General features: G+C 50.0%; 11 protein-coding genes across 11 annotated transcripts in view; 4 read left to right on the top strand and 7 right to left on the bottom strand.

Moving 5' to 3' along the window:
- Window positions 1-3,172: 3,172 nt before the first annotated feature.
- On the top strand, window positions 3,173-8,759 carry KDELR3 (KDEL endoplasmic reticulum protein retention receptor 3; the record flags this gene model as incomplete). Its single annotated transcript, XM_084279557.1, has 5 exons — window positions 3,173-3,263; window positions 4,168-4,268; window positions 4,858-5,016; window positions 5,327-5,579; window positions 8,361-8,759. 5 exons carry the CDS (start codon window positions 3,173-3,175, stop codon window positions 8,399-8,401), a joined length of 645 nt encoding a protein of 214 aa, XP_084135683.1. The 3' UTR covers window positions 8,402-8,759.
- Window positions 8,760-11,291: 2,532 nt separating this feature from the next.
- Window positions 11,292-29,298, bottom strand: DDX17 (DEAD-box helicase 17). Its single transcript, XM_084279233.1, has 13 exons — window positions 28,996-29,298; window positions 25,411-25,561; window positions 23,329-23,428; window positions 23,077-23,210; window positions 22,259-22,324; window positions 21,820-21,961; window positions 19,615-19,775; window positions 19,354-19,526; window positions 18,933-19,043; window positions 17,870-17,931; window positions 17,442-17,501; window positions 12,993-13,232; window positions 11,292-12,306 (listed from the first exon to the last, which is right to left on the bottom strand). Exons 1-13 carry the CDS (start codon window positions 29,037-29,039, stop codon window positions 11,780-11,782), a joined length of 1,971 nt encoding a protein of 656 aa, XP_084135359.1. The 5' UTR covers window positions 29,040-29,298; the 3' UTR covers window positions 11,292-11,779.
- A 1,960-nt stretch (window positions 29,299-31,258) lies between these two features.
- Window positions 31,259-41,994, bottom strand: DMC1 (DNA meiotic recombinase 1; the record flags this gene model as incomplete). The annotated part of the gene is made up of 13 exons (XM_084263763.1): window positions 31,259-31,922; window positions 32,603-32,719; window positions 33,215-33,275; window positions 34,062-34,176; window positions 34,281-34,354; window positions 35,161-35,252; window positions 35,859-35,931; window positions 37,043-37,084; window positions 37,988-38,040; window positions 38,635-38,717; window positions 39,012-39,158; window positions 41,274-41,318; window positions 41,938-41,994. 13 exons carry the CDS (start codon window positions 41,992-41,994, stop codon window positions 31,853-31,855), a joined length of 1,029 nt encoding a protein of 342 aa, XP_084119889.1. The 3' UTR covers window positions 31,259-31,852.
- Window positions 41,995-65,563: 23,569 nt separating this feature from the next.
- CBY1 (chibby 1, beta catenin antagonist) lies at window positions 65,564-69,090 on the top strand. Its single transcript, XM_084261916.1, has 5 exons — window positions 65,564-65,610; window positions 66,214-66,390; window positions 66,813-66,918; window positions 67,000-67,115; window positions 68,543-69,090. The coding sequence occupies exons 2-5, from the start codon at window positions 66,313-66,315 to the stop codon at window positions 68,621-68,623; spliced, it is 381 nt and encodes a 126-aa protein (XP_084118042.1). The 5' UTR covers window positions 65,564-65,610; window positions 66,214-66,312; the 3' UTR covers window positions 68,624-69,090.
- Window positions 69,091-69,275: 185 nt separating this feature from the next.
- TOMM22 (translocase of outer mitochondrial membrane 22) lies at window positions 69,276-71,252 on the top strand. Its single transcript, XM_084261828.1, has 4 exons — window positions 69,276-69,398; window positions 69,501-69,619; window positions 69,923-70,040; window positions 70,500-71,252. The coding sequence occupies exons 1-4, from the start codon at window positions 69,291-69,293 to the stop codon at window positions 70,572-70,574; spliced, it is 420 nt and encodes a 139-aa protein (XP_084117954.1). The 5' UTR covers window positions 69,276-69,290; the 3' UTR covers window positions 70,575-71,252.
- A 2,515-nt stretch (window positions 71,253-73,767) lies between these two features.
- Window positions 73,768-81,632, bottom strand: JOSD1 (Josephin domain containing 1; the record flags this gene model as incomplete). Its single annotated transcript, XM_084277568.1, is given in 5 exon segments — window positions 73,768-73,867; window positions 75,234-75,428; window positions 75,542-75,670; window positions 81,212-81,494; window positions 81,497-81,632. Coding segments are annotated over 5 exon segments (843 nt in total).
- Window positions 81,633-83,814: 2,182 nt separating this feature from the next.
- Window positions 83,815-103,190, top strand: GTPBP1 (GTP binding protein 1). The gene is made up of 12 exons (XM_084278688.1): window positions 83,815-84,015; window positions 89,582-89,693; window positions 92,139-92,319; window positions 93,377-93,725; window positions 94,135-94,258; window positions 96,178-96,292; window positions 96,750-96,894; window positions 97,017-97,199; window positions 97,952-98,087; window positions 98,663-98,841; window positions 99,198-99,395; window positions 100,958-103,190. The coding sequence occupies exons 1-12, from the start codon at window positions 83,824-83,826 to the stop codon at window positions 101,048-101,050; spliced, it is 2,007 nt and encodes a 668-aa protein (XP_084134814.1). The 5' UTR covers window positions 83,815-83,823; the 3' UTR covers window positions 101,051-103,190.
- Window positions 103,191-106,788: 3,598 nt separating this feature from the next.
- Window positions 106,789-114,933, bottom strand: SUN2 (Sad1 and UNC84 domain containing 2). The gene is made up of 18 exons (XM_084279560.1): window positions 114,913-114,933; window positions 114,236-114,391; window positions 113,437-113,609; window positions 113,160-113,294; window positions 112,864-112,959; window positions 112,581-112,674; window positions 112,307-112,377; window positions 111,929-112,056; window positions 111,348-111,578; window positions 111,185-111,262; window positions 111,054-111,097; window positions 110,437-110,602; window positions 110,124-110,351; window positions 108,976-109,060; window positions 108,749-108,864; window positions 108,399-108,566; window positions 107,884-107,976; window positions 106,789-107,770 (listed from the first exon to the last, which is right to left on the bottom strand). Exons 2-18 carry the CDS (start codon window positions 114,355-114,357, stop codon window positions 107,657-107,659), a joined length of 2,142 nt encoding a protein of 713 aa, XP_084135686.1. The 5' UTR covers window positions 114,358-114,391; window positions 114,913-114,933; the 3' UTR covers window positions 106,789-107,656.
- A 2,307-nt stretch (window positions 114,934-117,240) lies between these two features.
- Window positions 117,241-122,290, bottom strand: LOC311201087 (extracellular serine/threonine protein kinase FAM20C-like; the record flags this gene model as incomplete). The annotated part of the gene is made up of 10 exons (XM_084275393.1): window positions 117,241-117,475; window positions 117,562-117,621; window positions 117,765-117,846; window positions 118,500-118,609; window positions 118,736-118,916; window positions 119,223-119,338; window positions 119,523-119,615; window positions 120,074-120,152; window positions 120,240-120,415; window positions 121,812-122,290. 10 exons carry the CDS (start codon window positions 122,288-122,290, stop codon window positions 117,241-117,243), a joined length of 1,611 nt encoding a protein of 536 aa, XP_084131519.1.
- Window positions 122,291-126,689: 4,399 nt separating this feature from the next.
- On the bottom strand, window positions 126,690-130,465 carry DNAL4 (dynein axonemal light chain 4; the record flags this gene model as incomplete). The annotated part of the gene is made up of 3 exons (XM_084267326.1): window positions 126,690-127,867; window positions 129,041-129,124; window positions 130,394-130,465. The coding sequence occupies 3 exons, from the start codon at window positions 130,463-130,465 to the stop codon at window positions 127,703-127,705; spliced, it is 321 nt and encodes a 106-aa protein (XP_084123452.1). The 3' UTR covers window positions 126,690-127,702.
- An 8,259-nt stretch (window positions 130,466-138,724) lies between these two features.
- The window catches only part of NPTXR (neuronal pentraxin receptor), a gene marked incomplete at both ends in the record, with an annotated part of 9,034 nt that continues 8,983 nt past the window's right edge, over window positions 138,725-138,775 (bottom strand). Inside the window, one exon of the mRNA XM_084274027.1 lies at window positions 138,725-138,775. This exon is cut by the window's right edge and continues 174 nt beyond it. Within this exon, the coding sequence (XP_084130153.1) occupies window positions 138,725-138,775 (51 nt within the window).

The raw sequence follows: 138,775 nt of genomic DNA, 5'->3' as shown, positions 1-138,775 counted from the left end.
GGAACCCTCAAGCCATCTCTGCCCTGGGCAGGTCTGACTTTGAGTGCTTCAGCCAAACAACGTGGTTTCGGGCTCCTTAGCACCTGCCAGGCTCCTTCCACCATCCTCCTCCAACCATCCCACCTCTGCCCCACTGCTCCCAGACTGCCCCAGCCAAGCCATCCTGGTCACTGGGGGAGAGGTGGTGAGAGATGGAGGTGGCCCATGGTGTTCAATCCCACCGTGTTCCCCCAGCCTCGCTGGAAATGCTGAATCACATCCCTCTCTGAGCCCGCTCTGGGATGAATCCTGGGAGTCTGGATGTGGCCTGAGCCCAGCCTGAAGCAGAAATGAAGGGGGACTCCTGGCCAAGCACCTCCAGCACTAAAAGCACAAAAGATTTCTTGGTGGCCAGAAACCAATGTTTTGGTGAGTAGGAAACCCCAATCTGCCATCGTCTTGTCCCATTGCCATCACCTTGCAGGACAGGCAGAGGTGGAGAAGGGTCCTCAACAGAGCTGCTGCCAACTGGCCCAGGGACTCTGCCGGGAAGGAGCCTCCCAGACCAGCGAAGGCAGAGAGGGGAACCCAAAAATAGATTGAAAGGGAAAAAAAAAAAAAAAACCCAAACCCCAACAACCCCAAATTCCCATTTTTAATGCCAAATCCCAGCTCGCTCGCCTCCCTGTCACCCTGGTGACATTCCTTGCAGTCGCCATGGAAACGGGAGGCATGGAGAGAGCATCACCGTGTGGGGCGGTGGCAGCGCCCGGCATTATTTCGGGAGGCAGGGAGACACCCGGTGCCAGGCGTTTCGTGTTGTGGCAGGGAGGGAGGAGGGAAGGTTTATTTTTACTTGCTCCCAGTTGGTGTGCCAGTTTTCCCTTCTCTAAGCGTCTGGGTGCCCCTCGCCCTCCCGGCAGCCTTCCCAGGGCCCTCCTCCCCCATAGCCCCCATAGCCCTCCCGCATGCTGCACTGGCATGTCCCATGGGCAGATTCCAGCCCCACCACTGTGTCCCAGGAGGGTGAGCCCAGCTGGGCTGCTCCCATGAAGTCCGTCTCATGGGCACCTTGCATGGTGGTTCCTGGCACCACAGTGGGAGATATCACCTTGGCTCGGTGCTGATCAGCTCTTCTTGGGAATATGCAAGCCCCAGAAAACAAACCTTTACCACCCACAGTGGCCTTACCCCTCTGCAGGTGGCTTCTTTCCTTGGGTGGGACAAAAAGCTGTGAAGGGGAACGGAGGGTCTGGAGTATAACCTGCAAGGGGGGGTCTGTTGGCATTGAAGACCCTAAATCTGTTCCTCAAAAATCCTCCACCCCTGTTCCACAGCTCAAACCTCTCTCTGCCCACCTGCAAAAGGACATGAGACACCAGGGACCTGATGGGACACCGGTGGCTGTGGCTTAGCTTTCACCAGCACCTGCACGGACTTGTAGAGCCCTGATGAAACCCCAGGCAGCTCCTCTCCGATGTCCAGAAACCACATTTCAGCCAGTCCCTACCCCGTCCTTGCTTTGCTGACACTCTCCTTGGGTTTAACCTGCTCCCTTCCCACCCCACCAGCCTCTGCCTCGATGCCCTGCCAGGGCCAGGCAGGGCCCTTCCCGGTTTCTCCAGGCCAAGGGGTGTTTTCCAGCCCAGCCTGGGACCTCGGTTGGAAAAGCCCGGTGTGGCAGGTGCTGGAGTGGCAGAGAGGGAAAAGACGGCAGCCAGCCTAATGGGCAGAGAGAAAATGTATGCAAATGTATTCAGAAAGGAAGCCGGTGATGCTAATAGACTTGTTAGTCCTCTCAGTAAGCACCAGGAATAATGTTTTTACACTTTAATCATTAAGGATTTTACTCCAAGCGAGCCCATGGGGACGTGCTGGTGGAGGCAGAGGTGGAGGAGATGCTGGGGACAGGGAGGGCAGCAGTGAGAGCCAGCGGGGCCATGTCACCCTTCAGTAACCAAACCTGACCCATGTCCAGATGCGATTTCTTTGGGGACAAGGTGACGAAACATCCATTCAGTTGAGCTAAAGCAGCTTTCTATTAGTGATTAATCAATGACTATCTAATGGCCCCGTCTCGATGCAGAGACCTCCCTGTGTAACTGCGGCTGCAAGGGCAAGATGTATCCCAACCAGGCGGCTTGCCCAGGGCTGCTCTGGAATATTTTAAACCTTTATAACCATCGCTGGCCAAGGGCCTTTCCGCTGAAGCTCTAAACCCAGTAGTAGCTACGTGCTGCTGCACGCGAGGCCCGCATTACGTTACTCCTAAGCCACTTGCAGGAATCCAAGATTAATATTTGCAGCAAAGCTCGTTCCTCCCCTCCCTTGGGAGGATCTTTTTCCTTTCCTCTGGGGCTCTGCACCGCTCCAGGCAGGACACCTGAGAGCCGGGGTTGAGGGGGGGCGGCTGGTGGGGGGCTGGTGGGGAATGGTTGCGCATGACCCGCTGCGGAAGTGACATACATCCGCAACAGCTGGATAATTCAGATCTCTGGGGAGAGCACCGGGGACAAGATGCTGGAGGCGGGACAGGGCCAGGAAGGGCAGAGGGCAGGAGGCTGCCGGGAGCAGGACAGAGGTTATTGCACCCACGGAGAAAGTCCCTGGAAAGCCCTGCCCCCTCCGGAGGGGACATCCCCAAGGCCAGGGGATGGGGATCCCTTTCCCTCTGCCTTTCCCACTGTAACGACACTTCCGTGTGTAATCTGAGACAAGTTGGGGAAGAAAAAAGAGGAAGGGAAAAAAAAGGAAAAGGGGAAAATAGCAGAGTTATTCCCGCCTCCGCCTCCTCCTCCCTCTCCTCCCCGGCCAGCCAGGAGCCACGTCACCGTCACCCAGCGCTGGCTTCGGGGCTGCTCAGCAGGCTCAGCCTGGGGCTCTCCAGGGGACAAACCCCAACTTTTGGCCTGAAGCAGGCAGAAGGCGGACCTGGGGAAGAGAGAAAATCCACCTTGGGGGAAAAGTAAGGAAGGGAAACGTCTAGTTTAGTTCCTGGCAGGGAAAAAGCGCTTGTGACCAGGGGAGAGGGAGCCTGAACTTTTCTCCCCCAGAAGAGAGGGCTTCATACTCGGGAAAAAAGGGAGGTTGAGCCAGAGCAGAGTGTCTGCTTGATCAAGGCTTGGGGCTGAAAAACTTGCTGTCCTCGTCCTCCCTGCCTGCAGAAAACACCTTCCTCCCTTCACCCAGCACCATGAACGTCTTCCGCATCCTGGGGGATGTCTCCCACTTGCTGGCCATCATCATCCTCCTACTGAAGATCCAGAAGTCCAAGTCCTGCGCCGGTGAGTGCTCCCACACCCCAGGGAAGGAGGAGGGACCTTCTTGGAGGGTTGGCAAGGGGTGCAAGCAAAATGGGTGCCAAAAAGGCTAGCAGTAGCCCACACATGTCAGCAGACCTTCCCAGTGGGCTTTTGGAAGGAGGTCATCCTCCTCCTCCTGGAGATCTCCCTGCCAGGAGGAGAGGGCTGCGTTGGAAGGATGTGATGTGGCAAGGCGCACGGCCTCATGCAGGTGTGGGTCTCAGGGCGGTGAAGCGGAAGGGAGGGCAGCAGGGCTGGAGGAAGGTGGAAAATGAGCACAAGACGTCGTGACAGCACTAAAACCTCAAGAGGAAGCTGCTTTAGGTCAGAGGTCCCACCAGTCAGCGGGCAGGTACCAGAGGCTGCCCCATCCCTGGGTGAGGATATCAGGGCAGCCGCTTCCTGCGGGAGGGTTTTGCTCAGAGTTTGGGATTTCTTCCCCAAGAGACTTTGGGGTTGGGCTGCAGCACCACGGCTGCTAACACAGGTAGAGAATCGGCTGCATCTCCCCACCAGTGATGACTAAGCTCCATTAGCATCCCTGGGCTGGTCCCTGATCCTACAGCTCTTCCCTGGTGCAGCAGAAGTCATGTCACGCAACCCCCTGGCAAAGTGGGTGGTCAATGGGGACAAGGGGGGAGAAGAAGAGGTGTTTTGATGACAGTAAGGGCCACATGATCCAAAGTGGTGAAGGTGGCCGCTGAGCGCTGATCCCTATGACCTGAGGCAGGGCTCCAGAGCTACCCCACCACCTACACACCCAGCCAGGCTCACAAAGCAAAATGCATATATACCACCCTTCTAAAGAAGGTGTAAGGGGAAGCCACCATCCTAGGGGTCCTGCCTCTCACCTACCCTACCTTCCTTTCTTCTCCATGCCATGCAGGTATCTCTGGGAAGAGTCAGATTCTTTTTGCCCTCGTCTTCACAACCCGGTATCTGGACCTGTTCACCACCTTCATCTCTGTCTATAACACCGTGATGAAGGTAAGGAGGGGACAGTGTGGAAGCAGAGGTTCTCCTCAGCTCACTCTTGCTTTCTTGGGAAGGCAAAGGTACACGGTCACTGAGTTTATCAGCCAGAGGGAAGAAGAAATTCCATCTTCTTCACCTGTTACCAATGCTACACAGGGTAATACACAGGAAGGGTGGATAAAAATGATTCTTTTGGTGTCACCGGCCCTCCATTGACACACAAAAACCCCCTCACTGCAGTTAGTGAGCAAGCTGAGCCCATCACAATTTAGTATCACCAAACCAGAAGAGAGCCATGAGCCAAGCCTGGGTGTCCTTGCACCTGGTTGCCACTAAGGCAGCCTCTTCACATTGAGTCCTGGAGGGCTCAATCAAGTGTGATCCTCATGGAGGGGCAATCTTTAGTTGATGGCTGGTGGTCTGTCTCCAGCAGAAGTCAATCCACAAACTAGCACAGAAATAACATTCACTACCATCTCCCCCTGTCCCGGCCCCACCAGAACTGAGTTAAAAGATCTTGATTTTGGCAAAGCCAACCTCTCTTCAAGCACAGGAGGTGAGATCACAGGTAAGGTCTTGTCATTTCCCTTCCCTCCCCCAGGTAATATTTTTGATATGTGCCTATGTCACCGTGTACATGATCTACGGGAAATTCCGGAAAACATTTGACAGCGAGAATGACTCCTTTCGCCTCGAGTTCCTGCTGGTCCCTGTCACAGGCCTGGCATTCCTGGAGAACCACAGCTTCACCCCCCTGGAGGTAAGGAAAACCTGAGGGGAGGGTGAGCAGCAGCCTGGCGCAGGGTTAGCATCACGTGGAGTAGCTGAGATACTTAACAGCAAAAGCGGGTAGGAAAGGCAAGGTTGGCAGGCCTGCAAGGCCATACTATCTACAGAGGAGCCCAGCGCTGCCTTCTCTCAGTCCCAGCACAGCTGGCTCATTTCCCCAGCTCCAGTGGTGCTACTCATCCCGCTCACACACTGGTGCTCTGCCAAATGCAAATTTTTGGTTCTTAACATGTATTAACCAGCACTGAGACTCTCCACTGCCATCATTTTGCATCTTGCAGATACTCTGGACATTCTCTATCTACCTGGAGTCCGTGGCTATCCTTCCTCAGCTTTTCATGATCAGCAAGACGGGCGAAGCAGAGACCATCACGACACACTACCTTTTCTTCCTGGGCCTCTACCGCGCTCTCTACATTGCCAACTGGGTCTGGCGCTACTACACGGAGAACTTCTATGACCAGATCGCTGTAGTTTCCGGGGTGGTACAAACCATCTTCTACTGTGACTTCTTCTATCTCTACGTTACAAAAGGTAGGTGAAGGGGCTGGTATAAAGCCACAATGTTTGTTTGGCGCTCTGGCAACATAAGGCGGAGCTGCCGTTTGCCACATGTCAATCCTTACGTGGCTTTATTCTTTGCTGCGCTTGCGGTGCAGGATGTCTGCCTAAAATCCAGCTTAAAACCATGGATCTGTTGAGTGGAATCAGGCACTGTCACTCACGAGGCTCTACAAGCGCACGCGAAACTGAGTAGCAGTTGAACCAGGGCGAAGCTGGGTTTAAGCCCAGCTTGGGAAGTTAACAATCGAGGGGCAGTCAATTCTGTGGACACTTTTGAAGGATTATGAATCACACAAAAAAACACTTTGAGGGGAGGAAAAAGAAATAGCTGTAGGCAGACAATGTACCTGAGAAAGGAACTGAGACATATGGAGACAGCATTAAGCCCACTTCTACTTTTTCTTTTGATGGAAAAGACGTAACATTCTCAGAAGCGATTCTGTAGGAAGATGGGCATCTGCAGGGACAACACGCCCCTTTCTGCTTCCCAAAACCAGATGCCCCTTCCACTTCAGAGCTGGGCTCTGGCGAACGGCTGCGTAGCAAAGCGAGGTTCATCAAGGGTGCAAGCTTGGGTAGGGCGCACTATGGTTTGCCAAGGCTTGGTTTGCCTTTCTGTTGGGGAGGGTGGAAGTGGGTGGAATCTACCTGAGAGAACAAAAGATTCTCCTCCGTGCCCCTGGTCTGCCAAAGCCAGCAGCGATGGCACGTGCTTGATGTCTCAAGGGAGGGATCGCTGGCCGCTTCAGCGCAACATACCTGCTGACAGGGAGGTGACGGGAGCGCGCGGCAGGAGGCTGGCCTTGGCAGAGGAAGACTTCCTTCTGTCATTAAAGCTTTTTTGGAGCCAGAAAAGTACTTTGTCAAAGCGCCACCAAGGTGCTCCACGTCAATTCCTTTTCTTCATTTATTTTTTTAAATTTTATTTTAAACTCATTCCCTTTTTAGCTTCACCCAGTTCATGTGTCCTGCGTCCTTCTGCATTTTGTGAACAGATCCGCACACTTTGTAGTTGCGGGTGGTGGAACAAAAGGAGGGGTGGGAGAACCACAACTGCTGGCTTTCAGTCTCGCATCGCTAGTGCTAAAACTGCACACCTGAGATGATAGAGAAAGCAGAAGAAAAAACTTCTGTCCCTGGGACAACACAGTGGGAAGAGGAATGGGCTTTTTTTTTTTTCCTTTTACACAAATGTTCTGGATCAGGGGAGAGAGAAGGTGACAGAAGATATGCAAATGCTTTTGTGGTCCTTTATGCAAGCCTGGCAATATTATAGCAGGTTGCATCTCTCCTCTACTCTTGGGAAAAAAGCATCTTTTCAAACCGTTTCCACCACAGAAGAGCTCAGACAAAAGGGCAGCGCCGCCGCCAGAAAAGCAAAGCTGTGTTATATAAAGACGCGTCTTTAATAGGACCTCAGAGCCCAGCCCTGGAAAGGGGTTTTTATAGAACACAACTTCTTGCTGCCTTGTTTTCAAAACTAGATGTGCTCCTTTCTGCTTTGTACACAGGCCTCAAAGATGTTCCGAGGAAGCTTTTAGCTCCCAAAAGCCTGGGTTTCACAGGAGGGCTGAGGTTGGGAGTAACTGCAGGGAAGGTCAAGGTCCTGGGTCCTGTCCAGCCACAGCCTCTCACAGCAACCTGTGCCCAGGGCTGACCACCCTCACTGTAAAACACTTTCCCCTTACGCTTACATGGAATTTCCCCTCAGTGGGCACGATGAGGACAGATCACACTCTGGCTCCCTTACTCCCACACCAGTTCAGGCTTTTATACACATGGAGAAGATCCCCTCAACCATTTCCAGTCTGAGCAGCCTCTTACATTGGATGCTGCAGTCCCTTAATCATCCTCGTGGTCTTTCTGGACTTGCTCCAGTATATTGCAGTCTCTTAGACCAGGGGGCCCAGAGCCAGACCTCTCACTCAGGTGGTGGCTGCACGAGGGCTGAGCAGAGGGGCAGGACCACCACCTCTGTCCGACCTGCCCATGGTACAGCTAAGGAAGCCGTTTGCATTGTTTGCCACCAGGGCACACTGGTGGCTCACGTTCAGCTCGGTGTCCACCACCACACCCAGGACATCTGGCAAGCGGCCTTCAAGCTGGACAGCCCCCAGCACCTGGGCTTGCTCCACCCCAGGAGCAGGACATGGCATGTGCTAAGATCCTCCTCAGCCCATTGCTCCAGCCTGGCATGGTCCCTCTGACAGTGCCTGGCACATCAGCAGCAACCACCAAGGCCATACTCATCCTTCCTTCTGGCACCAGAGACACTGAGCAGTACCTGTGGCAGTTTCCAGCCCCACGATAAACCACCAGTACTGAGCCACCAGCAGGACCCCACATTGTTGACCACCACCTGCCCCATCCAAGCCTGTGGGCACTGGGTTTTCCCAAGAGGCATTCAGGTGAAGTTTTGAATGAGGGGATGGGTCAAACAGGGCTTGGGCAGCCCAGCAGACTCTGTACTACATCATTCAGTGAAAAAAAGGGGAAAATTAAGAGGCTTCAAGCACAAGTCTCATAGTCACAGCTGAGGAGAAGGGGTTGATACCTGAGGACAGGTGTGGGCTCTATCCCCTCGCAGAGAGGATGCAGCAGGAGGTCGCTGTGACTTCATTGCCACCTGCAAGCCTGGCCCTCCCCTCCCCTGTGCTCTGAACAGCACATCAGAAAAACAATGTGTGAAACAGTGACAGGATTTAATTCCCCTGCGTTCCTTCACCCCCTTCTCTCTCTCTGTTTCCACAGTGCTCAAAGGAAAGAAGCTGAGCCTTCCCATGCCTGTTTGAAGACCTCTCTGCAGACAACAAAGAAGTGCTGCTGGTGAAGCTAAGATGGCAGCTTCCCTCTCCTGGCCCTTTTTTGACTCGTGGATGGCTCAGTTGAGTTTCCCCCTGTGCTGGGACAGCAGCGAGGCCTGGGGAGCTGGTGTGCTTCTCAGCTGTCTGAGACTCCCCCCCACCCCAAACTCCTTAACTTGAATTCGGTGCTAGTAAGTAGTGCTGGCCAGTGCCGGAGTAGTGCAAACTCTTCTCTTCCCACCTCTTCCCAGCATCTACCTCCCCCTATCGCCTCCACCTTGACCGAGGCAGCGCGAGGGAAGGTGTCCCTACCTTTCAGCCCCCCGCCCTTTAAGGAGCACCTGTGGAAAGGGAAGGTGATGCTGTTGGGCATACCATATGCAAAGGCCACCGATGTGTTTCACAGCTGCCCACATCCAACTGGGCAGACACTACAGTATCGCTTCAATTCTGTATGAACCTCTGCATGACCCGCTCATTCCACTCAAGTCCTGGAACACACAGGAAAGGTACTTTCCCTCCCCATTCCACAGGTATTCTAACACCTTCACTTCTCCCTCACTGTCAGTTCTTCATAGTCCACAAACAGGGAATCTTCCCAACAGGCGTTTTCCAACTCCTTGAGTTTGGCTCTTTCCCAAGAACTGGGAAGAATGGGTGTGAATGGTTTTACACTCCAACAATAAAGACAAAGTTCACAATTTATTGACAACAGTGTTTTTATTTATACCTACAAAAGAAAACAAGATGGTATCAAAAGGACAATTTACAAACTAAGAATAGTAACATAGCTCTTAGTATCCTGTGCCTGAACACCACAGATCTATGAATCTCTCAATTCAAGTCTTCATTAATACAACAGGAATGTGTTCAGAGACCAGCAAGTGTGTGAAACAAGGCGCTGATCCCACACAAAGCCACTAACCCTTCCATTGTTCAGAGAAGTCCAAACAGTAAATTGCTTCAGGAAGTGGGAGGGGAGGAGACACCCAACTCATGTGACACTCCCACAAACTCAGATTGGAAACAAACAATACTAGATAGATGCTAACGCTCTAACCAGCGAGGGCCCTGCAGCTGGGACAGGGACAGAGCAGCAGCACCAGGTGGGACAGGGGCAGCACGTGCCACGATGCACTGACACATCTGACAGTCTGGTTAACACTCTGAACTCAACCCAGGCCCTGGACTTCAGCTGACCTCGATGACAATAAAACACTGTTAAGACTTGGCAGAGACGTTTAAGTGTGCCAAGTCCTGCCCCACCCCCCAAAAAAAAGCAGTGAAAGCTGTAGCAGACTCTAAGGCAGCTTTGGCGGTCCAGAGACCCTTTTTTAAAGCCAGTTGGTGAGATGTCCTACTCCTACACCCCTCAAACACAGTTCTGCATCAAACACAAATATTAAAAAAACCCAACAACCCAAAACCAAAAAAAGAAGAACCAAAATCCAACCCCAAGAACCCCCAAAACTGTACATTTGCTTGTGAGGGAAGCCAAAGACAGACCAGTCAGTGCCTGGATAAACAAAAGTGTTTTTGGCTTTCACTTATCACAAGCAAAGGAACTTCCTGACCCAAGCACTGGAATTAGAAGATGGGATGAGGGCACTACGGCTCTGGAAGATCTCTCCCCTTTTCCGTGCCAGCAACCTACCTGTGTACTGCACACAACAAAAATGCACATTCATCGCCCCAAATCTTACTCTGGGAAGAAATTAAAATTAAGAAAGAAATCACTGCCATATAAGCAAGCTCTTCTCTTGGGCTGTAAGAAGTTCCACTCTGCTACAGAAGGAGCGGGCTGCCTTGTTCATCCACAAACAACGCCAACGGAGGGAAAAACACCCCAAAAAAACTACAACACAACCCCCTGCACTCTCATAACGCAAAGATAACGTCTCACAGACCAGGAGATGTATCCGTTCTTTTATCGTGTTCTCAGATCAAGAGCATGATAACTCCTGTTATCATCTGTCTCTGAACCGTCTGGTATTAGAAATAACAAGTCAACAACATGCTTTGCTAAAGGGGAACCCCCCCACCCACTTTAGCCTGTAAAATAAACAAGTTTTATTTACGTATTTACTAAAATTTCACTCTTTTCTACCATTTTCTAAAATGCTACCTACCTGCAAGAGCTCAGCTCAAAGGGACCAATGGAGCAGGGAAATGCACTCAAAAGCCAGGAAAAGCAATAGTGAGAGCAAGGTACAAAAGAAATAAAGCTTTAGAATCAAGATGCACTAACCAGCTCACCGCTTACCTCATGAAAAGGAGATTCCAGGCAATCTCCTCCTCCTTCTTCCTCTCTTCCCCCCCTTACCCTCCCCACCCCCAGCCCACCCTATTCGAACCTCTTACATGTGGAAAACTCAGTCCCATTGTATTCGGCGTAGCGGTATTCAGAATGTTCCCTGTGGCAAAAGGTATTTGTTTGTGAAGGAGACAGACTGTTCATCATCTCAGATCTCTTGAGTTTCTGGGCTCTCAAGTAAGACTTCTCTCAGTAAGCCCAACATCAGGAACTTGAAAGCAGAAACCAAGTTGAGGATGAAGAGGCTCCAGGCCTTTTCGATGCTGCTACTTAAGACTCATAGGGAGAATTTACAGCAGCAGTACTGACAGCGACTACCTGGTTTTCAGGTATCGAATCCAAGACAGGTTTGGTCTCAGACTCGTCACTTCCCTACTGCAGGCTGCTGTGGGTACCAGAAGATGGGGCCACTGCTTTCAGAGCTGCAGAAAACGCCAACAACATACCCAGTCACCACTCTGAACACCACCCAGCTCACACAAATGAGCAGAGTTTTCCTACAGAAAGTCACCTACAATAGATTACAAGCAATAATAGTGAGCTATTTAAAAAAAAATAATAAAATGAGAAGAAGTGAGCATTGCTCCCTTGCATTTATTATTTTAAATGAAGTGCTTTTTGGCTCCCCAAAGTTTCCCACTTCTCAATACTTCCTGAAATTAAGTTAACATGTTACAGAACAGAAACTTCCTCCCCTCAAAGCAAGTTTTCACACAAACCTTAGACACCAAGATGATCGAGCTGGGACCTATCTGCCTTATACCCATTTCTTTTAGAGAAAATAAAATTTCCAATTTCCTCACATGCAAGACAAAAAATAAATTTTCCAGTCAACTATATATATCTCTTAAAAAAAAAAAAAGAAAGAAAAAAGAAAAAAGAGTAAAGGGTCAGTAATGTGGACTGGGGGCCATTTTTGATGGGCTCAAGGGATTTGAATGGTGTATTCTAAGTCTAACCTGCATGAGAGAGACATCACAATGGGAAAGAAGAGAAAGAAAAGGTTCCTTTAAATGCAAGAGGTCTACACTGGTCACCAGTGGGGAGTGGTCTTATTTGCGGGAGGGAGGAGGGGGTGGGGGAGGGGGTGGATACTGGTAGGTGGCAGTCTGTCCCATATAGCCCATCACATTAGTGGCAGGGGGCTGTGGAAACTGTTGTGACATGAGCGGCTGTGGCTGCTGGCCTGAGCGCCCCACCATCCCTGCATACTGCTGTTGGGTAGTGCTCTGTGAGGTTCTCCCAGCGGTGGCAGCTGTGGTGCTGGCACCATAGCCACTAGCACTGTACTCTGCAGTGCCATAGCCACTCGTGCCATAGGCAGCTGCTGCTCCATAGCTCCCTTGAGTGTAACCATACTGGCTCTGTGCTGCCCCAAAAGCAGAATTTGGGCTCCCGTAGGCACTGCCATAGGTCTTGTTGGCTCCGTTGGCATAACTGTCACCACGCTCACGGTCTCTGAAGCCACCTGAGTCTCTCCGGCCCTCTTTCACTCCCCGGAGCCTCCTGTCACACTCTTCCTGGTACATCAGGTTAGGGTTGTTTACTGAACTGCTCGTTCGGTAACGAGAGCGACCTCCTGGCGATGAATATATTAAGATTTAGTGCCATGAACAAGTCTTAAACAGTGAGCTCTGGTACAATTAATACCACCCTTTCTCCCCCTTCTACATCCACAGTTTTGCCCAGAACCAAGAAAGAGTTCCCCTGACTGACTGTAACTTCCCTGCAGAGCTGTGCAAAGTCTGTGTGTGGTTCAAAGAATAAATACCAAGTTCAAAATGGGTTCTTAAAGCACGTGCTCAGAGACAAAGAAATGAAAGGAATTAGGACTAATTGGGAAATATAACGGAATTTGCTATTTCTTCAGGGAATGGGAGGAAAATAGTCTCAGTCCCTGAAGGTAAAAGTCAGTGTAGCCCTTTGCTGACTCCAGTTTTGCTGTGTGCGGACACACATCCTGCTGCCTCAGCTTAGGTTGGAAAGTAGAAGGAATTAACCTATCGAAGCAGAATTAGCTCTGTGAGGACCTTACAAGGAGGAAAAAAAGAATTCTACTGCTAAGACAAAATGGTGGGCTACCTTTTTTTGGACAGGCATGCCACACCTGCATTACGTGCAGAGCCCCTGGGTACAGAACAGCTTTATTACTAATCAGCTGTTACCTTAGACTGACGTTTACTACTTCCTTACCCTCTTTTTAACTTCCCTCCCTCAAAACAGGGAACCTATTCCCTGTGCAACCCTTTTCCCATGTGCTTTTACCTCCACCACCACCTCCTCCTCCTCTGTGGTCCACAAGCTGCATCAGTTTGGGATTGATGGCTTGATTGGCTTCTTCCAACACTTTGATAAGCTCCCTGGCTTGTTTCAGGTTTCCTGGTGTGAAGAAGGTGTAGGCAGTACCTTTGTTGGTACTACGGGCGGTACGGCCAATACGGTGCACGTAATCTTCAGAGCTGTTCGGATAGTCGTAGTTTATCACAAATTTAACATCTTCCACGTCTTCAAGTACCCAGGTGCGAAGCACAGTGAAGGGGTGGGGTTGAGGAAAGGGGAGAAGAAGAGAGGACGTGCCAACGAAAGGTGGGGAGCACGAATGCAGGTGACAGTAATAAGAAAAAAAATTACAAAGTTAGTAATTGCACGGAATAAATACAAGACAGACTCATCCCAAAAGAGTAAAAGACTCCAATTTAAAAGCATCAGGAATAAAGATCAGCATCCTGAGAAACTGTGATGATTTGAAAGCAGTTTTACCCTGCACTCAAATTCATCCTCCCCGGAATGCATTTCTCTGTCTTCATGTGTCAAAGACACTGATGCTTTGCACAAGATAATTTTTTAATTTTTTTTTAAAACAAAGCCCACAATCTGGAAAGTGAAAATGCCACCAGACAGAGCAAGCTGGGGCGGAGGAAGGGCAGAACTACCATGGTGAAGCTTTTACTCTGTTGGGAGAAGTCTAACAAATAGTAACGGTAATGAGATGACTTACCTTCCACTTGGTAACATGAAATAAAATCAATCTTAAAAATATTTACTCTTAACAGTCCTAATAAAATACAGGATACTGCTTTCCCTAGCCTAAAGCTTAAGGCACTCCAATTACATTAGTATTATTCAGCCAACTTATTAAAAAATTACTCAGACCTAGAATATCTTTACACAGCTTTCTAGTCACCACCAGAATGTGTTGCACTAACATTTCACCAAGCTGTTCTGCCCGGTTCTGGCAAGCTTCCAGGATTGGGACAATCCTGAATAGCGTTCACAATTCCCTACTTCCAGTGACAGATGGAGGCAGGAAATGAAATTATCAGAATTGCTTTATGTGTAAAGTAACATCAGAATTTAGGAGAACTGCACACCTTGTGGAAATAATTGTTTTGTGCCGACAGAAACAAAGTAAAATGTTAGCGTAACACTTCAGTGAAAGCACCTCTGTACCAAGAGCACCTATTTGCTATGGTAAACAGTACTTTAAAAAGCACAGTATTACAGTAAGCGCCCTAACAGCTCATAAAAATATTAAAAATCTGCATTTTAAGAAGAATATTCTGAAAATATCCAAGATAAAACACAGATTTTTGTGATTTCCTTTTTTTGTTTGTTTTTTTTTTGTTTTGTTTTAAAGAGAGAAACATTCTCTGTTTGTTACCAGACCGATGCACACTCCCTCCTCCTGTGGGAAACCGCTGCAGCCGATCCCGTCTCTTTGCCTTTTATTTTTGGCGGCCTCCTTTCGAAAACTCCGCCCTCTGACACGGGACCACTGGAGCGCGGGGAGCATGCATCAAGGGTCCGTGGCAGCGAGAAGTCCCCACACACGCTCGCTCTGTGAACTGGCTTAGACGCTTCTCTGTAGCCCCTTTTGGTTGTGAAGCGCCGGAGAACCTGGGTTCAGGTAAAAGTTTCAGGTCCTCCAACGCTTTTTGCCCCCTATTCGGGGTTCTTAGGGGCAATTGTCAAAAAAATGAAGATACAAAAATTACATCCAAAGGGTCAGACTGCATCTATTGCCCAGACTGCATCAATTTCAAAGGGGTTGTAGGAAAAATAAAAACAAGAGGGTTGTAGTGACAAGAGGGGGACTCGATGTCTGTTTCTTATTACAGCAAAGGGGGGGGCTCCTCAGTCTTTGCTGACTCCAAAGTCCTGAATCACACCAAAAAAAGGGAGTGAGAAGGCAGGTTTCACAGGGGGCTGCGCGAGTCTCCAGCTAGGGTCCTTGATGCAACAGGGTTTTGTAAAGGGGGAAAGTGAAGTAAAGAGAGGAGTATGTCTGACAGATTGCATCTTCACAGCCAGGGTCGAGCTAGTTTGACAAGCTGCAGGCTACATGATCCTCAGCCCGTCCTGTTTTGCACATCCATCAGTAGCAAAGCGACTTGAAGTACCACGGAGGATACAAGGACGTGCTTTCCCGGCAGAAAGCACAGGGCATTGTGCTACCAATGTAGACAGGACTGACTCAACTGGGGAGGAGTGAGAAGAACGGGCAGGTAGGAAAGAGGAAAATGCAAGGGTGTTTTCCAGGCTATAAAGTGGTCCTGGTAGAGCACGCTGCTCGCTGAAGAGACCAGAGCAAGTACAAGACTCTGCTTCTCCAGTCTAGCATGCTCCAAAGTTTTTGCACACATCTTCCTGCGCTACTAGATGGTAACGTAGCAGGATCAAGGATTGAAACCATGCATCGTTTCTGACAGCTACTTGGGAAACATTCCCTTTGTCAGACCATCAGAGTACGCTACGGCACAGACAGTCTCTGATAATTAATCAGCAGAGACAGAAACTAGCAAACATGCTAGTCTAGAGAGCTGTTTAGACCATCAATGTAGATGTACCCCCACCCCTGCACTGAAAATGATCTGCAGCTGATATCAAAGCTTCTGTTAAAGAAAACAAACCCAAACAAATGCAATGTTTCTAGTTTAATAGACCGAACAAAAAAAAAAAAAAAGTAAAAAAAAAAATATCAGTGCAGAGAGAGGACCTCACTCCAGGGAATTACCACAAAGTAGTCATTACGGGACTCAGAACTTACCTGGAAGAAGCTTTTTTGAAACCAATGTTCCATTAGGAAGAGGGAAAGCCCTGGTGACTCAGCCAAAAGGCGCGCGCCCCTGTTTTATGTTATTTAGGTAGAAGCCTTCACTTTCCAGGATCTTGGAGGAAGTCGTCCAGAAGTTTGCCAGTTAAGTGACTTATTTTAAGAAGCAGCAAACTCAGGGCCCCAAAATAAGCAGAGATGTTGTTCAGTAACAAGAAACAGACTCTGGTACCTTTCCCCCTTAGCTCAGGTGAAGTGGAGGATGGGAGTTGGGGAGACTGTTTTCTGAAGTGTTATCCAATTCAGTCATTTTGGGGAAGTGTTTGGTTTGGTTTCTTTTTTTGAGGGGGGTGAGGCTGTTTTAAATGTCTAGGCAAGATGCACAAAGAAGCTACCAGCACATAGCAAGCCTGTTTAAAAAACGCTGCTAGAGAAAGCAGCTCTCTTTCATACAAACTAGTTTCAGGCCTCAGTCCCTTCTCCCAACAGGCCCAAGTTCTAACTGCACAGGTCCAGACATGACCCTAGAGGGCAGAGACTGAAGTCCATGTAATCACCTCTCTGAGGAAGTGTTGGACGATTTTTTGGGGGGAGGGGAAGCAGGGGTGAAGGTTGTGTGAACAAAGGCTGCCAAGTCTAGTAATGGTCTGCCTGTATTAAGGTGACCATGTGATGCACAGCGCAGCCACCCTTTCAGCATACGAATAATAAACATCTCGGTTACCTGAGCTCTTTTAACAGCTCAAGGTTTTTTCTCAGCTTATTTGCAAGGATTTTGTCTAGAATTTACTACAATGGGGTATCAACCCCAAGTAGTGTATCTTCTACCAGGCTCAGGGAGGGGGCAACACTCAATGTGTTATTAAACTCAGAGCACTTCAGAAGTCATCCTCCTCTTCGAAAGCAGACAGATGCCTAAGGACTGTGCTGAGCACACAAAGCATTTCACAATACAAATATGCTTATTAAAAAAGGGGGCACAACTGATGCATCCAGACAGATCGTGTTCATACCACCAGAATAGAGCTGTGCAATTTTGATTCAATTACACGTCTGGGTAACAGGATGTTAAAGGCCATATATGATCTCAGTGGTCCTGCCTAGAAGGAGCACAGAGGAGGGAAGGTTACATGTCAAGACCAAAGATCTGGAGCAGTGCTTTCTCAGATGTGAATACATCTGCAGGGGGAGGGGGCAAACATGCACGTACACTGGGACTGGGATGTTGGAATCTGTGGTGTGTCATACGGGGAGAATATTAGCTATTTGCTGTTGAAATGCTCTCCCACAACTTCCTACTTGATCTTTATCTGACACGCTCTGAACTGAGAGCAATCCATCCCTATCATCCAGCAACAAAAGCTGGATTTGGGGAAGAAGTGAGTGTGGTGGAAGGGTTGGGTTGCATAATTGGACGTCTCTTCTCCCTCTTGGCGATCGATTGGTCATGCCTAGGCCTTGCTGCAGACCAAAGCCTGTTCATTAGGAGCAGGAAGAGACTTTGAATATGAAAGAAAAAAAAAAGATTAATGTTAAAAAGCGTATTTCACATGTGGGGGAAAATCACGCTTTGAATTTTTTTTTTTTTTAAAAGAAAACATATTTCAGTCCAAAGAAGAAAAATATGCAGCAGTAGGCAAGAGTGGTCTATGTGTACAAACCTAGCCCACGAGATGCAACGTCGGTAGCAATGAGGATAGGAGCCTTTCCAGAACGAAACTCTGTAAAACAAAGCATGCTATGAAGTAAGATTTTTCACAAGGATATAGTTACCTGAACTTGATTTACACTAAATGCTCATTTTCCACAATCTAGGTAAGACGGGTCAATGTCAGAAACCCCGGCAACTCAGGATATATATTTTTCAAAATCCAGCTCTCCGGGTTAAACAATTTCTCAATTGTGTTGTGAAAAGCAAACAAACACAAAAGTAAATAGAAATGCTGAAATTAACAGTACAAAGGCAAAGGAGGTTCTTTTGAAACGTGCGATTGGGTGAAGTGGCAGGAAAAAAAAAGACTGGAGAAAAGCACATCTTGGTAAATCATGTACATAGCCTGAGTTATTCTCCCCTCAGTGATGGACTCACCATTAAGCACCCAATCTCTTTCTGGCTGACTCTTGTCTCCATGGATACACATAGCTGGCCAACTGCCAAACAGAGATGCACATTAGTACAGCCAGGAATTACATACATTAAAGGCAACAGGAAATATCTGATTCCCTTGTCCTCCTCTGGCCTTTATCTACCTAGCACATACACTGCTTTGTTTCTTGCATGTTAAAGCCACTACCTACATCAACATCATCTGAGCAAAATCACATTTGCTGTAGTACACCAGTATTCTCACACACTAAAAGCTGCCCACCTGTCCTGGGTTCTAGCAGCCAATGGAATGCTGTGTTTGGGAGTTAGGATGAGAACAGGGCTGATAACACCCTGACGTTTTTAGTTGTTGCCAAGCAGTCAAGGACTTTTCAGTTGTTTTTTGCTGCCCTGCTATCAAGAAGGGACTGGGGGCGGGTGGGGCAGGGGCACCCAGAAAGCTGGGAGGGAACACAGCCAGGACAGGTGACCCAAACTGGCGAAGAGGGTATTCCATGCCAATTACATCATGCTCAGCATAAAGGGGGTTGGAGGTGGAAGGAGCGCACAGCTCCAGGATGCGTGGTTTTGGGGACAGTCCAGTTTCGGGACAGCTCTGAGCTGTAAGGCCTGAGCTGTGCACTCACTGCTTTATAGTAGAATATACAAAACCGGTGACACACAAAGCCCCATTATTATTTTATCTCTCTGCTATCCCAGTAAACTATCCTCATCCCAGCCCACAAGGTTTTGGGGTTCTTTGTTTTCTTTTCCATACCTTCCCCCTCTTCCAATCCCCCCTACTCCCTCTTACAGAGTGAACAGCTACGTGGTTGCCTGGCTCCCAGCTGGGGCAAAACCGCACCACCACCTTACAAAGATTCTCTCTTACACTAATGCCTTGACAGACAGAGAACCTTCTGGGAAACTAAGACTGAACTCAGCCAAGAAAAGATTGGGTAAGTTGTTCCCAACAATAGCATCGCAAACATTTAAACCTTGCTGCTTCTGATTACAATTTCTGATTCCCACTAAAACATCGGGAGGGAGGAGGGAAGCTAATCACCCATCTCTGCGCATCCTTCGAGTGAGATCATCGCATCGCCTCTTTGTCTCCACAAAGATGATAGTCTTGTTTTCCTTCTCTGCCATGATTTCTTCCATCAGCTGTATCAGTCTAAAGGCAACACGAGAGCCAAGACATATGTCACACAAACAGAATACAGGAGCACTCTCTCAACTTGCACTGAGAACACACACAACACACATCCCCATACATAAGTCAGCGTCACATGGATTTAGGTCTGTTACACAACAGAAAGGCTGGAATATACGCAACAGACTAGTTCATTACAGGACCAACTTCTTGTGTAACACAGGTTAATTAATACAAGTAACTTCACTATTCAGACCTATTTGGCTTTCAAAGCAACGAAGATTTTTAAATTGAAGCAAAAAAACCCCAATCAACCCTGAAGTCAGCTTACTTGTGGTCCTTCTCGCTTTCCATGCATACATCCACTATCTGCAAGATATTGTGGTTGGCACTCAGCTCCAGGTTGCCCACGTTGATCTGAACATAGTCCTGCAGGAAGTCCTCAGCAAGCTGGCGCACTTCTTTTGGCCAGGTGGCACTCCACATCAGAGTCTGTCTGTCAGGCTAAGAAAAAGGGAATACGGATTTATTTAAGGTGCTGGGCTTTGTATAGGAAACCAAAGGAGACTGTGCTTTTACTAGGTTCACGCACCCTTATCTGGTCAACAATTTTACGAATTTGAGGTTCAAAACCCATGTCCAACATCCGGTCTGCTTCGTCCAGCACCAGGTACGTACACCGACGAAGGTTGGTCTTTCCTGCCTCAAGGAAGTCAATCAAGCGACCTGGTGTAGCAATGCAGATCTCCACACCTTCAAAACAGAACAAGGAAAAAGAGTAAGGCTCTTCATCTGAATGTCAATTGGTATTTTTAGTCAGAATGAATCACCTTCCAGAGCAAAACCGTTTTAAGAAAAAAGCACCACCCTCATCCGTACCCAAGACTGAGTCATTTCAGTAGAAGCCCTAGTTTCTTTTAATATTTTTTTTTCCATTCTGAAATTACTGTTACAGTGGCATTAGAATAATAAATGCAGAATAGAAGCTAAAAGCTTACTGCCAGAAAACAGCAGCAAATACCTGTCCAAAAATCAGTATAAGCTTCTACTCCAGCCTGACCCACCTTCATCCATAATTAGAGCTCTCTACAGAAATAGGAGCGAACTTCAGCTAAGCTCCCCATGTTAAAGCAACATGAAATGCTCCCCTTCCTATACAAGTCAAAGTACTTCCACCTTTTTCTTTTCTTCCTTAATATAAAAAGCCAAAGCATGTGCTTTAATAGTGAGCAATTATAAATCAATAGTGACAGACTACCATCCTGCCTGCATCTGTTACCATAAAACCGGAATTCAAGTATTCAGAAACTAGTATCAGGTGTAGCAATTTATACATTCCTTAGAAGGAGGAACTAGTTTCCAGCAATTCCCATATATTACAGTGAGTCCTTCAACATCACTGGAATGTCTGCAGAAGGCAAGTGTAGGTAAGCAGTGCGGTGAAACGAACAAATCTCAAACAGCTGCCTTGATACTGCACTTACAGATGCAGAGGGTTCTGTGGCAACCCAGATTATCTTTTGTCTCTGTCAACCTGGACTCCTCAAAGCTGTAAAAACTGGACATACTTCTAGTTTCTATAAAACTCATGCTAGAATTTGATTTCTAATGCAGCCATTAATCAGCCAGGGAGACTGAAGAAACTGCTATCTCTGTTGTCAATGATGTACTCCTCCAAAGTAAATTCACTAAATACAAACAAAAAAATCAAAACTGAGAAAAAAAATTCTAGACTCTTACCTATTCAACTAACGTTGCTGCAGAAAACACTACGTAATCACACAAACCTGCCCACACTGTACCTGCCCACAATGCTTTAACCAAACCATTCTTCATAAGCAGGAGAACACCACTTCTACAGTACTCCAGAAGGACGTGCAAAATCCCACCAAAATGGATCTTGTCATGGAACTTTTGACTCTTCCAGTGAACATGCTACTTAGGAATTGGAATGCGCTACTGTTTTCTTGACCAGAGCTACCCCACAGCCTTCCGCCACACACGCCTTTATCCCAGCTCTGTGGATTTCAGACTGCAACTGCAGCGGCATGTAAAATTTTCTGATTTCTTGAGTAGGTCTGTAAGTATAAGCTTACATTCATAATACTTCTTGCATCTTCTCACATAAATCTATTACTTTTTTTTTTTTTTTTAAGATGAAAGCCATCAGCACATTCCTGCCTTTAAAATTCTATGTAACTAGCACCTGACACAAAGGTCAGGTCACCTGAGTACTACTGCACTACAGTGGTTGCTGCAGAACTGTGGTTCCTCAGCATTCCCAACTTCAGCCTCTTGCTATCTATGTATGAGAAGGCAGTTACAGAATGTTACTGGGTTTATGAACAGAAATAGAGCTTGGTGCTTAAGAACAATAAACCCCCCCACAGAACTTACTCTCTAAAGAAGTTTCTATACATTCAGAAATTATTTTTAACTATTCAAACAACCCTGTACAGAAAACTTACAATCTGATTTAAGAAAAGTTACTCTTTAAACTTGCTACTACTGGATTTCCTCAAAATATCCTCTTTTCTTACTGATAAGTTTCCTTTCCCCTTCTTATATCATGACCATCTCCACAAAAGGAAAGTTCTAAGACAGAACGGAAAGGAAGTCTAATATCCAAGTAAGTAGCTACACATAAAGTTGAAAAATACTATATACACTATCATTGTAACTGGAGAAAGAGTTATGCGCAGCTCCCTCCAAACAGGTTTTAAGATGAGAGTTTTATTTTTAGAGATTTTAAAATACCACCTCCTCCAGAGCCTGCAAACATCTGTTTTAAAATTACCTCTTTCTAGATCTCTGATTTGGGGACCTTTGGGTGCTCCTCCGTATATGCAGGTACTCTTCAGTCTTGAACATTTGCCATAATCATCAGCCACCTGCTGCACTTGCTGGGCCAACTCTCTAGTAGGCGCTAGAACCAGACACTGCAGAAGAAATGGATTCAGGAGAGGCAAGCTGCACACACATCCCTAACTTAAGGGCTCTACACAAACACCATAAGCAGAATTGGACCATCTGCTCTTTATTAGTTAAAACATTTAAATATCTTTAGACTATGTCAGCAATTGCACAGAATTTCAGCTCATGAGTGGGATGTTCACATTGGGATAGTAAACATTTCTCTACTTGGTATTTTGATATTGCAATTAAATAAAGTACACATTTCATTAACAATGCCACACACACACACACAAGAAGGAAGGGAACTGACAAGCACTTACAATTGGGCCATCCCCTCTCTCCAAATATGGCTGGTGATTGATGTGGACAATTGCAGGCAGCAAGTACTAAAACAGAAGAACTTTAAGTCAAAACACAGGGCTTCAATATTTAGTGCTAATGATCACCTGCCGTGACAATTGGAATTGTCACAGCAACAGCTTCAGTAGCCTAAAACCCCTTCAAGAAGCCAAGTCCTGATGTGAGGGACAGCAAGAAACTCTGACTATCCAGGCATTGGGATTCTGCAAACCCAGATACTCATTATCCAACAGAACATACAATTTTCAGACATGCTAAACAACCGTACCTGCTTTAACATGAACACAAAGTGTAGTTGCTCAGCACCTCTGAAAGGCAGGCTCATTTAAATTTGAGTCTAAGTTAGTAGAATCAAGCAAGGCTGGCTCTAACCAATGCTATTCATAAAGGGTAAAATTCCTCCTTAATCACCGCAGCTTAATTATGCATTGAAGACTCAACCATATGTTACTTTAACTTGTATTGTTAATAAAACAAATATGCTAAAGAGCACATACTGGCTTTTTAAACAACAATGTAAGCACAGACCAGAGAGTTGTGACTAAGCATCCGAAAGACAAAACCACACAAAATACAAGCCTGTGAATAAGACAAGTTAGTTGAGACTTAAGTCTCACCCATGATGCAGTAAAGCGAGCTTTAAAAAGCATGCAATTGCCTCACTTTATGCTTGTTGCACTGACAGATCCAAAAAGTAGATACTAACAAGTAGCCAATGGTAAGTTCTGCAAAGCAATCAGGAAAACTAACCAAACAAGTAAAAAGGAAAAATACGTACTGCTAGTGTCTTCCCAGAGCCAGTCTGCGCAATGCCCACCATATCACGACCACTGAGTGCTAGGGGAAAGCCTTGGCACTGAATGGGAGTGGGTTCTGTGAAGTTCTGGTCCATCAAGGCATCCATCACATACTCTAAGTAGTTCAGAAACGATAAAAATGTCTTAAAGGATTAACTGAGGCTTCAGAAGACCTTTCAGAAAACAGAACAGACTGAAACAATTAAGGGGTTTAAGAGCAGCAGAATACTTACGCGGAAAGCTACACTGGTGGAAGGCAAACACAGGCTTGGGGCAGCCCTCCATTCCTCGAATTGTTATCTCTTTCTTCCTTCGCAATTCTTCAACTTCATACTGGGGGAGGAACAACAACAACAACCGTCAGCACAGACTGAAATTTCAGGTTTTTAACTACTAACTCACTTCACACCTCCAGGTAACAGCTTCATCAGACAACTGAATTGAAACAAGAGGCCTAAATAGAACTGCTGTCGTAAAGACTTTGTCTTGAGATTGAGCTATCACACAGCTTCCACAATATTCAGATACATGAGCTATGTAGTCAGGAGGACTGATGTCTCTTCTTCCAACCAGTCCTTTTTTAATGGCATTACTACAGTAAGAGTTTTAATCTTCCAAAGGCTAGAAGTGAGCAACAGCTGCAAAAGCGGTTATAAACACATTCTGTGTGGCAGTGCTGAGAACTAATCAGAGTAAACAAGTCACAATTATGAACAAGCAGAAGGTGGGAGGATCCCTCTCCTTCAATTAACACATTCCAGAGGTGGTTAAAATACAGAGCTCTTGCTGGACAACCTGCAACTCGGATATGTTGCTTGGAATCTTTCTGGAACCAGCACTTTTTTCCTGTATCAAAGAAGCCCAGGCAAAGTCATAATGATACCCTAAGATCTCACCATTTTTTTAAAATTGTGGAACTCATTAAAATATTTCTGAAGTAAGTATCTACATATGCATAAATTTAAGATTAGAAAAATCGTTTTCTCTTTGTCTAGGTTATCTTGCAAGTCCAACTGCACTTTGCAACATGCTTCTACAATTCGTGACCTGAATTCTACTGATTATTAAAAATCAACAGAACGATCTGCATTGACACCAAACGTGCACTTTGGCCAAAGCAATAAATTTACTACTTGTCAGAATGTGCCCAGCTTGAATGAAAATGAAAACAAATTATGGGAAAAAGCTGAAAATCCTTTTAGTTGACTAAGGCAAAGACAGCTACAACAGCTAATGTAAACTGTGGTTCAGTAGTTCAAGTAGCTGTCTCTAAAATGCCAAGGACTCCTTCAGTGCCTTTATGCCATATAAAGGTCTCATTAGTATTTCAGTCGAAGATTTCTAAGTCTATGTAATTGGCTAAGAACATTTTGTTTGTTTCCTTGTGTTTAAAATGAGAACACCTAATTTCTAAATATAAAAACACATTAAAGAAGAAAAAAGTATTCAAGTGGGGTAGGAAGGGGTGATTACTGAGTCTGCAGTGTAAATATGAAGTACTGCATCCAGGTTTGAGCCCCCAGTATAAGGAGGGCACTGTTTTAAAAAGACATGTCCAATCACAGGGGAAAAGCCAAAGGCAGGAGTACACGTGGTACAGAGAAAGACTGGGAGTGCTGGATTTGTTCAGCTTGGGGAAAGTGGCACGGATATGGGCATTTAACTGCTATTTTCAACTACCCAGTGGGGTGTTAGAGAGAGGATGATGTTGCAAATTATTACTGGTGGGGGTGGAATACCGTGAGAAATAGTATGCCCTGGGACAGACCCCCAGAGAGGATACCAACTCTCCCAAACCCTAGGGATACTGAAACACGTAAGGACAAGGCACTAAGCAACCTGCTCTAGTTTTGTCATTACTCCTGCTCCGAGCAGAGGATTAGACTACGCATCTCCCATGGTCTCTTTCTGCCTGAATTATGATAATAAAATAGTCTTTCAACCGTTTGTATTTCTCCCACTCTTAGTTCACTATTTTAGGTTCAAGGTGCCCCCGGTACTGCCGCTCTCAGGGCCTCAGTCTTACCTGCGCTGACGAACAGCCAGTCCAGACAAACACAATGGTGATGAATTACAAATGGCCAAGTGTAAAATATCTCATAGAAAACCATCTGAGAGCAGCAGCATCCCCTTTGCTAATGTGTTAAATATTCAAGGCAACTAGAACCGATACCCTGCACATACGCAGACCCCAAACAAGATCACTGAAAAGACAGTTCTGCCAGACTCTGTCCCACACTTCCTAGGACAAGTCTGTCCACTCATGACATTCCCTGCTGTAGGCAGAACGGAGCAGGCAGGATCTGAAAACTTACTGGAGTAAGCCTGGCCACTTCCGGGTGTTCCACGTAAAAATTCTTCTCAAACTTGGGCAGTTCATTTAAATCCCATTTTTTCTTACGCAAACGTTCCCCTGGATTACCAAATTTCTTGGGAGGAAGAGGACCTCCACGACTCGCTCCAAACCTGGAATATCAATGTTAAACAACACAAGAGTATTTAATTACTCTGTAATCTGCAGGTTTCCTAAGCATTTTCTACCTTCTTTTTTTTCCTCTCCTCTAGTTCACAAATGAACACAGTATTCTAGAAAAAGACACTCCTCCTATCCCTCCCCCAACCAATATGATGGCATCCAACTTCCTGAAATAACACAAACCTGCCCTAAGTCAGTTCTACACACGAAACCATTTTAAGGTTTTGTTCCAGTACAGCTGTTGGTAAGTCACTGTCTTAAAGCTCTTCAGGTTTCCACCTCGAGGGGGACAACAACAGGGGTAAAGCTGGTGCAGTTATCTTTTCCTGAAACTGACAGTAAGTTTTCAACATGAATAGATGAAAGGGGTGAGAGAAAACCCTGTAAGTTCTTTCTCTCTCTCAAGGTTAGTTTTACATAAAAATAATTACTTCACTTCCTCCTTTCCTTTCTTATCAAGCGATATCCCTCACATGAAAAACAAGAGTGAACAACAGAAAGAAAGCAAGTCCAGCCAAGCCTCCAAGTCCATCTAATAATTCTGGAACTAAATACATTTTAAAGCAGTCTAATGAGGAGGGGGGACAACTACCTGGGAAAAATCAAGTCTTCATCCAAAGCATTTAAGGGAGAATATAAAATGTTAAGAAACTAATGTTTATTCTGCTAAAAACTGTTAGCTACCAGAACTGCTCAGAAGTTACTAACTACCCTTTCTCTTCTTCCTAAGTTTTCTCTGCCTAACTCAATAAGAACTAACCAGAACAACAGACGCATTAGAGAAATTATTGCTAGGTCATGTTCTGTAAGAATAATGCAAAACTGAGTGGCATAAAATTATTTTTTCCAAACTAAATATTAAAAATCATACATTTTAAAATGCCATAGAAGCGTTCAAAGGTCTTTCATTAGTATAATACAAACACAGCAGAAAGAACTTTTTCAAGTGCTATCAGGTCAAATCAAAATTATTTTAATTCTGACTTTGTTTAATAAAGCTACAACTATTTGCAAAACATGAATTCACCAGAAAGGCCTGTTTAAAACAAGACTTTTATTTAGATAGCAAATCCAAAGGGTCTGCACCTTACCCAAGCAGTCTGATAGCAAGTAACAAACTCTTAAGGAAGCAAACTGAGAAGAACAAAAATCCCAAAGCAACCTTCTGACACTAGTACCTGGGGGTGGGAGGGTGTGTTTTACACAGAAGTCGTGTGGTTTCAGTTCCCCGTTCTTATCGCAATATGGCTGTTCGCTGACCTGAGGGAAGCGAGCCCTGCAGCTGTCCTCAGACACTGCCTCTGCTCCAGTTTATCTGCTAAACTGGCAGTAACCAACACTTCACATTCCGATTACAAGCAGAACAACACTTCAATTCCAGTTAAACTGATTTAAATCTAGGATTATTCCACTGATTTGCCAGGAGTCCCCTTTTTGAGTGTAAATTCAGACTGCCTCCTTCTCTAATACTACTGGTGTCATCACTTCTGGGACAGAAATGAGCAAATGTGTTAAATTCCAGAGCAAAACAGTACAACTTCACATTCTAAGAAGTCACCTACAACTCCTTCCCGACAGGAAGAAAACAGAAAGCCTGTATTTATTTAGCTTACAAAGACTCAGCAGTAGGAAGGTGATAATAAACTTTCAAGTGGCACTTAACCAGCACGTTGGGTGGCCCAGAATTTTATACAGGTTATTTATGCAGCATGATGGGTGTTAGTGGTTACATCTATCTTTCACACCTTAAATAGATATATGTAACTAACTGATCCTGATGCATTCAAGCTTCCAGGATAATATGCCAAGAAAATGGTTTTCCATGCAAATGTCCAAAAACTTCACAAAGAAGCAAGTAGGTGTTCCCTTTACTTATGCAAAACCCCTGATCTAGAAGGAAACATCTGTCTATAATCAAAGTCTTTAAAATAAGATTACACAAATTTTAAGGTATGCCAAGTGTTGTGGCAACGCTTTGGACAGTGTTCTTTTAAGTAACTGTATATAAATCTGCATACTCAAACTTGCTCAACTAAATGCCAAAACCAGCTGGGGTCTGAACTATCTCAGGCTTGCCAAAGCATTTACTCCAATGTCCTTGTGTTAAACTGATCTAGAAATCTCATAGTGGAAAATCACCAGAACCCTCCTCTCTTGTGAAAAAAAGAAATGAAAGTATCTCAATTTCAGAGTGTGAAGTGTGAGTGTTAAGATAAAGCAAGGATGCAACTATCTCTCTCAACAGGCGAGAAACTCAGTATTAAAATGCACTGCAACATATAAACAAAATACTCCTGAATCCCCCAGTGGGAAGAGAAAACAAGAAGGGAGGGGGGGAAGCAAAACAAAACAAGATTAACCGAGATCTAGCCTGCCATATCAAGAATAACAGAACCAACACGGTATGTTTATTGTTAATCCTTGAGAATGGAGGCCTAACTACTTGTGATCTAAAGGACATAAAATGCCAGTCCTCTAAATTAGTTATAACTTGCTCTTTTAAAAGGTCTGAGATGACCATCTTAGTACTTTCAACCCTTAAAAAACATCAATTCTCAAACTAGTTATAAACACTATAATGCCATTGTATTTATTACTGCCATTCTCAGAAGAAAAACAAAATATAATCAAACCTGCAAAAGATCTTTTACAAACCAACTTTCCTTTAAATGGCAGAATCGAGAGTATCAAGCACTGGGCCTCTATGGTGCCACACTGAGAGCTCCTGGCTGACTGCTACATAAGCTCGGTCATGCTCCCTAAGTACGGTCCAGGGCCATGTTTACTGAAATCACCCTCCCTAGCATGCCATGGCAGCAATTCTCAATCTCATATCCTCTCATGATAAGCCTGGGAGTGAAACTGTGAAAGATCTTTCACCAACTGCCACCTTTCTACTAAGTCCAGAAGGAGCAATGACAACCCGAAGGGCAAAGTGTCCAACCACCCTCGCCAGGCCCACCAAGACCTTTGTGGCTTACAGGGGGAGGGGGGAGGCCTAGCAGTAAATAAATTAAGGATATGGGAAGAAGGAGAAGGCAGGCCTTAAAATTGCACGGCACACACAGTCGCACACGAGTGACTGAAAAGCTAAATAAAAAAATGTAAAGACTCAACTCACCCACCTCACATACACACACCGCCCCGCCGCCCCCTCCCCCACCCGCCTGCTGGCAGAATCACACTAATAAAGTCTACAGCTTCCCCCCGACCCTTTTGGGGAATAAACGCCCTCCCCCCGTCCCCCCCCAGTACCGCAAGCAGAATGTGCCCCCCTCGTTCCCACTCCTTCCCGCCTTCCTCCCAGCAGCCCCCCCAAGGAAGCGGAGACGGCCCCCTCCACCACCCCCCATACCGCGCCGACACCACCCCCCCCCCCCCCCCCCCCCCCCGCCCGGCCTGCCCCCCTGCCCGTCCCCCTTACCCGCCGCGGTCTCGGTCGCGGCCCCGGTCCCCGAAGCCTCTCATCGCACCCGGAGGGGTGGGAGAGAGGCAACGGAACGCCGGCCGTGGGGACGGCGAGGGACTGGGGGTACGAGGAGACGGTCCAGCCAGGGGCGGCTGTGTCTCGGAGGAATCGCTTTGCGCCACCTCGCTTCTTTGGTGGGATACAAAAGGAGAAGAAGCGGTCAGTGGGTCAGAGACCCGCTGGACGTCGGCGGAGGGAACGGCGGGGCTCTCGGTCGACTCCAGGGCCCGTGAAGTGTGGAGACACTAGCGTCTTCTTCCTCCGGGCTCCCGGCACAAAATGGCTGCCGCCGCCCCAACCCGCTTCAGTTACGTTACGGGCGCCCCGGCGCTGCGCAAACTGCGGCCCTCGAAAATACCTACGCCTATTCCCGGAAGCCAACTACACACTAAACCCGCTTAGCGAAGCGGTGCTCCGCGCGGCAGGCAGGATACGTAAGGTGCGTAGCGTTCTTTCCTTGAGCCGGGTCCCCGCGTGAGGAAAGGAAGGAGGAGAGAAACGCTGTCGCTATTCCTCAAACTCTGCTACGCAAGAAGTCAGCCCAGTAACCCTTTCCGAACGGTAGGGAAAACCTAGGCCGAGCCGTACGTTACGTAAGTACACGGCGTACGCGAGTTGCGTAACTCACGCTGGCGTAGTCCAGGAAGAGCCCGTGCGTTTAGCGTAAAATTCTTCCGCGGGTTGTGCGGGCAAGGTTGGCGGAGGGTCGGCGGATTGCGTTAATTTTACAGCGTAGTTGGGTTTGGAGAATACGGCCTTTTGCCTACGCGCCCGCTGGCCCCGTGGAGGGTGGCAGCGGGGCTGAGGAGACAATAACGGGACCGCAGGGCGGGGGCCCGGCACGGCGGGGCGGGGAGCGGCCCCTCGGGCCTCTGCAACGGCTCTGGCGAGGTCGCACGGCTCCGGCGGCTTTGGGCTTTTTCCTGTGGGATTTTTGTTTTGGGTTTGTGTGGATTTTTTCCCCTGGCAGATTGTCTTGGCGCGGCGCTGTGGCGGGAGCAGCAGCAGCAGCCATGATGCTGCGTTTGCCAGAGTGCCAGGAGATGGGGGGGAGAAAATGGCTTAACGGACCCCAGTGTGGGTCGCGCTGGTAACCCCGGTCACAGCCCTTCACAGCTGCTGGAGAGGTTCTTGGCAGCCTCTCCAGAAAACAAACCAACTCAGCTCACCATGGCGTTATTACAAGCCTCAAAGAAAGGATTTGAAGTACTGGAAAGGATGCTGGGCACGGTGTGTTTATGGCCTGATTCCCAAATCAACCATGAAATAAGATGCGAGGCACCTCTGTGGCCCAGGCCATCGGCCCTTCAGTGCCGTGTGTGTATTTCCATTGCCTCCCAACAAGCAGCTGGTTGTGTGGCCTGGCACAAGGAGCTGCAGTTGGTGGGCTATGGGTGTACCCAGCCAAACCAAGCCTTGGTCAGGTAATGGTGTAAGTTGTTGCCAGTGCTGATGCTTGGTTTGGGAAAGACAGGCACGTGCAAAGAACTAGACGTTACATTAAATAACCATGGCTGATCCATTCGGAGCTCTTTCCAATCAGCCACCCTCCCTATGTCTGTCTCTCTAGACTTCATGGTGAAAAACAACAGTTTACCTCAAGAGAAATATAAAATATATCTTAAGAAACCACTCAAGGAAGTGGTTTCCCCTCTAGCTCTGTCACAAGGTAAATTCTGGCTACAGTGTCAGGCTCTTTTTTGGGGTGAATTTCTGGTCATCACAACCTTTTTACCTCATGTTGTCTATTCTTGTATCCGTGAGGACAACTCCCTAGCCAAAGTTAGACCCATTCTAATGATTTTTATACAAAAGGACAAAGTAAGGCCTTCACTTTAAAGCATATGATGTATAAATTGAGTTTATTTTAAAGCAAGCAATCCCATGAGCATTGAAGATAATGCAATCTGAATCAGCTGGCTGGTTTGGTGCTCTGCCTGTGCCGGCTGGCCTGCGGGCAGCACTCCCCCAGTAAGCCCAGTCATCAGTGTAAGTACCTGTATTGGCCTCTCCCCCGGATTTTTAATAACAGTATTTAATATCACTTAATAACCTTTCATATTCTTACTTACATTAGGAGACAATGGGTCAGTTACATAGGTTGTTTCTTTAGAGAACTAGGTTTTAGTATGTTGGGTTGTGTCCGTTTTATTCCTCTCATGAGATTATTGAGAGCGGGTTTTGAGTCAAAGAACTCAAACATAAGCAGAGTGCAGTTCTAATTTGTAGTCTTTATTTTTAATAACAGTTTTAAAGCATTATCTCAAAAAAGTAGGAGATGATAAATACAAATATAAAAATTATCTAGTCAAAATAAAAATGCTTAAAAACATATTTACTATTCCTCTATGGCACATGAGATTTGAAGTTCTCAGGCTGTTCCTCCTGCTGCTGCCTTTTCAATCTATGTCAGTTTTATAACCGAGTTTTTCCCAATTCCATTCCATTTCGCACTATTAAAATCTATCACATAGACACCCTTTTGGAAAGAAACTAAGTAGTAAATTAACCTCATGTGGAAGGGCAGCTTTGATTTTCAGAAAATGCAGGAAAAAGATTCTTTGAACGATTCACAAATTTATTCCTTAAATCTCTGCTGAAAGTTCAAGTGAAAAATTAAGACCCTAAATGAACCAAGTTATATTAAGATCAGTAAAACTGAACTGTACAGAGTTCCTCCCAGTATTCTCCAAAAATGTCCCAAATGGTTCCCAAAAGATGGAAATGCAGCCAGGCAGTGGGTGGCCTCGCACAAATCTTCACCCCACCTGCCCACGTGGTTTTCAGCTGTAGATTTGCATTGGTTTTCTGCCTATTCTTTGGCATCCCCAATCCCTCCAGCAGTTATTGCAAATGTGGCTTCATTTTCAGGCATCTCGGGGCTGGGAGGGGGGGGAAAAAGCAGAAATGTTGTGGGTTTCCCCCTGTTAAATACAGTTGTGAAACAGTCCCCAAAATGTAAGCTATCTGGAATACTTCAACATCTTCATACTTATGGGCAAACTGTAGAACGTGATCAGTATGATCCAGATCAGAAAATGATCTTGGAAGATGACAGACAGGAGGGAGGGGGATGGGAAAGGTGCAGGAAAGGGAAGGGTTCTGTCTGCAAACTCTTCATTCCGGTTTCTTAGTTCCTGACCAGAAGCGGTGGTTCCCCCATGCAATATCTCTAGTCATTTTTAATGACTTGTGTCTGTCACAGCTTATCAGGTAAAGGACCACTAATTATGTCAGCAAAACTTAGTAACTGGACAACTCTGGAAGTTTCCAGCCAAGGGACCACCAGTGTTACCAAACTATTTGATAGTGGTCTTTAAATGTGAGCACTAGGAAGATTTATGATGAAAGATTATGCAATTTGATTTAAGTGATGTGCAAGACAACTTGAAGTCTGGTAATTAGTTTGTCCTTTCAGATCTTCTCTCAACATACATCCAGAAAGGCAGTTAGCTTGCAACCATGAATTGCCAATAAGCTGTTACATTTCAGTACCGTGAACTTTGTCACTGTACAGTTGCTTTTAACACAGCTTCCTTCCTGTGAAGGAAAGATAACTTACCTGTCGTATATCTTTGCAATACGCAGCTCCCCTCTCCCTTTCCTCAAACTAATCCTGGTAGTTGAAGCATGAGCAAGGATGTGTCCCCCAATGGGCTTTTTTGGGTCTGCCTGAAAGCTAAATTAGCAAGAAAATTGTGATGGTTCAGTACTGTGCAAATTCCGTAGGTTAACACCATGACTGACTGTCAGACAAGGTATACTGAACTCAGTAATGAATAATAAATAGGCAAATAGGTAAAAAAAGGACTGCAACACACTTGCCTCAATATACGATGTTCACGTTTCACACTGCTATAATTTTCCTCATTAAATTCAAGAGGCTTAAGAAATACACACCTTAAACTTCATATATAGGCTGCTCCAAAACAAAGCAGGGTGCTTTTTCAGTACTATACTTAAGGCTTGTTCTCTTCAAGTTGCAGGGAAAGAAGCCATCGTGCCAGGCAGCAGCTAAAACAATCTCATTATGAAAACTGAGAGAAACCTATATAGAGAAACTGGACCAATGACCAGTCTGAACCTTCATTTCATGCCTCTTTCTCCAAACAATCCCGGTCCTCATCCTCATCTCACATTCAACAATATGTAATATAAAAGAGAAGTATCTTACGTCATAGTTGCTCCTGGATCAGCAGTCATCTGGTTGGTCACAAACACAGCCACATTATATTCTGCAGTAGAAAACAATGCAAAGAAGGTGGACTATATCCAATTAGAATTCCAAAATATTCCCCCACCTGTGCTAAAAGTGAGGTTGCTGCTGAAATACTTCACCTTTCAAACAAAAGCAAAGCAAATTTTCTGTGCATCCAATGGCTGGAGTTAATCAGGAGACAGCCTAAATTTGCTCCTGTGTGACTTCAACTGTAATACTTATGCCAAAAATGAGCACTTCTCAGAATTCCACTGAATAAATCTTTCTCAGTTCCAATCTTCTCTGCTGGCTCCCTGCCCTCAGCCCCCTCTTCCTCTACCTTTTTCTGCTTACTCTTTAAATTTTATTTATTTATTTACTGCCTGGAAAAAAAACATCAACCCAAACATTTACTTTACTCATTCCTCATGAACATGTCTGAGACACTCCAATGAAGAGCAACCCTGTTCATCCTGTCATCCTCCCTCAGAGCACTGCAAAGTATTGGGAAGGTGGCAGTGGGCATGGCTATTTTATCTCTGTGCTTTGCTCCCTTTTTCTGTTCCTCATGTTTCTTGTGTATTTAGATTGTGAACGTTCAGGGAAGACAATTTCTGTTACTGGATATTCGTCCTTAATCTGTCACCCTGAAATAATATATCAGTTTGATCTTTGGTATCTGACAGAGGTGTAAAGTGAGGAAAGATTCGCGGGCCAACACCTGATTGATAATACACACAGGCTACTAGATGATTGTGCTACCAACAGCTACTATTTCAGTAACTCCTGTCACGTTTTCCAAATTCTTCAATGTTTCCCTTACCTTCTGATATTTTTTGGAGCCTTGACAGCATCTGAGCCAGTTTCTGTTGTCGTTCAGCCAGCTCTCCACGACCACTGAAATCCACACGGAAAAGGGCCATTATGGAGTCAATGATCTGCATTGTAATTATGCTAGATAAGTAAATACAGCGACAGAAAATAGGAAAACGTATTCTAAAAGCAATTAGCACACAAAAAATAAAATGTCTCCTGTACTAACCAATAGCTTGAAGATACCAGCTTCCTCATGGAACTTGGCTGCCACATAGTCAAGCAATTCCATCTGATGTTCACCTGGTGGGAAGCAAGGTTGCCAAATGAAATCAGGACCAGGAAGAGCTCAGAAGCAACAAAGGCCTGAATTTTAAAATTCCACTTTAAACATCCACGCTGTTTACATTGTCACTGCCAGCAGTTTCAAATCCAGTGTCCAATAATGAGCTACTTCTACAATAACCAGCAGTGTCCATGCTTCTGCAGGTTCCAGTTTCCACTTGCCCAGCTAACAAAACTGTGCATGTCTTTTGTTAACAACTGAAAAGCAATATAAACGTTTTAATTTAATGTTGAATTAAACGACACACTAAAGTTGTATTAATTGTATTCTTTGTGTTCATATTATGCTGTTAAAGTAGGAGTCATATTTAAAACTTCCTTGAAGTTTTAATGCAATGTCTTGTGACTGAACATGTTGGAGTTGTGCCTGTAATGTCAGTTCACGAGATCATACAGAATATCTCAGCAGCATTTATAGAATTAACTCACATTCAGGCCATTGTGATTAGGTTAATTGATACTTCTCTTTCTGAGATGCTACACTGATACGCATCATCTACATGTCAGACTTCACTTAATGTGGCAAACTGCAAAGCATTATTGTTTACGTGGTGCAGCTGAGCTGGAATACTGAGGCTGAGCAAATCTGCTCAGTGTACAGCAACAGAAACAGGAAATGGAAGCAAGCTTATGGCTTCTTTTGTTAACTGGAGAACGTTCTTTATGACCCACAGTGGGCAATCCCAGTTAATACACTGAGAAGTATTAAAATGGGAGCCTCAGAAAAAACATGGATACCATGCCAGCTGCAATAATGGTCTTACTGGTATATGCACGTGCGTAGAGCACGTTGTCGAGTACTGCATCGTGGTCAACACTGAAGCGATCGGCAATGTCACGGAGACGGTCTGGCCGGCTGACAGTCACAGTTAAGGATTTCTCTTTGTACAAACCACCCACTGAAAATAACAAAACTCTATTCTGACACAGAACTACAGAAAAACACAGAATATTTATTTTTGTCCTAGAGAAGACTGAATTTTTCTCTTCCCACTCTCCCACATACCCTAAAGATAGCTTAGAGTTCATGATGGTAATTGTTTTGTGTTTAGGGTTTGAGGTGGGGGGTGACATATGGATATCTCTGCTCTAGGAATTTAGTTGTGAGCAAAACCTATTTATATAGTCTACCACAGATAAGTGTTAAGAATAGTGTTTCTTTTTAAGTAAATAGAAAAGCTTCCATCACCTGTATCATTATTATGAAGGCATATTAGATTAAAAACAAAAAAAATCAGTTAAAATCTGTATCCTAATTTTCTTTTTTCCAGGTTGGATTACTCAGATGAGAGAGAAAAAAAGTCACTGCCTTGTGGGCCGCTACGCACCGTGCTCTCCATCATGTCAGTCATCATGTTTTACTTCAGGTAGAAAGTTACCTGGAGCCTCCTACTTGCTTATAACAAAGTGAGCTGTCTTTGTGGTTCTTCATACCGGTAGCTTTTAGCAGTCCAAAAGATACAAAGTGTTTTCAGTATCAATGAAGATGATCTTTCCGCCTGTGTAGCCGTTTGGTCCTGGAAGCTGAGCTGTCACTACAGTGAATCATGGAGGATCAAAATGAAAAAGCAGGACAAATATTTTTTTACTCCCTCTATTTTTATTTTTTTAAATAAAATACAACTATTTATCTGTATCACAAAAAACACCAGTTTTAATCAATGTGAAAATAAGGAGTATCTGAAGTCTTGCTCCATTTTGAGAAGAAACTCAAGACACTTTTCTCGATTGGACATCAGATGAGATTTAATTAATGGTGTCAAAATTGTGGTTTATTCAGTACCATCACTACATCTGTTTGTTTTATATTGAAAGTAGGTAAGGATATTATTGATAAGTTGTTACGCACAAAGCATCCTCTTAATCCTCTGCCCAAATGAATGGTATTGATTTTTTGAGCTTTTTCCCAGCTGTAAATCATATGATCAGAAATTATTTGGATGTGAATTTTCCTGATGGGTGAGTAGTTGCTGATTGTGGGTTTCGTCTCTTTGGAAGAAATGAGCTGAAATACTCAATTCATTCAGGCAGAGGGTATGACTGCTGACCATTAGACTACTAAATGGAAGAGACCTTATTTTTCCAGAAGGTGCCATCATTTCCTTTATAGTACTGGTTTCATTTAAGGGAATGTTTGTCTACCTGGAGTCTAGTTTGTTACAAACCGAGAGGTATCACTGGGAAATCAAGAGTCCTGCTGTATTTGGTGCTGCCTGAAGACAGTGACTGCCAAAGTCTGTTTATCCAGTTACTGTCAGCCAGTGGCATCCTTGCAGTGCCCTTTCAGAATGTGGTATTCGGCAAAACCTCTCGAAAGCAGGAAATTAGAAAAGATTCTTGCCTTTGCCCTTTTCTGAGCAGTGCCCCTGCCCTACCCTTATTTGTACTCTGCTTTTCCAGGTGGTGTGTTTCACTGGTTTCTCTAAGGCAATCTATTATCTTCTCTCTCCTTACGTCAAAACTGAAATCGATGTGCGCAGTATTAAAAATTGAGTTCTCACTCAAATACAATTAATGGCAGTAAGAGTCACCTAGGCCTCTATCACTGTATTTCCAGAGATAAAAGATTCTGACTTATGTTTATTTCTGATATAGTTGTAAAGAATGGAGAAGACATGGCTGGCTGCTTTAAGGCTGTACACCTACCACAGAGGGTGTGAGATAGCTGGGTTTTGCCTGTGCGGAACTCTGTTAAATAAAGAAAATGGAGAAAAAAACAAAGGTCAAGATTTCTTTTTCTGAGTTTCCCAGATTCAGGAGTTACTACAGTTAGAAACACTCATACTTTCAAAATTCACCTCTATCTCTACCTTTTTACATCTTCTTAACCCCAATTTACAAATCATATTCTGTGCAGTACAAATGTGTTATGTGAAAAGCAAAATCCAAATTGCTTAATTAATTTGATCATGTTTGACTGCTAAGGTCATTTATTCTTTTCTGTGTAGAAGTTAAAACCACATGGCGCCGGTGCAAAAGTGTTAATTGAGGGAGAGGGGAAAATAAATGGTTCATGCCACTGACCTGGCCTGGTTTTACTTTCAGTATAATTATCAGGGAGAAGCTCAGGAGTTTGTTAATCTCATTGTATCCAATCCTGTCCTCCTGCAGTTCAGCTTTTCTAGAGTACTATGTATTATGAACTCATATTGAAGTGTTAACCACTAACTGATCAAATTTACTATAATAGTATCTTAAATGGGATTTCAAAACCTTCTATGAAACACGGTGTACCGTAAGCGTGCATCAACAAACTATCTTTTGTGGCAGGTCTGTTACTGGAAGGGAACACAGATTGCATCAGGGACATCTTTCCCATATGACACATCACCAGTAGCACTAATAACACTATGTTGCAGTGAATCAGCATGCCCCAAGTGTAATGATTACTCAGCTCAAACTTTGTCTGCAAGCAAACGAAGAGGAAAGATGGGAAAACACTAAGTGAATTCTTTCCTCTTACCTTGTGCAGGTACTTGTCTTTCTGACTACAGTGTGACATGTTTGAGAGAAGCAATCCAGCTTCATTTCAAATCTCAACTAAGTTGCAATTCTTTGTTCAGTAATAACCATTTGATGTGGTTTTCTCACCTCCAAAGGCCTCAGTGATTGCCATGCTTTCAATCCCACCGCCCAGAAGTTTACTGGAGAAAGGGAGAGGATTATGATGCAGTTAAATCACAAGAGGAAAGTAAAAAAAGAGAAATTTTTGACACTTGAAGAATTATTTCTGTCCCAAAGCCCCTCACTTAATGCATTAAGTGCTAGGCACTAAATGATAATCGATTCATAAAGAGTTAACTGTCTCAGCCTCCCTCTCTGTGTGCAAGAGAAAGATATATAGGAATTATTGCCAAAAAGAAAGAAAAAGGTAAAATACCTTTGAGAAGATAACATTCCATAAAAATATCTCAAAGGAGGGCTTGTAGACTTAGAATTTTGACATAAGACCTGCAGGTTGTTTTGACTAGCTAAAAAAAATGATAGTTTCAGGATTTCTGGATGCAAACTCTGTTTACCTACAACTGTACAAAGTCCAGCTTCCCCTCAGGAAAGGAGTCAGTTTTGTTGCTGGCTAATGCAGGCAACTTTGAGCCAGCACTAGCTCCAAATGCAAGGTAACCTACATGTCCCAGGTGGATTAATGTTCTTTCCTTTATATTTCTGTGTCTCATTAAAGACAAGGAGTATGATTACTGGAAAAATTTGGACTAAGAAAGGATTTAAGCAGAGCTTACTCAAATTCCTGGCTGCCGGTAGTAATATGAAACACCATCTTCCGTTTTTCGCTGTACTCGAAGGCGGTCAGGAAACCTGGTTCCTAAGGAAGACCAAAGAGAACCTGAGACCTTTATCATAGCTTTAACCTGAAGTGCAATATCCCAGAGAAATATCTTCTCTCCACTGTAGCCTTGTTTACACAGGTTGGGTATGAAAAGCACTACAGCATTTGTCTGGATGTTGTAGAGTATGAAGTATTACTCCTTTAGAGTAACAAGCAGAATAGTTTTCAAAATTATCATGATGGTGTGAAAAAATCTTTTAAGAGAAATGTTGCATTGTGTTTTGGAGAGGCCAGTGTAAGTTTAAACCACCAGGAAAGCGACCGACTTACAATCAGCTTGTTTGCAGCTTCTTTAATCTTGTCCACTTTGGCTTCCGAAAGCCCTTTTACATTGCACAGGGCCCGTCTTGTGGTCATCTGGATTCCTTTGATCGTGCAGATCCCAACTGACTTCAGTTTTTTAATATCTGCTACGTTCTGTGAAGAAAGTTCCCTTCTATGAGTACTTGTGACAGTTAACAACTAGAAGGCAAAGTAAATCTTTTTATCACACATTCATTATGCATGTGTATTTTCACTAAGAAAGTAACAGATTCACAGTGAACATTTTGCTATGTAGTTTGTGACACCAGCAACAGAAAATTTTGAGTAACACTGGTGTTGAGGGATCCTGATGCTTTTGAGAGAAAGGTGTCTTGGGTCCAGTTGTGTTTACTTGTCCCGGCTCAGTGCCAGTCTTTCCAGATCCAGGCTGGTAGCAAGGAAAGAATACAGATTATATTCAAGAAAAACCCTGTAACACCCAATGTGTCTTTGGTCCCTTAGCACAGGTAATCTGTAAACCAGATAATCTGATGGTGGATAACTGAGAGCTGGCTTGCAAGGATCGTTGGAAACTTAACTCTAACTGCTGTGCTGTTTCTGCATGTTCACAGTATGTCCAGTTAAAACAAGCGTATCCTGCAGGTCTGACCCACGCTTTGTCCTACTGACACATTTTGCTTTTTTGTCACCTCATTTTATGGTTCTGACATCAGTGGAAACTTAAAGGCAAGCAACAGATTACTCACAAGAAAGCATACTATGTGAAACATTTAGGATAATACTTCAATTTACCATTTTGAGCCAAGATTTTTCTTTGAAAAAAAAATATCCAACTATGAACTGTATGCATCATCTATTTGTCAAGTGTGTGTGGGTGCATAGGACATAAGAATGGAGGGGGACTATGTTAGAAATTAGTCATGTTCATTGGGAAGCTTATTTCTCATCCTGTGATGAGCTTTTTGATTATTCCATTAATAGAGATAGATGAGGTAAATCATTTACGGAAAAAAAAATTACTCTTCCACCCAAGAGAATAACCAGCAACATAAAAAGGATTGAACTGTTTTACCATATTTTCTACTAAGACAACAGACTACAGCCTCAGAGATCATTTTTCTAGACTGAAACTTTTAAATGCATTATGCTGCTTCTACATGCCTTCAGTGGTTTGTCCTTCTGGTCACATCAGACTCAGGGCTGTTCTAGTCTCAGTGTGGTAGACCTGGTTATGGAAGTTCTTGTTCACTGCTGCACAGACAGACCTTTCACCAACAGCTTATGTACCAACCCAGGCTCTAGGATACAGGCCTCCTTAGACTACAGCTCAATGCTATGAAGCGTGCAGCAGTACTCCTGGCTACAGCCTTACACCCGCCACCTGCCCCGATCCTCTACCTTTCGTTGCAGCCCTGTCCTAGTTGCATGCCTCTGAGGTAGAAAAGGGAGAGTTTACCAAGAAAAAAATCCTAAACCGCCTGGGTTGGGGTTTTTTTCTATGATAATTTTTTGACTAATTGATTGATAAATCCAGTTCACAGGGTGTGCCAGATGAAGGGATAGCATGCTCCAGGGGCAGGCTGCAGGCTGACAGCACCTTCATTCCTACCAAATGCTTTTGAACATCAAACCACAGCCTAGGTTGTGCTAATCTGACTCCTTTTATTCTGCTTCTGTAACACTCCATGTAATAGGGTTCCAACCCATGAGCCAGTATCCTGGATAAACATATAATAATGGTAATTCGAATAAATAGGTGGTGTTTATGTGATAATAATAATGATGATGATAACGATTATAGGAATTCATATTTGATGAAGGAAACTAACCACTTATTTCTCTAGCTACTAATATTTTCCTCACGCCCACTCTACCCCGTTCACCAGAATGCTGAAAATAGTATGGCAACAATTGTCACAGTGTAATTTCACAGCCACCAAAAATGCAGGAGTAATTATAAAGATTGGCAGGAACAGGAAGTAATCTATCACACAGTTTTCAAATAAATTAGCAAGTAGTTGGTTTTTCAAGAGTGCTGGGTGCTAAAGACTTTGAATATCTTGCCACTTTATTTAGGAATCTGACGGGAATGAGATTTTCTGGAAACCTGTCTTATCACCAACGGCAAAATTTGTCTTCACATGACTGATTCGGAATTTACTGCAAGGAGGAATTTCAGTTATTTTTATCAATGTGTATATGCTGGAAATAACCTTACAATAGCTCTACATGGACAGTTCCGTGCGTAAAGTCATTGTTAATACTTACAATTCCATGCTTTTGTAGCAGGTCAATATCCTGAAAAAAGGATTCCTAAAAAAAAAAAGAAAAAATAACAGAAGAAAATAAAAATCTGGCTTGCTTTTTCTCATAATTAAGTCTATCTCACTGTACTGTCTGTCCATTTCAAATTTGTAAACATTTAAATAGTTTTCCCTAATAACACATAACTTGTCAGACAACCCATAAAAGCACAGCCATACTGAGCCAAGGAGGCCTACACATTTCCTATCACCTTCCTTATAGAGTGGATCTTTCACAGGCAAGCAATCCTCTGCTGTGCTTATAAAACTTTTTGATCCTTTCCATCACAGTTCCTCAGTCTTTTCAGGCTGATCACCATTCCTTAGAAGCATAAAACTGATAGTCTCTTTGCATTTAATATAGAAGTGTAAAATAGAAATAACAATAAGCCCATTAAACCTTGTGAATAGCTTTTGAGAGATTAATGAAGAGTACTTGAAGAGCAAGGCTGTACAGGGCCTGGGAGAAGGAGGTTTTCTTGGTATTAGACTGGAACAAAATTCTAAATGCACTGAGCTCCCTGATGCTCTTTGAGGGAGCTCCTGTCCCTCTGTGGATTTCATAACACTATCACAATACCTTCAAACAACATTTGCTGCACATATTTTTCAATGAAACGTAAATTTACCTCATCATCCTGGTATCCAGGTTCCTCTTGAACTACTTGATCCTCCATGGCCTTCATCATGAAAGAGGAGGCAATAAACTATTGATTGCTACTGGGAAATGCAAACAAAAGTAGTATTGGGGTGGCAATAAATGAGTAAATGACTGTAAAAGGACTTTTAATAAATCCTTGAACTACAAAACCTTCTCAGTATGCTGTCACGTGTGGATTTAAACTCAAGATTCTGCTCCCAACTCTTCATTACCTTGCCTACCAGACCAACAGGAGAAAATTACTGCATTACTCTCTGTTTGTCTAGAAAGTGTTTAACAGGTATTGGAAATGAGACCTCAGTCAATCCTTTGTGAGAGTCTTGGGTCAGAGATGAGTTTGGATCATTTAAAATGATCTATTAGCGAAATTTATTTTGGTAAGATAGTTAAAGGCAATCTGTATTTTTATAAGAAAACTCAGCAGTTGCAGCCAGAATGGGTATTGGAAAGGCTACATGTCAGTTTCTCTATCCTTATATGACAGAAAGCCCACAAAAACTGCTATTGAGAAAGGTACAACTCCTTAGTCGTGTATCTTAAGAGTTGACTATAAAGCTGTATTTTTTTTTCAAGTTCTTCCTGAAGTTTAGAATACCTAGTATGTGCTAAAGACATGCAAGTAATGCCAGTAAGACTAAAATAAAGTCATGTAATAAAAATCTGAGGCACTTATTATGCAAAAATGTAGAGAGAGCTTATTTCATGGTTAGCTTGTCATGCCTGTAGTCCACCACAGCTTCACTGCCCTCTTTATCTGACTTCCATAAGCAAAGCCTAAAGCCAGAACAGACGTTTACTTGATAAATTAGAAATACAATCTTATAACCTGACATATCATTTTTGTGGATTTGTAAATGGATTGGTTGCTTCTCTCTTACATGTGAGTTTCCATTCAGTGTTCTAGGTATGGCTGATGAAAAGTTTTGTAAAACATCTCATCCAGATGTGTTTATATGTTTGCTTGCTCATCCTTGCTACTAAAAATCCATGAAAGGTAAGAGTCTTGTTATGAAACTACAAGATGGGTCACGTCTAACAGAGGATGGGATAATTTATACTAGATGCTTGCAAATAGCTTTTTTTCAGCTTCTAAATGGATACTTAAAATCTGCCTAACTTTCCTGCAAGAATCTTGTGCATACAGAGGCTGGGAGGAGGAAGAAAGAAAATATTATCATTTCAGAATGAGCTTTTCTGGTTTTGGAGGGACAAATAATTGTATAATGGTGTCACTTTTGTTAGTATTTAATGGTAATATTCCTATAAAATCAGTTGTTTTGATAGTATCAGGATATATTTAATTTCTATTTCAGAACCCTGGCAATTATGGAATGAGAAATTATGCCTTTGCATCATGCCTAATATCAATCAGAAAAGTAATTACAGTAAAACATTAATTAAAAAAATACTTGGAGAGATTTTCAAAGCCCCTTAGCTTCAAATATGGAAGGAAGGAAAACAAGTAATGCAAAAGGCTTTAGGGGTATTACAATCCCCTTCTCCATGAAAAGCACCCTCCTGAAATGTACATAATTTTGCACTCCAAGCACAGCTGAACAGGTCATGGGTTTGCTCTACTCCCCATCCTTAGGCAGTTGGCATCTCACAGCAGAAAAACAAGGCAGACCCAGGCCTGTGCCTTGCTGCAGGCTACAAGGGAAAACAAATTATACCACACCCTATTAAAAGCTTTAGGGATGAACAAAATCCTCCTGGTTAGTGGAGGGTCCTCCTGTTGCTGGTGTGTTGGCTCACCCAAGACCGAGAGGATTTCTGCCACCACTGCCTGCAATGAAGAAGATAAAAGGGTGAGAGTCTGAGATAACGGAGCAAATGAGGACCTTAGTGAGGAAACACATCTTTGTGGCACCTCAGGTGCCCTGACCCTGCCATTACCACCCTTGGAGCTATTCGTGAGACGGATATGTGAGGAAGAGCTGCATGCTGCAATCCTTTCACAAGATAGAAGTTGTGGTGCCAGGGACCTGGCCCCAGCACTGAGTGTTGGGTTTAATGAGCAGGTTTTCATCTGACAGAAACGTGGCAGCTGACTTGGCTGGTACAGTTTGCACTCGTGTTAGGGGCAGGAGGTGACCCGACCTGCCCCAAGGGGCCCCCCGGTGAAATTTCACATCTATTGACTCAGACGAAAATAAATGATTAATCGTGTATCAACACACGGATTTATTTGGCTTTTCCTTGCCAGCTGCCTTTTCAGTGGATGTAAATGTCTGTTCCCAGGGGGTGAGGCACGGCAGAATTTCCCTCCCCCGTGGAGCACCAAAATTCCCCGTCAAAATTACAACAGTAATTAAAACACAGCTCATCCCCGGGCACCTCCAGGAGTTATGAGGCTGCGGCTGCTTACAGTATCCCCGGGGGTAGGAACCCGAGCTCCGTACGCCCGTCCCAGGCGCTGTGCCGGCCCCGCCTCCTGAGCGAACCGCCCCGGTGCTTTTCCCGCCGCAGCGGGAAGCTGCCCTCGCGCTGACACCAGGCGGCCGTTACCAGCTCGCGCTGAGTCCTCGCCGCCGTGAGGGAGGCGCGCAGGCTCCTGACAGGAGCGGCGACTGCCCCTTCCCTCATCCCCCTGCGCTGAAATACAGTTGAATTACTGCCTTCAGTTACTTTCTCTTCTAAAATTTATCAGCTGCTGTATTTGCCATTTCTGAGGAATATTGCATTACCCTTATTTTACAGCCGGCGAAGACAGGCTTAATTAAAAACACGGAGTGACATCAGTTTGGAGGATGCTCTTCTCTTCCACGCAGCTCAGCTTTATTTTATTGGGGTGCTACATGCCTATCTTCCTAAACAAGCCACATGGCATTTTTGGATTGGATGGTCAAAACCCATTACAGAGCATCTGTTTCCAAAAGCTGGAAGAGAAGTGACCTGCCTGATGTGACAGGATAAGAAAATGAGGCCGAGCCATACACATGACAACCTGCCATTTTAAAAGGATGGAAGAGGGGCTTTTCAGGGTATGAACACTTCTATAAGTCTGCAGTTTTCTTGGAGATGGTATTTGGAAAGCAATCACCCCTGTTTGCTGGCCTTTGGCTGCACAGTCTGTACGGGATTGCACATAAAGGAGAGGTAGGAATACTCCTCTGAGCAGTTGTCGGTTGCCCCTTGGAGTGTGTGGGGTCGTCAGGTAGCAGAAGGGAGAGAAGCAGCATCTCTGGTTTCTTGAAGGTGCTTATGAAAACTTTCCCACCCTCTGCCTATGGGAGGTTAAAAGCACACACAGGTGGTGTCAGTGCTACCAAGCTAACCAGCAAAACCCACAGCCCCTAACCACCATCAGCACGCTGCACAGTCCTCAATTAAGACATCAAGTGCTGTATGTAAGTACCTGAAGTCTAACTCTGGGTGCCCAAGGTTTTCCTCTGTGCACAGAGGAAGTGGTTGGCACTGCTTTTGAAAACTGCATTAATCCACAAGAGCTATTCCAGAAGAGCACTTAGGCAGACAGTCTGTAAAGACTAATTCCTTCACAAAGTATGCTTTTATTCCAGAACAGAATGCACACGCAGAGAACGATTCTTTTGGTGCTGCTGAACAGCCCTGCAGCAGCTAATGCCTCTGTAAACAACCTTTCCTCCATTATCCATCAAGTTCGCAAAATTGTTCTCAGAGGGGTCAATGAATGAACAGAATCTGAAGATCTTTCCCCACCCTAAAGCGCTACTTTGGGCACTAAATTACATTGTATGTCTTCAAAATGCTGCGTGATCATTAACTGCTCATTTGGCTTCCAGCTTGCATTGTGTGATAACCCAACATACCCCATCACAGTACACACCAGCCAAGTGAGTCAAGGCATCCCAGAGTCTGCTCCTTCCCTCTTACAGGGAACCTCTGCCCACAGGTCAGGCACCAGCAGTAAGGCACTGTGAGGTGCGTTACTTCTCACTTGAGATCTTAACCCCAATTCGGACAAAACCAGACCCAAGTCAAACCACTGCTATAAAAATGCTAAGTATCCAGTTGATTTTTCTCATCCTCACAAACTATTGTAATCCATGGCTGCAGTAGGGAAGGAAGACTTAGCCTGCTATGTGAGTACACATTCATGTCTGAACTGTTTTGGAAGAACTGTGCCTTCTGGTTTCCATAGGAATGCATTCCACTTACAGTTGGTCCCAGACTAAAACTGTGACACACCTGAAATCTTCCCAGAACTGCAGAGTGCTCCTGGACCAAGATGCAACAATTTCTTCATGTTCTTCGGCTCTCCCTCCTCTAGCAGCAAATGCTTGGTTTTGGGTTTTTTCTCCCCTGTAAAGCTGAAAATATATGTTGGGGGAAGAGAGGAAAAGAGAATATACTGAATATGTCAAAGACAATCCAAGTATCATGCAGATAAGAACCTGCTTCTGTCTCCCCCAGTAAAGAAATACAGAGTGAGAGTTCAGCACCACTTTGGAAGCTATTACACCCCCAAATTACCCAAATCTGCAAATCACAATAGCCTTGCATCGATGTTTCACTGTAGCTACTCCCTTCAGTCACATGAGAATTGACGATCTCCTCTTCCAAAACAGTCTGACAAGAACCTTTCTGCAAAATAGTGCCAGGCAAAGAGATTCCCACTCAGTCAGTCCTGGGGAGAGGCTATGCTGCTTTAATGTGCCCATGGAATCTGTATTAACTAACTGCACACGTCACAGCTTGCTCATCTTTCTGCATGCCTGAAAGCCCTTCTGACAACCACTGTTCGCTAATGGGTTATACCTCTAGCAAAAGAAAGGAATAGCAGAATCAAATTCAGGTTATCAGAACACAGTAGGATGAATCCACACACAATTTTTGTACTTAAGAAAATCTTGCTTGTCTTTCTGCCACTCCTGGTCCAAATCCTCATTTCTGTCTCTGGTACGCATCTTCGAATGCCGTGTTCACCTTGTGAATATGCCTGAAACTAACTGTGTACATCAGGCTAGACTCTAAATTTCACATAAAGGAAGCAACCTTGCCTATGGGTTCCTTTTCTTTGGTCAGAACTAAGACAAACTATAAAAGCTATACGTATACAACGGCAAAACAGCTGATGAGCCAAGCTTCACAGTTCAAACTGGAGTAAGGCGGCGGCTATGCTGTTAAAATGGAATTACTGGAAGGAACAGGGATGGTACTGTGAGACTGAGGGATGTCTGTGTCCTAGTCTTGAGATCTTCAGGCAAAGCCTTGAAAAATGCGTAGTATTATGCTGTTGGGAGTGATCCTGCATTAAAAAGACACAGATTTTGCCACCTCTAATTTACCTTGTTAATCACTGATGTTATGGTGGAGGATTAGACACTCCCTTCTATGCATCAAGAGGTCTTGTCCATGGTCCAGTGGTGTAGCTCTGGAGGAAAAAGATGAATTAGAGGGCTGTGCCCACTGAATTGAAGACTTGCCAGGTGAAATCAGGACCATGACAGGTTGGATATGACTGGAGAAGAAAAGATGCCAAAGATAACTTACTAATATCAAAACACAGCCTAGAGAACTCAGGCATGGATATTTTTCTAAATGAAAAAGAAATAACCTGTAAATATGTCAACTATAAAAATACAGTAAGTGACTGCAGAGCTCACAATAGCTTGCACCATGAGCTTCATTTTCTTTATAGTAATTTTCAAAGGTGGTTGTGAAATAAGTCATTCTTCATACATAATAAAGGATGATGTGATTAAAAAACAGCATGCAGGCTGGAATAAACAAGGCAACTTTTAAACTTTGCAAATCCTAAATCGAGGCTTTCTGGAGACACACGTCAGTACACAGAGTCCCTCAAGAAGACAAGAAGGTAAGAAAAACAGTCCCTTTTGAGAATGCATAATGATTTTTTTTTATTTAAGATAAGAAAAGCAAACTAGTAATACAGAATAGTAGGATGAAAAGGGACATCAAGACACTACCTAGCTCAAAGCAGAATCAGCTAAACTCAGCAGATGTTTATTTTTGCCTGAGGAGGCTGTGAATTTTCTCATACCAATGGGGTTTTTTTTTAAGAAAGAACCTGGCAATTTCAGTGCTCGACTGCCCTTGCCATTACTCGCTTCCCACCGTTCACTACATTTTTGTTTGTAAGAATATGCAACATACTTTGAGCTAACTTCCAGCTTTAAAAGGTCAGGTAACTGGGATGCTAATTCCTCCAATTCACATGTTGTCTATCCCAAAAGAGGAAAAAATCCACCAGCATATCCAATTCTAAAAAAAAGTCAGCAACTTGATGGATTTTCTGGTAGCTTGTACCCCTTGCTCTTACCCACTGAGGGCTTTTGGGACTAAAACTTTGTAACCATGTAGCCCTGTCATACAGTTTCCCTATTCTCAGTAATTTGCCATAAGCTTTGTACCAAATTTGCAAGGCCTGAGGCTTGCCAGGCTTGCTGTGTTGGATCTTCTCTCACTCCTCTGCACCTTTGTTTTGCTTCCTTAGCTGTGACAGCAGATTCCATCATTGTCCAGCAAAGGACTCCAGATGCTGACAACTCTACTGTATCTCTCCCCCCGACACACACCAAAATGAAACCACCAACCTTACAACCCAGAGGAGCCATGGAAGGGTGAGTGAAATACAAGGAAAAGGGGTAAAAGCCAAGGAACGTATGTTACAGTTTCATAGAAGTACTCTGACTGCATTACTTATTCTTTCTCCTTCTCCACTTGTATCTGGATCATCACTGGACTCTTAAGATTTCAATGATGCTAACAATAAACTATTTGCTTTAATTATATATAACATGGACTTCCTCTTTGTCCATGAACAAGCTTTTCAGTGTAGCAGTGTGTCACTATGACTACATGTGACATACCCACTTCTTGATTTCATTGGTAGCTGATAAGCTCAAGGACTGCCTCAGCTAAGAAGCAGACCAGTAGCAAACCAGACAGCCGTGGATTAACGGAACATTGCAATAGTAGCCAAAACTCAGTCCTTTAAAACATCCCACTGAATACATTTCTAACCTATGCTAATATATTTTTAAAAAAACGACAAAACCCAAGAACCAACCCAAAACAATTGGAAAGCAGCTTTTTTTCTTTTTCTTAATAAAATAATTCTTCCTGCTTGGGAGGCTGGTGCTGTTACAGTAAAATCAACTGTAAAATGTGGTATGAATCAAGTTGTCATGGTCCTGCGAAAGTCCATTGTGCAACCCTACCCCTGCTGGTCTAAGGCCCGACAAGAAATATCTTCATCTGATAAGCAGGCTGTGACCATTAAAAGCTGAAGTTTAACTGATATATTACTAGTTCAGTCACTAAACCATGGAGAACCATTTGGACTTGACAAAAGTAACGGGAAGCTAGGGGAAAGGTAATTCTGGAAGGGGATCTGTGACCACCAACTCACAGATAACCCACCCCAATTATACCACCTACTCAAAAGATAAGGGCAGAGAAAAGAACTGAGCATGTGTCCTCGTTTGCATGCTAGATGAAGAAATCTAACCCAATCATTTAATAGAATGAAAACACATATGCATTAGAAAGACAAATTTGTTAATGTTTTGTGTATAAATGAGCACATATTTGGAGCTTTGGCATGCTGCCTTGACAGGCACCCGCATCTGCACAATTATGCTGTGTGTATACTGGCGCATTGCAGACTGGGTTACTGAACCCCAAGTTTTGGGACAATAGTGCCATGACATTCTGCAATTTATCAATCTCTGCACAGAAGCCTCTATTGCAAGAAGTAAAATGCAGTTGGGGAAATATATTTTACGCTGAATCATGAAGGGTACACTTTGGGACATACAGGTCCTTTTTAAACTGGGAAAGCTTTCTAAATAGATTTTGCAAATTCCAAAATAACTGCTCTTGACTAACTCTATATACATAGATTTTTGTTCTAGAATAAGTGCATGTTGTTCTACATTAGACTAATCAACTTTATGATAAACAGGAAAAACAGACTTTATGAAAATAGACTACATACCTAGCTAAGTGAGAGTAGTAATTGCAGTTAACTCTATCTTGGTTCATTTGAATTGACCTCCAAGGTCAGATGAACTTCACTACTGCTTTCTTCATCATACTTTTATTTTCTACAAAATTATTCTTAGTTTTCAAAGTCGATGACATCGCCACTGACAAGCTTACATTTGAATTGAAGCTCAGTCACAGACTCGGTTAAAGTCCACAGCTGAATTATCTTCATTTCACTAAGTAAACCAGAAGAACTGACTACATACTCCTTTACTCACAGATGAGATAGGAAACTGCCACCCAGGGGAATGAAGTACATAATACAGCCAGTCAGGCACTAGAGCTAGGCCTGAGCAGACTACAGAGCGGGGCTGGGCTCACATGCTCCCCAGAAATAACATCTACTGTAGCTCTCGGTTAGCCAGAGCTTTGGTCTGAGCCAGCACAGCATTATGCCCTCCCTTAACTAAACGGCTTTGCTTTTCTCCTATTTGTATTCACTCTAGTGCTCATCTGGACAATAAAATAAGAGAAGATGGGATCAGGCAGGGAATGGCTGCCTCAGCAAGGTGCTTGCTGGACCCATTTCGCCATTTGGTGGGCTCTCACCATTCCTGTAGACAGAGGGACTTGTCTGGGATTGAATGTAAATACAGGCGGTAAAGTTTGCCTGGCAGCAGCTGTACATCTTGGTGCAAGAAACGAAAACCAACTGGGATTATTGCTTCAGGAGGAAGCTGAGGCAGAAAATTTGATTTAACCACAATAACTCGTGAGAAAGGGAATTAAAAAAAGAAAATTGCTAATGGCTGGGTCAACCACAATGCAGTGCACAGGACTGTGTGTGTATTCTTCACATCAAAGAAATTCTGGCTCCTAATACAAACAAGCTGGAAATAGTGAAAATATTGTCTTAACTGTTATAGCTTAGAGAGTCAGAGATTCTCTAACGTATTCACCCACTGGCACTGAAAATTAATCTGAAAGAGACAGAAAGCTAAGCCACTTTATCCACAGAATGTATGAGAGCAGAGTCTCAGTGTTACAGCTAAAAAAGCATAATTCACAAAAAGTTTTGGGTTTTTTTTTCCCCTCTGACACATTCCAGCTCACAGAAGCTGAGTGTTTCTGTTGTCAAGTAGGTTGAATAATGACTTTGAGTACACTGCTCTCTTTTGTACTCTGGACAGCATTTTCATTGGCATTCTCCAGAAAGAAGAGTGTATTTAAAGTGCAGCTAGTAGAAAATTTTTCATTTCCAGGTCACGGCAAAATTCACTGGTCACAAGGAATGGCATTTTACAAGAAAAACATTTTTAAATTTGCACTTGGAAGAGGTTCAGCACCAGTATTCGAGACATGTCTTCCTTAAAAACAAGCACACAGACAAAAACCCCAAACTCTGAAGAGCCTCTCCTTGAAAAACTAATACTGTCCACAGTGCTTCCACATACCCTATGAGTTTGGAAAAGTTAAGGCCTTCTAGCTCAGTCCCTCAGTTGGTAGCAGCTTTTCTTTTAAACCAGCCATGCTGGAGAACTGAACATGCTCTTCTTTTGGCCAGTTTTCTGCTCTTGGCTTTGCCTGCTACTTCTGCAAGGAAGTTTGTATGTAAACCATAGCAAAAAATCCAATCTTGCACCATTTGTATTCCATATGTTTGCCAGGCTAGTGGCCAGAAGAGATCATAAGCCATTTGTTTTTCAAACCCTAAAGTTTGGACAGACATTGACTGCATCATCACAGAGTTATTCGTAGCTTAGAATAATATTTAGAGCTCTCATGAGTTGTAATTAGCTTTAAAATTCTGTGCTTCCTTGATTTTGCTACACATAGAACCTTAATTTTCAGTAATGGTCCAGCTAATAATTTTAATAATTTTCTTCAATCCTGCACCTTTAAAGTTCAGAGGTTCATTAGCCTGGGTATTCTGGTTTCAGCCCTTGTTCTCAAGAGCAGAGCAAGTCCGAGACCGCCTCATGAGACTGAATGTCTACAAGTCTATGGGGCCGGATGACATGCATCCCAGGGTCCTGAAGGAGCTGGCTGATGTGGTTGCCGAGTCGCTCTCCATCATATTGGAAAAGTCGTGGCTGTCAGGAGAGGTCCCTGGGGACTGGAAAAAAGGTCATGTCACTCCCATTTATAAAAAAGGGAGCAAGGAAGACCCAGGGAATTACAGGCCGGTGAGCCTCACTTCTGTGCCTGGGAAGATCATGGAACAGATCCTCCTGGATGACATGTTGGAGCAGATGAGGGAAGAGCCAGGACAGCCAGCACGGCTTCACCAAGGGAAGGTCGTGCCTTGCCAATCTGGTGAGTTTCTATGATGGAGTGACAGCATCAGTAGATAAAGACCAATGTCATCTACCTGGACTTGTGCAAGGCCTTTGACACAGTCCCCCACCACATCCTTATCTCTAAATTGGAGACATGTGGATATGATGGGTGGACCATCCAGTGGATAAGAAACTGGTTAACAGACCGTAGCCAAAGGGTGGTGGTCAATGGGTCTATGTCCAGGTGGAGGCCGGTGACAAGCGGGGTCCCCCAAGGGTCTGTCTTGGGACCAGTGCTCTTTAACATCTTTATCAATGACATGGATGATGGAATTGAGTGCACCCTCAGCAAGTTTGCGGATGACAGCAAGCTGAGTGGTGTGGTCGACACCCCAGAAGGAAAGGAAGCCATCCAGAGGGATCCTGACAGGCTGGAAAGATGGGCCTGGGGGAACCTAATGAGGTTCAACACTGCCAAGTGTAAGGTGTTGCACTTGGGACGGAAGAATCCCAGACACAGATACAGACTGGGAGAAGAGCTTCTTGAGAGTAGGCCTGCTGAGAAGGACTTGGGGATTGTGGTGGATGAGAAACTTAACATGAGCCAGCAGTGTGCTCTTGCAGCTCGCAAGGCCAGTGGTATCTTGGGCTCCATCAGAAGAGGGGTGGCCAGCAGGGACAGGGAGGGGATTGTCCCTCTGTACTCTGCCCTCGTGAGGCTCCATCTGGAGTCCTGTGTCCAGATCTGGGGTCCCCAATACAAGAAGGATGTGGAACTGTTGGAGTGTGTCCAGAGGAGGCCACAAGGATGATTAGAGGGCTGGAGCACCTGCCCTACAAAGAGAGGCTGAGGGAGCTGGGCTGGTTCAGCCTGAAGAAGAGAAGGCTGCGGGGGGACCTCATTGCAGCCTTCCAGTACCTGAAGGGAGCTTATAGGCAGGAAGGGATTCAACTTTTTAAAAGAGCAGATAATGGCAGGACAAGGGGGAATGGATCAAAGCTAAAGGAGGGAAGGTTTAGATTAGATATTAGGGGGAAGTTTTTTACAGAAAGAGTGGTGAGGTGCTGGAACAGGCTGCCCAGAGAAGTAGTGGATGCCCTGTCCCTGGAGGTGTTCAAGGCCAGGTTGGATGGGGCCCTGGGCAGCCTTGTGTAGATCCAGGCCTGGAGGTTGGTGGCCCTGCCTGTGGCAGGGGGGTTGGAGCTCTATGATCCTTGGGGTCCCTTCCAACCCAGACCATTCTATGATTCTATGATTCTCCTTTATCATGGCTTTATCATGGTTTCTTTACCACATCTATTTCTTAAATATTTCCTCTGCCTGTATCTGAAGAAAGCTTTTAACTGTCTCCTGTTATAATCACCAATTCAGCAAAAGCATTAAGTGACACATAGGTGTCCCTGAAGCTCAGCGCATGTGCACAACTCCCACTCAGTTCGATCTATCCCAGTACTTCCCACTGCAGCCTTTCTTCCTGTCCCCACTGTAATTTCTCCACTGGATTATTAAGGCAGCGGTTCCTGCATTAAAGGTCAGGCAATTCTAGACAGAGGAATAGGTCAGAGTTTCTGAGACCAGATTTCACACACGACCTCTGTCCATTTGGCAACGAGACAAGTAAGAAACCACATAACACTCAAATCTTCGCTTTCAAAACAGCATTCAGTATTGTAACTGCAGCCATGAGACCTAACTGACCAGCCGCTGTTCCCCACCCCCAGCAATCACAGTGCTAATGCAGCAAAACCAAACTGGAGATAAGAAGGTGATGAGAACAACAATCATCTTTCATCTCAGGCATTTGTAAGGAATGACCAAGTGGCCTTGAAGGAACTGTCTCTGAACTAAAAGCGTCTGTAAATCAGGTCAGATATCTGAAATATCTGGGTGGAGGACTTTGTCATGTGTGGCTTCAGGAGGAATTTGTGTACATTTGAAAGGGGAAAATAGAGCCAGACACAACTAGAATGAGTATGCAGTACATGGTTTGTCACCAGCACTGTATTAAAGTTCCTAAACAGCAACTGCTAGAGGAGGCCTGTTGAGAAGCACACCCTGCTTCAAGAACTGGCATCATTATGAGGCTAAAAATACACTGAAAGCACTAAGCTTTGGAAGCTGTACTTGTCAATAGTTCAACACAACAGAAGTTGTTTCAACTCTCTTAGAGGACCTGCTTCCAGAGAAAGGAGTAAAGTCCTCTCACCCATTCTTCTCAGGAAAACGTAAGGTTTTAATGGGGGACAAGGAAGGGACCTTACTGGCTTAGAGACAGAGCCTGTGCAAAAAAAAAATGACAAAAAAACCCAACACCAACATGCAAAGCAAGCCCACTTCTACACTCCCTTTACGGGAGCAATTGCCCCTAAGAATGTTTCCTGTATTGCAGGGCATATGGTGGATGCCAACAAGATCAGCTACATCAGTGGGAGAGAGAAAAATTTGCTCCATCTACCACATCATCTTCCACCCTTCTCCAAACACTGCATCACCTCTCTAGGATAAGGTGCTATTTTTAGTCTCCTAGTTTTAAGCATATGTTGACATAGCTTCCAAATTCTTTCTTTCCCTTCTCAAGCTTTGCACGTTGGGCCTGGAGGTCTGAGATATTTAATATTAGCAGTCCAGATTCCCCTTGCCCAGCACACGTCAGTGAATCCAATACCTAGGGAAGTATTTGCACTAATTAGACACACGCAAGAAGCTTGGATGGGTTCCAGCTGCTAGCACTGACAAACATAAACACACACACATATACACACTCTCCTGCTTCTCATATGGGGAGTGTGCTCCCCACTATAGCACAGCAAAGGCCTTCAGAACAACAAAAGTGCAAAGGTTCGGTAAAATAAATAGTGTTTTACCTTTTTTTCCCCAATCAATACCTGGAAAAGTCACTGGGTTATATTTTACCTGTTTGAACATGGAAGACTTTACTTGTCTGATGAGGCTGGTACTTGCTAGCAGCTTGTCCAGCTCTCAGCTCCTTCAAGAAAAAGGAAAGAAAATCTGTACGTAATTTACCATGTTGGTAGGATCAACGCCTTAATTTGTATGTATTCCCTTTAAAATGTCTAACCCATGCACAAGGGAAACATAGCTGTTTCTGGGGCAAAGTACAGCAGCCACTAGTGCTAGCAGCACCACACTGCAGTCATGGAAAAAGGAATAAAAACATCCTCTCCTGATGAAAGGGCAGGAGAAATTGCAGGGTCATAGAAGGCAATTATAGGCTTGCAAAATAGCTATGACACTGGGGTGATGCCCTTATCTAGTAAAAAGTAACTGATGGAACTCTTCCATAAAACACCCAGCCAAGTCAGCTGTCTCTTAACATAAGCAAGTGTGGAAGATTTCTTCCCTCAAGATTTATTGAATCTGTAAATTGCTTTAACAAAATAAAGCCCATCACACTCCTGTGTATTTCAATATGCAGATCAGGGTAAAAATATTGCCACTAACAATAATATAACAATAACAATCCCCTCCCTGTCCCTGCTGGCCACCCCTCTTCTGATGGAGCCCACGATACCACTGGCCTTCTGAGCTGCAAGAGCACACTGCTGGCTCACATTGTTTCTCATCCATCAGAACCCCCATACGGTTACTGCATTTCTTTAAGCTGGTTTTATAAGCCCAAATATCCACTCCCTGCATAACTGCTCAGTGAAATATGTTTCCCCGTGTCATTCCCCAGGGACAAAGCTGTGCTGGTAAGGGGTCTTTTTCTAACAGGCTGTAAGGGCAAGAGCCTGGCTGTGTTGAGACAAACTGATATGCTGGCAGAATGGCAGGATCACTTTGATGATATTTAAATATAAGCAAAGACAGGAATTCCAAAGAATAAAAGTGATCTGGAGCCTGGCAGGAGAGTATATTAAAAGAAAAAATACACCAAACTCAATTTAGCTTTGTCAAGAGAGACAGAAATTGTTGCTTACACTTGTTGACAGACATGTGACAGCACAAACATTCTTTATAAAAATATGCAGAAATCAGCAAGATTCAAGCTCAGTAAGTTGTGGACTATGCCAGGAGAAGTAAAAGTTTCAGCAATATGAGTAAATATAAAAGAAAATGCTTGATATACATAATTCCAGATTTTAGGGAGAATAACACTCTCCTGCCAGCTTGCTTTCCAAGGCTCTGGATTTTAACAGCACAGCCAGATCTTATGACTGATCACTTATTTCTTTTTCCCCTCTTCAATGTACAACACAGGTAAAAACCCACCACAAAGGGTGTAACAATGCACACACTGTTCTTAGCTTTAGGAAAAATACAGTTCTTTATTTTCAAAGCATTAATAGAGAAATAAATAACTGACTCTATCACTGCTGGCTTTGAATGTTCTCACCGGCCTCTGCACCAGGTTCGGCATTCCCAGCCTCCCATTCAATGCAGCCTCTGTGTACATTTACCACTGTCATTCCTTCCACCACTCATATTTTTTTCCATGCTACTTTGCCCAAATATCCTACTCTGGCTCTGTAACTCCTGCCTTACTTCCCTTGTTCTCTGCGCTACAGAACTTTCCCCCTTCTTTCTGTGACAAATAACAATCTTTCCTTTCTCCTAAACCACTAACAAAACCACACCTAATAAAGACCAGTTAATTTCCACCAGACATTTCAAAGTAATTTGCTACTCTGTATCCAACTTCAGCAGTAATGCTCTTGCATCACTCCATCATCCAGGTCATTCAGGTGCCAAGATTTCAAACCAGAAATTCAATCACAGACTCACAGTTTAACAGCCAAAGCTTAAGTGCCAGGCACCTGCAGTTCCCAGGAACTGCAAAATAAATGCTTATGAGGGAGCACTTTGGAAGATGTCACTACCTATCTAGGTGACTAAATATCAAACTAGGACATTGGCTTTGGAAATGGCAGGTTTTTATATACTCGTCTCCGTACCTGCAGCCCGTTGAACACTGGCTCACCTATCTCAACTTGGACTACAAGCTCTCCCGTGTTCTACATCAGGCTTGACACACTGACATGATCCCTGACAACAAGTTATCAGTACCAGCTGTTTAATCTTGGAACTGAAGTAGCACATTACTTCAGCAGTAAATGAATGAATGAATTGTACGAACAGCCTGTCTGCTGACCCATGAAAACAATTTAGCTTTCTTTCAGACTGACAAGATTTAAATCTTCAGAGACTCAGATTTTCATCTGCTTTTATTTCCAAGATTAATCCAATTACATAGATGTGCGAGCTGGGAATATTTCTAACTTTGACACCCCTTCACTCCCAGGAACATTAAAAATACAAGATTCTGCAGAGTATTTAAGCACTTGGTGCCTAAGTCAAAGTCAAGTGTAATTTTCCCTGTGCCACGTTCTTCACTTAGGTATTTTCTAAAGGAAATGTCAGCTCTGTCTTGGCTGGAGAGCAAAACACAGAGAACCGGTGTTGCCTGTGGGGTGATGACCTGCAATGAGCAAGAATCCCTAGATAAGGGAAGTAAAAAAGATGCTTGTGGAGCACGTGATTGTAATCAGTAAGATTAAACTTAGAAAGTGAAAAGACTGCTGATGACTTCAAGGAATTATTTCTCAACAGTTAAAGAAAGACTGATCAAATAAAACCCCCAAACCAACAAACCTGTCAGTAACAGGAACAAGATGAAGAGCTCAGCAATAGATACTTCTAATGAAAGTCTCAGCTTCTGTGACACAGCCATTTGCTAGTCTCTGTAAGCACAGCTTTATCTTACAGTCCTGTACAGAGTGCTTCCCGGTCTTCTCTGAACTGCTTGTCATCTTGAAGAGACCTGGGGAAGGGAGGCAGAATGAAAAACACAGTCCGTAAGTTTAGAATCCAAGACTTAAAACCAAGTTTATGCCAAGGGAGCACCTTCATTTTGCCTGGACATTAACTGCAGATTCACAGTTTGTACTTTCAGAGTTCTCTTTGCCTTGTGAGCCAGTGAAGATCCTGCTTCACTGCCATTGAACACACTGATGCCATCCAGCTATTTAAGTGACAGCTGTTGAGCTATAACGACCACCTTCTACCTGGTCCTAGTAGATCTCGTATTTCCATCCCTTGCTTCCCCAGGGAACACCACAAAATTAGGACAGGGAAACAAAACAGATGTCCCGTTTACTGCACTACAGTACCCAGCATTCACAGGTCTCATAGGAATGCATTCTAAATCTCCTGCTCGTCCCTGGGTAGCTTTTACCCCAGGTGAGCAGTCACCTGCGTTCCCCAAAAGCCTGAAAAGCTACCCCATCTGCCTCTGAGCTTGCAGCAGATACTCAGGACTGGAAAAAACTTTTTGGGTCACATACAGTCCCTGCCACTGCAGACACTACTACATCATCTAAAGCCCACATTACTTCCAATTTGTGCCTTTGGTTAAAGGCCATCTCCAGCCATGCCTTTCTAACACGAAGAATTAGTATGAAGTAAGACCTGTAGATCAAGGCATCCCAGGATGGGGGGAAAAACAACCACCTGACTTGGTTACAAAACTCCTGTTTAGATTAACAGAGAATATGGAAAACTGCCTATGCCAGTGTTCTTATGGCTGTCGTTTCCTTTTGGTAACAGCAAACTGTTCATCTTTAATTCTTCCGGTTCCAACTGGGTGTGTTCCCAGCTAGTATAGCTTCCCGGGGGTGGTAATGTGCCTAAGTGGAGAGAGGGAATGGTGGAAGGGCATGGAAAAGAATACTTAACACTTTTCTCCTGTCTTCATAGTGCTATGCACGCTGAGCTCCACATGTTCTCATGGTGCAGTATCACTTGTTTGTACTGACAAAGCATCGTTGATGTTCCTCTGAGGCACAGGATAAAATAAGCTTAGGAGGAGGCCCCGTTGCCCTCCCACATAAACACCACATCAGCTCAGCCCAAAGGCCCAATGGTTTTGTCTCCAGCAGCTGCCAGCTGTGGAGGATGACAACAGAGTATAAGAAACTGGCACATACTGAGACATCCTTTCCCTGGCATAGCCTCTCTGTGCCCGCCGATTGGGAATCTACACACTAGAGGCTTCATTTCATCATTGCCTGCAAAGGACAATGTAAGTGATGCACCACAGATAGCTGTGAAAGAAAGAGACAAAGAGAAGAATGAAAAGACAGGCGTGGAAGCAAGCAAGGAGTAGCCAGGTAATAGGAACAGAATGAAATAGATTAGCAGCAGCTTTCACTGCTGTGTGGACTGCACTAGTCCTCTGAACGTCTGTCTCCTGATCACCAACAGCGTCACAGCAAACTCTGTCAGGAAGCGATGGATTCTATCCAGAGCATGTGAGTGGCAGAACTGCCTGTACATTTGCTTCAAGTCCTTAAGGTGAACAGCATGGCTGGAACGACAGCCAGTGATTGGAAAACCTCTTCAGAGGCCTGGGGACTTCGTATACAGCGTCACGGCTTCATACAGAGCAGAGGATACATGGTTTACAACTAGTACGTATAAGGAAGGTCTGAGTAAACAAAATATTTACGTGTAGAATGCGTATGTGAGAATTCAGGCAAGGGCAGAAACCAAGTTTGAAAGGCAAAGGATAGTTCGATTTGCAGGCTACAGCTTTCCTTGACAGGAGGAAAACCACTCTCACCTACCATCCATTCTGAGATTGCACTGCAAAGCTGTGTTTTGGGCTCATCACTGCTGAAGTGGGATCTTGTCAGCCCAGAACAGCAGCAGACACACAAGACTGGACTCAGCAGTGAAGAGAAAAAAATAGGGTTTAAGGAAAGAAAAATTACAACACCCTGGGTTTTTTGGTTAAGAGATCACAGACACACTGTTCTTGCAAAGTCTACATTTAAGCCAAAACAATGACTGCAGCTTTGAAGAGACCGTGATTAAAAAGCGCACAATTGGGGAGGGGAGGAATGAAAACATTTCTCTGCCCCCCCCTTCTTTAAAGATAATCTTGACAGCAAAAGAAAAAAAAAATCAGACAAGTGCAGACATTGAGAACTTTCAGGAGTAAAGAAAAACCTGCTGTGAAAAGTGGAAGAAAATGACAAACCCGGGAATTAAAAAAAAGAGAGAAGGCAGAGGCTAATTAGGTGAAGGCACATTCCCTGGGTGAAAGACAGAGGGCAGACACGAGTGCCTTGAAATCAAAACTGGTTTACGCCATTTTATTGTTTTACTGATGCTATTAAGAGCTTTACTACCCAGAAGAAAAGGCAGGAGCTTTCCTGGCTATCACTTGGTGATTCAATGCAGGGACACCACCCATGACACCCTGGTAGCTTCAAAAGCTACAGCACAACGGATAGCTGAATTCCTGTGAAAATCAATTAATAGATGCCTGCACAGCACTGAAAAAAAAAAAAAACCCAACTATTTATAGGACAAGCCTTAGTTTCAGACTACTCCCGTGGGGATGGATTTCTCCGTCTCGTTTCACCGCTGTTATGTGCTCCTTGCACTCCAGTGAGGGCCTCCTGGTGGCACTGCCACGAAGGAGGAAACTGCCACTCCGTACAACTCGGTGAAACAGCTGCTCCTCTGTCTCTTGAGTCGGCTGTCATGAAAAAGAAGAAACAAATAGAGAAAAAGACATGTTTACTTTGTCAATAAAATATAGGCGAGATATTTAATCTGATATCTAGGATACTAAAAGAAGGGACGTAATTAACTGCAGAGCACTGAGGCAACAGGAATTATCTCGCTGCTGAAGAAATTAATTAGGCATGGAATTAATTTCCATATGCAAAAAGAAAGTATTTTGTAGGTTTTCAACTGTTTTGTTTAGCCCACCAATCAACATAGCAAGTTTCAAGCAGCAATAATTACAGTAAATATTCTCTTTGACATCAGAGGAAGCCTGGAGTAAATCTACTGAATTCACCAGTCAGTGGGGTTCCCCTGTATTTATTGATATAATGGAGAACAAGAATAATTCCACAGTGCCTATGAGAAAAGCCATGAGAAACACCGTGGAGTTAAAAGCAGCTCTGAGACCATCTATAGACCAGCTACAGATTCTGTACCGCCTGTGAGCCGAAAAAGCTGAAGAAGGTGCTCCAAATCAAGCTGCCAAGAACTTGGGTCTGCTACTACCTTGCGCCTGCTCCAGAATCTCCAGAGTCATGTGCTACAGCCCTACCTTTGGTACCATCACTCTCTCAGCTTTCCACCAGTGTTCCCTTGGATGTCTTCATATGAAGACACGCTGTTTCCTTATGCAATGACTGAAATATGCAGGCTCCTCACCATTTAATGGGCTTTTGCAGACCCTAAGTGATATCTCTAGTTATTGTAAAGGGAGGGAGGGAGTGCAAGTCAGGCGTTCACTTCCCCCCAGAGCGACAAGCAGAGGGATACACAGTGCTACACCACAACGCTTTTAACATCACTTAAAATCCTGTCTCAAACAGACAGCTGGCAGAACAATGCAGAACACCGTGGCTTGCTAGAAATGGCAATGGTTGGCTCTTGTCTCAACACCTACCTGATGTAAGTGGAGAAATAGCCACCAAAACCTACTGCCAGAATAGGCTGGGAGGTTGGTGCAAGGAGGAAATTCCATTTTTCAAGGAAATGGAGCCTGGGAGCAAATGAAATTTAGTAAAACCGATGCAAAGGAAAAAATATATATTCCTGAAGGAAATCACACTGAAAATCAGGCACTGAGCTTTTCTCTTTTCAGCTTTCTGAACTCTCATCACAAGCCCCACTGACTGTGAAGCTACTTAGGTACATGTTTGCATCTGTGCAGAGCGCAGTCGGGCACACAGAGGCACGCTCACCTCACAGGCCAAGGCAGCTGGGATGGGCTGCCCAGCGTCTTCCGAGTCTCTGCCTCTGAGACAGGGGCTGTCAGAGGGTCCTTGAGACACCCTGGACAGTTGGGTTTTGCAATAATGATGATGTATTACTGCAACAATCACCCTGCTCGGTGCAAGGAGAGCTCAAGCACACAACTGTGCCGAAAACATACAGGTCTACTCCACAAAGGTGAACATTGCTACCCCCAGGGTACTGGTGAGGCATGTCCTGACCACAGCTTCTTGACATCTGATTTTGCCCCACAGTAACAAACCCCTGAAGCATTTATAAAGGAAATCTATGTGCCTCTGAGCGTCTTAGGGAGATGCTTCTCTTATCTACAGCTCTTTAGGTCTGAGCATTTGTTTGGAAACTCAAAATTCTTCAGTACAACAAAAAAAAACCCACCCCAAACATCAGCAAGTGTTAGGAGCTCTGTTCCTCACTGTCCCGTATGGGCTTTGAGTCTTATAAACACCTAGGTTAGTTACTGGTTTGGTTTATTTTGGTTCAGAATTGTAATTCTGCATAGTCTCAGCTATTCTTCCAAGGGTCCTGCCCTTCATCTTTTCATCTTTCTTATCCAGTTTGTGCACACATACACATATGGATGTTAAATGCCAATAAGAGCCACAACTACTTCAAAGAGGCCTTGTCCCAAACTGCAAGCTTTTTGTTCTGCTTTCCAGGGTGTTGGTGTGTCTGTGTGATCCCTGTAATCCCTCTTATAAAAAAAATAAATAAAGGAAAACCACTAATTTCTGATGCACAGTCTAACACACAGGGTCAGAAGGCTCCTGTTTCTATACCATGCGTCCTGGAAGTATCAGATGTTGGTTAACTGGACTATGAGAAGATACTGCAGTACCAGGGTTTTTTCTTGTCTATAGACACAGAATCACTAGGTTGGAAAAGACCTTTGAGATCATCGAGTCCAACCCTACCCGTCCTCTACTAAACCACATCCCTGAGCACCTCGTCTGCCCGTCTTTTAAATACTTCCAGGGTCGGTGACTCAACCCCCTCCCCAGGCAGCCTGTGCCAGTGCCCAACAGCCCTTTCAGTGAAGAACTTATTCTAATGTCTAACCTGACCCTGCCCTGGCACAGCTTGAGGCTGTTCCCCCTTGTCCTTTCACATCGCTTGGGTGAAGAGACCAACACCCACCTCTCTAGACCCTCCTTTCAGCTAACTGCAGGCGGTGATAAGGTCTCCCCTCAGCTTCCTCTTCTCCAGGCTGAACAACCCGAGTTCCCTCAGCTGCTCCTTGTAATGTTGCTCTCCAGCCCCTTCACCAGCCTGGTTGCCCTTCTCTGGACACGCTACAGGAACCTCAATGTCTTTCTTGTAATGAAGAGCCCAAAACTGGACACAGCACTTGAGGTGCGGCCTCACCAATGCTGAGTACAGGGGCACAGTCACCTCCCTAGACCTACTGGCCACACTATTTTGATACAAGCCATGATGCCATTAGGGATCTTGGCCACCTGGGCACACTGCTGGCTCATAATCAGTCTGCAGTCAACCAACATCCCCAGGTCCTTCTGCACCATCCTCCTGACTCTTGTCCTTTACATAATAACATGATAAACATTAATAAAGTCACCCCTCAGTCTCCTCTTCTCCAAGCTAAAGAGGTCCAGCTCCCTCAGCTTGTCCTCATAAGGAAGGTGTTCCACTCCCTTAGTCATCTTGGTGGCCCTGTGCTGGACTCTTCCGAGGAGTTCTATGTCCTTCTTGAACTCAGGGGGTCAAAACTGGACACAGTATTCCACGTGCGATCTCACCAGGGCAGAGTGGAGGGGCGGAAGGACCTCTCTTGACCTACTAGCCACACCCCTTCTAATACACCTCCAGAAGCCATAGTCCGCCTTAGCCACGAAGGCGCATCGCTGGCTCATGGTCATCTTGCTGCCTGCCAGGCCCCCCAGCTACCTCTCACTAAAAACAAAAAAAAATCAGTGCCCTAATACCTCATTAATCTAAAACTTTCTCACAGAGCCCTCAACAGAAGCTTTTCTAACTACAAGGCAAGTCATTTCTGATCTGAGGGTATAGAATCACGATCATATATGTAGTGTAGTATAGGAATTGATCTGAGAGTATAGAATCACGATTATATATGTAGTGTGTAGTATAATTATGAAGAGCAACTCTCGCTCAGCTAGATAATTATGTGGAACGGCTTGTGAAGAAGAAGGGGAGTCTTTTTGTTTTTCCTTAGCAAAGGGATTATTTCTGAAGGCCTTGTACTATCTTGAGGAGAAGATAAAAGAGTGAGAACTCTAAGATGGAATAATGTCCATCCCGTTACCTCCTTATTAAAGAAAACAGGTGGCTGATAAAGGATGCGAATTGTGTTGAAAGCGGATAGTTAACAAGGCCATAAATTAGTTCAGACTGATAAGAACACTGCAAGCTTGCAAGATCAGCACATTCCAGGCGAAAGGTGAAAAGTACATCATGAGGAGGACTCGGGGCCTTCCTCCCAAGGACCACCAGAGACCCTTGCCCACAATTTTTGGAAGAAACTGCGCAATCGCAAAGGACTGATAAGCTAATTAGCATAAGAAGCGAGAGTAGGCGGGGGTTAGATAATGAATATGTATAGGCGTTGATTGAATATTCATTGTTTCATTGTATAAATATGGGACGGTTTTGTTACACTAGGTGTGCACGTCTGTGGTGGAGTGATCCCCCGTGCAACTGCGCGCAATAAACATACCTACTTTATAACTTTCAAGTTATAGAGTCTATTTCCGTACGTCAATTTCAGACCACCACATTCTAACAGAGTGGAGAATTAACTTAACATTCAGAGAAGCTGAGGTATTTTGCCTCTCCAGTATAAAAAATACTGGTGGGACATGACACCCCCTGCCATTCCTTCACACTGTTCTCCACACTCACTAGCAAAGCCAGTTCCCACCCAATACAAGCCAGCGAGTAATACAGTGAAATGAGGTGCATCCCATCGTGTTCTGAGAGGGGAGGACTTTGCAACACTCACTGAAAATCAGGCCAGAGCTCCAGAGGACAGCATGTTCAAGACCTGCCTGCTCTTCTCTCCATCTCTCGGGGAGCCCATGGCCTCAGACCTTCTCCACTTCTGCACCCGCGTTCCCAAGGGGGAGGCGTCTCTGCACAATGTCATCCCATTGCTTAGCTGCAAAACCAATTATAAATATATATATATTTTAAAACAACGCCCTCGGACAAGTTCAAGCCTGCGAGGAACCGGCGGGCAGGGCATCGCAGGCCTAGCGCAGCCCGGCCGCGGGGGAAACGGGCCTCCGTGGCGCCAGCCCCCCCGCGCTCCCCCTCTCCACCGAGTCCCAGAGGGCGGGCCCAGAGACGCAGCGACCCGCCGGGGCTACCCGAAGGCCCGTCAGCCAGGCCCTGCAGCGCGGCCTCCTCGGGCTCCCTCGCCCGCTCCCGAGGCGGCAGCCCCGGAGCATCCCCCGCGCCCGCCCGCCCGCCCGCGCCCTTCACGGCAGCCCTGGCCCCGGCCCCGCGCCGCCGGGGCACGATGGGGAGGAGCGGCGGAGCCCCGCCGTCGCCATAGCAACGCAACGGCCGCAAATCGCTCCCGGGGCACGCGGCAGCGGCGGCTGAGCCCACCGGCGCCGTGACGGACGGGGAGCGCCGGGACCAAGCGCGTCTCGCCGGAGAGGTGCCGCTCCCCATCGGGCCTCCCCCTCTTCTCTTCCCCCCCACCCCCCACCCCGTAATTAGGGCGAACCCCGACGGAACAGGCTGGCCGGGCCGTCCCCGCACCGTGGGGCTGACGGGTTCGGGGGGTGGCGGGGCTCCTCATCTGCTCGGGCCTCGCCGCGCCCGCTGGTCTCACCAGTCAGACACCGGGAGGGAGAGCAGAAGGAGGGGCCGTCCCGGTGGCGGCCCCTGCATGAAACCACAGCGCTCTGCGGCTCGGCGCTCCCGCTGGTGGTACGGCCCGCGCCCCCTCACCTCCCCCCCTCTCCCCCCGTGGGGCCGCGTGGCGCTGAGGAGAGCTGCGCACTGCGCCTGCGCGGGGGGCGCGCGCCAGGTTCGCTTCGCGCTTACGGTGGTGCGGGGGGGGGGGGGGGGGGCGGCCTGGCCTCCCGCTGAGCGCCCCCTGCCCCTCCTCGGGCCGGTCACGTGGGGGCGGAGGTGCGAGGGGAGCCGCGTGCCGGCGGTGCCGCCCCCTCCCGGGCGGAGGCGGCTGGGCCAGGCCCCCTTCACCCCCCGCCGCCATCTTACCCCCTCTGACAATCGCTGCGGGTCTGGGTTTTAGGTGGGAACCAGTACGCCCTGTCTCGTGTGACGGCGCCCAGCCTCCAGCCGCATCCCCCTCGCCCCGGGAGCGCCCCGTCCAGCCAGCTGGCAGCGCAGGATGCCTCTCTTCGGGAACACCTTCAGCCCGAAGAAGACCCCCCCGCGGAAGTGTGCCTCCCTCTCCAACCTGCACCTGGTGAGTCCCGCCGCCCCTGCCTGGCCTGTGGGAAGGCTCCCTTGGTGAGCAGAGTGCGGCAGCTCCTCCAGGGTCACTGTGTCCCCACTGTGCCCCTCTCCTCCCGCGGTGCCCTCCTGATCGTGGGTGACAAGGTATGAAGTTAACAGTGGAATAGCTCAGGGTAGGATCATCATCGCCCCACCTGCAGCCCAAAACTTTCACCTAAAGCTTCTCCCCAATGTTCTCCGAGCCCAGAGAGGTAAGTTTGGGCAGGAGAAGGAGCAAGAGGAGCCAGTCCTCTGCTGCAGCTAAAGTAGGATTTCGGCTTCAGGGCCAGTTGGACCAGCAGCTTCCACCAGGAAACCCCTAAGAAATGGGAGAACATGGGGAGCATGGCTTTGGGTTTATGTAAAATGCTGAGTGTGATCTCCTCCTTGCAGCTGGATAGATCCACCCGTGAGATTGAGCTGGGCCTGGAGTATGGCATCCCCACCATGAACCTCGCTGGCCAGAGCCTCAAGTTTGAAAACGGACAGTGGGTGGCAGGTAGAGCTCAGCTAAAGCTTTGATCTGGCGTAGCCACGCTTGGCTGACAGTGTGTATTCTGACCTCTTTCTTTCCTTCCAGAATCAGGAAGCTTCACAGGGGATCACAGGGAAATGCAGCGCTTGCGCAGGCGAAACCAGCAGCTAGAGGAAGAAAACAACCTCCTTCGGCTCAAAGTGGATATTCTGCTGGACATGGTGAGTCTTTGCCCAGATATCACCAGCAAAGGGTGCTGGGGCATCCAAAGGCAGCTGTTCTTGCCACACCCAACTTCTAACAGCAGAGTGTGAGAGTGGAGTCTGATCTATCTGAGAAGCAGGGAAGGTTCCCCCTGCAGCAGAGCTGGATGTTCATGAATACTCTGATGAGCCCCTGCAAGTGAGCTCAACACAAGGACGTGGACCTGTTTGAGCGTGTCCAGAGCAGGGCCACAAAATGAGCAGAGGGCTGGAGCACCTCTCCTATGAAGACAGGCTGAGAGAGTTTGCTTTGTTCAGCTTGGAGAAGAGAAGGCTCTGGGGGGACCTTATAGCAGCCTGCCAGTACCTGAAAGGTGCCTGTAAGAAAGCTGGGGAACAACTGTTCAGGAGGGCAACTGTTCATGTAGCAATAGGGTGGGGGGGTTACGATTTTAAAATATAAAAGGGGAGATTTAGGTTGGATATTAGAAAAAGCTCTTCAATATGAGGGTGATAGGCCACTGGCACAGGTTGCTCAGAGAGATGGTGGAGACCCCATCCCTGGAGATATTCAAGGTCAGCCTTGATGGGACTCTGAGTGACCTGATCTAGTGAAGATGTCCCTGCTCACTGCAGGGGGTTGGACAAGGTGACCTCTGAAGGTCCCTTCTGACCTAACGCGTCCTGTGATTCTGAGCAGGTGCCCCCCTCTCCCTTTCTGCACAGGGTATGCCTTCTCCTTGCCCCTCTGCCCCCTCCCCTAACTGTGAAACCTCATCACTTGCAGCCACCTTTCCTGGGCATAGAATATTAAAGCTTTTCTTTGTGGTGACAAGTGGTGTGACATATCTTCTACCTGTAAACCTACGGATCAAAGAATTCTCAAGCTCTAAATGAACCCAAATTCAGCCTTACCTGGAAGCCACAGCTCTCATGCTGGGAGTCTGGAGATGCTTTCAGTGACACAGAACACACGGGTATTCGCAGCCTGTTCAGCGATTTACCCTGTACTTCAGCCCGAACAAACACTTGCTGCTCCTTCATCCTTTTCCTTCCTGTGTTTGAAAACTGGCACGTGGCTCTTGTGGCTGGAGCACCGAACTCAGCGGGAGCCCCGGCCGCGCTCCGGGTTTTCCCCAGCGACGTCGGTGAGGTGTGAGACCTCAACGTCCCTCCGCTCCAAGGGGAACAAATTCCCTCTGGCCAGCGTTGCCGTCTGGTGGCGTCTCTGGAGAGGTTGAGCTCTGAAATCAGAAGAGCTTCCGAGGCACAAATGTCTCACTGCGCGTGCTGCCACGACACGAGGCGCCTCTCCAGAGGGAGAGCAATCTCTGGTCCCTCCGAGGGGGCTTTTGCGTCATGCCACATGTGTCCGCGGTCATGGGTCCGCCAACCGTCCTGTAGCGGAGTAACTCACTCTTGTCATTGTTTGCTGTGCCTTGCAGCTCTCTGAGACCACAGCCGAGTCCCACCTGATGGAGAAGGAGCTGGAGGAGCTGAAGAGCCACAGCCGGAGGAGGAGGTGAAGACGACGAGGCTGGAGGAGGGGGGAGCGAGGAGCCTGGCCCTGCGTCCCGGCTGCCCCCGCGCAGGACATGGGGGTGGCCGGGGCGCTCTCTTGGTACTCCACGCCGGTACTTCATCCCTCGGGAATAAGGAGGTGCCCTCCGTGTTGCGTGGCGCTGTGGGTACCGCGTCACGGCTGGCTTGGCACCCCAGCGCGTCGCACCGCCACGCTCTCCGTCAGCACGCACCTGCGGCCAGAGCGCTCTGCCTGGCTGCGTTCCCGCGCCGCGCCTTCCCACGGCAGCCTGGGGAGGGGAGCTGCCCCCTCTTTGTGCTCAGAGGTGCGGGAGCCCCCCCGCGCCCCCAGCCTGTCCCCTCGGGTTCCCAGGGCTCGTGGGGGTCCTGCCGCCCGCCCGGGCCGAGCAGGCCCTGCGGGAGCTGCTTCCCGAGCGCTCTGCAGAACCACATAAAGGTTTGACAGCTCGAACCGGCCCTACGGCTGTTTGTTGCGGGAAGGGGCGTGCGGGAGCCGGGGTGGGGAAGGGGGTACGGGGCCGGCGCTCCTCCCGGCCGCTGGGGGCCGCTGTCTCTCCGCGGGGGCGGGCGGCGGGAGCATCGCGCCGCTTCCGGCGGCGCTCCGGCCGCGCTTCCGCTGGTTCGCCGCCCGCTCCGTCCCTGCTGTTGGCCATGGCTGCCGCTGCGTCCCTGGCTGCGGAGGAGCTGCTGCCCAAGGGCGGTTCGGGCAAGCCCGAGGAGCTGGAAGACGAGCTGGAGGAGGACGACGATGATGAGGAGGTAGTGGGCCCGGGGCCGGGGCCGGGGCCGGGGCGGGCGGGCGGGGTGACCCCGGCGGGCGCGCGGGCCTGACGCGGCCGGTCGGTGCGGTGCCGCCCGCAGCTGGACGAGACGCTGGCGGAGCGGCTGTGGGGGCTGACGGAGATGTTCCCCGAGAGCGTCCGCACGGCGGCCGGAGCCACCTTCGACCTCTCGCTGACGATAGCGCAGAAGATGTACAGGTGAGGGAGCGGCGGGCCGGGCGCGGCGGCGGGCGGGGGCCCCGCGGTCTCTCTGCGGGTGTGTGGCGGCCCCGCCGGCTCCCGCTGCGGCCGCGGGTAGCGCAGCGCGGGCCGAGGCCGCGGGCTTTGTCTCCCCGTGCCGCGCAGAGGGCATGGGGAAAGCGCCGGGGCTGGGCCGGGCGGGGGCGGGATGGGGTAAGGCCTTTGCCCGAGGCGCTGGAGGGAGCCGCGGGAGAAGCCCCGGGCCTCTGGGTCACCCGGGGAACCGATTCTTACTCCTGCCGTGTGCTTTCTCCTCGCCAGGTTCTCCAGGGCAGCTCTGTGGATTGGGACCACCTCCTTCATGATTCTGGTTCTTCCTGTCGTCTTTGAGACAGAAAAACTGCAGATGGAGCAACAGCAGCAGCTGCAGCAGCGACAGGTGAGGCAGGAGCACCCCAGCCCTCGCCCCAACCCTTCAAGGGCAGCTCGGGGTGCCTGCACCACCCCCTCCTGCCCCCCACCTCCGCTGTTGGAGATGCTGAGGGAACAGAGCGCAGTCTGTTGAACGTTGTGGCGTTGTTTGTCCCACCAGATGCTCTGGGTGGGTTTTCAGTGGGCTGATCTTTCCGATTCCTGGTAACGGGCTGGTGACAAACTGGCCAAGCACAGCACAGCTTTTGCTGGCTGGAAACAGAGAGCAAGGACTGTGCCCAGGCTTGACACAGCAGCACCCAAATGCGTCCCTTTTGCCTTTGCCACAGTCCGGCATTAAACTTGGTTGTCATAGTAGGGGAGGAACTGGTACTGCAGAACACCCGCTGGTACCGTTGTGGTGTGGTGGAGGGGAGGGCGGCGTGGCAGCTGCCCTGTGTCCCCTAACTGACCATTTTCCTTCCAGATCCTCCTGGGACCCAACACGGGGCTCTCGGGGGGGATGCCAGGGGCCCTGCCTCCACTCTCTGGAAAAATCTAATTTGCGGAAGCTGCGTTGGATTCGTGCCGTGTGGGAAGAGCGCGAGATGCTGATGTGCTGAACTGTTGATATATTGGGTCAGGGCATTTTATTTTATTTCTTTTTTCCTCGGTTGTTTTTATTTTTGGTTCTCCTTTGGGACATTGACCTGTTGGTAACATGGGGGGAGAAGGCCTCCCCTCTGGACCTGATGACACCTCCCAACTGCATCCTTCTCCCCGTAGAAGTTGTCTTTCCTTTTATTCAGCGGGTATGCTGTCACCAGTTACAGACTTGAACTGGGGGAGTTCCTCTTCCAGGCTCCTAGCCCCCTCACACCCTCACCTGGGGCACAGGTCAGGCTCTGAAAGGTGCCAGTTAAACAAAACAAATCTCCTTCCCTGGCTGACTCCAGCCAACCGCCACCAGGGACAGGAGGAGGAATGACTTTCCCCGCAGTCGGAGCAAAGGAAGGAGGGGTGGGGGTGGTGGCCATGGCCCCAGGAAAACTCTCCAGGAAGAGAGGTGTGTAAAAACACTTTCCCTGGAACCGCATGTGCGAGGGAGCGTGGGCCAGGGTTCAGGCGATCACACCCCCTCTGATCCTCCCTCATCAAGTAGAACTTCGGGTATGGGCTGCATATTTTTTTGTATCAACTATTAAATAAATCCAACCTGAGCAGTGTGGTTTTCATAGACGTCCTTGAGGGAGGCTCAGTTCCTTTGGAGCAGAGGGGAGATGCCTTTTAGGCAAGCTCTGCAGTGGGGGGAAGGGAAGGACAGGACTCTGGGGGAAGGGATTCTCCAGCAGCATCGCTACCTGATCCGTGAGGTTCCTGACTTACAGAAAGACTGCAGGCTTGTAACCAAAGAAAAACACCTTTACTTTCCGTTACATACTTCGTTACAGAACAATCCTGTTGAACGTACAGAAGCGAGAGGACATTTCTATGGAAATTTATTTTTCCTCTGTGTTTAATATTTGGCTAAACAAAATACATCTTTGTAAACAAACCCAAGGCGAGGCTCCACCAGAACCCATCAGCAAGAAAACAAACCCCAGCCTCCCCGCTCCCGAGCGGTGGGACTGGAGCAGCTCGCCCGCCCTCGGGCGCGGCAGCCTCGCCTCCCACGGGATGTGATCCTGCGCTTTCCCTTTACCTGAGCAGCTGGATCACAGCTGTTTTCCCCCTCCCACCCAGGGGAAAGGTGCCCACATACAAGGAGAGGAAAGTAGCCCCAAAAATATTTAAAACATCTTTGCATATTGTGCACTGAGCCATTGGCTTGCAGTTCCCATGCAGACGAGGGTTTCTCCAAAGTGCGACTCCAATCAGCGTAGAAAAGTGTTGCTGTTGAGATTTGGTTGGGGGTTTTCCCCCCTTCTTGAAGAAATGGCTTCAAGTCACAAGCAGAACGCCTGCAGGCTCCACATCCTGCCGGTCAAGTGTGTAAAAATCTCCGCCAGCTGGTATTGGTCAGTGGAATGTGTTACGAAATAGGACTTGTAGAAACATCAGGTCTTTAAAAGGTGAGAGCTGTTTGCCCTTGGCTCCGGGAGGCTGTGCTCACAGGACTGGGAAGTGGTGCTTGCTGGATGCCCAAGGGCTCGCAAACATTCTCCTCTCATCACGGGGCCTCTGGTCTTCATTAGAAAGGTGCAAGTTTGTTGGTCTCTCAGTTACACCCCCTCTGCCCCATGTGCTTTGCAAGCTCTGGAGAGAAAAGGGGCTGAGAAAAAGTAGTTCCAGCCCCTCCTTTCACAAGCTCAAACACTGGTAAGGAGACTTCCCGCATGACAGAGCGGGACCCTTCAAGCTCCATCACATACCAGAGGTTCCCACTGCCCAACCGAGCCATCCCGCTCGCGAGGAGGGAAGCAAACGGCAGCTCGGCCAGGGAGAGAGAAACACAGCAACATCTGCTCCGAATCCAGCGTTTCTTCCTCCTGCTGTGGAAGGCATGATGGAGCTGCAGCTCACCCAGGCGACTGGGAAACAGCCAGTGGAGATTCCTCTTAGTGTCCTCCAGGCCTAAGTCACTCTTCCCCGCGGAAGGGAGGGAAAAGCACTTTGTCCGTTAGCGGAATGTTTGTCAGCCAACACTAGAAGAGGTTTGGTTGGTTCAACTACCAGGTCAAGGCCGCTAAGAGCCGGTGGTCCTGCTGGAGCCTCTGCATCTCCCCACGTTACCAGCTTGGAACCCTAAAAAGGGCAACACCTCACTGCTACCACGGGTTCCCCTCCCTGCCGATTGTTGCTTTACCTCTTTCTGGGACCTTTCCCACAGCCATGGGCTAGGCTCTGGGAAAGAGGAAAATAAAAAGGGAATGAATTCTTCTCAGAACCCCTTCTCTGCTTTATTCCTCTTTCCAAGCAGCCCCGAAACTGATGGGTGACCATGCAGAAAACCAAAGCAGACATTCAAGAAGGAAACAATAACACCCCAACGTAGCAGGAGGAAACCCAAGCAGCCTCCCTCCAGTCCAGAAACTCAATACTCCTCAGTTAGCCTGTGCTTGCTGTTTCCAGGTCACCTTAGCCAGCCACGTGCTGCTGAGCAACTGCTCGCCATGCACATAACCCCTGGAGACACAAGAAGATCCCTCCAGCTACCTGAAGCTTCCTGGAAGATGACACTGGGTTTATTACTGTTTTCTCACTCCTGACACAGCCCATCCCTAAGCAGCAGCGGGTGGTGACGAGCACCGTACCATTCCTAGTGTTTTGAGAGTGTCCTGAGGGACCTTTGAGAATTGCGAACGTCTTCGTGACAACTTGTTTTGGAGGGAGAGACTTGGGAAGAGGCAGCAGCGTGCTCGGGTCCCGCTCCTCCCCAACAAGCCCCGGAGGGAGCAGCGTCCCACCACGCGCAGCCTGAGCGACGCGGGGAAAGGGAAGCCAGAGGCTCCCAGACACCCCAGCCCAGTTTTAAAGACCGCGATGCCTTCTAGCTAGCCGGAGGGCGCACAGCTCGCCTGCCTTTGCAATTAAAGTGATTGGCTTCCAGTTTCTTCCACTTTGTCCTCAATTCTTCCCCACCCACTGCCCCCAATGTCCTACGCCATTGCCCTATTGCACCAAGGAAGGAAGAGAAGAGCCTAACAAAGGAAGTTCCAGACGAGAAGAGTCGGAGCACCCATTACCCAGGTGTCAGGACATCGGGAGTTCGGTAAAGGGGAAGAGCTGTAGTGAGAGGACAGAGTTGGTCCCGGTCACACATCAGCTCTCCAGCTCTGATGTGCTTCCACCTCCTCTGGCACCACCAGCAGGAGTTCACAGTTCTTCCCTCTCAGCTGGTGTTTCAGAAATTTCCTATCGGAAAGAGAAAAGAGAAATAAGCGCTGCTGAATGTAGAACCACTGCTGTCCTCTGCAAGGACGGAATGCAACTGACTAAGCAAGTGTCAAGCAATGGGAGGGAGCCCCCTCTCCCCAGTCTTATTTTCCAACAATAAAAAGAAATCTCCATGTTGAACTTGCCTTGCAGATTCCACACACCTCTACACAGAACATTGCTGCAGGCTCAGATAGATACCATCTTAATCTCCGCAGAGGGAAGCATATATAGACGTCACTTCCCAGTTCTCCAAGGTGACAAGAAGGAAACTAAACCCAAGCTCAGTTTCTTCAGATCTGAGATCAAGAATCTCACTGTATTATTTTAAAATACTTCCAACAAACCTGGAGTACTTACAGGGGAACCCCCCATCCTTGAGATGTCAGTACCGCAGGTCACAGCAGCAGCGTACCACTACCTGACACAGTTCTGCAGCCCCCACCCCCCCAGCCCATACGCTTTTTCTAATGCACACTTGGATTATCTCCAGTAACTATGACAGTCAGTGTTTTCCCTGATACCTTTCAGCCCAGATTTCCACAATTCCCTATAATGGAAGCCCTTAGGCTTCCACCACACCCAGGACAAGCTCCACCACAAGCCCTGTTCAGTAGTTCAGAACTGCGTTACTTCACCCCAGAAGTCACAGAAGGCTGACATTCACTTTATGGAGACTTGAACAGCCTGGCAGGCTCTGTTAACACCACTCGTGTGCAATAACCACCTCAGTGCTCGGTCAAATGAGGCACTGAAGCTGCTGGCAGGCTTTAGCCAGGACAGAAGGGAAGCTGAACAGCAGCTACGAGCAGGTGACACTTCACAGTCCAACTAATTACAGCAACTATCTCGTGCTCAGGTTAAAGAGGGAAGGTGAGTCAAGGAGTGCAGCGACTGCTTACGTAGGATGCGATTCCTAGCAAGCATCTCTTGCTGCTGTCAGGGACAAGGCTGCCCTTCTAGCCTGGAAAGCCTTTCGTTGGGGTCATGCACATGGATCGCTAGTCGAGAGACAAAGGGCCACCCATACTCTCAATGTCTGAGGAGAGAGCGAGGCACGGCACATCTTGGTGGAGGTGTCACCTGCTAACACCAGGCTTGGCCTCTACCTTCATCACTAGTGACAGAGCCATCCACCTAACAGAGGAAGTTGGGCTCCCCTGGGCTCACAGACATCGCTGCCAAAAGCATCTTCCCAGCTTTGCACATCATGGTGTAAACGTAAGCAGAGGCACAAGAACCTTACTACTCTCCAATCTTTGCTACTGGAAACCAAGCAGAAACATTCCCATTGCTGCACTGCCAACAGGGAAGGACTGAGGAGGAACGGAACACCAAGTCCTACCTGAGCTCACTTTCCCCTCCAATCCACTCGGGCACCTTGAGTTTGGAGTCGAGGTTGTAGTAGGTGCCTCCCACCTCCCGGACGCAGATCCAGTGCTGTCGCTTGAGGGGAAGCTTCAAGGGACCCCAGCAAAGACTGGAGGGCAGATTCATGATGAAACCCATCACATTAGACAGAGCGATGACATTAACATCCCTGCAAGAGTGCAGAAAACAAGACAGCAAGACGATTACGTCCTGGTACTTTAACTGAACCTCCTCATGTTCACAAACAGCAGGCACCTCTGGAGTTATGTCACTTCTCAGTACCTGCGCTTGTCCCACCAAACTGCCTCATAGCCTTTGGTCTGAAGAGCTGCCATGATCACGTTCACATCATAGTTTCCATTTCCCAACATGCTCTTCTTGTGGGGTGTCACCATGGTGTTGGGAGACAGCCTGTAAACAGAACAGGAGACTGCTCTACTTGGGCGTTTGCTGTAGAACTCAAAGCCTATTTCCAGGGGTTTTATGTTTAAACACAAATTATTCCACTCTCCTCTCTCACTCAGAAGAGCATTAAGAATAACTTTGATGTACAAAGCCTCCTGAGACCTTCGCTCTGCTGGGAAACAGACTGCGATCAGGAAGCCTTTCCCCCTCCCACCCCCAAACTGGTGGTTCTTAAGGATGCTTCAACTATTTTTTCCTCAGTGTCTGGTTGGAGTAAATGCCACTTTGCCATTTAGAACAACAGCTATCACAATTTCTAGAGTTCAACAGTCAACAACAGTCTTGAAAATTGGCTGAGAACAAGAGGCAGGGAGGGTTGGCTGCAGAAAAGGTTACTCTCCCCAACCCCCCCACTGGCAAATGAAAGAATTCAGACACAAAGCTGTGAAGATACGTGGGTCTGGGTGCTTTCTAAAGCTTTGCCATTGCTAGGAGGTATAAAAAAAAAAAAATCACATCTGTTGCTGTAGATCACACAGAATCACTAGGTTGGAAAAGACCTTTGGGATCAAGTCCAACCATACCTGTCCTCTACTACAACACATCTGAGCACCTCATCTACCCGTCTTTTAAATACTTCCAGGGTTGGTGACTCAACCCCCTCCCCGGGCAGCCTGTGCCAGTGCCCAACAGCCCTTTTGGTGAAGAACTTACTCCTAATGTCTAACCTGACCCTGCCCTGGCGCAGCTTGAGGCCCTTCACCCTTGTCCTGTCACTTGTCACTTGGGCAAAGAGACCAACACCCACCTCTCTACAACATCCTTTCAGGTAACTGCAGGCAGTGATAAGGTCTCCCCCCCCCCTCAGCCTCCTCTTCTCCAGGCTGAACAACCCCAGTTCCCTCAGCCGTTCCTCATAATGTTGCTCTCCAGCCCCTTCACCAGCCTGATTGCCCTTCTCTGGACACACTCCAGGACCTCAACATCTTTCTTGTAGTGAGGGGCCCAAAACTGATCACAGTATCTAAACAGCTAACCCTGTTGCAAACAAATCCCTCCAGCTTTAATCCACAGGCTTGCCTAGACACCACTGGCATTACTGCAGCATCTGAAAATCCAGAATTGCAGTCCCCCAGGCTACACACAGAAATGCCTTTGCAAAAGCACAGGTAACAAATGCATGGCAGAAAACATGTAGGCACGCAGCAAAAAGCCACTTTTATTTTTTTTAGGTTTTCCCCCTCAAGAAGTTTTTTCAGGAGTGGAAATAAAAAGAGGGTGAATTATTATGAAGGTGCAAAATGGGCTTGAACAGCTGGAATCACAGAATCATAGGGCTTGGAAGGGACCTTGAGAGATCATCGGGTCCAACCCCCCTGCCAGAGCAGCTCCCCAGCTCACATTGCACAGATAGGCATCAGATGGGTCTTGAATATCTCCAGAGATGGAGACTCCACCACCTCCCTGGGCAGCCTGTCCCAGGGCTCTGTCGCCCTCACTGTGAAAATGTTCATCCGCATGTTGGTGCAGAACTTCCTGTGCTCCAACTTGCAGCCATTGCCCCTTGTCCTGTCTCCACAGACCACTGAAAAGGGGCTGGCTGATTCCCCCTGCATCCCATACTTAAGATATTTATAAACATTAATTAGGTCCCCCCTCAGTCTTCTTTTCTCCAGGCTGAACAGTCCGAGCTCACTCAGCCTTTCCTCATAGGGGAGATGCTCCAGGCCCCTAATCATCTTCGTAGCCCTTCTCTGGACTCTCTCCAGGAGATCCCTGTCTTTTTTTTATACCAAGGAGCCCAGGACTGGATACAATACTCCAGGTGGGGCCTGACCAGGGCAGAGTAGAGGGGGAGGATCACCTCCTTAGACCTGCTGGCCACACTCTTCCTGATGCACCCCAGGATCCCATTGGCTCTCTTAGCCACCAGTGCACACTGCTGGCTCATGGCCAACCTGTCGTCAACCAGGACCCCCAGGTCCTTCTCCACAGAGCTCCTCTCCAGCAGGTCATCCCCCAGCCTGTACTGATACAGACGGTTATTCCTCCCCAGGTGCAAGACTCTACACTTGCTTCTGTTGAATTTCATCTGTTTTCTCCCTGCCCAGCTCTCCAGCCTGTCCAGGTCTCTCTGGATGGCAACGCAGTGTTCCTGCGTGTCAGCCACTCCTCCCAGCTTTGTATCATCGGCACTTCCTGAGGGTGGATGCTGTTCCCTCATCAAGGTCATCAATGAAGATATTAAACAGGACTAGACCCAACACTGAGCCCTGGGGAACACCACTAGTCACAGGTCTCCATTCAGATTCTGCTCCACTGATCACGACCCTCTGGGCTCGGTCTGACAGCCAGTTCTCAATGCACCTCACTGTCTACTCATGAAGATGGAAACTGGGAGCAGAGAACAGCAGTCACACAACACCAAACCAAAGCAAGCCTGGGGTCAGTTCTGTTGTGATGAGCCGCTCTTTTGGTTGATGAGGACTCCACACGTTCTGCTGGCACAAGATTCAGATGCCTCATATCACACGAACATTCATGTTTCACCTGCCTCTCCCTCATGTCAACTCCATCCTCCAAACCTTTTTCACTTGGCCTTTAGCACAGCGCTGGATCTGCAGGCCTATTTCCCTCAGATCCCTCAGTCCTTCTCCCCAACAAGGTAAAGCGTTTGAGTAAAGAGTTTCAGACCAACCAAGGCCAGAGAGACTACAGAGAGGGAGCTTTTCTGCATCTGCTGCAAGTTTTCTTGCAACAGAACAGCCTGGGAAGACACCTCACTGCAGAAGGGAGCAGAGTCTGAAACAACATGGGAACAGGAAAAGGTATTCTCACCCACCATGGGCATTTCCAAGCGAAGCAGTGACAAAGAACCATGACTTCCAGTCTCCAAAGCTTTGCTGCACTTTACTAATCACAGAGGCGCAACTGTAGCCTGTCACAGCCCTTCCAGCACCTTCCTAAGAACAGATCACTTGGCTACAACTAGTTTCTTGAGATCGTTGCTTCAGCTTACTGACTCTCATGAGCGGCAGCAAGCTGAGGAATGCTCACGGCTGCACAAACCCCCTCTTGTGGCACCCTCTTTCAGAGACAAGTTCATCCCAGAGCTGGAAGAACACGTTCATCTTTGTTCCCTCCCGTTAACTTTCAGAGCACCAGCAATGAGATGAAGACATGAACAGAGGTGTCACACTCGGAGAGCTGGTACCTGTGAGCAAACTGTCACCCAGAGCCACCTCAGCATCTCTACTCACACACAAGTAAACAGGGCCCACAATCATCAGCTGAGGATTCCAATTCGACTAGGGATTAAAGTTGCCTCCCCAATGTTTTTTTGTTTTTTAATCTAGACACTAAGCTGAGGAAGACTGACAAAGTTGGACAGAAATCCAGGTAATAATCCTGAGCTTTTCAAGCCAGAGACTTCCATCAACATGTTGTCTTAACACAATGGGCTCCAAGATTCCAGCACACAATTGTCTTTCCTCATCAGCCCCAATATACAGTAAAGAGATGTTTGTATCTCCATGCAGCGTTTGGAACACGTAGCCTTGCTTCCTGCAACAAAAGTTAGAGCAGCATCAAAAAGATATTTCTTGTGCTAGAGGGAAGAGGAGAGGAAGGACCCCAAAATCAGAGGGGAGCTTGGCCCAAGCTTTGGCATACACTTGAGATGATAATCAGACTGCAATGGAATGCGGCAATGCAGTTCAATCATCCTCCAAGGGATGTGGTAAAAGTGACAGAAAGCTTAAGCTTATTTGTGATTTTGTTACCTTGTCAACACCAAGTTTAAAATACATATATATAAAAAACCAAATCACACTTTGCAACAATTTTGTAGCTCATTAAAAACATTAATCAGTCCTTCATCAGCTATCAAAACACAGTGTATGACCTGACATAGGGAAGACATATGGAAAAGCAATGTATAAAGGGCAACTAAACCCACACTTGTTAAAGGCAAGTCAAAGAGCTAGACATGAGTAGGAATCCAACAGAGACTCAAAGGCAACAGCAATCCTTATGCATATCTTGTAGCACATCTATTTCCAAGAGGAATCTCCACACATACTTCCACACTGCCATGGGGCTGACCAATCTGTGCATCTCGATCCTACTGCTAGGATGGAACAGGTGGGAATCAAAGACAAATTCTCCCTTCTTGGGCAAGAGGGCCAACAAGATTAACATCCCAACTCTTGGAGAGGTTTCATGCTGCACACTAATTCTCCCTCACCAAACCAAATGAAAGCCAACTAATTAGATCATCGCACTCCTTCTACCACATGAACTGCCTTTGTTTGCTTCGGGCCAATAGCAATCCATCTGCGATTCAGATCCTGACAATTGCTGCTCTGGAACAAAACCACAGCGCCTTTACGCTGGACAAAGGCTGCCTTGAGCCTGGTGTTGACCAGCTCCACTCTACCAACAGGAATCTTATTTACAACGCCATCATAAACAGCGTCTCAATCTGATATTTGCCACTGTCCATCACATTTCTTTGGCCAAAGACAGGCAGGAATTTGAAGAGTCAAGCAACAGGCTCATAGCTCCCTGCCCATCAACACAGGGTGCCACATCTGCCTCGTACCTGTGTAACTGCTGCCACGAAGTGGGAATTCTTACCTGCCACAAACACAAAATGCCACCAGCAGCTGGTAAAGGGTATTCCAGCGTAACCTACCAACGAGCACAACATCCACAGATAATCAGAGGAGGTCCCATTTCCTATTGGATTATTTTGCTTCAACAATGAGGCGCCATCACAATTTTCAAAGGCACGCTCAGAACTTCCTCAAAGCACCAGAACAGCACGAGCATTTAGCAAAATACAAATATTGTCCAGGCCACATCAATCATTTACATTTATCCCAATAAAACTCAAACCCACTTTTACTGTTTGAAGCTGCTGGGAAACAGTTAGAAATGCCCCAGAACATGGAGATCCACTGAATTTAAATCCAGTTTGACTGAGTGCCCAGGAGAAGAAACTGCATGGGGAAAAAAAAAACCTGTAACATTTGAAGATCTTCACTTAACTGCTTGAATAAGGAGTCACTCATTTAGCAAAGCTTCTCATTTCAAAACCAAACCCCAAACTTCAGAGTGCTGTGGTATTAAATCAAGCACTTTTTATGATGACCCATTTGTTATTCCTGCTGCCTTCACTCTCCCAAACCAACCCCAAAATCCGTTATTGACACCAAGATAATCACACCAGACAGGGGCAAAAATATGAAAGATAGGTAGAAGATACGTTAACGAGGAGAAGACAGCAGTCCAATCACATGACAGCATCTGCAATAAAGCCCTTAGACCCAAAACTGGCAGCCATAATAGTTTAAGAAACTGGTAAAACAAGAGAACTTCTGTATGGGGGGGGGGGATTTGAAAAAAAAGGCTACATTCAGTTCAAAGCAGCAGCACACTCTGAACCCTTCCTTTGCTTTAGTTTTCCCCCCAAATAAGACCTGAAAATTCCTCCAAGTGACAGAGGACAAGGTAAAGCTAATGTCAGTGCAGAGAGTATCCTACCTCTGAAAAATCTCCTGCAGGGTTTCCCTAGTGAAGGCGTTGCTGTCCTGGAAGACATTGTTGAGGGCATGGAGGGCACACAGCTCCCTACGCTGCTTCTCATGGTAAATATGCAGTGGTGGTGGTAGCTGTGGTGGCTCTGGTGATTCCGTTTTGGTCTTGTCACCTTTCCATGGCATGCAACTCATTTTCTCATAAGGTGGATGGAGAGTAGGTGGTGAGAAACAAAGGAGGCCAAAGTATCTTCCTCCACAGTCACAGCAGCAGCCCACTGCCCCTTTCTTTTGTAGGCTAGCACTGCTTGCAGCTCACAAACCCTCCTCTTGTGCTTCAGTTTACTCAGTAATTGCCTCTGATGGCTGGTTTTAAAAACCACATAAAGATCTGCAATATATTTTTCCTCCCTCCTCCCATACCCCATAAAACGGATTACTTTCCCCCAGAACAAAAAAAAAAAAATTAAAGGAAAACGTCAAAAGATATGAATCCCCTTAGTCTCAAGGTACCAGCTGGAATTTATCACATCGCTCCTTTTCTTCCATCTCCTTTGGTCTACAGTGCCACTAAAAGGGTACCCAGAGCAGGTAACAAAGAGAGGCCCACCCCCAAAGTACCAAAGTGGAGAAGATGAAGCCAGTTTCTGGTACTGCCTATGGGAGTACAGGGTGGTTAAGGACTTATCAGCTGCATTCCTCCAGTCCTTTGGGAGAAGCTGAATCCAGGCAAGAAGATGCCAACAGCTCAGGAGAGGAAACCACTTCTTGCTAGGCCACCAAAAAAGTCAGTTCCAGCCTCCGGAGAAGGCAATTCCTCACCAGCCGCCCTATGCTCCGACAAAGGGAAGTCTCCATTAGCAATGAACAGAGGCAGCACAAAGCCCCTGGGAGCAAGGGGAGGGCAGGCAGCAGGCGGGACCAGCCCCGAGGCCTGCCTCGCACCTTCCCACCCCAACCCCGCGCTCGCACAACCACCGCCGCCACCCCCCGCTCCTCCGGGGCTGCAGCCGCTTCCCACAGCCAAGGCCCAGGCCCAGGCGCCCCCCCGGCAGCCCCGTTCCCCACCGCGCTGAGGACAGCGCACACCACAGTCCCCCGTTTGGCAGCTTCCCCACCCCTCGGGGCTCGCTGCCGGGCCGAGGCTCCCACCCGTCCCCTCAGGAGAGACGTGAAGGGAGCCGCTGGGGCCCGCCGCTACTACCGCCGCCGCCTCACCCGCTGCTCGGCCCTGGCCGCCCCACACCGACAGCTTCCCGCGCCTGCGCGCCAGGCCCCGCTCTCCCCGCTCTTACACACACGCCCCCCCCCGCCCCCCAACCCGTGACCTCCCCCCCGCCCCGAGGCGGCGCGCGTGCCCCGCGGCCCGCCCCGCACGCGCCGACGTCGCACGCGCGCCCCCCCCTGACGTCAGCGCGCGGCGGGCGGGCCGAAGAAGGAGAAAGAAAGCGGCGCCGGGGAGGGGGGAGTGGAGAGGGGGACGGGGATGGGTTTGCTGCTGGGGCGTGGGGAGAAGCGAAGCGGGGCCGGGAAGGAACCGTGCCTGCTTTCAGTAGCGCGCCGGGCTCGCTTTACCTCTCCCCCTCCCCCGCTACCCCCCGCCATTTGCTGCGTGACCTCAGGCGCGCTCGTTTCCCTGATCTTCAATTTCCCTTCTCGCCCGCTTAATTAACGAGAGCGCCGAGACTCCCGCCGCGATAAACGAGCCGGAGCAACTGAAGCGGTTTACCGCCTGCTGAATTAAACATGAACCCCACCCCAGAGCTGAGCTCCGCGCCAAGGCGGATGGAGCCCGTGGCGGTTGAGCGGCGGGCGCGAGGCCCGGCGGAGGAACAAGGGCGGGCAGCTCGCCCGTCGCCTGAGGTGGAGGGGTAAGGGCGGGTCACCTGCCAGCCCGCGGAGCCTCTCAGCAACCGGGCTTTTTTCTCCTCCGCCGGCCTGTTCCCCGAGCGGTGTGGGCGCCGCGGGCTCGCACAGCGAGCAGGTGAGGCGGCGGAGAGGCTTTCTGTCAGGGATTTTCCTGTCAGGTATGAGGAGGCGGCGACCCCGCTTTACCGGTGAGACCCGTCACCTCAGCGCAACACCCGGCTGAAACCGCCGTACCTACCGCTTGAAGGGAGACACTGCTCTTCGTCCCATTTGCTTGCACAGCTGCCCGTTAAAAACGTCCTCTTTTTCATTGGCTGGCCCGAGAGAGTGCCCGCCCACAAGGGCGGCCCCTATCTATTCGTGGCAGCTCCTCAGTCCCACCCAATCTCCCGAGTCTTCTTACTTGATTGGCCCTTAAGGTTGTTTGTAACGTAGATCTGCTCTCCTATTGGGTAGGAAGCGCCGGGCACGTCCGGCGGGCTCTTGTTGTGAGTGTATATATAGAAAACGAGCCGAGCTGGCAGTGGTTCCCCCATTGGCTTCGCGCGCTTGGCGGGGGCGTGGTCCCCCTCGTGAATAGCAATTACACCGCCTGCCGTCGTCATGGCTACAGGCTAATTGCCCCGGTCCTCGGCCAGCGATTGGGTGGCGCTGCCCTGGCGGGCCGTGGGCGGGGCCGCCGCGCCTCCCGGGCCGGAGAGGCGGGCGCGGGGAGCGGAGGGGGTGGGGAGGAGGGCCGGGGCAGGGAAGATGGCGGCGGCAGAGCGGAGCCGATCGCCGATGGGGGGCTCCCCGGTACCGGCCTGCATGTTCGCGCCGGAGCCCGGCTCCCCGGGCGGAGGCCCTCGCGTAGCTGCTGCCGCCTGTCCCCTCCGCGCCGCCTTCGACGCCGAGGACGGCGAGGCGCGCAATGGCGAGCCCGAGATCGACCTCACCAGTAAGGTAGGCCTGGCCGGGGAGCGGGCGGTGGCGAGCGCCATCGCCCCGCCGGCCCCCGCGCTGTCCTCTCCCCGCCGGCAGCCTCGTCCGCGGGGCCGCTCGCCCCCGGCCCAGCCGGAGCGCGGCGGCTCGTCAGCCGGAGCCGGCCCGACAGCCGGGGCCGGTCCCTCCCTTCGCCTTTCCCCTCCCCTCAGGAAAGCGAGGGGCTGGGGCGGGGGGCGGCGGCCTCAGCCGGGCTGGCGGTGTCTGCCCGGGGCTTCCCCGCGGTTGGAGTTGGGGCCCGGGGAGGTTCCCCCCTCGCCCCGACATCTGCCGGGCGCGAAGGGCTGCGTGGCAGAGCCCGGCACGGTGGGGAGGCGGCTGGGAGGAGCGCAGGGAAGTTGAGCTCCGAACAGCCGAGAGCGAGCTGTGCCCTGTCCGGGAAGGGAGGGTGCCGGCTCCTCATCCGCCCTGCTCCTTCCCTCCTCGGCTCCTCAGGGAAGTGCCTGCAGCGGGGTGCTGCATCCGCTCGGGGTGTTGCAGGGTCTGAAGCTGACAGCTGCTTTCGTGTCTCGCTAACGTTTTTCCTCCGTGTGGGTTCCCTGTAGTTATCTCTGCTGCCAGTCATACTAGTTCCTGGGGCTTTCTTCACAATCTTAAAAGCAGGTCAGAGCTTGTAACTTTTGAACGTAAGGGCTCAGGGACAAGGACGCCTTACTCTCACGAACCGGGTTAAGTCAAGGTTTGTTCACCTTGTGCAGTTCCTTTCTAGGATCCAAGTGACAGAACTGTCTGGTGGTCTTGTTACTGACTGAATCTGTTCACGCTTCCACCTTGCAGGAAGGTATCTCATAGTAATATGTGTGTGCCAGAGCCTGACACAGACTATTATTATTAGCTGCCTTCCTACAGTCTTCTGTTTTCCCAATTGGCCGATCTCTTTAACTATACGAGTTTTGCTGCCAAGGGTTTGATGTATTGTGATGACATCTCCGAGCCTAAAGTCTCTCAAAAACTCAGTTCAGTCCATTTGTAATTTTGTGATCCAGAAGTCAGCATAGATGGTGATTCCTCCTGGTTTTCTGCCATCCCTCCTCTTCATGCTTCCAGCTGGCTTTGTTCCAAAGCCCTGGATATTTCTTGCCCTCTGTGGAGAAATGGAGAGAGAAGAATTGTGGTGTGTGAGTGTAGAAACATTTGGTTTCGAGGGGATGACCGGATATTTTACGATGTGGTGCTGTATTACAGTGAATGTTTGAAGTTGTCTTATAAGAAAGTAAAGGACAGAAATGAAACCTGCAGTATCTATCGAGTCACCTGTTTGTGTCTTAATGAGCTGGACAAGATTTTGATGCAGGATGCCAATATCGATCCGTGCTTTGTCTTGGACATCGCTGATGTAGAAGAGGGCACAGGAGGACACCGAGAGCTGTGTCACTGATTCTTGACAGCTGGGAACCTGACCAAAACTCTGACGAAGAGGGAGTGTTTCTTCTACAATGTCCATTTGTGTTGACAGCCTGTCTTCCGTTCCTAGAAAGCTGCAGACGCTATGGAGGCGATCGGTAAGCATTTTTTTAACCTTTATTACGAGTTATTTTTCACACAGCAGTGTACACCTGCTCTCTTTTCCCTAGACCTTTCATTCACCCCCATCGTGGATGAGAGCTAAGACTATGAGCTCTGCCCCATCTCTCCAAGTTAGTCCTCCGCTGTGTGTTCAAAGCAGCAATCCCATATGGTGAGAATGCAGTAGCTAACCTGACCCCACCTGCTCCAATCCCCCCATCTTTTCTGTCTTCCCACCTGAATTACTGCCCTCCAATTCCTGCTTAAAATGGTGATTCCCGCTGCAGTCAGTTTGTTTGCTAGTTGCTACTTACATCCTGGTCTGACCCACCCACTTGCTGTGTTACATACTTTTCTCCCAGTCCTCCCCCAGTGTGTTCACTGCAAGGTGTGCTCTTTGTAGAGAAGAACGCTTTGGGATTCAGTTGTCAAGTGCCCCTTGTCAGCTTTGGGATTCAGTTGTCAAGCACACAGTTCTGTACCTTGTAGGTCTTCGTGGGTGCTTGCTTTCCCTTCAGTGCTAACACGCTGCTGTAGTAATCATCTTTCAGGTCAAAACCATATCACAGCAGGATGATACTTAGATTACATCTACATGGACAACAGACCATTAGTGGCGCTTGAACTATCTGTGTCCAGAGGAAATAGAAAGCAAAATACAACATTCCAGATGGTGCCTGTGCCCTGACTTGCTGGTGGCTGGTGGTGGCTCTCCAGCCGTGCGAAACACCCGGCCATGTTGCTCTGATAAAGAGCAGCACCGCGTCCCGCGTAGTATTTGGTTTGCCCTTAATCTTTATAGCTTGTCTGCCTCATGGATATGGGATGCTCCTTTTGTAGCACTGTAGCAGTGCTGATTTCACCACAACTCGATCTCACAGGTGTCGTGAACTTGCTGTTAATTAACACTAGGGCCTGCTGCTTGCCATGGAACAGCACAGAACGTTTTCCCTGGAGAGAGATCAGACAGCTGCAGCCTTTGCCCACCTCCAGCGTATGTTAGTCCCACTGCTGATCAGAGGGAAGTTGGGAAAAGCTGCCTCTCCCCAAAGGCTTGGGAATGGACTTCAGAAATGAGATCTCATACTTGAGAGATGTGTTTCTTTCCACTGTCATGAGGATAAAGTGATAACTGGGTGTTACTTTTTTGCCCTGTAGGAAATCCGAGGTTGCAAGACACACGTGGCTCCTGCTGTTCAACTGCATAATGCCTGGCGAAGTGGAAAGGACAGAAGTGGAACTTTTTGACTTTGTGAAAACCTCTGAAAAACAAGAACATGTAATGCAAGCGCAGAGGGGATTGCCCAAAGGTGAAGAGCAAAAACAGCAGAGAAGCCAAGATGAAGGGCCTCTCTCTGACCATGGAAACGATGAAGAACAGGCTCCCATTGTCCAGGAAGCTAGTTAAGGAGATCTTCAGAACAGCAAGGAAAGTCTTGCAGTGACCTGCGAGCTGCCACATTGGCTGGGGGCTGCAGGCTGCTGAAGCAGCTGTTGGAAGTACTGAACAGTGTTGGAAAAGTGTGATCTGTGAGAGCTGCTACTTGTTCAACACATCCTTCTCTTGAAATCCCACTATATTGCATCAGCTGTGAGCTTCACCAGCCCCAGGGTAGGCTTTGGAGGCAGTCTACCACTGGAACACCCTTCAGCAGCGCCTTTGCATGACAGGGAAAGCAGCAGGGTGGTGGAACAGTGTTTTGAGCTGATGTGTGTGGCTACTGCAGTGCTTGAACCCCCAGCCCTTCTGTGTGGCACCATGGTGAAGGGCTGCAGCAGCTGTTCAGCTGAAATGTTCCCTGGTACTTTAGACAGCACCCTGCCCACTCGTGATGCTGAAGCTCTTGAACTCTTTGAACAATGAAGCTGGTGGTGAGGCTTGAAGAAACCAAAGTTAGCACGCTGCTACACTGGTGGCCTCTGTTACTTTATCAATCTTTATGAGCATAAGAGTGTGTTTAGGAGATCTTCCTGAGTGTGCTGGAGCACTAGCCTAAACAGTGACCCTGTCTGCTGTGCTTCCAAGAATTCTTGAAAGTGCTCACTGGGCAAAACAAGCCCTACACATCAACGCACAGTTTTCTATTCCTGTCATAGTTGAGCCTCTCAACAGTTGCCAGTTTCCTTCTTGTTACATTTACATCCACTGGTCTCCTTTAAGAAGAAAATGAAACCAAAATAATGACTAATAAAACCAAAACTTAACCATTTATAGCATGGAGCAGAAAGACTGCGTGGCCTTCCAGATCAGAGTGGTTTGCTGCCCTTTGCAGACTGTGCCAGGTAGTTCAGAGCCTTAGGTAGGGCACACATCTGAAGTAGGTGCAGGAAGATGATTTTCTCTCTCGTAGCTGTCTGGCCCTTGCAGACACAGAGGTGCTGTGCATGACCTTAGCATTTGAGGACAGCGTTGCTTTGGCTGCTGAAACCTTCTAACCAGCACTTCCTGTCTGTGCTGTAGATTTCCAGATGCATGCATCGCTGCAGTTCTAATGCTTAAGCATTAGTTGTGAGCTTTTCAGTTCCTTTACAACCTGGGTTTCTCATCAAGGTTTTCACCTATGCAGTAGTAGTAGTAGTAGTAGTTGGTAAGGGTAATTCCTCCTCAAGTGCATGTGTTGTAGCCATGCTAGCAGGTCAGGCCCTGTTAATGGAGTGTCGAGCAGACTTGGGAGATGTAACCACTGTGAACGGCCGTAAACCAAATGTTTTAGGCAAAATCTAGCACAGGTTTCAGACTGGCCTGAGTGCATAGGGAAGAGCAGTACGTCTGTCTGGGCGCGATTCTGTACCCTGTGTGTAAGGACTACTAGTGGGAGTATGGATTTCACCGAGTCTTGTACTGTGGCACTGGCATGCCTACCCCCAGGGCTATCAGTAGGTGAGAGCCTTTACAACTCTTACTTAGAAGTGAGTTTTTAACAGCGATGTGTATCTCATCAGCACTGCAGCTGCTGTGCCAGGATGCTCAGCCGCCAACAGATGTGCAATCACGGAGGCAGCTAGAGAGCAGGTAGCTGTTCAGTCCTGAATGGGTGATGAAGGTCTCTTTGGTTTGTCACTGCTGTGCCACCGTGGTGACCGCTCTGTGCCAGTGTCTTCAGCTGCACTGTGTGTGTGACACAGGTTTTTGCCAGAAATGGCACTACACTGTAGCCATGGCCACACGCGCAGTGGCTCTATGAAAAGTCCTTCCTCAAGCACGGTCTTCTTGTCCTCATTTTCTGCTTTGTTTGTCTACATTTTCCTTCCTTTGATGCCTCTGCAGGGAAAGGCGAAGGAAGTTGTGGTTGTTGCAGTAACTGCAGTCAGAGCTTGTTGGTAACACAGCTGCCAGCTTGCAAAACTGCAGCTCTTCATTGGCGAAATGTCCACATACACTCACAGAAACTGCTCTGCATATCTGCTGCTTAAGTCCCTCAAGTTTTGTTAGGAGTTTGAAAATAATATTTGCTTGTGTTGTCTCTGCCCCCCTCAGAAAACGAAAGGGGAGATCAAGTATGCAAAAGGCTTAGGAAGTGCTCTAGGTGTGTGCTGCAGGGAAGCCTGACTGGCTCCTGATGGTTGCCCTGTTGTGCTTTGGAGGAGTGGCAGCACTCTGTGCAGCAGAGACTGTGGAGTACCCAGCCAAGGAATTTCTTTGGAGAAAATATCTCCTCCTCTTTCTGTTTTCCTTGCATGGAAAGATGTATTACAGAGAAGTACTTCAATGTGGCTTTTAAACATTGGTTACTTCAAAATAAGATGGTTGGTATTCTTTTTGGCTTTGAAGTATATCTTCCAACATAAATACTCTGAGCTCAGAAAAATAACATGCAGTGTCACAAGAAAATTGCTGTCAGCAAAGCTGATTTAGAAAAACCAGCAACCCCAAACCCCAAAACTAAACCACTAGAAAGTGGTCCTTGAAAAGAGCCCTTCTCTTCCAATAAAGCACGTGGACCGATTGTCCTTATAAGTGAAGCTGGTTTTGAAACTGCTTCCTTGACATCTGCAAATGGACATTTAATCTGTTTTCCAGCTGGTGATGGTGAGTCCAACTTCAGAGCAGTATGACAGTTTGCTCCGGCAGATGTCAGAGAGAATTGATGAGGGATGTGGGGAGACCATCTATGTCATTGGTCAAGGATCAGGTAAGTAGAGCTTCGTCAGGAAACCAACAAACAACACTGAAATCATAAGAAAAACCTACTTCATCTAACTGGGCTGCCACTGAAGGTAGTACTTGCTTCTCCAGAGTAACTTGGAAACCTCCATAAAGTATAGGAGAACATGCGGGTCAGATTATTATATTACAATAAAACTGCCTCATCTAGTGGGGCTGAACATATTTTTTTGTATAAAATCATACAGGTTCTTTTTGGAAACAAGACTTCACGTGGGTGGTCACACCAGGAAAAGACAAAGGATCTGAAATTAATAGTAACAGTTTTGGTAGAGATGTCCTCAGTGTTTGCTGGAGGTCTTGTTCTGTCTGGTTCTGTTCACTTCTTCGTTGTAAATAACAATATTTTAATAATAGTTTTAAGATACTTGAGATAGGGAAAATATACAGTATACTTGTCTGACTTTGTTTGATTGTGGGTGTCTGAGAGAGAAAGGTTTTCCTTGTCTCAGCCTGAGGCCTTTATTGTCACATTAACTCGGGTGTGACTGCAGTTGTTTGTTTGCCTTTGCAGATTTTAGCAGTTAGCATGGGTTACCTTTGTTCTTTTCCACAACTTGAGCATTTGCATCTGTTTCTGGTAAGCTAATACTGAGCGTGGCCTTGCTTTGAAATTGAAATTAATTTTTTTTAGATATGAAAAAGTTTATGGCTATTGTAGGGCTAAAGGCAGATTTCAAGTGTTGTAGAGATCTGCTGGCTAGCAAGTTGTTACGTCCAGGCCTTCTGCTAGTTAACTGCATTTGAGGAAGAATAGGAGAGTCATGTTGTCAGGGTCAGGTTTGGCTGAGATAATGGTGGGTAGAGAGTTGTGTCACCCCAGAGCTGGGTGCTTTTTGGGCTTTCTTGGTAAAGCAGCTGACGGAAGTCAGGATTAAGTGACCACTTGTCATGCAGCTGGTATCACAGGGATCGTGCTCTTCTGTCCAGGTGAGTTTCTGGTGTGTAGTATGAATCCTTGGTGTTTGGGATAACCACATCTGCAGGGGACGCTAGTAGCTAGTCAGGCTCCTAAGATACCTTGTGAGGGTGTTAACTGGTTGTTGTTACAACAGTATACTTAGAAGTAGGCATTCATCTTTTAAAATATGAGCTAAAGGTTCTTTGTTTTGGATGACTGCATAGTTGAGGGAGATGGGGATCTTTTCTGTAAATCTGAAGCAGTAGCCAACTGAAAATAAATCTTGATCATCCTGCCACCATCCCTTATTCGTTTTGAGTGTCTATCATTTTGATCATCATGGGTACCCAGCTCAGATGACTCAGAGCGAGTGAAGACTGCCAGGTGGCTCACTGCTTCAGTAGTCACCCTTCCCTTTTCCCTTGGCTCTTATCTTGTCTCCTACTTCTCATTCCCCCTTCTATGCCCCAGGACCCCAGACGTGGTGCTTTCTGTTTTCCCCACCATCTCAACAGCTCCTCAGCCAGCTTAGGTTGGAAATCACCCAGCAACTCTACTTGTTGTAGAGCTGTGCAGTAGTTAAAATGCTGATTAGCCCATGCAAACTGCAGTTACAGCTTACCAGCTGATGAGTCAGCCGTGCATATGAACGCGCACGCAGCCATAGCTTTGGTCATCCCAGTGCTATTTGGCTCTCCACCTTTGTTTGTTGTCTTTCTTTTTTTATCCACAGAGGAGATTCTGGCTTGAAATCTGTGGGGCTTCTCAGCCCCTGCGTAGGGAGAGAAGCTGAGAGCTGTGGTGGCCTTTAAACTGTCTAGATAGTCACCACTGGCATGCTCTGACTGTCAGCTCTTTGCTTGGGTGGGCTGCTCAGAGGCAGAAGTGCCTCCTTGGTTTTTTTCTGGTCTCGTGTGCCGTCAACATTTCTTCCAAGTCAGCAAGACATGCCAAAAACATTGTTTAAACTGGAGTATGTGGGGGCTAAAGAAACTGCTGCGCAGGCCGGGCTCACATGAAGTATCCGCTTGGGATGTGGTTTTATAAAATAAGCTGACTGTTTAAATTGGTCACACATTCACTGGTTAATTGTGGTGATATTTCAGTCAGAGCTTTCGTTCTGTTAATGCTTTTCCCTTTACTGCGGTGTGAGAGGTGACGCTTTATCTGACTGAAGGGAATTGCACACGAGGTACCTGCAGCGTGTGAAGTCAGGGCAGTAGAAAGAAAAGTGTCTGTCTTCCTGATCTCCAAGAATTTGCCTGTAGAAAATGTGCAGAAAACCCCTCTAGATGAAAGGTGGTGCTTTTCTAGTCTCTCTTAAGAATTGGAGTGAAAACCACCCTTTTTTCACTTTGGACAAAGGGTGTTTATTCTGTTTAACGTGTCCGACATCTCCAGCCCGCATATAAATCCCGATCGGTGGGAAAGTCCCGGGCAGAATGGTGTTGCTGCTGGCTGTTGCAGGGTGGTGCTCACTGACTGTCCTTTGTCTCCTCAACATCGCACTAGATGGGACTGAATACGGTCTGAGCGAGGCCGACATGGAAGCGTCTTACGCCACGTTGAAGAGCATGGCCGAGCAGATCGAGGCAGACGTGATCCTCCTGCGGGAGCACCAGGAGGCGGGGGGCAAGGTGCGCGACTACCTTGTTCGGAAACGTGTGGGTGACAACGACTTCCTGGAGGTCAGGTGAGGAGCCGGGTGGAGACAGGGTTAGTCAGCAGCCCAGCTGCATTCTTACCTTGTGAGCAGTCCCTGATGCTGAGCCAGCAACGCTGATTGGAGTCTGGGTGTTGTAGCTACCCAACAAAGGGGAATGAGCTTGACCACTCCTTGCTAATTAAATCATCTTTTTGTTGTTGTTGCCGCCGCCGTCTCCTTTGTGAACAAACTGTTTGTGGAGATGTGCTGGTGTTTAGCTGAGGGCTGTTGCTGTCTGGGTGACAGCTTCACAATTTGGGGATCTTTTGTGGGCTGGAATCTCAGTAGAAGAGAGTCACATGTGCCCGTGTGTCTGTGTGTGCAGAAGTGCACGCTGCTGGAACACGATGCTTTTGACTAAGGGCTCAATTCTATTCCAAGACTGTGATGATCCAAGTCACCTTTTAATGGACCTATAATAGCTTGTGTAACATGACTTGAGAGGCTGCCCAGACCTGGATGGAATGAATTTCCAACATTTGCCAACAGCCACCTTTTATCAGATACAACAAAGGAGATTGCTGCAGGAGAGGGTTTTCCCCTAAAACGTTTTGGTGTTGTTTGGGCTTTGCCTTTTCAGGAACAGCAGTTTAGATTTCTGTGCTCTCCCTAGCACCTGCTGCTATTGCAACATGAGGAATATGAGAAAGGCAGAAGTCTTCTAGACCAAGTTGGGATTTAGTCTTTCCTTTGAATTGATGCAGTGTAGATATTGGATTGCAGAGACCAGGAGTTGAAGAGAGGAACTGTATATGGCATCAAGCAGCGGTGGGTTCAGCTGACTCTGTTCTGGACACCAGTGGCACGTTTCCACAGTTTTCTGCATCAGACTCCCCAGAGTCTGGGATCTCTGCTGTTAACTAATAACTGTGAAGGAATCTCTGCTCTGCTTGTGAAAGTCTTAACGTTTTTGAATCTCTGGTTGAAGGTTAGGCAGAAAAAGCTAGTTATTTGCTATAACAGGGGTGCTCAGGGGTTTTTTGATTGCTTGTTTGTTTCTTTGTGTATCACGTTTTACCAGGCTTCTGTTGCCTTTCCCCTCCAGGGTAGCGGTGGTCGGCAATGTGGACGCAGGAAAGAGCACGTTGCTGGGTGTCTTGACACATGGCGAACTAGACAACGGCCGAGGCTTCGCTCGGCAAAAGCTCTTCCGCCATAAGCATGAGATTGAGTCAGGCCGCACCAGCAGCGTGGGCAACGACATTCTGGGCTTTGACAGTGAGGGCAACGTGGTGAACAAGCCCGACAGCCACGGTGGCAGCTTGGAATGGACAAAGATCTGTGAGAAATCCACCAAGGTCATTACTTTCATTGACCTGGCTGGTCATGAAAAGTACCTGAAAACCACCGTCTTCGGCATGACCGGACATTTACCCGACTTCTGCATGCTTATGGTAGGTGGCAAGAGAGATGTATGGTACCAGCAGGAGCAGGGCTGATCGCAGCATTCGCAGCCTCAACTTCTTCCCTGTTGCTAAGTCCCTGTGCGGTTGCAGAGGGTGGCTGCATCTCCCAGAGGTGGAGAGCAGAAGCCACTGTGGGCATCTCAGAGGCAAGTGCCCCGGGACTGTCAGTCCCAGACAGGCACAAGGTGTGTGATTCTCAAAAATGGGAAGATTCCTAAGTTGTAGAAAACCTTGTTAAAGCTGAAGAGAAACAAGTCCTTAGCCAGTGTCCAACAGCATTTGAAATGAGCATCCACAACGTATTCACAGCCTACTGCGTGACTGGCACAAGACCTCTATAACCCAGCTCACCACAGGAGGAACATTTATGACCCCGTATCTTGTATCCCTCATGTAGGTTGGCAGCAACGCTGGGATTGTTGGAATGACCAAGGAGCACTTAGGCCTGGCACTTGCACTTAACGTTCCTGTCTTTGTTGTGGTGACCAAGATCGACATGTGCCCTGCCAACATCCTGCAAGGTGAGTCCTACAAGCTCTCTTCAGGGCTGTTTCTTACCTCTGTGTGTGCTATTGTCCTCTGCTTGGGTTGAGGAATTACTGCTGGAGTAAAGCTGCGTTATCTGGTTTTGACTGCATCTTCAACACCTTCCAGAAGTGTGTCCTGTTCCCTTGCCCACTTTGCTGGCTGTTCACTCTTAGTCACTGTCTCAAAATTACCCAAGTTGGGGAACTCAGCTGGGCAACCCCAGAGTGTTGCCTACAGGGTTTTGCTTAATTGAGCTCTAAGGGGAGAAGCAAACCTTTGGGGTTGTGGCTTTGCTTTCTCTCTGGGGGTTTAAACCTGGAAGTCCTCTTGAAAGCCACTTAGCCCACAGTTTGTGATCTTAAGCTACGATCAAAGCTGTTCTCCAGCAGGCGTTAGGTGAAGGGGCAGCTGCTTGTTACATCCTGCTCACCTGGGCACTGCTCAGACAACCGTCTGTCCCAGCGGCTGGGATAGCTGCAGCAGCTCCTTCCTCTCTCTGAGCAACCAACGAGCACTTCATGCATCGTGGTTCAGAGCAGCTGCATATGTGGGCTGTTGGACTAGACACAAGCAGGGGCGGCAGCGAGCAGCAGGGGCGAGTGACTTTTTTGCTCAGCAGCAGTTAAAGCAGCACTGCTAACCCCAGCAGTGTCCCTTTAACCCATGCTTGATGTTTTCTCAAGCTCTGTCCAGCTCTCACCTTTAAAAGCCTTTTGATGCGTTTCTCACGCCTTCCGGAACACTCTGTGGTTAATTGGAGCAATGATTATTTGTTTTGATAATCAGTCCTGAGAATCAGGAATGCAGATGCTCCTGGTGCTGTCTGTGGTTAGTTCATTATTGTCAGAAACCTAAATGTGTTTCGGGTAAACAGACACCTGTGCTCAGAAGACAACCTCAATGTCTCTATATTAGATGTTTGGCAATGTAAGACCTGACCATAAGATAATCACTGGGAAGGAAGGAAGGAGAATGTTTGGCTCGGGGTGAGGAGAGAAGAGATGCTCTTGGGAGAAGCCAGTCCTGTGTCATGTTCTGTTTAAATTAAATAGACACAAGATTTGGCTCAAGTGTATCTGTGAAGAGCAGATGGCATGATTAGATGTTTGTGTTTCTGTATCCAAAACATTACTTTCCCATAGACAATCATTTGTTCACAAAAACCATCTAATTGGATGACAGTTGCAGGATATAAGTTATTTGCTCTTCTAGCCTTTTTTTTTTTTAATTCCCTTAATTTATCATTAGGCACCTTGCAGGAGGCTGATGCTGGTGCATCAGGTAATGCACCTGCTGCCTGATACCTGCAAGACTTAGAAAACATAAAAGAAGCAAAAGGTCAAAGTTGGGAGTCATGAGATTTGTCCCAAAATATTTATTTTTGGATCTGGTCCACCTAGACTGACCCAGTCTGGTGATCTCTATCTCTTTTATGTTTCTCTAACTTTGGAGGGCAGGTGAATTGTCAAGGAGAGGGTGTTGAGGTTTGTTTGATCAAAATTGATTTGTCAATTCACATATTCTCCAATATTTCAATTCCCAAGTACTTCTGGTTTTCATTTAATTCAGTATGAAAAATCCTTTAAAGGAAGAGGAATACTTTGTCCCTGCTTAAATCTACTTCGTAGCTATAAAGTCTCGACTTTGCAGCATTGCACTTGCAGATGCAAACGCGTCTGTTCATACACGATGTGGCTTGGCAGCAGGCTAGCTGGCATGAAATGGAAGATGGAAAATGGCTCCTAAGTCCCACCTGGGTTGCAGCAAACTCAGTCTCACTCACGCACCTTTAGCCATCTTCTCCTGTCTATCTGTGGCAAGAGCACCAGTCTCCCTTCGGGGAGAGACCCCACAAAAGCGATTTGTAAAGGCGGGAGATGCTGCCCTAACAATATTCATTTCACCCTTTAAGAAACCCTGAAGCTGTTACAGCGACTGCTGAAGTCCCCAGGGTGCAGGAAGATTCCCGTGCTGGTTCAGAGCAAGGATGATGTCATTGTAACAGCCTCCAACTTCAGCTCAGAGAGGTAACGGGAGTAGAGGAGAGTCGTTTCTCTTTCGGTCCTCTTTTGGAGACTGGGTGAGAAGATTCAGAAAGAGAGTCCCATTGTCTAGATGTGTGAAGGTTGCATCTGCCATGTGGTGTGTTGATTCCATAAGAATGTGTTGATTCTGAGATTGACCTGCTTGTGTTCCCCTCTCTGAGACAGAAATCAGAGGCTGCTTCTGGGCAGTCTGCAGGAGATAGGGTGTTTGCCTTCCTTCAGGCCTGGAACCTTACACCTATTCCCAAATGTCACTAGAAGGCAGAGACAATGTTGCAGGCTTTCAAACATGGGGTGTTGTGCATCTGACTGCTTGCCAGGCTCTCCCTTCATACCACTATGTATTCAATTCAGTCCCAAGATTTTGGATGTCTCCCTACACATCAAATTCCAGGCAGGGAGATAAACTAACTCCTTTTTCATCTATTTTCCTTCACAGGATGTGCCCGATTTTCCAGATTTCAAATGTCACTGGGGAGAACCTAGATTTGCTGAAGATGTTTCTTAATCTCTTGTCTCCACGGACCAGTTACAGGGAAGAGGAGCCAGCAGAATTCCAGATAGATGATACTTACTCTGTCCCGGTAAGGGGCCTGGTATTTGCATTATTTTTTGCTCCTTTTTTCAAGTTGAAGAAGGCATCTTCCCTACAAGAGGGAAGTTCTGGAGCTCTTCTGCTCATGTGCTCATTTCTTTTTTGGTGTAGGGTGTAGGAACAGTTGTGTCTGGGACGACACTGAGAGGCCTGATCAAGCTAAATGACACCCTGCTGCTGGGGCCCGATCCCCTTGGCAACTTCCTACCTATTGCCGTCAAGTCCATCCACCGCAAGAGGATGCCCGTCAAAGAAGTGCGGGGAGGCCAGACTGCCTCCTTTGCTTTGAAAAAGGTGAGGTGTTTCCTCTGTGTTTCCAGAACAGGAACCACCCTCATAATTTTAGAGCGCTCCTGGAGTTCAGCTGGAATCAGACTGCTTCTGCAGCCCTCAGCTGCTTCATCTCACAGCACCTTAAAATCCTATAGAATCTCTGTGGGTCCTATGCTGCTCCACCTGGCAGAAACACTGCTGGAGATGTGTAACAAGCAGAGGCGTTGCAAGAAAAGTCTTCTCTTGTGCTGCAGCTGCATTAGTGGCCTAGGCAGGGTTTTTACACTATTCTTCTCAACTTGTGGGACCAGCTGTGTAATTTGGGGTTTAAAAGTTAGCAAAATGTGATGCAATTCCTTTGGTGAAAGGTTCTTGTCAGTAGAAGCTGCACTGATTTTAAGGGGATACAGTTTAAGCTATTCCTGACTTAATGTGTTCAGCCTTAAACAGGCATCGTGCTTTTGGAGAGACCCTCTGCTCAGGTAATGTGCAAACAGGGTGTATGTTTTCCTTTCAAAGGATCAGTGAGTTAAAACTTCTGTGTCTATGCCCAGCATGCTAACTAAAGCTTCCTTAGAAACCTCAGTTGAACTTGCTTTTTGCAGCCTTTGCATGATATCACTGCATATTGCTGAACAGCTCTGGCTTTGCCTTTTGGTGAGCATGAGCTAGTATCTGTGAAATCCCTGGAAATTCTGTATGAAGTCATCCAGAGAAGCAAACTTCTTCCCAGGAGAATCACACCAAGGGGGTTTTGTGTCTCTGCTGTTTAGATCAAGCGTTCGTCCATCCGGAAGGGCATGGTCATGGTGTCACCTCGCCTGAATCCACAAGCATCGTGGGAGTTTGAAGCAGAGATTCTGGTGCTCCATCACCCCACCACCATCAGCCCACGATACCAGGCCATGGGTACGTGTCTCGGTGATGTCTCATCTTTGTTTCCCAGTGGTAACAGCTTATATCCACTCTAGCCTGAGATTGTTTTCCCACCGATGGCTCTGTTGGCCTGGGTATAAGCTGTACTTGCTGCTTTGACCTTTCCCAGTGATACATTAGAGAGTGGGGAGGGAGCTGACAGAGGAGGGTAGCAAAGGCTGTAGGAGATGTGTGGCTCCAGGTGTACTGGGAATGTGCCTCAGCCAGAACTCCATGCTGCAGAGGTTCTTCAGCATCAAATGCTGACCAAGAGACTCAGTTTAGGTCCTGTGCTCTGGCCTGCCCGCTTGGTATGTAGGGCTCTGCTGAGGATGCCTCTGAAAAGTCTCCACTCGTGGGGAGCTGTCCTAGCTTATATGTGTTTCCTTTCTGAGGCCTGAACAAAGGCAACAGTGAGACCCCTGTGGCCTTTGCTACACAACAGATTTTTACTTTCCAGTCTCGGTGCTGTTGGCTCTAGGGTAGCAAGAGCTGCCTTAGCTGTCTGCCTGAAGCTTACTCTGCTACTGGCACCAGCTGTTGAAAGCCTTTGTGTGTTCCATTTGCAGTGCATTGTGGCAGCATCCGTCAGACAGCCACGATTCTCAGCATGGACAAGGACTGCCTGCGGACGGGCGACAAGGCCACGGTGCACTTCCGCTTCATTAAAACCCCGGAGTATCTGCATATAGACCAGCGTCTGGTCTTCCGTGAAGGCCGCACCAAGGCTGTGGGTACCATCACTAAGGTAAAGGCTGAAGAGTCCACCTTCGTTTTTTTTTCCCCCATTAGCTACTTGGGGTGCTGAGAAGCCATCAGGACAATCCAGGTAGCTCTGGAAAATTGAGGGAAGAGGCCGCCCGTCGATCACAAGCGTTAGCCCTGATGCGGGCTGCACATGAGCGATGTGCTCTGTCGTGTGCTGGGTCTTCGCTGGTGTGAAAGAGGCCCAGAGCACTTTGAAGAGCTGCTGCTGCTTGCTCTCCCTGATGGCTGCTGGTGCCAGTTCTCTCAAAGCTTTTTGTTAAAAAGCAACACTGAACCTTGCCATATAGGCCTGGCTATTTCAGTGCTGATTTCGGTCTCTCCCTCTGCCATTTGCAGTTACTCCAGACCACCAATAACTCCCCGATGAACTCCAAGCCACAGCAGATCAAGATGCAGTCGACCAAGAAGGGAGCTGTTACGAAACGAGAGGATGGCGTTCCCCCAGCTGGGGTGGCGGCTGGAGGCCCATCAGCTGGGGATGAAGCCCCCTCAACAGCCGCAGCGCCACTGACACCTACTGCCCTGCAACCATTGGTAAGTGAGGAAGATAGTCACGTCTGTCCTAGCTGTTTGTATCCTGGCTTCATCTGTTGGAGGGAGGGTGCTCTGAAGCACAAGCATTATCCCCTCCTACTCTTGAACTCGCCTTGGGACTCAGTGTGGAGCAGAAACAAATAGAAATAGAAGTAGTGTCACAGCAGAAATCAGAATTCCCTGGTGACTGAATGTCTCCTCTTGGCTGACCTTTCAGCAGCTGACAGCTTAGGGTTCTGGGACACATTGGGTTGTGCTTCAGGAAGTGTCTAGTGTAATCTCCTGCTCTAAGTAGCATTTGCTGAGAGATGACACCAGGTTGCTCAGGATTTTATCCATTCATGTCTTGAAAACCAAGGAGGAGGAAGGCTGCACAACCTCCCTCAGCAACCTCTTTCGCTACTTGAAGATGCTTATGCTGAAGAAATGTCTCCATATATCTGGTAGCTGAAGTAGCGAAGGGTCTAGTGGGTCTGCGCTCTGAGAGGTAGAACATCCCTACATTAGAGAAATTACAACCTAAGTCGTAGGTCTGCCAAGGTGGGAGGATGGAGATGTCCAAAGAGGAGGAGAGGATGAAAGGCTTACCTCTTTCAGGAGACGTCTGTCCTGGTTGTTTTGTTGGATAGGACCTCTCAGCTCAGCTTGTTCAAGAAGGACACCTAGCCTTCCTGCTCTGAAAAGGACAGAAACCATTTCTAACTGCAGGCTTTGGGAGCTATTTATCAGCTTTATTACACGGGTCCGCTCCTTTTAGTGTACTTATCTAGTAAGTGACAGGTTCTGGAACTGACTCTGTCATGAGACCTGGTCAGTGTTCCCCCTTTTCATTTTAACTGTGGTAGTTTTCCTTGGTCAAACCTTGCCTTCTTGAGCCAAGCTGGCTGCTGAAAGAGGTCCCTCTGGCAGGGTTTCTCTCCCTTTGCATACGCCTGTGGCTTCTTACTGATTCCCCATGTCTTCCTCATCTTGTTGTAGCATCATTGTGGTTGTAAGTAGAGCTCCTAGCTTGCTCTTTGTTTCGACCCTCCCCCTGAGAGTTTGTGTTGCCTTCGTTCTTGCTTACCTCTGCCTCTCTCTCCTTGCTGCTTCCCCTCAGCCTGCACTGGATGAAGAGCCCCACATCCGTGAGGGCAATAAGGTATTTGGCTGCTTTAAAATAGAACGGTGGGCTTGCTGGCCTGAGGCTGGGAACGGGGTCAGGCTTGCAAGAGAGCCCCGCGGGAGGGCAGGGGGTTCTCCTTCCATTCTGCACAAAGCCATGGGAGTCCGACACCTCAGTTCCCCATGTGCTGGGCCCCATGGCACCTGCTGACTCTCAGGGGAACGCAGCGCTTGGCAAATTGGGTCCTCCCCACCTCAAAGGGTTGAACTTCATGGTGTATCTCTGTCCTCCTTCCTTTGTGGTGTGTCTGTCTGCTTTATCTCCTTCCTGCGGTGGGAGGAAGTTATCAGTCACAGCTGCTCTCCCGCTGTCGGGACGTGCGTGTGATCCATCTGAGCTCCCGCTGAGCTGATGTTCTGATTGAGAGGTCACTAAAGCAAATCTTCTTGTTTTACAGTCAAAAGTTGGAGGAGGAGGCCGGCGACGTGGGGGTCAGCGCCATAAAGTGAAGTCTCAGGGAGCCTGTGTGACTCCTGCCAGTGGCTGCTGAATTTCTTATTCCTCCTCCCACTGAGGAAATCCTCCCCCTCCCTTCATTTCTTATCCAAAAGATCCAGAGCAGCTTAAACCAAAACCCATCCCAGCTGATTGGCTGCAGAAGAATCGTCCCTCCTCCCTGAAGGAAGCAATGGAGAGGAGCATAATTTATAAGCTAATGAAGGTGATGAGACACCCAGAACTGAGTAACTGACACCTTCCTCTTCCCTCGTTGACACATTTTTGTACATCATGGGCTTAGTTTTTATTCTTATTAGTTTTTATTATATTTTGTGTGCATGAAGATGAGAGGAGAGTCTGGATAGAACTGCCAAGAGCCAGTTAGCTGCCTCCCTCCTCCCTCACCCCATTCTGTCCACTGGACTTGCTGCTCTCCTCTAACAGATCCAGGGGTTGTCAAGCACCTGAAATTTCAGACTTGCAAAGGTTAAAACACGTTGCTTAGGATGGCTCCGTAGGGCATTGGTTCCTCACCGCTCTGGCCCTGTACCAGATACGTTTCTGGACTCTCTCCATCTCAAACTATCTCTAAGTGGGTTTAATTTAATGTTGTAGTGACTGAGGTTTGAAGGAGATGGTGAGAAGGTTTGTTAGTTGGGAGACCTAAGAGGTAAATGAATCAGAGATCAGGTTTTGGTGCTAAGTTGAGGAATCCTATACTAAATATTCTGGTCAAATACATTGATAGCACTTAAGATTTGAATTAGAGACAGGATTAAATGGGCAATCACTTGCCCATCCTGTTCCCCTTCCCATCGTGCTGCTTTTCCTGTTGTGTGTTCATCGGAGCGAATCTACGCAGCCTCTCAAGGCTGCGGCAGCACAGCTGACAGTATTATAGCAGGGAAGCCCTCGCATCGTCCCTGGAGCCAGAGAAACCCTCCTCACCTCCGTGGACAGAGAACACGTAGTACACCTTCGGAGCAGAGGCACCAGGCAAACAGTGACCTCCCTTGATGTTGTTTACCTCCAAGATTTCCCAAATCACTTCTGGAACTCGGCAGCCACGTTGCGCCGTGGCAGAGGTAGGATTTGATTTCTCCCCTCTTGGACAAAGAGGGCAATGATGGAGTGGTACCAAACTTACAGAAGTGCTTTCAGGTTTGGAAGTAATTTTTCTGACTTTTTTTAAGGTTGTGGGGGTTTTGTAATGACTTATTCTGGCTTCTCCAGGAGGGCCCTGCAAGGACAGTCTGAACTATATTGTTACCATGTTTTTTTAACCCTGGGTTGTTCAAGTGATCGATTCCCTACTTATTTTGATCTCTCTTCTAACCCTGCCTCAGCTCCAGTGAGGACAGGAGTTACCCTCTGCCAGCTTGTGTTGAGCTGTGGGAGCATGCTAGCATTTTGGGGGAGGAGGTGGCATCCTCAGCAAATCGTTGTTCTCCCCAGCAGGTGCGGTCAGCCTCGGTTTCTTTGAGGGCTTCCTCCTCCAATGAAGGACTTTTATTGTAACTAGCTGGAGACTGGCAGGTTTCTATCCCTCCTCAGCAGGTTGTTCCTGTTTCTCACTCTGTGGAGTCCATTCCTGTTCACCTTATGAGGGGAGGTAGGCTTTCGGGGAAGGGAGAGAGACTTTTGGGCAGGCTTGGGGAGGGGAGAGTGTGTCTCCTGCTGCCAGCACCAGCACTCCAAGAGCATTAAGCAGCGTGGGAGAGGTGAGGAATGTGGTTTGGAGATGAAGATACTTCGCCTTAGAGACTGCAGGGGCCTGAGCACGGGTTGGAAGTGGGGAGGGCAGACAGTCTTTTCCAAGCTATGTGCCTAAATACCAGCACTCTCCTGGCGAGGGAGGAACTATAGGTGGCTACAACACTAATAGCACCCGCATTGTGAGGGGTGTGAAGTGTGGCTGAGGAGGGCACCAGGGCCTGGGTCCTTTGTCTTTGGCTCTGTAGCAGCATCAAACTGCATCTGGTTTCGCTGCCCTCCGCTTCCCAGGGGAGCGGGGAGCTCCAGGCAGTTTTTCTCCATTCCTTGTGCTCCCAATGAAGGGGACAGCTGAGACTGGAAGAGGGTTTATGTCAGTTTTGTGCAAAGGAGGTGGTGTGATCTCTCTGACCAGCATTCAAAGATCACGCGGGCTGCTGTGATCTATAAAATAAATTTTAAAAAAACGTTTGTTCCAAGTTAAAGTGTGTCCTGGTGCTTTTTGTCCCTCCAGAGAACCAGCAGTTGCTGCTTTAACACTGAAAGGCAGACCAAGGGGTTTGCTTGTCCTCATGCCCTGGGCTGGCTCCGAGAGGAGGGTCTGTGTGTGTAGGGAGGGCCAGGGAGGCCAAGCTATGCTGTGCCCAGAGGAGCTGCCGCTGAGCCTCTGCACAGCCCTGACAGCTTCTACCCTGCCTAAGCCCTAGTGCTTTGCAATGGCAGCGTGGGGCAATGAGAGCGTGTGCACGGCCTGAGCTGCACTCTGGGAGGGTGTGAGGAGCTGCTGCAGCAAAGCCACTGGGGTCCCACTCTTTTTGGAGACACATTGTTAGAGGCTGCAGTTTAAGTCAGTGCTTCCCGTGCCTGCGTGAGTTTGTGCTTCCCATGGCCTTTGTGCCAATTTGCACCTCACTCCTTTCTGTAACTGCCATGGGACTCTCCTGTCTCCTTGGCTGTTCTCAGAGGTCCAGGAAGGTTTTTTCCTGCCCTCCAAAGGGAAGTGTTGGGGTGGGAGCTGGAGATAGCTGGAGCAGAGGCTCACCCAGCCATAGCAGTTTTCCTGGCTGTCAGACACGAGGCACACGGGTGTGCCCAGTATCCCTCACCTCAGGGAGGGCAGAGACAGCAGAGACAAGCCCTTCCACCTTCTGGAAGGTGCTCAACACAACATGCCTGAAGGCTGGCCTGGTTAGGCCGACAGCAGTGTGACACCCCCCCTGTCCCCAAGCTCAAGGCAGTCCCATTTCCCTCTCTGCAGCCTTTTTTTCTGCTCTAGGTTAACTTCCTTATGCTAAGGCAAATTAAGTATTTCCCTTCTACTTGCTCCTAGCTGCCTGCTGAGTGATTTACAGCCCCTGTTAAGGAAAGAGCAAGCAACGTTTACCCTCAGTGGTGAGTTGTGTCAGGCTTAGTCTCACTCACCAGCCCTTGGGGCCAAGCTGGGCTCTGCTCAGGGCCAGGACAAGGCAGAGGATGGAGTGATGCCCAGGGACGCCTGCAAGGTCACTGCAGGATGAACTGAGCACAGAGCCACAGTCTGTCCCAGACCCTGGCTGCTAGAAGGACGCAGTACTTAGAGCCATAAGACACTCCAGTTTTTAAGAACAGGGCTTGTTTTCATCATTGATCAGCTTTTGCATCCCAGAGCCCGTTCCCTGACAAAGTGAAACTGCTGCCCCAAGATTTAGTACATCAGGCTGGAAAATAAGGATTTGCCAAGAGAATACATGGAAGAAGAGCTGCACCATGAGGTTTATGTATTAACTGTGCATCATCCCCACCACCCCCTTCACCTACAAACCATGCAGTGAGCTCGTAGCAGTTTTGATATAATTTATTTGTCTTGGTCTTTATTTTTTTTTCTCCTCTTGCATAGGCATAAATTACAATCTGTCAATTAAAAAATAAACCAAACAAAACAGTGCAGCATTTGCAACAGGCTACAGCATCAAATACAAACTCGGCTCCTGCCTGGAACCAGCTGTTTCCACAGGGCAAATTCCTGTCGCGGGTGTAGGGGTAACAGAAGGAGGGAGATCCAAGGAGGGAAACGGAGTAAATAAGGGAAAGGGGCTCTGACGGCTTGTTTGCCTTTCTCCTGACTCACAAGGCTCATCTCCTGCCTCAGCTCTAGCATTAAATACCCTGGGCAGAGATGCACCGTGCTGAAGCAGCAGTTTTATGGGCCCTTTCCTTGTTTTCCCCTTTGCAGCTCGGGCCAGCGCAGCAGCAATGCTGCGAGCGTGGACGGGTGCTGGTGCAGCAAAGTTACACGTAACCTAAGCGTGTCTTCTTGGGGAGCTTCGTGTAGCCTCTAAAACCAGCAGTACCCTCTAGAGAAGAGCAGAGATCCCCCTCAGTGCAACCTCTCCTTTGTGTGTCCAGGGGTTTTACCCCAGAAAAGCAGAGATTTTTGTCTCCAAAGGAAAGGGCAAGCTCACCCTGTAAGCCCAAACGTTCCCTGCCCCAGAGTTCATGGTTAACACCCCCAGAGAAGGTGCAGAGCCCCTGTTCGGACTCCTTTACTGGGGCAAGAGGTCCCCCTTTCCCACCTCACCCAGCCCATGACCCAACCCACAGGTCAGGGAGCCAGAAGAGAGAAGAAAAGGGGTTTTCCAGCCTCGTTTGCTCCAGCAGCCAGAGAACACCCCACACCCCTCAGGGAAGGGGGTTCAGCTCTGTTCTCACTACCCTGGAGCTGCTCTCCCGAGCCTGGGACAGGCCTCAACATTTATAAAAGCCCAACTCCGTGCACAGGGCGCTCCCAGACATGGCTCACAGGCAAGCAGGCAGCTGTAGGCAAGTTTAAAATAACTCTGGCTGCGGATGCCAAGAATTAAGACCACGCTCAATATAGGAGAGAATTCATCGTCACGGGATCGGGCTGCAGGTCTGCTTTCCGCAGGCCGCGAGGCCGCCTGGCTCTGCCGTGGGCCCTGTGGGGAGTTTTAAACTGGTGGCGATGGGGCCGTGCCCTTGCTTGGAAGAGACCCCTCCAAAAGGGAATGTGCTGCCACTGTCCCTACCCCCTGGGGCTGACACAGAGGGGTCAGGGCTCAGCACTTCGCCCCACCAAACACCAGGGTATACAGAAGGGAGACACTTCCTCAGCCCCTTCCCTTCCTCTATGCCCCTCGCCCGACAGCCCTCCAGGTAAAGCCCAGAGCAGGAATCAATTCTCTGTGCTCCCCCAGCATTCAGAGTGCCAGAAGACGATGATGCCAGCATCAGATGGGGCTGAAACACCAAACAGGAGCCCTTTAGCTTTTCTTTCAACAAAACCCAAGACAAATGTGGAGGTTACAGACAGCATCCAAGAACATAAGCTAAACTAAGTGTGCTGCAGGCAGCAAGGCAGTGGGGCACCCAGATGGCCCTGGCACTCCTCTGCCTGGGGATGGTCCTCATCAATCCTTCCTGCAGTCCCCTCTGTCACACAATGGGTACAGGAAGGATTTAGGTGCCTGCTGAGCAATGCCAGCAAGGAGAAGGCAAGAAGGAAAGGGAGCCCTTCCAAGGGAAAGGAAGTCAGCCCATGCCAGACATCTGCCATCATGGAGGTGTCTCCCCTCTGCCACCTCTCCCACCCAAGAGACAACCGAGGCACAGAGGGAGTGATGCCAAGCACTGGAGCATCAGGTCCTGCTCACTGCAGTCACCTATATACAACTGTGGCCACAGGCGAGAGGCCAGAGTCATGCACAGCAGTCTCAGAGGACATCTCGGGAGCAGGGAGGGCAGAAACACCTCCAGCACCCTTTCAAGCAGCAGTCCACAGAGGACTTTGTCTCCCAGGTCCAGATACCAAGCCACTGCTGACCCTCATTTTAACCAACTCCGCTTGTTTTATTCTAGTTTATCCTAATGCATGTGCTGTTCTCCTACCAAGCAAAGCTCTTTTCTCTGTGCCCAAGCCACGTGCTCGAGTGGCACCACGCAGCATTCTCTGGTTAAGCAGACAGTGCATGGAAAAAGTCTTTTTTTCCTGTCGTTACCACAAAAGAAAAATAAAAATTCCCACCTCCCCCAGTGGAAAATACCCCCTTCCCCCTCCCCGCCCCCAGTAAAAAACCCAACAAACCCAACCAAACGTAAACCACAGAACAAACCCGAAAGGGGAAGCAGGCGGCAGGAGCTCTTAATAGCATCATCAAGCTTAACACCAGGGAGCCGGCCAGCCGGGGCGGGGGGGCCCAACGGCATCCTCCAGACCCAACACGGCCACCAACAGCAGGAGGGCTTGAGCAGATCAATGACAGCACCGATGGTGGCTGTGCCACCAGCACGTGCTGAATCTCTCCCCTCCTGCCGCCCCAAACCATTAGTCTTATGTTAATACTTCGTTAATACTGTCTTACTCCCCCTCTGCCAGCCTGGCGTCAGGGGTCTAGAGACCTTTTGCCTAAACCACCCCAAGGCAGAAGCGACTCTCCGTGGAGGGAGAGACTTGGTGGCCATGACCGGTGGCTCCCACCTACTCAGGCGTCACTGAGCCAGTCTGTGCGGTCCCGTACGCCCGACCACGCCCAAGCCCGCGTGAAGCGCATCGCAAAGTTACACCCCCCTCGCCAAGCCCCGGCAGCACTAGGCAGTATCACCAGGCACACCGTCAGAGAGGAGCAGGGACACGGGCACGGGGGGCTGCGCAGACCCGATAAAAAATTAGCTTAAAAAGTTAAACTGTCCGATATGCACTGAAAAGAAGCCAGGCTGCGCTAGGATCCATGTGGGATGCTCTTGCCTCACCACCCAGGTCCCCGGAACAGTGAAAGCCTCACCCCTTAAACACGAGCTCTTCTCCTCCCCGGAGGGGAGCAGCTTCCCGGGGCGGCTGCTGACGCATCCCAGGATTTCTACATGCGAAGCAGCAAACCGGACGAGTCCCCTCCTGCTGTCGGCCCGGCAGCATCCTCATCCCATGTGGGAGCCGGGGGTGGCGGGGGGGTCAGTGCACCAGCTCCCCGTGCACACGGAAGCGGTAGATGCAGGTATATTCAGGGTGGCCCCAGTTACTCAGTACCCGAAGCTCTACCAGCTGGTACGTGCTCATGCTGTCACCCTTGGGGAGAGAAGGGAGGAAAGATCTGAGGCCTTAAAGCTCTTGAGGGCTCAGAGACCCCAGGAACCCCATTTTCTTCTCAGGGTTGTATGCTCTGAAGGCAAAGCACTTACCTCCAAGTAAAATGTCTGAATGGGGTCACCATCGTGGTTGTAGGTGAACTGCCCCAGGAGAAGGCCCTCCTCTTCTCCCTCCTCCTTCAAGCCCTAAGAGGGGGCAGAGGGGCAGAAAGGGAGAACCAGGGGTGGTCAGAGTGGGAGAACCAGAGGTGATGAATGCACCCAGGGTGGAAGAGGGAGATGGAGACACAAGTGTGCTTGGCCCCCACTCCTGCTCTTCCAGAGCAAAACAGTCAACTGGGGGCAGGGGTCACTGAGGAAGGATGGGGAAGGGAAGACCAAGAGTTACACCTACTCAATCCCCTCTCACACTGTCTCAAAACCCTTCCCAAGCCCTTGTACTACTCCATTCCAGTACTGCTTCTTCCTCCTCTTTAGGAGGTCTCTCACCCCCCAGAGCACCCCACAGCCAGGCATGGGGCTCACTAGCCTTCCCCTACAACATGCTCCACCACAGCACCTCCCAGTGTTCCCCCACTCCTCCCTCAGGTCCAGTCAAGAGCACTCACATAGACAGCGAAGTCCTTTGGGGCACTGGGGATGGTCCCCTGGGGTGAGAGGGCTTTTGGGATGTGCTCCAGAGTGACAGCTGTGGGGCGGATGACACCAGAGAGGCGGATGACGGCAAAGCCTTGGGACCCACGAAATGCCCAGCAGTTCCCGGGGTTGACATCCGGCTACAGGTGTGAGATGAGACACCAGCAACGTTATTACCTCCGTCAGAGCCGTTTCTCTCTCCCCGACACCAGCCCAGCCGCTTGCTTGGAGCGACAAGGAGAACCCAATAAACCTCACAAAGCCTGTGTGAGAAACAGCCCGGCCACCCCCCTCAGTGGGGTCTCGCCCCAAGGGTGCCCACCTGCAGGATGACGCGGGGGGACTGCGACTGGTACCACAGCGGGATGCCAAACAAACTCAGCAGTGCCGTCCGCGTCTCGTAGGTCTCCGAGCAGCGGGTGTTGATGACGCTGGCCCCTAGGACAGAGAGGGGATGGCAGAAGGTAAGCAGCATGCCATCACCCCATGGTCCCCTGCCCAGGATGGTCTAGGCATCCCAAAGGGTGGCAAGAGGCCCCCAGCACTTACCTGCTGACTCCAGGGCATAGTCAACCATCCCCACGCGGTCCTCGCTGTAGCGCTTCAGGGCCTGTCCCACGATGAGATGCACTTGCTGCGGTGGGAGCAGAGGACACGAGAAGGATGAAGCAACCAGATGAGCATCCTGGCCCCCACCCGCCTCTACCCTGTGGGGACAGGGAGGGCACAAGGGCCTTCCCACGAAACAGCCAGGGGATGAATCACCATGGCAAAAACAAGAGGACACGCATTTGGCAGGGAAGCCTCATTAGAGGTTGCTAAAAATATCTCAGCTGAGAGCTGTGCAGTGAAGGGGCAGCACCCAGGCGCACTGGGCTCACCCATCCCAAAAGAGGGCCTAGCCCCAGGGGTGGGTTAGCATATATATCATATGCATCTCCCAGCAGGTACCAGACAGAACCTGACAGCCCACTCAATCCTCCCTGGCATCATGTCAGTCCTTCCTGCTCCATCCCCCAGGACTGCCAGAAGCTTCCCCCTTCTGAAAAAGGGGGTGCTGGCCAGAGCATCCTTCTGGAGCCAAGCCCAAACCAGCAGATGGGGTCCCGCAGCACCACTGTGGGCCTAAACTTTATGGCGTGCAGGAAGCTTGTGCAGGCTGCAGGGAGTGCTGGTTCCAGCCCGATCCCGCCCTTCGCTACCTCTGTGGAGAGCTGCCAACAACAACCCTTTCCAAAGCAAGCCAGCTCATTTTTTCCTTTGGTGTCACTCTGCTGAAATGCTTTGCCCCAGATGACTCGGCAGCGCTGCTGAGAGACAGCAGCAAGCAAGACACTCAGCCCATGGAAACCTTGCTGACACCTGCCCAGCTCTGTGGGTCAAAGATGCACCAGCAGAAACTCAGGTTTTCAGGCAGGAAGAAGCTCGCAGGCGTGTGGATATCACTGCCTGTGACCTCTCCTTCCAGGGCATGGGCACAGACCAGGGGAGGCTGCCAGCAGAGCAGGGATGGAGAAATTTCAGGGATCACAGAATGTTAGGGGTTGGAAGGGACCTCAAAAGATCCAACTCCATGGGATGCACTTGCCCCATGGGATGCAAGTGCCACCCCACCCTGCACCTAGGCAATGGGGCTGTGCCCCTGACCCCACACCTGTGGTTTCCATCATGTCCCTGGGGCTCAGGCCAGCACTCACCTCCTCCGTCACCCCTGCGTTTCCCCCTTGCTGGAGGGCCACTCCGATACCACCCTGAGCATCCCTCGCTGACAGTCTCCGGTCTTCCAAGACTTTGGCCAGGATCTTGCGCTCCAGGGCCTGGAGCTCCGCTTGCAAGTCTTCCCGCTGCAGGACAAGGCCAGCGGCGCCGTCCTGACGGGACTGCGACAGGAACCGACTGACCCACGCTGGGAACTGTGCTTCCACCTGGAACAGCAGGGTCAGGGCTCAGCCCCACAGCACAGACCCTCGTGCCTCCCTCTGCCGAACAGGGTGAGGACCAGCAACTCACATCAGCCCGCACGGCCTTCAGCTGCTCCAGCATCCCCTCCACGTGCTTCCCCATCACCTCCTGGTCTGACTTGAGGCTGGCCAGCTCCCTCCTCAGCGCTGCCACCTCCTGCTCCAGCTTGCCCACCTCTTGTTGAAAGCTCCCTCGCAGGCCCTCCTGCACCGAGCTGTGCCAAAGAAAAAGGCAATGAAATTGTGTGCTGACAGTCCTAGCTCCCCTCTACGAACTGGGGGAGGAGCTTTATCCCCCATCAACCCCATCTCTATCGCCAAATGCTTTTAATTCCTCTTTTAATATCTCTTCTACTGCATCCTGTGGAAAAGCATCCCCAGCTTGCCCCTCAGCTGAAGGACAACATCCCTCAAAATGACGCAAGGTGGGAAGGTCATTTGCTGCCACCTCCCTCTGAACCCTGCTGCCAGCCAGGGCACTTTCTTGCCGGCACACCCATGTATCCTCTCCTCCTTTCTACCAAAGACTGTGCCTCACAACATCTCCTTTGCCTGGAGCAAGCCAGACCGGGAAACCCCTCCTAAGCCCCACTGCTGTGGGGCTTCCACCCCGCTATCTGCCTGCCCCATAGAGAGCAGAGTTGCTGCCTGGCCAGCCAGCGTTACCTCTGCCACTCCGCCCTCAGCTCCTGCAGACGTGTCTCCATTTCCTGATGGGAGAAAGGGATGGGGTGAGGCCTGTGATGCCGGTGGTCAGGACGTCCTGCCCGGGTACCACCACATGCTCAGCCCCTTACCTGAGAGGCTTGTGCCATCTTCCCCAGGTGCCCATCCAAATCCCTCTGCACCTGGGCTCGGAAGGCATCCAGCTCGCCCTGCGGGGTGAAGAACCAGGGGGGGAAACATCAGAGCCTGGACCTGCACGCTCCCATCTCCCCAAGGGCCTCCCACCCCCCTCACCTGGAGGTGGCTCATCATGTCGGTACGGAGATGCTCCTTCAGCCCTGCGTTCCGGCGGCTCACCAGCCCCTCCAGCATCGTCAGGACGTCCTCCGGGGGTGTCTCTCCTCCCGCCGCCATGGCTGTGGCCCCTCGCTGCAGCTCCCACTGTGACAGCTCAGCCTCCAGCGCCTCAAAGCGCTTCTCCAGGGCCTGGAAGCGAGCCAGGAGCTGGTGCTCCCCCCGCTGCCCCTGCAATGGCAAAGGTAGGGCATGATGCAGCCCCCCAGGGAGGCCACCTGCTCAAGGACCCCTGTGAAAGGAGACCCATGCCACCCAGTTCCCAGGGTCAGTGGCATCTTATTCATCTGCCACTTGCCAGGAGAGGGCAGATGTTCCCCCCACTCCATCCCTGGGACACCCTGAGAGCGAGATGGCCACAAACTGGAGGAGCCATTTCCACCTGCATGCAGCCACCATTACCCCATCCTTCACAACTTCCCCATCCCCTGGAAGGGCTCCTTCAGCCATGGACCACACTGACCCAGATGTCCCTGCAAGGCACCCAACCCACCCAAGCCCCTGCTGTGCCTTCACCTTACCTGGTCCAGCGTGGTCAGGCCCCCTGCCCCAGGCACGTCGGAGGAGGAGGAATGTTTCCCAGCTCCCCACCATGGGAATGCGCGGAGGCTGGATGTCGACAGCCCGTATGGGTAGAAGTACCACGCTCCTGGGCACACAGCAGGGATGGGATGATTAGAACCGTGGGTGGTTAATGGACCACAGCAGGGGACAGGGCAGATGTGCCAAGACTCAGCCATCACATCACTTGGGGTTACCAGAAGGCCCCAGCAGAAGGGTGTGGGTGCACCAAGGTACAAGGAAGCACAAGCACCTGAGCTCAGGGCCATCCCACCCCATTCCATCCCACCCACACTGCCCCACATCCCTGGCCAATAGATCCGGACAGAACAACTCACCATAGGTGGCAGCAGCAAGGAGCAGGAGGAGCAGCAGCAGGAGCAGGGACCTCTTCAGCTGCGGGTAGCGCCTGGAGTGAGTAGAAAGAGGTGCCTGTAGGACAGCAGCACCTTCCCCCACCACAGCCCTCCTCTGGATGGGGACCAGAGGGAAAGTAAAGCCCAGCCAGGCTTTCGCACAAGACACTCATCCCCTGCATGCCAGGCTCTGCAGGGCACCCTTGCTCCGGGGTCCTGTGTTTTCCCCATCCCAGTGTCCCACCACCATGCTCACCTTGAGAAGGGGACGCTGCGCAGGTGGGGTGTCGTGCCGGTGAGACGGCGCCAAGCAGCTGCCAACCCTGAGAACATCCACTGCACAAACCAAACTACCAGGAGAGAAAACAAACCTCAGGCAGGGTCTCGGCAGGGATGTCCCTTCCGTCCACACGGATGCTCCCACAGGGGATAGAACCCCTCCCCTGATCAGGGAACAGCACACACAGCATGTAGGGAGTGGAGATACTGGTAGAGATGAAAGGTGCTGCCAGAAACCTCCCCCACAGCCCTCCACTCACCTGGAGAGGTGAGAACCTGCCAGAGGAAGGAGCCCACCCGGGAGGCTGCTGTCCTCAACCCTGACCCAGAGCTGCTCTGGCCTGAGTAAAAGTGACCTGGAAAGGAAGAAGGGAGGCAGTAAGTCACCAAACAGAGCCCACATCCCTGCGTGTCAGCCGGGGCAAAGGATTTGCACAGGGAGTGGCATGCAGGGGGGGCCAGTAGCACTCCAGGCACAGTCAGACCCTGGGCTGGTCTGCTTGGGGATGTCTCCCCCAGCATCCCTGCAACTGCAGAGAGGCTGGTGTGTCCCTACCAGCGTAGTCATCTTCCGAGGAGTACCCAGAGGAAGAGGCGTAGGTGTCATACGTCTTGCTTTCCAGCAGCCCGTTGATCTTACTGGACTCGGTGTCCCCTGTGCCTCTTCTCCTCCTGGTAGAAAGCTCCCCACCTGATCCCAAAACACAGAACGCCCCCTGAGAAACCACCCATCATCAACCCCACAGGGGGCAACCCAGTCAACCATCACAGCGGGCTGCCCCAACACCACTCCAGTCCCCAGGGAGGTCCCTGGCCAGGGAGGAAGGGCTCACCCCAATATGTGCTACTGTCCAAGGCATCATCCAGCATGGAGTTGCCGAGGGCGGCAAGGCCCCGACTGCCCCCCAGGTAGGACTCGCTCATCATGGACTCGCTGTAGTAGGAGGTTTGGGTGCTGGGGGCAGGAGAGAGGCGCTTGGTGCTGCTGGATTTCCTCCTGATTGTCCTGCCAGGAACGAGAAGGGGCTCATGCTTGGGCATGGGATAGGGGGGCACGGTACACCTGAAGGGGAGAAGTGGGGAGTTCCCCCTAATCCCTCAGCCAGCATCCCTCTGCCACCACCCCACACCCCCCGCAGCGGATGGTGACAGGTTTCACCGGGTGCAACCGCTGCTTTGCGAAAGGCCTTCTTCCCGCCCGCCTCTAGCAGCTGCCGGCACTGCTTCCGCCCTCACCGCTGCGGTTTTCCGGCCCGGCCCGGCACTTGCAGCACACCTCCCTCCCTCCCTCCCCGCTTCCCTCCCGCCATCAGCCCGCGGGCAGCCAGGGCTGGGAGGAGGCACCACAGCCGCGCAGACACCCCACGGCACCCTCCCGTGCAGCACAGGGAGGCCCAGGGGTGGGGAGCACAGGGATTTGCTGGAGCAGTGGGGCAGCCGGTGCCAAGCCAGTGGCCATGCCAAAGCACAGCGAGATCTCCATCACTCTCCCCTTCGCACGCCACCCTGATGCTCCCCGCCCCCCCCCCCCCCCCTCCCCGGGAAGGTGCCCAGCCCGTGGTGTGGGATGGAGCACCCTCGCCACATCTGAGAGGGGGACATCCCTGCTCCTCCCCTTTGCCCCCCACTAACCTGCCGCTGCTCTCCTTGAAGGGGAGCTGCTGCCCCCCCAGCAAGGAGCTGCTGCTGGTCGTGGCATCGTCGTCCCCGGGGTAATAACGCGTGGTGACAAGGCGCTGGCTGCGGCGGGACATGGCGGCGGCGCGGCGGGGGGGGGTCACGGTCCACCTGCGGGGCCCGAAGATCCCGGGAAGCGTCAGTTGGGGGGACACCCACCCGGAGGGACGCTATTCGCGGGGGAGCCTGGCCCTGCCGCTGGGGTCCCGGCACACACCGAAAGCCCCTCCCGCGCGGGGCTGCGCGGTGCCCGGGGCGGGCGGGGGTGCTCCGAGCCCGCCCAGTGGCACCGGCGGAACAGGGCCGGGAGGGGCCGCGAGGGAGCTGCCCGCGCCGCCACCAGCGCCGCCACCTCCCTTATAGGGTTATAAACCCCCCTCCCTTCCCATCTCTTCCTTTTCCCTTCCCCTTCCTTTCCCCATCCCATCCCCTCCCCTCCCACACGGGGACCCACCCGCGCCCAAACCCGCTGCCCCGCCGGACCTTCAGCACCCACCCCGGCCCAACACCCGCCGTGCCCAGCTGCCCCCGCTATGAATCGGCCACCCCCCAAAACTCCCCGCACCCCCACCCACAGCCACCATGCCCCACTCCGCCCTCCCTCCGTGTCCCCCCTTCCCACGCAAACCCACCGGCAAGACACAACAAGCAAAGTACAACACGAACCCCCGCCGTCCCTCCCGGCTGCCGGCGCTCCGCTCCCTTTTGTTTTGCAGGGGAAGGCGGCCCCGGCCCCCGCCTACCCGCCCCCCCCACCCCCCCCCGCGCCGCCGTCGGCCCGGCCCGCCCCGCTGCACCGCGCGCGCGCGCCCGCCGCGGGGGGGCCGCCCCCCTCCCCGTCCCCTCGGTACCCCGCTGGCATTAGCACAGCCGGCATTAGCGCTATTAGCACTATGGTCTTTTGTTCTATTGTACTGTATTTTGGTTATTTTAATGCCACCATTATTATTTTGGGGGCAGCCAGGGGGGTGTCCATCCCCCGCTCCCCGGCTGCCCAGAAAAGCGGGTCCCCAAACTCCTCAGACACGCCCCCCACCACCCATGCCCACGCTGCCGGGCAAGGGCAGGTCCCACGGGTGATGCTGCCCAAAATGGGGGCTCCCAGGTGCAGAGCTCTGCCCTGGCCCCGTTTGGGTTTTGCTGGGGCAGCGGGTTTGCCTGTCCCGGTGGGGTGGGAAATACCCAGCACCCCCCCACACCTCTTGTCATGGCGGCGCGGCCAAACCTGTCCCTGCGGTGGGGGCAGCCCCACTCGACGCCCAGGCACCCACGCAGCCTCGACCGGGCAGGCGGGTTCTGCTGCTCCCCAGGCCCGTGGCCTCAGACACAACATTTACCCCCATTACCATTCCTCTACCCCCACGGGCAGCCAGGCCGGCTCGGCATGGGGGTGTGAGCCAAACCCGCCTGCTCCCGTGGGACCTTGGCCTCGCCATGGTGCAGCCAGGGCCTTGTGCAAACTCGCCGGGCTGAGAAAACAGCCGCCCTCCCACGCCACGGCTTCCAAACCTGACAGTGCCTCGGCAGAAGATTTGGCTGGGATACCTTGGGCTGAGGAGCGTGTGTGTTTCGGGGGCTTCCTATGTCTGAACATGGTTGTGGGGCTGCACCTGTGGGGCGCAGGGTGGGCACAGCCCCGTGGACTCAGGGTATGGCAGTGAAAAGGCGTTTGTAGGAAGGGTTACACAGCGCGAAGCGGCAAGAGGGGAGTAACCTGTTGCAAAACAGCCCTGCAACATTTCCCTCCCGTGCCCTGCTGGGCTCGGTGCACACGCCGGTGCAGCGGCAGGAGGACGTGCTGCCGGCATGGGGGCTGGGGGGGCACACATCATAACAAGCCCCGATTCACAGTCCTGGCCCCGTTGTGTAACATGCACAGATCCTCTTTGTCTCTTGGAGGTTTTTTTCCCTCCCTTTTGAGCCCATTTTTTTTATTCCGGCCTAAATCTCCGCCTGGTTTTTCCAGGGCAGCCCCACCTCCCGCTGCACCAGCCGCCCTTTTTCATGCTGTCCCGTGACTTCCCATGGCTCCTTTGGTGACCAGACAGGCCCTGGGACATCTCGCCTCCCTGGTGGCACCTTTATCTTCAGCTATACCAACACCAACCCCATGCCTCGTTCTGGGGACACTGATGTTGGACATAGCTGTGGCACCTGTGCTGACTGACATAACCCTGCTATGGATTAACCCCCCTGGGAGGCTCAGGGGATAAGCTGGGTGCTGAGCCACCAGGCACTAAATAGGGTGCGTGGCCCGGGTCAATCTATTCCCTTCCAAGAGCCCCTATTTCAGTAAGGGAGGGAGCCAGCAGCAGTTCCCAGGGTATTTGGGGGGATGTTGGGAAGGAGGGAGTGAGGCTTTCCCCCATTGCTGCACCCCCTGTGCTGCGGCAGTTAGTGATGCTGGAGCTGTGGGGGTTTTGGGTGGGTGTGGGAAGAGCAGGGCAGAGATAAGCAGCAAGTGTCTGGGAGCTCGCACCTCAGTTTCCCTACATCAGCAGTGGGGAGCCTCATCTCTTTTTGGGGGTCCCCAGGGCATCATTGTGCTGGGAGGTTGGATGGAGTTTGGGGGGCAGGGGATGTGGCAGAAGGTACTTGCCAACTGCTTGATTTTGGAAGCACTTGCTGGGGAGAGGCAGGAAAAATCCCTACCCTTTCCTAAAAGGCTTTGGAGGGCTGAAGTGATATGTCCTGGCATGCAAGGATGGGCCAGGGCTGGGAAAGCAGCTCCTGTGCAGGAGATACCAGCAAGTGTCTTCTCCACCAGGCCAACCTTTTTATTTAAATACCCTCCCCGCCCCAGCTACCTGTACCACCAGCTTTCCCGGTGCATCGCACTGCTGGTTCCAGCTCCGCTGCAAAATCAACGCTACACGGCGTGAGCGCGGCACGCCGCTCCCCTTACTGCCCTCAGCACCACACCAAAACACCCCAGACCCGACAGGGTACCGAGGTTCCCATCAAACGTGTGACCCCACATCATCCACCAGCACCTTGTCCGGGTTGGCCGCCCTGGCCAGGCAGCGTCCCACCGCCGCCAGCACCTTCCCCAGGCGCCGGTCAAGTGCCCGCAGGTGCGGCTCGGAGAGGACGGGGGCCAGGGGGTCGGTGGCCAGTGCCTCCCGCAGCAGGTCGCTCAGGCGGTAGGGCTGGGTGGCCAGCAGCTGTAGCCGCAGGTAGGTCGACTTCTTGATGCTGCCGAAGATGAGGAGGGAGGGGTCTTAACCTGGGGTGACTCTGCCACCCTTGAGGGGGGGTAGGGAGCAGTGGGGGGCCCGTACCTACAGCACTGCTGGAGGGGGGCCAAGATGGACAGCTCATCGCGTGAGTGTGTGCCGAAGCTGTGGGGGGGAGAAGCCCGACAGTGGGTGTCAGGGTGGTATCACCCCACGGCTCAGAGTCTGACGCAGGGCGTATTTTGGGAAGACTTGGAGCCTCCCCCACCCAAGCTTTGCCAGGATTGCTTCCCACCCCTCCACTTTACCCACGGCCGTTGTCCAGGTGCAGCAGGAAAGTGTCATTCCCAAATTTCTCGAAGGTCTCATAGTGGTGCCGATCCATGTTGCCTGTGGTGGGGCAGCAAATTTGCCATCAGGCTAGGAGGTGGGAGCAGGGACACGATACACCCTTTTGGTGCAAGACCGAAACCCAGAGGCTGGGATAAGGGCTGGGGGCACCTCTAAGGTGCATGTCTGCTGGCTATGGCCACGGTGGATATGGCTGTGGGATATGGCCAAGCAGAGCCCCTGGAGCATCCAGGTCCCTTCTCAGCCTGGCAGCCCTGCAGAGGGACAACGGTGGCAAATGGAGCAGAAGTAATGGCAGAGGCACAGCTGCGGTGTCCAGGGACAAGGAGTTGGGAAGCTCTCCAAGTCATATGATGGCAGGGGGACAATGCAGGATGGAAGGAGTGACCCTGGGGATGGGACAGCAGCCACTGGCCCTGGCTCCCCAGGGTCTGCATATGAGAGCTTGCTGGGAGGCACATCCCACACCCAGGGTGTTTAGCTGGGATCTCCCAGGTGGCGTCTCTCCTGCTTTGGCTTCTGCCTGAGATGTGCCCTAACGGCACAGACCTTTGCTCTCCTTTTGGGTAAGAGCACAGTTCTCTGCGGCCTGAGCAATGGTTTGGCCAACAAACCTCAGAGGGTGCAGTACCGTGGGACACGGAGCCGTTTGGGCCAAGCACAGCCCCTAGTGCCAGCACAGTGGGGCTCACCCATAAGGAAATCGAGGACTGTCATGTCGATGAGGTCGAGGAGGCGATGGCCCCTGTCGTAGGGCGGTGTTTCTCGCACCTGAGCGCAGTAGTTGGGGTTCAGCTCCCACCTGTGGGCAGAGGCCGGGGCAGGGGGATGGGCCATGAGAACAGCCATGGGGCAGCCCCCTCCCATCCCACGGCTCTACCGCCCCGCACTCCCCATTCCCCCCCGTGTACCCCATGCCCCGGCTCACTCAGCCTTCTTGCTCTTGTGGTAGGACCGGCGCCAAGGGCTGCGCCAGGAGCGGCGTTTGGCCAAGGTCTTGTCAGGCAGCAGGGCGGCCATGGAGCCCTCCAGCTGGTCCGGCTTGCCGCAGAGCGCGTGCTCAGTGGAGCAGTAGTAGGAGCACTCCCCGTAGAAGCAGACGTTACCCGCTGGCCGTGGGGACAAAGCAAATGCTGATGAAGAGCAGGAGGGCAGCCAGCCTGCTGTTACCCACCTGCGGGTGGTCCGGCAGGTGGCCGAGCGAGGATGCTCCATGCACCAGGACTATGTGCCACCAGCACAGCAATGGCCAGGAAGGCCTTGAAGACCAGAGATCCACAGCAGGGGCCCAAGCTGGAGCAGTACCCAAAGGGACGGTTTGCCCCAGCACAGGGTGAGGCAGGGCAGGGTGAGCCGGGCTCAGGTGAGCTTCACACGGATGGCCACAAGAGAGGATGGAGGGTATGAAATCTTACCTGGGGAGATAAAGAAAGTCTTGGCCAGTTTCTTGTCTGTGGTGATGTCACGAATCTCCTTCGTTATATTGACCAAACGGCCAGAGGCTGGGGGGATCCGACGAAAATCCAGGATTCTGAAACACAGAACTTGGAAGTGTTTCTCGCTGAGCCCATCTGGTTTTCACAGCAAGTTAACTCAAACTGCCCAGAGATGGAGGTATCCCCTGCAGCAGGGAGGAAGAGGTGGGATGAAGGAGCGGTTTGTATGCCACTTCACTGTCACAGGACGGCAGAGTTGGATGCAAAGCTTGTGCTCACCTGTCCAGGTGGAAGGCTGCAATCTCTGCATTGTGCCGCTCAAAGTCTGAGAAGTAGAAGAAATCGATGGGAGTCTCCTGGTCCCTGGTCTGCCTGGGAGGAGAGGGGAAAGTGGAGACAATGGCCACAGATGAGTGGCCCTTGCCTTGTGCACCTGGTGCCACCAGAGATGAGGCCAGACCCAGTCACCTCCAGTCGCTCCTGGCTGGGTGATGCGCCCACAAATGCCCCAGCCAGACCCCCGTGCACCCCCTGCTCCCAAGCCAAGGGCTGGGACACTCTCATGGACTGGATGGTCCTCCTGGACTATCTTCCTCTTTCCACCACTGGAGGTCACTACCCCATCACAAGCTGCGCCCAGCCTGACGCAAGCACCACCAGGGAAGGCGAGGGGAAAGGAGCCAACCCGCTCACCCCAATTTTGGGGCGGGCAGGGAGCAAAGTCAGGCAGCACGTGAGGCGTTTCTCTCTCCGTGGTCCCCCCCAGATGCCCCTCACCACCTAAAGGGACTGTGTGGGTGGGGTGTGGGGTTGTCCCCAGCTCTACTCACTTCATGGGCTTGAAGAGGGCCTGCCCGTAATTCGGGAACGTCATGATGAGCTTGAGCTGGGTCCCACCAGACTTCTGGACTGAAAGAGGGCACATGGGGATGAGGGAGGCCAGCGGCAGGCAGTGGGGCAGGGGTGTGGGCAGGGGCACAGGCAGGGAGGTGCTACCTGAGCTGACAATCTTCTGCGTGGCCAAGTCCCGGAGGAGGGTGGGCATCAGGGGGTCCCGGCGGGGGTACAGCTCGTAGCGGTTGATGCCGACGTGGAATTTGAGCCAGGTGGGGTAGGTGTCATAGGCTGTCTTCCCTGTCGGGAGGAGCGCCTCGGCTTTACTGCTGCTGACCCTGCAGCCCGACAGCCACCACCATCCCAACAACAACAACAACAGCAGTGTTTAGTTGGGACAGGACAGGTCCCATGTCCCCAGGCCTTTCTGGGAGCTGGCACAAGCCCTGGATGGTGATGAAACCCCCTGCCCCATGCACCTTCCCTGGGGCACCTGGGCAGATCCCACCCATGGCTGGTGGCCAGGAAGACCCACAGGCACAGGATTTCTCTTGCATCCCCCATAGAAAAGCAGCTGATTCTGCTCCTCTCCTCCATGCCTTTATTTCCCTGCCAAGGCAGCTCATCTCATCTCACCGTATTTCCCCAAAGGATTAGCTCCTGGGAATACAATTGGCTACACATAACCATGTGCTCACTGGGGATACACATTTCCCTAAAATGGAGGGTAAGGAACTTCCCAGACATCCTCAGCACTGACCTGAACTCCCACCCTCAATATCCAGCTCCTCTTGGATAGGTTTATTGCACACACCAATTTCCCTGGGTGGGGGGTGAGTTTGGGTTAGCACTACCCTGTCTGTGCCTCCTGAAACTCTGTGGTTTGATAGCATTCAGGGGGGCTCCTGGAGGTCTCTGCCCCTCTCTGAGCCAATGTCCACCAGCACTGCAATGGGACAGTCCAGCCCAGGGCGTCTATAACCCAAATCCACACCTCTCTCCCTCTAGAAAAATGCAGACCATGCCCCAATTTCATCAAACCAGACCCATGTCCCAGGGTTGTCCATAGGCCAGAGACAAGGCAAATACCTGGTTGTGGAAACCAGCTCTTACACCAGCTTTTATTCCCTCCCAGTTTTAGCTACCCCCACACTTGGAAGGTGTGCTTTCTGTAAGGAAGCTGCTACGTGTTATCGACACTAAAGCTTTTAATATCTTCCTTCCTAATTAGAGGTTAGTAGTCCAGTGACAAAAATAGGCTGCTGGCAGTGGTGAGCTCACCGTAGAGCCAAGCCTAAAGAGGTCAGGCGATGTCCGGCGAAACGCAGGATGGGAACAGTCTCACAGTTAGAGATAACCTACATTGCAGGCTTTGCATCTCCAGCGTGACAGGAGAGGGGGTAAAATTGGTTAGAAATCTGGAGTGGGGATTTCCTCATATATAGTCACTAAAGGCTAGAGTCTGCATCAGGGAAGGAAAGGAGATGAGAAGATGACCTAAAAGATACCCTACATAATACTATGTGTAACTCAAGAGTCTCCTTTGGCTTCGTCATGTGCTACAGACTCCCAGGAATTCAGGGCTGAGAGAGGATTTGAGGCACAAGAAGAGCACACTCAGCAACCTGGGTGGCGTGCTGGTCTGTGCAGGGAAATGACGTGTTGGGTCCCTGATGCTTCTCCCCTGAAACCCACATATGCCCCCAAAAGCAAGCCAGGGCTGAACGTGCTCACCATTCGTCACTCCCGCTGCTGTGCAGGCTGAACTTCTCCATGGGGTTGACGACAAACAGCTTGTCTTTCTCTGTCACCTCCGGGATCGGGATGTTGTACAGAGGATGCTCAAAGAGCGCTGCCAGCTTGGATCCCTCGCTCTGTCCCGCCTTTCGGTCTCCGTGCTGGTGCCGGACCCCCGGCTCCCCAGCCCGCACATGGGGCCCTGCTCCCTGCGGCCGGGGGCTTTTCTCCAAGGAGCTGTTGCTGCCGCTGAAATCCTGAAGGATTCGCAAGCTCAGCTTCTTGGGGCCGGCCAGCATGGTGCTGTCTGATGGCACATCCGAGGCTTTCAGCGCTTTCCCATCGCAACCGCAGGACCTGCGGGCTGCGGGGAGAGCCAGATCCATCGCCAGGTGCACCAGGAGGGCCAAGAGCAGGAGAAAGAGGAGGCTGACTTTAAATTTCCTCTGGAAAAGAGTTTGCAGCCAGCGCCGCATCCTTCTTCACCCGAGATGCTCAGCAAGGGGTGGGCATCCACCCCGGAGGCTAAAACAGAGCTGGTGTGGCCACAGCCTCCGTGCAAAAATAGGAGTGAGGTGTCCTGGATTTAGAGCATCGCAGCAAAAAAGCCACCAGTGCAAGAGTAGAGCTGGGCTAAGGAAGGTCTGTCACCTTGCAGGGTGGCACCGCCAGCCCAGCAGTGGGACAGGCAGGAGGTTGCGTCGGGGTTTATCAGTGCTGATAAGGGGCGAGTTGGCATCGCCAAGGTTAGCGTGAACAGGGCAAGTTCCAAATCAATAGCTGCAAAACTGGCTCGGGGACAGAGATGGCTGCAGATAACCCCTGCACCATCCCATCCCTCCACGCTGTCACCCGCACAGGGCTGTATCCAGGGATACAGTGCATTAAAGCGGGTCCATCATATCTGTGTGCACATAATCTCAGAGAGTGTTTCTGCTGCTGACTTCATCACCCTCTCTCATACATTCAGATTTGTCTGTACTCAGTTCCCCTTTCAAAACCCACTCAAACTAGGCAAAATGCAGGGGATGTGAGGATCAGCATCCCTGGGAAGAGAAAAGCTGGGCTGGCAGCGTAAGGAAGGGCTGCCAGCCAGGCAGGTTAGGCTCACGAGCAGGGATGCTCCCAGGGTCTCTGAGGCAGGCAGGGGAGGCAGATGGGCAGGCAGCAGCTGCCTCGGCCATCAGCACAGACGGGTAGCGGGACCCACCGAGCACTGGGGAGGACTGGCAGCTTGTGGAAGGGAAGGGCAGGCCGTTTTTACAAGAAATTTGCTTTTCCAGCAATATCCAGGGACAGAGGACTGGGCTGTGTGGGCAAAAGCAGTGACTTGTAGGGAGGGAGTTTTGGATTTGTTAAGGGACAGAGGAGCACAGGACCACCCACAACAAGCCTGGGGAGTTGGGTACAGAGTCCAGAGCAATGTTTTTCCTCATTTTAATTTCCCAAAGGATGCAGAGGACAGGTGAAATCCTGTACATCATGCGATCCTTCCTCGCTGCGTGATGTATGAGCAGCCAGCTTGGACATCCTTGTTCCAAGCAGAACAGGGCAGGATGGCGTATGCTGATGACCACTTCTGCTGCTGCGTCCCTGCACTACCCTCTCACTCGTGCTGCCCTCTCCACACCATCCCGTGCTGGCTCCATCCGTGCCGGGCTTGGCCCCCTCCCTGGCAGTGCAGCAAGAACGTGGCGTTCCCGGTGTTCTCGACTCGCCGCGTCCCACGGCGCGACAGTTGCCTGGAAACCGCCTCCAGCTGACACCATCAGCCGCCCCAGATTCAGCCGGCCCCGTGTTCCCTTCCCCGTGCCTTGTGCTCACAAGATGGCCGAGAGGAGCCGGAGCACGGGGAGGATGATGAGGAGGAGATCTTCCCAGCCTGGCTGGCGAGCTGGAAGCCCTGCAGAAGGAGCCGGGCGGAAGGGAGCAGATGGCTTCCTTAGGGAAGGGAACACAGCGTCTTATTCTGGGAGGTTTGCTGGGTACAGTCTGGACGTAGGGTTTGGAAAGAAGGTGCCTAGGAGGGATTGGAACACAGGATCATTAGGTCATTGCTTAGCAAAACAAAACACCCACCAACAAACCCCATCTGCTAACCACTCACATCAAAGGAGCTGGGCTCACCTCTCGCAGCGGGGTCACAGATTTCTTTATTCCAGAGCCAGCTGTGGGAGACTGAGGGGAGAGGGGACCCCTGTCCTTCCACTGCCCCAAACCAGCTCCAGGTTGGGCTGGGGGAGGGAAAGAAATCTCCCTTCCATGCCTTAGACCCAGACAGGAACAAGGACCCTATGAGCTGAAGCCCCCCCTTCTGACTGCAAGTCCCGTCTCTGGGCTAGGGGAGCTCGTAATCCTTCCCCCTTCCCCAATTTAGCATCCCTTTGGAAAGCAGAGGCAGGGGGATTAGGTGGACACTTGCCACATTTAGCACTTCAATGCTGGCATTAAATATTAAACAACAGATTTATCAGGGACTCAGACACGAGCCCACAGCAACGGGGAAGAGCTGGAGAGCTTCAAAGCCTGCCTGGACTGCCTGACAGCGTGTTGACGTACCTTGTTGCCATGACATCATCACAGAGAAGCAGTTGAATTTGCACCTCTTTCTTCCCATCTCCCTCCTCCCAGCTCTTCCACCATCTTCCCGGTGCCTTCCCCCCTTCCCAGCAGGTTTGATTCACCTTTGGGCAGAGGAGGAGCTGTACACACGAGGATATTTCTACTGCTGGCACCTAGTCAGGACTCCCCAGCAGCTGATAATGATGTCGCCCATCTCCCCTCAGCAGGGAGGGATGAAGTCATGAAGCACAGCCCTCTGAGCTGCTATCACAGCTTTCTGGGGTGGGCAGATAGAAAAGGGTCACTTTGGCTGGCACTGATGCATCACCCTGCATTTTTCATCTCCGTTTCTGCATCTGACTCAGCCCGGTGCTTTGATGGGTAATGACAGTGAGATGCAGGGGGCACGAAATGAGAGGGAGAGAACACAATGGCAAGCCACCTGTTGCCAGCCTCCCCGGCTCTCTGCTGAAAACTGGTAAAGTCCTTCAGAGATTTCCCCTCAGGATATTGCCATTTGATAGTCAAAAGCAGATAGGCCCTAGACGCTCCACAGCATCAGCCACAGTGGGGTTTCTTCTGGGAAAGCACGGGATGAGAGACCATCTCTGATCTGTGAACTGTGCTCCCCTGTGAATTACAGGCGTGCCTGAAAAATGTGCTGTTTCCACAGCAAAAGGAGGGTGAGTCTTTCTTCTAACACAGGGGGCCAGCACAGCGTGGCTCAACTTGCAACAGGCAGGAACACTGATCTCGCTGAACACTTGCCTCAGAGCAGGGGCTCTGACACACAGAGCTGAATTTTGGGAAGCTGTTTGCGCTTTTGCACACAGCACCGATGACGGGCATGTGAACCAGCTAAGACGGGTTGGCTTCCTCGTGGTAACCTCTTGTGGGAAAGCTGTTACCCTTGGAAACAAAAATAGCCTGCCGCTCTCCTGTGAGCTTACTTTGGGGGAGTCAATGTGGGAGCTGGCTTGCTGCAAAACTCACACCTAGCTCACCTCAATCTGTCTGCACACTCCTGCTCCAAACAGGCTGGGGAGCGGCCGACGTTCCCTTATTGCCGATGCAGGTCACAGAGACATTAGCTTTGGTCAGCTGGTGGCCAAAGAGATAACATACTGGTAGCGAGGCCAAAAGATTGTGTGCTGAGGTAATCAGCTCCCTGTGACCATCTGCAGGTCACCACGACCCTGCAGAGATGCCCATGACCAGGATGTCTGTGCATATGCACACAGCAGTTAATTATTCATTAGCGCGGAGGGGGCACGATGAAAGCGACCATGGTATGGCTGGGGGTATCGCTGTGCTCCAGCGTGGGGCTCTACCTTTTCCTCTGGACCTAAAGGAGACAGAAAGTTGTGGAAGAGAAAAGAATCTTTTCCACACGCCAGCTGCAGAAAGCGCCAGTCAACAGTGCTATCCTCAGGCGAAGGCAGCCAGCTGGAGCCAGACAAGAGTAACCGCTCCAAGAGACAGCTCAAAGGGCTTAGACTCCTCCACGCTGCACAACGATCCCACCGCTGAGGTTCACTGCATGGGGTGGGCATCACAGTACCGACTACCTCAAGACACCAGTTATGTGTGCACGTGTCACCACCTTGCAAGTCCCTTCCACCTGCTCCATAAGGAATTATGTGAGAGAAATCAGGCCCAGCCAGCAGAGATGGTCCCAATTCACAATAATTTCTAGCTGTCTTCACATTACTCTAATCCCTGGCTTACAGAAGAGCTCCTGACATGATGAAACGGAGGAAAGACATCTCTAGTGTCACACTGAGGTTCAGAGAAGGAACTATAAGACCCCCCAGCAGTTAGATCCAAGGCAGGCACTAACACTCATCTGAAACTGAGCTACAGACTAGAGCGTGGCCTCTCATAATACACGAGGTACCAGTGGAACTGCTGGTGACCACCTGAGAGGAAAGTCTGAAAAAAATCGAGGAAGCCACAAGTGTGAGACCCCGAAGGCTGAGGCAGAGGCACCCTGGCTGAGCAGAGGACACAGGTACACTCTCACTGCTCCTACTTCAGCAGCTGTGTGGACTAAGGACTGCGGCCAGCAGCATGGTGGGTGTGGCAACCTCCCTCAGTACTGTGGCTTGCACTGGTGAAAGGAATCAGCTGGGGAGGATGAGAACGCATCTTAAGTACAAGTAACCCAGGAAACATGCAGGATGGAGGCCCATCCCTGTCCTCTGCCAGAGCTACACCACTGCTTACTGACTTCGTGTTTCCTGAGCTTCTTTTCCTTCTTGTCCTCCCCCTGGAGATTTTATTTTAGAACACACAGAGAAAAGGACATTTTACTAAATTTTTTATTGTAAAAAGAGTTCCCCAGATTTATATAAATAAGCCGTGTACGCAACATACAATTACGTTCATTCCATCCTCCAACACTGACAGCTTTAAAAAGAAATAACACAGGCTAAAAGAATGCAAGTCCAAGAAGACATTCGGGTTCTGATGACCAAGTGATATCTCACATGGAGCCTCCTTCCTCTACCAGCCTCCAAACAAGATGCTGAAAGTACACAGCACTTGCAACACCCCCAACAACTGTCAGGGAGGCATTCGAGCCTTATGAAGAGTTCTCACCCACTCCCCAGGCGTCGTCAGCCGCCCGTGTTTTCATGCTATCTCAGTGCGCGGTGGGTGAGAAAGGAGGGGGCAGTTTGCATAGCAACCTCCTACACCCAGGCAGCTCAGCTGTTGTACCCTCCCAAAAGACGCAGGGAAGGGAAGGCGAGTCTGCTTCCCTGCGGCTAACACCTCCCCAGGCAGCCCGAAGGGAGACCCTGGGCACTGCCAGTTCTGTACGGACATCTCGGAGTGGGGGTTCAAAAGTATTCTCGGCCTTCAGAGAGGGGACAGAGAGGTGCTGGCCAGAGCTGTGCCACAGGGCAGTGGGAAGGCAGAGAAGAGAGGACACGACATGGAACAAGTGGGAGGGGGAAAAACCCCCAGAGGGCTAGATAGCACCTTTGCTCTTTGCTTCCCCCTCCTAACGCTGCCGTACGGCTCTGCAGCGTGTCATGAGATCACCTATTCCCCACCTCCTCCCTGCGCCGCTCAAACACTATGGAAAGAGCCACAGAGAGATGAGAAACCCCACGAGCAAGGACAGGACAGCTTAGCAAGTTTATACCCACACACCCCCCAGCTATATGTATCCCCCAGAACTGTTATATCAGTATGAAGACAAAAAACCCCAAACCTTGACATTTAACTATTAAAAATAAAGCCCCACATCCAGATTGTACAAAACCTGTCAAGGGAAGGAAGAGATCTCGTGTGCAGCAAGTCTGGGACCCAGCCAGGTGTCAGGAGCACTTCCAGACACACACGGCCAGGCTGCCACCAAAGAACATGTACAGCAGATTCTTCACCTCGTGAGTGATCTCAAAGCCAAAGCCTTCCCCTATCACCACGTGCCAGGAGGACCCAAATTTCTTGTCCATCATCTCTTTGATCATCTTGGCAGCGCTCTGGAGAATGTTAAGAAGAGTGAGACAGAGCAAGCAGTGAGTTTTATGCAAACATCCCCCAAGTATTCTCCTCCGTTTAACAGACTACTCAAGCCACAGGCAACAGGTATAGCAGCTGCACTGCAGGACCAGGGAGCTCCTCAGAGCTACGCCCAAGGGTAAAACTGGCCACTCTGTTTTCGGCAGCCCCCGACACAGCAGCTAGGAGAAATTAAAGAATGCAGCTAGCAATCACTTCTCTTGTTCTCACAGTCTGAAATCAGAGCTCTCGTTCAGATGCTGCTGGAGCTATGCTGGGTACAGTAAGCGTGAGAGGAGATTCAGGTCACTAAGCTGAGGCTATTTTTACAGGAGTCCATTTTTTTCTCCAGCTAATTACCAAAACACTGAAACTAGGGTGACTTAAACGGATCGCTTCCCCCAGATCACACCCTGCTTGATCTAAAAAAAGAGAGAGGAAGACTTTTCAGTGACATGTGGTGTCTCTGGCAGGATGGGACAGAAGGAATCTCTGGTGTTAGAGCTTTGCCTTGCTCTAACACCAGACTGCCCTGACAACGTGCAGGCTGTGCCCTGCCTATGACCAAACATGCGTTTTCCTTTATCATTGGTTCTCAAAGTTGGTGGCAGCCTTTCCAAAGACCATAACTTCTGTGTCATCTTCAATTAAATGCTCTCGTTAATTACATTCAAGAGACTGAAAGCTGAGAGGGAAGTCTTAACAGGCTGTACCTAAAGGCTCAAAGACTTTCCTGTACTCATCCCCAAAACAAGTGTCTCTTCCCAACTCTGGTGGGGATAGCCTTGCCCAACACTGAAGAACAGACAAGAAGGGCCAATCTCCCTGGTCCTGAACCAAGCCCTGAGTACACAGGGCATTTTATCAACAGGATGGAAGCACATCACAGGCAAGGCAGGATCAGGCAGGAGGTACGGTTTAGGAGGCATCATCACTACTACTTTCTGCTACCTGCAGGAGAGCTATTACAGATCTTGATGACAAAGTGAATCAAATCCAAGATCTAGTCAAGCTCTTTGCCACCTTCTGCCCTTGCTCAGTGCAGAAAGCGAGTAATAGGATACCAGGATCTGACTCCACTCTGCCCTGAGCCTGAGCCCTGCTCCCTGAGGCGCAGCAACCAAGGGCTGGCTGTTTTGGGATGTGGTTAGTACCTCGTTGTTGGTGGCGTATTTCTCACACGCCGTGACACACAGCTCCATGGCCTCTACGCGCATCTCCTCCGGCATGTCTGTGTGCTGGAAAGAGCAAACAAGCAACAGAAACTCAGCAGAAAAAAGGAGAAGCTAGACAACAGCAAGTAACCCTTGCTTTGCCCAGGCTACAGTGGGGGCAGAGACTGCTGGGCACAGCCAAAAGGCAGCTCATCCCCCTGACTGTCAATGCTTGCTTCAAGCTGGGATGTACGCGAAGCATTTCCACTGCTTCAGAGAACACTAAATATGAAAATGGCTTATTGCATTCCACTGACCCACTGCTCCTCTGTCCCAGCCAATGCAGGATTCTTCTCTAGAACCACAGAATCATTAAGGTTGGAAAAGATCTCCAAGATCATCTAGTCCAACCAGGCCCCCTACCACCTATATTACCACTTAACTAAACCATGTCCCTAAATATCTCATCCAACCCTTTCTTGAACACTGTGAGGGAGGGTGACTCCACCACCTCCCTGGGCAACCTGTTCCAATGCCCAACCACTCTTTCTGAGAAGAAATTTCTCCTCATTTCTAACCTAAACCTGGCACAACTTGCAGCTGTTGCCTCTTGCCTTATCACTAGTTATCTGTGAGAAGAGGCTGGCCCCCAGCTCACCACAACCTCCTTTCAGGCAGTTGTAGAGAGCAGTAGGGTCTCCCCTGAGCCTCCTCTTCTCCAGGCTAAATAGTCCCAATTCTCTTAGCCGCTCCACTTGTGTTCCAGCTCCTTCACCAGCCTCGTTGCCCTTCTCTGGACACACTCCAATGCCTCAATGTCTTTCCTGTAGTGAGGGGGCCAATGTTAAAACTAGCACTCAGTAAGCACAGCTTGAAGGAGGGGACAAATATATTTGTCAGTTTTTCTGTTATAAGATGGAGGGAAAGCATGTTAATACCGCTCCAACCACAGGCCTAATTATTGCTTTAAGCATAAGTCGTCTAAATTACACAGCCTCTTCTTCCTCTTCTGCTATCTGGCTGGCTAGTGAGAACTTTTACTTCAGCTCCTCTAGGAAAAAGCAAGCTGCATCCAGAACACAGGAGTGGGCTCCACAGGCAGCGTGTTAAATCTGTTAGATGGATCACTGTGCCCCAGGCTTCCCTTGGCTAATGGGGAAACAATGGTGCTAATATGTTTCCCTGATAGAGGACAGGGAGGAGGCAGCAGTGATGACTGGGATTTTTCCACAGGACCATCAGTACACACAACTACTGAGTGGGAGAAATTTTCTCTTGGAAGGTTGATAAGAAAGAAGGTAGAGTTTTGTTTCAGTAACACTGGTTAAGCATGCAATCCTTCCCTCTTCTTACCCTGATCAGTGGAAAGCTGTGAAGTCTTTTATAATCAGCCTCCTCCTTTTTCCCCTCCCCGGTGTCTGCCATGGTCCTTCCACAGTGACCCCAGGAAGGGGCAGAGGGGCTGCCCGGAGCTCAGCAAGGTGCTGAGAGGAACAGAGGCAGGGCAGCTTCAGCAGGAAGGAAAGCTTCTCGGCCCAGAGGATGCTGTTTAAATAAAAAACACAGGAAAGAAAGAAAGAGGGGAAAAAAAGCTTTGAATTGAGATGGACAGCAAATAAAACTATTACGAGAATATTTTCCCTTCTCAGTACCACCTTCACACGCTGTGCACTTAGGGAGTTACATTACAGGCCACTAATGCAAACAATTTTTTTAAAAGTACCATTTTCCATAAACAAGGCTTCAACAGCACAGCACTTTCCCAGAAGCACCAACTAAGCGTGAGGGAAGAGATGATTCAGGATCCAGCTTCCGACAAAGTGGAGGCAGAACAGTAAATCAGCCATTATTTCTATTGATTGATTCCAAAAGGGTTTTCCCAGGGTGTTATTATCTGTGAGGGTTTCAAACTGCACACAACAAGCAAAGGGTAAGAGTATTTTAGGAACAGGAACGGTGTGTGTGCCGGGACGGAAGCGTTTAACGGAACATTTTAGTCCAGTTTGTGCACTTGCTTCTCACATCCCCAAGCATTTGCCAGCTGGGGAGAACCATATGGCACCATTGCTGGACCATGTGTCCGGGCCTAATTACCAACCAGCAATTACCTGGGCCCCACAGAGGCACAGCAATGGCCGGCTGGCAGATTCAGAACACTTCACTGCAGCTTTCCCTCTGCTTCTGTCAGCCAGAACAAAGCACCTTCCTCTCCCACCCAGAGGAAACAACGGCGTTGCCGTGTTACAGGGGAAACAAACCAAACTCAGTGTCAGGCCACACCATACAGATTGAGTTTGTGGCAGGCGCAAGGAGCGGCTGGGTACGGTACCAACTGACAGACCCCCTGCTTTCATGCGAGGACTGCGGGGCGCAGAGACGTCCCTGCCACAAGCTCCGCAGGTCAGAACAGCCACACGAGACGCAGCGGGGCAAACCCCGGGAGCCTCTTCAATGCCTTCTCCTTAAGCCGCGGCCGGAGCCGCAGACCGAGGCTGACCGCCGGAGGCTGCCCCACGGGCCGGCGGCCGCTTCCCCGGGGAGGAGCCGCCGATGGGCGGCTTAGTCGGTTAGAAGTCAGAGCCGGCCGGAGGTCTGTGGGCAACCCGCCAGCCGTGGGGCAGGAGACGCCCGCCGGAGCGCCGGCAGCGGTCAGAGGTGAGAGGCAGGCACCGGAGGCACCGGAGGAGCAGAGGGATGAGCCCCACCCCCTCACCCGCCGCAGCACCAAGGGGCAGGGGCCAGGCAGCGGAACGCCGTCCGAGTGGGCCGCGCACCCGAAGCGGCCCCTCTCGACGCCGGCCCGCCGCGCTCAACCCCGCAGGAGGGAGGAGGAGAAGAAGGAGGGAAGGGCTCGGCGAGCGGCGCTGAGCAGAGCGCGGAGGGAAGGGACGAGAGGGCTCCGGGCGCGGCCTCACCTCCGCCGCCGCGGCCCGCACCGCCGCTCCCACGCCGGTTGCTAAGGAAGAGCGCAGCTTGTCGTAGCAACCGGCGCAGGAAGTCCCAGCTACCTGGCCGTCCATTGGCTGTGAGCGCGCCGCCCGCCGCACCTGATTGGCGGGCCGCCTTGCCGCCTACCGCGCGAGTGGTTGGGGTGACGGCCGCCGGGTGGCTGCGCGGTGCTGGTGTTGCACCGCCCCCAGCCCCGGCCCGGCGCCCCGCGGGGGGGGGCGGGGGGCAGCGCCCGGGGCCTGGCGGCAGCGGCGCGGGTCCCTGGCTAAACGCCCCCGCCTCGGCCAGCGGGGAGGCCCGCGGCGTTGGCCCTGCGAGGCCGCAAGACCCGCGGCTGTGCCCCGTGAGTGCCAGGCCCGGCGCCGTGCGCCTCGCTTGTGTAGGGCGTTGGGGCTGGGCCCGGAGCTGCGGCGAGGGAGGGCGGTCTCCCGGCAGCCAGTGAGAGCCGTGTCTCCCCTGGCCTGGGCTTGGGACAGGGGCTTCCAGGAGGCGCCCGGCCTTCACGCCCGGGGGTGCTGGCTGGGCAGGTGACAGCCCGAGCCGCAGCCGAGCCATCCTGGGGCTGGAGTCCTCGTGCTTGCCTGACTTCAAACCCTCTAGGGCCTAGTCCTGCCTTCTGATCCAGATGGCGAGGGCAGATACAGGAGCAGAGCGGGGCAATTCAGGATGTTTAACAAATGTGTTCGTTGTACGGGAGGGGTGAGCCCTCAGGTGTGCAGGGGGATGCAGCAGGGAAGAGGAGAGTGATGCAGTGAGGGTGCAAACAGCTCCAGTAACACCAATCCCCATCCCCACCGAGCTCGTCACCCCGCTCCTGCCCTCCATGGCCTTTATATTTGTAATGTCTGTTTGCTCTGAGGTTTTCCTTGACCCTCAGCTTTCTAGGAGGCCTTTGTTGGCCCTCCATCGTGCTGGCAAAACACCGGTCACTTCTAAATTGGAGTTTAAACAGTTTCCTGGAGGTCTGGGATCGTTATTTGTCTGAAATTCATACAGCAGAGGAGCAGAAAGATTCCAGGAGGGTACGGAGGGGAAAGATTTGTCCTGTGCAAAGCCCCAGCTGCTGAGCGTGATGCCTGGGTTTCAGTCAGGGCCTGTCTTTGTCTTACGGGTTGGCTCACGGGCCAGGTCTTCCGCCTGGTTGGCTGGTGCATATTTGAAACTTCATTATTCGTGGCTGTTTGCTGAGAGAAGAATTGCTTTCTGGCTGTGAGAGAAGGAAAAGAGCAGGGGACGAACAAGCTGGGCGTTCTCCTGCCCCTGCCAGCTTATGAAGAAGTCCTTTTCCCTCACCGTCATCTCCTGTAGCGGTAGGGAGGACATCTTGCTATGTCTCTCTGGCATAACAGTGAATCAGACCTCCTGGTTGTCGTTTGCCTGACAAAGCAGTGGTGGGGGCAGCGGTGCTGGGGGCAGCGGTGCTGTGCCTGGGCTGGGAAAGACAAGGCTGCAGCAGTCGTTTATCTTTCCCTTTGCCTTCGCTGCTGCTGGTGACAGGAATGACGTGCTGCCTCCTGTCCCCCTCGTTTTCCTACCGCTTCTACCTCCTGTGCCCATCCCTTCTCCCTCCTTTTCAGCAAGCATCAGCCTCTCACAGCAAAGCAGGCTCAGTGCTGCGATTGTCAAGAGACAGATAAAAGCCGAGAGGTCATTTTTTTTTTCCTTTCCCCTTTCCAGAGGAGATAATTAGGAATAGAATCTCTGCGAGGAAGAAGATCTTTCCATCATCGTTACTCTATCTCCAGGCAGCTACTCTAATCTCTCTGGGGACGCAGCGCTTTCAAGCATCGTACTCTTGCTATGGTTTTTTTAATGCTTTAATCCCTATGTAGTTCACCCACTTTTGCTCCTAAGCAGCAAGTGTGTGTTTGTGTGCGTATGCTCCTGTTTCGGGGGGGAGGGAGGGAGGGGGCGGCGGGCGCGCATGCGCCTGTGATCCTGGGCTCAATTAAATGTGCTTTGGTTTTGATCAATGTCTCCCCTGGGAGCGTTTCCCTCGGGTAATGCTGGGACTGTTGTAAGGATTATTCATCAGCAGCTCCTAGGTGAAAAGCTCGGGAAAAACGGCCAAACCCAGCGGAGCTGTGAGGGAGAGGTGCCTCCTGAGGAAAGACAGCACCCCACCGGCCTGTCTCCAGCTGCAGTGGCGTAGCAAAATGCAAGGGGCCATTAATTTCTGGACCTTTGAGGGCAGGGTTTCACCAGGCTGCCCCTCTGCAGCGCTGCAAGCCAGTCGAAGTGGTTTTGGGCCAGTGCAGCTAACACGTACTGGTCCCTTAGCTGCTTGCCCAAAAGGCAGGTGCATGTCTGGCTCCACATCCCCTGGGCTTTAGTTTCCGTATTGAGTGGCCAGACACCTTTCATTGGGTGAAAGAGAGAGCACCCTGCTCTGGAACAGCCGGGTCCCCTGCTCTGCTGGGCAAGGCAGAGCCCCACGCATCACTCCCTAGCTACTACCTCTAGTAATGGATGCTGCCGCAGCAGTAGCAGCCGCGGGGGGACTGTTGCTGCGCCAGATGCTCGGGAAGCGCGGCACAGCGCGTCCCCGTGCGAGAGCTGCACGAGTCTTAATGAGCCTGCCTGGGGAGGGAGCGGACGAGGCTCCCGGCAGGACGGAGAGGCGCAGGAAGGCAATTAAGGCAGCTCCCCATTGCTAGGGCAGGGTGAGTAACGGGGGCTTCCCAAGCGTTGCCTCCAAGGGATGAAGCACAAGCTGGCTTGACCTGGTTCGAGGGGACTGGGAGGTTGAAAGGCTGCAGGGAGGGATGACCTGCAAACCCAAAGCTGAGGCCTCAGGTGTTGGGGAGCACAGGAGCTCTCCAAAGACTACTTCAAGGTGGGGGTCCCAGGGCTACCTGTGACCGTGGGGAGGCAGAGCCTGCATGGCTGTTGGTGCCCTCCAGAAAGCTGGGCAGGGGCTGGAGAGGCTGGAGATTTGCAGTTTTGTCTTTCAAACCTGGCAACTAATAGCTGCCAGACCTGAGGGTTTCCAGTTCCACGTTTGACCTGGTCTTTGCTGCAGGACAAAGCCTGTTGCGGGGGTGGGGGTGTTGACTCTGGCTAAGCCCTTGGCCTGCTCAAAGCCCTGCAGCAGCGAGTCCTGCGGATTAGGAAGGGACACAGCCGTCCCTTTTCTCCCCTCAATGCGTGTCAACAGCCCCTTGGCAGGGAGATAGAGGACAGCGTGCAGGTGGTGTCCCTCGCATCCACTGATTCCCCTGCCTTCTCCTTTTGTGCCAGCCCCCCCTGAGTTGCCACAGCATGATGGGGCTCCTGCCTCTGCTCTGCCCACCTCTTGGGCTTCCTCCAGTTCTTTGTTCCCCCTCTTAGGTGTGTGGACACAACTCAGTGTCCCAGCTGAGCGCACCTACCCCAACTGCAAAACCACCATGCCGCTGCTAAAAATTTCCTCCTTTAACTCCCTCCCAGCCATGGGTGGATTTGTTGTTCCTTGTCCCTTCTGCATTGTTTTCCAACCAGCTACCCTTAGAGAGACATGGGTCCTCTCCAGAGTGCTCCCAGTTAATTTAGAAGCGAGCAGTCTCTGGAAGTCATTGTAATTACTCCTTCCAGCCAGCCACGCCATTGATTTGTTGTCTCCTCCACCTTTTAAGCCCCGTCGCAGGTTTGCAGCTCTGGCAAAGCTCAGCTTACCAAAAATAAATGTTCCCGTCTTGCTCTCCTCCTCCCCAGATGGGTGAGAAGCAGCCGCCGCTTCCCGCAGAGCGCCGGGGCAGGATGGAAATCAAATATTTATTCCCACTCTCGATTGTCTGTCTCCCAACCAGTTTCTAATCTCTCCGTAATGCCTTCAGCTCCTGAAGAGCCTTACGTGGGGGCTTTGGCTCTAAGCTTTTAAAATGTCTGGGTAAATTATCGCAAGTTTTCCCGCGTAACCCCGGGTCTGCCCAGCTGGCTGCGAATCTCGGGGGGCAAGGAGGTCGCCCCGCAGAAGCCGTGCTGCCTGGCTCCCCCCCTTCCCCCGTCCCAGCAGCGGCAGATCCGCACGTCCCTGGGACGCGGCTGGGGTTGGGGTCGCGCCAGCGCTGTCTGGCGGGCAGCCCCGAAGTCCCTGCCCCAGCATCTCCTGGTGTCCCCTTTGTTGCTGCTTTTCCGAGCTGGGCTCGCACAGATTTCAGCGTGGGATGAGTTTCCGGGCTCCGGAGGAGACTCTTGTGTGCCAGGAGCCTACACCAGCAGCCTGGCTGTTTCCAGCCTCGTGCAGCCTCCCGCATGTCTTCTGCCTTGGCCAGCAGCCCCAAAAGCCCCCTCACAGGGCTCCTGCAGTTTTAATGGGGGGTGTGAGTGTGTCTTCTGGACCAGCCCCCCCCCTACTCTGTTTCACCTTCTCCTAAGCTTGTGATCCCATCAATGGTTTTGGACGTTGTCTACTCTTAAAATCACTGTTCTTCCTAAGTACAGGGCGCAGGAGCACAGGTCACTTGCTGAAGCCCCTCCTATTAGTGATGGAGGGGGAAAGCTTCCAGCTCAGCACGGCTCTCGAGCGTGTGCTCCAGCTGAAGTACGTACTCACGTTATTTTATTTCTTAAAAAAAACCCCCTCAGCTCTGGGGAGATGTGCTGAGGGGCTGAGGGTGAGAGCCCCGGACTTTGTTTTATGGCATTAAACACCCTCCAGAAGAAGTGGGGGTTGAGGGGATGCTTCTGGCTCAGTGAGGAGACCCCACCAGCAATGGCAGTGCCCTGGGGAAAACTGAGCTTTACGCTCTGTTTCCCCCAAATACTGGTGAAGTTTTGCCTTTGCTGGGAGGGGTGGGACCCACTGAGGGGCAAAAGCATCACGCAGACCTGGCCACGGGTTGCTCTAGAGTAGGTGGCTCCGAGAGCAGCACTGAGTGGGGAGCAGTTTGTGCCCAGCTAAGTCAGGAACGCATTACTAGTACTTCATTAGGTTTGTATTTGACATGAGCGCCTCTCCATCCCAGTCTGACCTGGAAGCTGTGATTTCCCGCTGTTTTCTGCTTCTCTGTTGTCAGGATGGGGGTTCCTCCTCTGTGGAGTGGTGCTTCCCTCAACTCCCCCAGCACTGACCTGTACCCCATGACGGGGTGGATGAGAGGTGCCCAGACCATGACATGACCCTTCCCTGCAGCACTACCCAGGCCCCTGCAATGGTATTTCCATAACGCCAGCTCTGCGGCCACAGGCCCGGGCGTCTCCCTCCAGGGATGCCAGACCGAGCACCCCGGAGAAGGATACCTCAGCCTGGGCAGGCCGGTCCCCTCCACCCCCCCCAGCGACCTCGCGGCCCGTGGGAGGCTCGAACAGAAAACATCACGTTTATTCACCATCAGCTTTACAAAAGAAACGTCCCAACACGGGGGCCCCTTCACAGACGTGCAGGAGGGAAAGCGCGTGGGAGAGCGAGGAAGAGGGGGCAGCTCGGCGGGGTGCACGAAGGTCACAGTGTTTCCCACTTGGCACGAGGGCTGCGCCCCATCCCTGCCGTGTTCCCACTGGTGGCCTGAGCCACCCCACTGCTGGCAGGGGCCCTGGGGGGGGGTACACATGGGGGCGGTGGGGCCATCCCCTCTGCTCACTTTGCCATTGCTGGGCTGGGGGGAAGCCGTCACTGAAAGCGCAGGGTGGGACTCTGGAGAAGAGGGGAGCACTGAAAGCTGTACACTGCATTGAACAATCATGAGACACCCCCCCAAATAGCCCTCCCACCCCAAAACACACACACACACACACACACACACACTCATGTATCGAGACACCGGTGACTGCACAGGGTGGAAATGGCGTACTCTCAGGCACTCCACAGGGAAAACACCAGCCCGCCCCATCGCCCCCCACCCCAGTTCCAAGGCCATTGGTGGCCCCATCCCTGGCCAGGAGCAGCTTAAAGCAGGGGACCCAGGTGGAGGCAAGGGCAGCAAGCTAATCTGGTGCCCAAAAGGTGTGAGGGCTCCTCCAGCCACCACCATCCTCCATCGCCTTTATTTTCTTGCATGCTGCACTGCCTCCCCCTCAGCCAGGGCTGGGGGACATGCTTTGCTCCTGGTCTCTCAGTGGGTAACTGACCCCTCCACTTGCAGGCTCAGGAGTGGGGGGGCTCCCACTCTGCTTCCCACTGACTCCCCTTGGGCAGCTCTGCCCAAACAAGCAGCAAGGGCAGGGGAAGAGGTATAGGAGGGGAGTGCTGTCCCACTGACCTTCCACCATCCTCCCTCAGCCTCCCCAGGGCTGTGCCTGAAAAACCAGGGCAGCAGGAGCAGAGGGGCTGGGGCTGGTGGGGAAGATGCTCCCGGCCATTTGGAGTAGGGGCTCACAAAACCAGACAGTGGGGCACTGGAAATAAATAAGGAAAGGGGATGTGCCCGCACGCAGGCATCCCACCGAGCCTGGACCGTGCTTGGGGTGAATGGAGGTCTCCTTCCTGCTCCCCCTTGGGGCTGACAGGGCAGGGACCCTCACTGTACCAGAGACACCTACAGCAAGGTCCTCCCCAAAACACAAGGAGGGTAAGGTGAGACCCAGGGGCAGGGTGCTGGAAGTGGGGACAAGCCGCGCCACCACCATGAGGGCAAGAGGGAGGCTGCCAGGGAGCGCCCCTTCCCCCCCCTCCTGGGACACTGGTGCCAGGGGCTTGAGCATTGCCCCAGTGCAACAGCAAGGCTTGGTGGTCCCAGAAGGGAGAAGGGGCTCCCCGCTGTCTCCTGTGGGGCTGCCGTCGGGCTCCTTGGCTCTGGGGAGGGGGTGAGGGGCTGCTCATGCCTTCCTCCCTTCTTCGCAGGCAGCAAAGGCCGCCTTGCTGGCACC

The sequence above is a fragment of the Gallinula chloropus genome (assembly GCF_964237585.1).
Source record: "Gallinula chloropus genome assembly, chromosome: 1".
NCBI classification, from domain to species: Eukaryota; Metazoa; Chordata; class Aves; order Gruiformes; family Rallidae; genus Gallinula; species Gallinula chloropus.
This window is presented reverse-complemented; position numbering and strand designations above follow the sequence as displayed.

Excerpts from the sequence above, each read along its gene's own strand:
- SUN2 (XM_084279560.1), bottom strand. The coding sequence starts at position 114,357 with ATGTCCCGCCGCAGCCAGCGCCTTGTCACCACGCGTTATTACCCCGGG. Across the intron at positions 111,263-111,347 it reads ACATGATGAGCCACCTCCAG|GGCGAGCTGGATGCCTTCCG; the intron begins GTGAGGGGGGTG and ends TTCACCCCGCAG. Across the intron at positions 109,061-110,123 it reads ACGCAGGGGTGACGGAGGAG|CAAGTGCATCTCATCGTGGG; the intron begins GTGAGTGCTGGC and ends CTCCCACCGCAG.
- TOMM22 (XM_084261828.1), top strand. The coding sequence starts at position 69,291 with ATGGCTGCCGCTGCGTCCCTGGCTGCGGAGGAGCTGCTGCCCAAGGGC. Across the intron at positions 69,620-69,922 it reads ATAGCGCAGAAGATGTACAG|GTTCTCCAGGGCAGCTCTGT; the intron begins GTGAGGGAGCGG and ends TCTCCTCGCCAG. Across the intron at positions 70,041-70,499 it reads AGCAGCTGCAGCAGCGACAG|ATCCTCCTGGGACCCAACAC; the intron begins GTGAGGCAGGAG and ends TTTTCCTTCCAG.
- GTPBP1 (XM_084278688.1), top strand. The coding sequence starts at position 83,824 with ATGGCGGCGGCAGAGCGGAGCCGATCGCCGATGGGGGGCTCCCCGGTA. Across the intron at positions 84,016-89,581 it reads AGATCGACCTCACCAGTAAG|CTGGTGATGGTGAGTCCAAC; the intron begins GTAGGCCTGGCC and ends TCTGTTTTCCAG. Across the intron at positions 97,200-97,951 it reads CCTCCTTTGCTTTGAAAAAG|ATCAAGCGTTCGTCCATCCG; the intron begins GTGAGGTGTTTC and ends TCTGCTGTTTAG.
- CBY1 (XM_084261916.1), top strand. The coding sequence starts at position 66,313 with ATGCCTCTCTTCGGGAACACCTTCAGCCCGAAGAAGACCCCCCCGCGG. Across the intron at positions 66,391-66,812 it reads CCCTCTCCAACCTGCACCTG|CTGGATAGATCCACCCGTGA; the intron begins GTGAGTCCCGCC and ends TCCTCCTTGCAG. Across the intron at positions 67,116-68,542 it reads TGGATATTCTGCTGGACATG|CTCTCTGAGACCACAGCCGA; the intron begins GTGAGTCTTTGC and ends TGTGCCTTGCAG.
- DDX17 (XM_084279233.1), bottom strand. The coding sequence starts at position 29,039 with ATGAGAGGCTTCGGGGACCGGGGCCGCGACCGAGACCGCGGCGG. Across the intron at positions 19,527-19,614 it reads AAATTGTTGACCAGATAAGG|CCTGACAGACAGACTCTGAT; the intron begins GTGCGTGAACCT and ends CCTTTTTCTTAG. Across the intron at positions 19,044-19,353 it reads GAAAGCGAGAAGGACCACAA|ACTGATACAGCTGATGGAAG; the intron begins GTAAGCTGACTT and ends TGTTGCCTTTAG.